General features: G+C 43.0%; 4 protein-coding genes across 8 annotated transcripts in view; 2 read left to right on the forward strand and 2 right to left on the reverse strand.

Annotated features, from left to right (window-relative positions):
• The window catches only part of zgc:64002 (uncharacterized protein LOC393330 homolog), a 22,661-nt gene extending 20,359 nt beyond the window's left edge, over positions 1–2,302 (reverse strand). The window contains exon 1 of one of the 3 annotated variants that reach the window (XM_064982521.1): positions 2,200–2,302. The gene's annotated coding sequence lies outside the window, so the exon portion shown is untranslated. Of the gene's footprint in view, positions 1–1,842; positions 1,862–1,891; positions 1,998–2,199 lie in introns of those variants that run through there. The other 2 variants (XM_064982520.1, XM_064982523.1) reach the window with 2 other exon arrangements.
• An 8,571-nt stretch (positions 2,303–10,873) lies between these two features.
• Positions 10,874–52,789, forward strand: LOC135549259 (B-cell receptor CD22-like). Its single transcript, XM_064979285.1, has 11 exons — positions 10,874–10,991; positions 11,357–11,404; positions 14,033–14,074; positions 18,991–19,254; positions 21,074–21,337; positions 21,571–21,837; positions 36,632–36,901; positions 38,196–38,480; positions 41,052–41,139; positions 42,129–42,198; positions 51,809–52,789. The coding sequence occupies exons 2-11, from the start codon at positions 11,359–11,361 to the stop codon at positions 52,049–52,051; spliced, it is 1,839 nt and encodes a 612-aa protein (XP_064835357.1). The 5' UTR covers positions 10,874–10,991; positions 11,357–11,358; the 3' UTR covers positions 52,052–52,789.
• An 8,444-nt stretch (positions 52,790–61,233) lies between these two features.
• LOC135551104 (lysosomal proton-coupled steroid conjugate and bile acid symporter SLC46A3-like) lies at positions 61,234–94,621 on the reverse strand. Of its 2 annotated transcripts, none has more exons than XM_064982524.1 (5): positions 94,538–94,621; positions 78,404–79,280; positions 72,273–72,356; positions 70,188–70,344; positions 61,234–62,870 (listed from the first exon to the last, which is right to left on the reverse strand). In XM_064982524.1, the coding sequence occupies exons 2-5, from the start codon at positions 79,227–79,229 to the stop codon at positions 62,771–62,773; spliced, it is 1,167 nt and encodes a 388-aa protein (XP_064838596.1). In that variant the 5' UTR covers positions 79,230–79,280; positions 94,538–94,621; the 3' UTR covers positions 61,234–62,770. The 2 variants fall into 2 exon arrangements, with proteins under 2 accessions (XP_064838596.1, XP_064838597.1); XM_064982525.1 differs by lacking the exon at positions 94,538–94,621 and adding an exon at positions 86,816–86,998.
• Positions 94,622–115,604: 20,983 nt separating this feature from the next.
• Positions 115,605–126,477, forward strand: mis18a (MIS18 kinetochore protein A). 2 transcript variants are annotated; one of them, XM_064982526.1, is made up of 6 exons: positions 115,605–115,896; positions 120,180–120,249; positions 120,975–121,097; positions 121,573–121,675; positions 123,418–123,572; positions 126,365–126,477. In XM_064982526.1, the coding sequence occupies exons 1-5, from the start codon at positions 115,659–115,661 to the stop codon at positions 123,493–123,495; spliced, it is 612 nt and encodes a 203-aa protein (XP_064838598.1). In that variant the 5' UTR covers positions 115,605–115,658; the 3' UTR covers positions 123,496–123,572; positions 126,365–126,477. The 2 variants fall into 2 exon arrangements, with proteins under 2 accessions (XP_064838598.1, XP_064838599.1); XM_064982527.1 differs by having other exon boundaries at positions 123,418–123,549.
• The last annotated feature ends 17,702 nt before the right edge of the window (positions 126,478–144,179 follow it).

The following is a 144,179-nucleotide window of genomic DNA, read 5'->3' on the forward strand; positions in this document are numbered from 1 at the left end:
ATTATAAACTGGTTACCAACATCATTACAGCAGCCGTGCCTTATTGCTGTTATAAACTGGTTACCAACATCATTACAGCAGCCGTGCCTTATTGTTGTTATAAACTGGTTACCAACATCATTACAGCAGCCGTGCCTTATTGTTACTATAAACTGGTTACCAACATCATTACAGCAGCCGTGCCTTATTGTTATTATAAACTGGTTACCAACATCATTACAGCAGCCGTGCCTTATTGTTATTATAAACTGGTTACCAACATCATTACAGCAGCCGTGCCTTATTGTTATTATAAACTGGTTACCAACATCATTACAGCAGCCGTGCCTTATTGTTATTATAAACTGGTTACCAACATCATTACAGCAGCCGTGCCTTATTGTTGTTATAAACTGGTTACCAACATCATTACAGCAGCCGTGCCTTATTGTTATTATAAACTGGTTACCAACATCATTACAGCAGCCGTGCCTTATTGTTATTATAAACTGGTTACCAACATCATTACAGCAGCCGTGCCTTATTGTTATTATAAACTGGTTACCAACATCATTACAGCAGCCGTGCCTTATTGCTGTTATAAACTGGTTACCAACATCATTACAGCAGCCGTGCCTTATTGTTGTTATAAACTGGTTACCAACATCATTACAGCAGCCGTGCCTTATTGTTATTATAAACTGGTTACCAACATCATTACAGCAGCCGTGCCTTATTGTTATTATAAACTGGTTACCAACATCATTACAGCAGCCGTGCCTTATTGTTATTATAAACTGGTTACCAACATCATTACAGCAGCCGTGCCTTATTGTTATTATAAACTGGTTACCAACATCATTACAGCAGCCGTGCCTTATTGTTACTATAAACTGGTTACCAACATCATTACAGCAGCCGTGCCTTATTGTTATTATAAACGGGTTACCAACATCATTACATCAATAAAAATACATGTTTTGTCATAACCTTGATATATGGTCTGATATATACCACGGCTGTCAGCCAATCAGCATTCAGTGCTCAAACCACCCAGTTTATAATATTCAACAATCAATGGGTACATATCATTCATTTATAAGTTTTTTAAAAAATGATGTAGGCTGATTGGCCCTTGTGAGATTGTCTCTGTCAGACCTGGTGAGTGTACATTATTCACTCCTGTTGGTCACCTGAGGGTAAGGAGTGGTATCATCAATGTAAACATGCAGAGATATGCGATGCCAACATTTATGGCAACAGGCACAACAGACAGACAACATTGTTCTACTGTGTATTACATGGAGAAAGAGAAATCCCATACTGGCCCACTGACAGACCTTCTCAACTCCGTGCAGTGATTAGTTGACACTACTGCTCCTCTTAATGCGTCCAGAAACACATTATAGGTGCGATGTCTCGCTCCATGCTGAGCGCGCAATGCAGCGTGCTGAAAGGGTAAGGTGTATTAATAAACTCCGGCTGTTCGGATACAGAATGCATTCTGGGAGTTCTGTAGAAACAACTACCAGGCGCGCCTGACTATTTTCATTCGCTCACTGGCGACAGAAATAAATAATTTACTAATGATTTTATAAATGTAGGAAAAGGTTCAACTACAGATAGGAAACTTTGAAAAAAGACAAGTGCAGATTGATTGCGGGACTGTAGCCTAGATCTCCAAATGTCATAGCAGCGCTGTTTCAGGAAGCGCGACACCAGCCGTCAGTGTGACATGCAAAGGTTACCATGTAGTCAATAAAAACATTTAAAAAAACATTTACAAGAGAGAAGACATTGGACAAAATAGTTAACAGCTCAAAGTAATAGTAGTTCATAGTAACACATGTTTAAATTCCATACTGTGGCATGTCGGAGGACAGCATGAGAGACGGAGTGACTGAGTACTTACAGCTGGATCCGATGAGCGTGCCCGATCTCGCAAGAAGAGTCCTGTGACAACACCCTTATGGAAAACCTGCTGAACTGTGTGTGTGTGTGTGTGTGTGTGTGTGTGTGTGTGTGTGTGTGTGTGTGTGTGTGTGTGTGTGTGTGTGTGTGTGTGTGTGTGTGTGTGTGTGTGTGTGTGTGTGTGTGCGTGCGTGTGTGTGTGCGTGCGTGTGTGTGTCCCACCACCCGCCAACCCCTCTTTTACGCTGCTGCTACTCAGTTTATCATATATGCATAGTCACTTTAACTATGCATTCATGTACATACTACCTCAATTGGCCCGACCAACCAGTTCTCCCGCATGATGGCTGCCATCTGCCCGGTACAGTTAAAAGTGAGATTCATCCATGAAGAGTACACTTATCCAGCGTGCCAGTTGCCATTGAAGGCATTTTGCTGAAGTCGGTTACGACGCAGTCAGGAAGTAGCTCTGCTGAGGGTGATGCAGCTCCGCCTGAAAAATCAGAACAAAAATATGAAGACATACAAATACACACTGTATATACAAAAGTATGTGGACACCCCTTCAAATTAGTGGATTCGGAAATTTCATCCACACCGGTTGCGGACAAGTGTATAAAATCGAGCACAGAGCCATTCACTCTCCATACACAAACAATAGCAGGAGAATGGCCTTAATGAAGAGCTCAGTGACTTTCAACGTCGCACCGTCGTAGGATGGCACCTTTCCAACAAGTTAGTTCATCAAATTTCTACCCTGCAAGAGCTGCCCCGGTCAACTGTAAGTGGAAACATCGAGGTTCAAGAACGGTTCAGCCGCGAAGTGGTAGGCCACACAAACTCACAGAACGGGAGTGTTTAAACGTGTAGCCTGTAAAAATAATCTGTCCTCAGTTGCAGCACTCACTACAGAGTTCCAACCTTCTCCAAGCTCTCACGAGGACCGCAACAGGAAAGGCAGAGTTTAAAATTGTTTTTATTTCACTTTATTTAACCAGGTAGGCCAGTTGAGAACAAGATCTCATTTACAAATGCAACCTGGCCAAGATAAAGCAAAGCAGTGCGACAAAAACAACACAGAGTTACACATCGGATAAACAAATTGTACAGTCAATAACACAAGAGAAAAAATCTATAGACAGTTTGTGCAAATACAGTAAGATTAGGGAGGTAAGGCAATAAATTGGCCATGCTGGTGAAATAATTACAATTTAGCAATTAAACACTGGAGTGGTAGATGTGCTGAAAATGAATGTGCAAGTAGAGATACTGGGGTGCAAAGGAGAAAAAAACAAACAATATGGGGATGAGGTAGTTGGATGAGCTATATACAGGTGCAATGATCGGTAAGCTGCTATATGAGTCTCCAGCTTCAGTGATTTTTGCAATTCGTTCCAGTCATGGGCAGCAGAGAACTGGAAGGAAAGGTGGCCAAATGAGGAATTGGCTTTACGGGGGACCAGTGAAATATACCTGCTGGAGCACGGGTGGGTGTTGCTATGATGACCAGTGAGATATACCTGCTGGAGCGCGTGCTACGGGTGGGTGCTGCTATGGTGACCAGTGAGCTGAGATAAGGTGGGGCTTTACCTAGCAAAGACTTATAGATGACCTGGAGCCAGTGGGTTTGGCGACGAATATGAAGCGAGGGCCAGCCAACGAGAGCATACAGGTCGCAGTGGTGGGTAGTATATGGGGCTTTGGTGACAAAACGGGTGGCACTGTGATAGACCACATCCAATTTACTAAGTAGAGTGTTGGAGGCTATTTTGTAAATGACATCGCCGAAGTCAAGGATCGGTAGGATAGTCAGTTGTACAAAAGTATGTTTGGCAGGATGAGTGAACGATACTTTGCTGTGAAATAGGAAGCCGATTCTAGATTTAATTTTGGATTGGAGATATTTGATGTGGGTTGGAGATGGAAGGAGATGTTTGATGTGGGTTGGAGATGGAAGGAGATGTTTGATGTGGGTTGGAGATGGAAGGAGATGTTTGATGTGGGTTGGAGATGGAAGGAGATGTTTGATGTGGGTTGGAGATGGAAGGAGATGTTTGATGTGGTTTGGAGATGGAAGGAGATGCTTAGAGTGAAGTGAACAGGTGCACACTTATTCAGGTAAAATAACAAAAGCACAACAAAAACATTCATTCTGTCTCCTAGAGATGAACGTACTTTGGTGCGAGAAGTGCAAGTCAATCCCAGAACAACAGCAAAGGACCTTGTGAAGATGCTGGGGGAAACCGATACAAAAGTATCTATATCCACATAACCTGAAAAGCCGCTCAGCAAGGAAGAAGACACCGCTCCAAAACCGCCATAAAAAAGCCAGACTACGGTTTGCAAATGCACATGGGGACGAAGATCGTACTTTTTGGAGAAAAGTCCTCTGGTCTGATGAAACAAACATAGAACTGTTTGACCATAATGACCATCGTTATGTTTGGAGGAAAAAGGGGGAGGCTTGCAAGCCGAAGAACACCATCCCAACCTTGAAGCATGGGGGTGGCAGGATCATGTTGTGGGAGTGCTTTGCTGAAGGAGGGACTGGTGCACTTCACAAAATAGATAGGAAGTAGGAAAATTCTGTGTATACATTGAAGCAACATCTCAAGACATCAGCCAGGAAGTTAAAGCTTGGTCACAAATGGGTCTTCCAAATGGACAATGACCCCAAGCATGCTTCCAAAGTTGTGGCCAAATGGCTTAAGGACAACAAAGTCAAGGTATTGGAGTGTCCTTCACAAAGCCCTGACCTCAATCCTATAGAAAATGTGTGGGCAGAACTGAAAAACCGTGTGCGAGCAAGGAGGCCTACAAACCTGACTCAGTTACACCAGCTCTGTCAGGAGGAATGGGCCAACATTCACCCAACTTATTGTGGGAAGCTTGTGGCAGGCTACCCAAAACGTTTGACCCCAGTTAAACAATTTAAAGGCAATGCTACCAAATACTAATTGAGTGTATGTAAACTTCTGACCCACTGGGAATTTACATTTACATTTAAGTCATTTGGCAGACGCTCTTATCCAGAGCGACTTACAAATTGGTGAATTCACCTTATGACATCCAGTGGAACAGCCACTTTACAATAGTGCATCTAAATCATTAAGGTGGGGGGGGGTGAGAAGGATTACTTTATCCTATCCTAGGTATTCCTTAAAGAGGTGGGGTTTCAGGTGTCTCCGGAAGGTGGTGATTGACTCCGCTGTCCTGGCGTCGTGAGGGAGTTTGTTCCACCATTGGGGGGCAAGAGCAGCGAACAGTTTTGACTGGGCTGAGCGGGAACTGTACTTCCTCAGTGGTAGGGAGGCGAGCAGGCCAGAGGTGGATGAACGCAGTGCCCTTGTTTGGGTGTAGGGCCTGATCAGAGCCTGGAGGTACTGCGGTGCCGTTCCCCTCACAGCTCCATAGGCAAGCACCATGGTCTTGTAGCGGATGCGAGCTTCAACTGGAAGCCAGTGGAGAGAGCGGAGGAGCGGGGTGACGTGAGAGAACTTGGGAAGGTTGAACACCAGACGGGCTGCGGCGTTCTGGATGAGTTGTAGGGGTTTAATGGCACAGGCAGGGAGCCCAGCCAACAGCGAGTTGCAGTAATCCAGACGGGAGATGACAAGTGCCTGGATTAGGACCTGCGCCGCTTCCTGTGTGAGGCAGGGTCGTACTCTGCGGATGTTGTAGAGCATGAACCTACAGGAACGGGCCACCGCCTTGATGTTAGTTGAGAACGACAGGGTGTTGTCCAGGATCACGCCAAGGTTCTTAGCGCTCTGGGAGGAGGACAAAATGGAGTTGTCAACCGTGATGGCGAGATCATGGAACGGGCAGTCCTTCCCCGGGAGGAAGAGCAGCTCCGTCTTGCCGAGGTTCAGCTTGAGGTGGTGATCCGTCATCCACACTGATATGTCTGCCAGACATGCAGAGATGCGATTCGCCACCTGGTCATCAGAAGGGGGAAAGGAGAAGATTAATTGTGTGTCGTCTGCATAGCAATGATAGGAGAGACCATGTGAGGTTAAGACAGAGCCAAGTGACTTGGTGTATAGCGAGAATAGGAGAGGGCCTAGAACAGAGCCCTGGGGGACACCAGTGGTGAGAGCGCGTGGCGAGGAGACAGATTCTCGCCACGCCACCTGGTAGGAGCGACCTGTCAGGTAGGACGCAATCCAAGCGTGGGCCGCGCCGGAGATGCCCAACTCGGAGAGGGTGGAGAGGAGGATCTGATGGTTCACAGTATCGAAGGCAGCCGATAGGTCTAGAAGGATGAGAGCAGAGGAGAGAGAGTTAGCTTTAGCAGTGCGGAGCGCCTCCGTGATACAGAGAAGAGCAGTCTCAGTTGAATGACTAGTCTTGAAACCTGACTGATTTGGATCAAGAAGGTCATTCTGAGAGAGATAGCGGGAGAGCTGGCCAAGGACGGCACGTTCAAGAGTTTTGGAGAGAAAAGAAAGAAGGGATACTGGTCTGTAGTTGTTGACATCGGAGGGATCGAGTGTAGGTTTTTTCAGAAGGGGTGCAACTCTCGCTCTCTTGAAGACGGAAGGGACGTAGCCAGCGGTCAGGGATGAGTTGATGAGCGAGGTGAGGTAAGGGAGAAGGTCTCCGGAAATGGTCTGGAGAAGAGAGGAGGGGATAGGGTCAAGCGGGCAGGTTGTTGGGCGGCCGGCCGTCACAAGAAGCGAGATTTCATCTGGAGAGAGAGGGGAGAAAGAGGTCAGAGCACAGGGTTGGGCAGTGTGAGCAGAACCAGCGGTGTCGTTTGACTTAGCAAACGAGGATCGGATGTCGTCGACCTTCTTTTCAAAATGGTTGACGAAGTCATCTGCAGAGAGGGAGGAGGGGGGAGGGGGAGGAGGATTCAGGAGGGAGGAGAAGGTGGCAAAGAGCTTCCTAGGGTTAGAGGCAGATGCTTGGAATTTAGAGTGGTAGAAAGTGGCTTTAGCAGCAGAGACAGAGGAGGAAAATGTAGAGAGGAGGGAGTGAAAGGATGCCAGGTCCGCAGGGAGGCGAGTTTTCCTCCATTTCCGCTCGGCTGCCCGGAGCCCTGTTCTGTGAGCTCGCAATGAGTCGTCGAGCCACGGAGCGGGAGGGGAGGACCGAGCCGGCCTGGAGGATAGGGGACATAGAGAGTCAAAGGATGCAGAAAGGGAAGAGAGGAGGGTTGAGGAGGCAGAATCAGGAGATAGGTTGGAGAAGGTATGAGCAGAGGGAAGAGATGATAGGATGGAAGAGGAGAGAGTAGCGGGGGAGAGAGAGCGAAGGTTGGGACGGCGCGATACCATCCGAGTAGGGGCAGTGTGGGAAGTGTTGGATGAGAGCGAGAGGGAAAAGGATACAAGGTAGTGGTCGGAGACTTGGAGGGAGTTGCAATGAGGTTAGTGGAAGAACAGCATCTAGTAAAGATGAGGTCAAGCGTATTGCCTGCCTTGTGAGTAGGGGGGGAAGGTGAGAGGGTGAGGTCAAAAGAGGAGAGGAGTGGAAAGAAGGAGGCAGAGAGGAATGAGTCAAAGGTAGACGTGGGGAGGTTAAAGTCGCCCAGGACTGTGAGAGGTGAGCCGTCCTCAGGAAAGGAGCTTATCAAGGCATCAAGCTCATTGATGAACTCTCCGAGGGAACCTGGAGGGCGATAAATGATAAGGATGTTAAGCTTGAAAGGGCTGGTAACTGTGACAGCATGGAATTCAAAGGAGGCGATAGATAGATGGGTAAGGGGAGAAAGAGAGAATGACCACTTGGGAGAGATGAGGATCCCGGTGCCACCACCCCGCTGACCAGAAGCTCTCGGGGTGTGCGAGAACACGTGGGCGGACGAAGAGAGAGCAGTAGGAGTAGCAGTGTTATCTGTGGTGATCCATGTTTCCGTCAGTGCCAAGAAGTCGAGGGACTGGAGGGAGGTATAGGCTGAGATGAACTCTGCCTTGTTGGCCGCAGATCGGCAGTTCCAGAGGCTACCGGAGACCTGGAACTCCACGTGGGTCGTGCGCGCTGGGACCACCAGATTAGGGTGGCCGCGGGCACGCGGTGTGGAGCGTTTGTATGGTCTGTGCAGAGAGGAGAGAACAGGGATAGATAGACACATAGTTGACAGGCTACAGAAGAGGCTACGCTAATGCAAAGGAGATTGGAATGACAAGTGGACTACACGTCTCGAATGTTCAGAAAGTTAAGCTTATGTAGCAAGAATCTTATTGACTAAAATGATTGAAATGATACAGTACTGCTGGAGTAGGCTAGCTGGCAGTGGCTGCGTTGTTGACTTTGTAGGCTAGCTGGCAGTGGCTGCGTTGTTGACACTACACTAATCAAGTCGTTCCGTCGAGTGTAATAGTTTCTACAGTGCTGCTATTCGGGGGCTAGCTGGCTAGCTAGCACTGTTGATTACGTTACGTTACGTTAAAAGAACGACAATGGCTGGCTAGCTAACCTAGAAAATCGCTCTAGACTACACAATTGTCTTAGATACAAAGACGGCTATGTAGCTAGCTAGCTACGATCAAACAAATCAAACCGTTGTACTGTAATGAAGTGAAATGAAAATGTGATACTACCTGTGGAGCGAAGTGGAATGTTGACCGGGTTGTTGAAGTTCTATTCGGTAGACGTTGGCTAGCTGTTGGCTAGCTAGCTAGCAGTATCTCCTGCGTTAAGGACGACAAATAGCTGGCTAGCTAACCTCGGTAAATTAAGATAATCACTCTAAGTCTACACACTCTAAACTACACAATTATCTTGGATATGAAGACAGCAAAGACAACTATGTAGCTAGCTAACACTACACTAATCGAGTCGTTCAGTTGAGTGTAATAGTTTCTACAGTGCTGGTAGACGGTGGACGTTAGCTAGCTGCTAGGCAGATAGCAGTGTAGACTACGTTAGGACGACGAAATACGATAATTACGCAATTATCTTTGATACAAAGACGGCTATGTAGCTAGCTAAGAAGAAATTGCTAAGATTAGACAAATCAAACCGTTGTACTATAATGAAATGTAATGAAAAGTTATACTACCTGCGGACCGAAGTGTAGATGCGACCGCTCGCTCCAACCCGGAACCGGAAAACGTGTGATGAAAGAAATAAAAGCTGGAATAAATAATTATCTCTACTATTATTCTGACATTTCACATTCTTAAAAAAAAGTGGTGATTCTAACTGACCTAAAACAGGGATTTTGTAGTAGTCAGGAATGTCAAGAATTATGAAAAACTGAGTTTAAATATATTTGGCTAAGGTAAACTTCCCGCTTCAACTGTATATAAAAAATGGTGGTTTGGTGCAAACAATAAAAAATACATGACGAGGTATTGAACCTAAATGACGAGGTATTGAACCTAAATGACGAGGTATTGAACCTAAATGACGAGGTATTGAACCTTAATGACGAGGTATTGAACCTTAATGATGAGGTATTGAACCTAAATGACGAGGTATTGAACCTAAATGACGAGGTATTGAACCTTAATGACGAGGTATTGAACCTAAATGACGAGGTATTGAACTTAATGACGAGGTATTGAACCTAAATGACGAGGTATTGAACCTTAATGACGAGGTATTGAACCTAAATGACAAGGTATTGAACCTTAATGATGAGGTATTGAACCTAAATGACGAGGTATTGAACCTTAATGACGAGGTATTGAACCTTAATGACGAGGTATTGAATCTTAATGACGAGGTATTGAACCTTAGTGACGAGGTATTGAACCTAAATGACGAGGTATTGAACCTTAATGACGAGGTATTGAACCTAAATGACGAGGTATTGAACCTTAGTGACGAGGTATTGAACCTAAATGACGAGGTATTGAACCTAAATGACGAGGTATTGAACCTTAATGGCGAGGTATTGAACCAGGACTACTTGACATGATGACTCCTTGCTGTCCCCAGTCCACCTGGCCGTGCTGCTGCTCCAGTTTCAACTGTTCTGCCTTATTATTATTCGACCATGCTGGTCATTTATGAACATTTGAACATCTTGGCCATGTTCTGTTATAATCTCTACCCGGCACAGCCAGAAGAGGACTGGCCACCCCACATAGCCTGGTTCCTCTCTAGGTTTCTTCCTAGGTTTTGGCTTTTCTAGGGAGTTTTTCCTAGCCACCGTGCTTCTACACCTGCATTGCTTGCTGTTTGGGGTTTTAGGCTGGGTTTCTGTACAGCACTTTGAGATATCAGCTGATGTACGAAGGGCTATATAAATAAATTTGATTTGATTTGATTTGAACCTTAATGACGAGGTATTGAACCTTAATGACGAGGTATTGAACCTAAATGACGAGGTATTGAATCTTAATGACGAGGTATTGAACTTTAATGACGAGGTATTGAACGTTAATGACGAGGTATTGAACCTAAATGACGAGGTATTGAACCTTAATGACGAGGTATTGAACCTTAATGACGAGGTATTGAACGTTAACCTTTCTATGTGATTTTGGTTGGTTGCCCAAAAACTTACATATTGCAGCTTTAAAGGGATAGTTAAGATAAATGTACTGAAAACCCGATTGAATGAAAACTCCATGAGACAATCTGTTGGCCAGCAAGTGGGAGTGTTTTCAGCGGTGTAGATAAATGTATTCAGCGCGAGAAAAGGGAGCCATGTCTGCAAAGCCCGTTAAAATGCCCCCAACTACTGAGGAGTGAGTAGAAAATGATTTTTGTAAGAAAGGCATTTTCATTTCCTAAAACAGATTCGTGCCCTTGGTGATTTGTATGCTATTATCATGCTTAAATTCATGGTCAGAATACGGGTAGAGAGAAAAGCGCATTAAAACGTTTCATTGACGTGCACATAACACGGGTTGGAATTCCCCGTTTTTAGTAGCTGATGTAATTGTATTGAACAGCCAGCAGATGTACCCCTCGGCCCATTCCTTTCAAGCCATTTATTTGAAAGCTATTGACGGATACTAATGATGTAAATTGTGTCTGTATTCGTGCTTGACGACGGGACCACTCTGTGTCTGGATGAAGAATGAGAAGGACCACCATTTCCAGCAGAGGAATTATCATTAGGACAATCGTTGAGTTTTTAAATCCGTTTTTTTGTGTGTGTTTTTTAAAACATTTCTAAGTGTTGGAAACTTTACATGGTAGGTTGATTTATTGTGTATTTACAATAAATCAGTGTGACAAGAACAACAATGAATGGTTGAACATGTATGGATGTTATAGGAACTTATGATATTATTTAGTTTAAACTTTTTTTGATGTCACAATTATTATTGATTTGTTTTACATTGATGACTAATTGTGCCTTTTTGATGGTCATGTAGTGAGAGTTTCTGCTGATTATAAAGTTGTGCGTGTGTGTGTGTGTGTGTGTGTGTGTGTGTGTGTGTGTGTGTGTGTGTGTGTGTGTGTGTGTGTGTGTGTGTGTGTGTGTGTGTGTGTGTGTGTGTGTGTGTGTGTGTGTGTGTGTGTGTGTGTGTGTGTGTGTGTGTCTCACCCCTTGCAGAGATGAAAGGCGCAGAGAGACTCATCTTTCTGGGCTGGCTGCTGATAGGTTTTTATTTAATTTGCTATATTTCTTTCTAATATAGGTCAAGTTTGAGAAGGAAGAATTATTCAATTTTTTAGAGGAATTCAAAAATGATCAATTTGTCAATAAACGTAGGTTATGATATGATATTTATTCCTTCAGTGTCAGTATTGTATTGGGTTGTTGAACCCAGCCCTGGGAACAGATACCACTAACTCAGTTCTGTTGAACCCAGCCCTGGGAACAGAGACCACTAACTCAGTTCTGTTGAACTCAGCCCTGGGAACAGAGACCACTAACTCAGTTCTGTTGAACCCAGCCCTGGGAACAGATACCACTAACTCAGTTCTGTTGAACCCAGCCCTGGGAACAGAGACCACTAACTCAGTTCTGTTGAACCCAGCCCTGGGAACAGAGACCACTAACTCAGTTCTGTTGAACCCCGCCCTGGGAACAGAGACCACTAACTCAGTTCTGTTGAACCCAGCCCTGGGAACAGATACCACTAACTGAGTTCTGTTGAACCCAGCCCTGGGAACAGAGACCACTAACTCAGTTCTGTTGAACCCAGCCCTGGGAACAGAGACCACTAACTCAGTTCTGTTGAACCCCGCCCTGGGAACAGATACCACTAACTCAGTTCTGTTGAACCCAGCCCTGGGAACAGAGACCACTAACTCAGTTCTGTTGAACCCCGCCCTGGGAACAGAGACCACTAACTCAGTTCTGTTGAACCCCGCCCTGGGAACAGAGACCACTAACTCAGTTCTGTTGAACCCAGCCCTGGGAACAGAGACCACTAACTCAGTTCTGTTGAACCCCGCCCTGGGAACAGAGACCACTAACTCAGTTCTGTTGAACCCAGCCCTGGGAACAGATACCACTAACTGAGTTCTGTTGAACCCAGCCCTGGGAACAGAGACCACTAACTCAGTTCTGTTGAACCCCGCCCTGGGAACAGAGACCACTAACTGAGTTCTGTTGAACCCAGCCCTGGGAACAGAGACCACTAACTCAGTTCTGTTGAACCCAGCCCTGGGAACAGAGACCACTAACTCAGTTCTGTTGAACCCCGCCCTGGGAACAGAGACCACTAACTCAGTTCTGTTGAACCCAGCCCTGGGAACAGAGACCACTAACTCAGTTCTGTTGAACCCAGCCCTGGGAACAGAGACCACTAACTCAGTTCTGTTGAACCCCGCCCTGGGAACAGAGACCACTAACTCAGTTCTGTTGAACCCAGCCCTGGGAACAGATACCACTAACTGAGTTCTGTTGAACCCAGCCCTGGGAACAGAGACCACTAACTCAGTTCTGTTGAACCCAGCCCTGGGAACAGAGACCACTAACTCAGTTCTGTTGAACCCAGCCCTGGGAACAGAGACCACTAACTCAGTTCTGTTGAGCCCAGCCCTGGGAACAGAGACCACTAACTCAGTTCTGTTGAACCCAGCCCTGGGAACAGAGACCACTAACTCAGTTCTGTTAAACCCAACCCTGGGAACAGAGACCACTAACTCAGTTCTGTTGAACCCCGCCCTGGGAACAGAGACCACAAACTCAGTTCTGTTGAACCCAGCCCTGGGAACAGATACCACTAACTGAGTTCTGTTGAACCCAGCCCTGGGAACAGAGACCACTAACTCAGTTCTGTTGAACCCAGCCCTGGGAACAGAGACCACTAACTCAGTTCTGTTGAACCCAGCCCTGGGAACAGAGACCACTAACTCAGTTCTGTTGAGCCCAGCCCTGGGAACAGAGACCACAAACTCAGTTCTGTTGAACCCAGCCCTGGGAACAGAGACCACTAACTCAGTTCTGTTAAACCCAACCCTGGGAACAGAGACCACTAACTCAGTTCTGTTGAACCCCGCCCTGGGAACAGAGACCACTAACTCAGTTCTGTTGAACCCAGCCCTGGGAACAGATACCACTAACTGAGTTCTGTTGAACCCAGCCCTGGGAACAGAGACCACTAACTCAGTTCTGTTGAACCCAGCCCTGGGAACAGAGACCACTAACTCAGTTCTGTTGAACCCCGCCCTGGGAACAGAGACCACTAACTCAGTTCTGTTGAACCCAGCCCTGGGAACAGAGACCACTAACTCAGTTCTGTTGAACCCAGCCCTGGGAACAGAGACCACTAACTCAGTTCTGTTGAACCCAGCCCTGGGAACACTAACTCAGTTCCAGAAAACGGCTGTTTTGCCTGTTTCCTCCCAGTCATTACGTAACCAATTTCTTGGAATTTAGCTTGAAATGAAAACATCCTGCCAGATCACTAAGAGCAGTGAGCAGGTCCAGGACATTTCAGGGGCCATTTTTCTCAAGCGATTCGGAGTAGGACTGCTTATCTAGGATCAGTTTAGCCTTTTAGATCAGAATAAATAAAGATTACATTAACAGGAGGAACCTAATCCTAGATGAGCATTTATTTATAAATAGGGCCTCAGATTATGTCAATTGTAATGGTCAATGGTTAATGGTTAATCAATTGGGAAGCAGTTTAATAATTATAAACTGTTAATATTTTTGCTAATTTAGTAGTTTGTTGTCCAAGCCATCTATCCAGCGGGGTTGAGGTCAATTAGAAATGGAATTGACCCCAACCACTGCTGTCCGGTCCTGATAGTGAACTGGTGTGTGTTTCAGGTACCCTGTGTCAAGGTGGGGTGGAAGGAACGGTCTGCACTAGTGAGTATTCAGATCAGTGTATACCAAACAGTGGGTCAGAACTACTTCACTGGTGGGGTGTGGCTAAAGACTAGATTTATGAGGGTTCTGAGGGTTCTTCATTAGACTGATAGAACCAGAGGCTTCTTCATTAGACTGATAGAACCAGAGGGTTCTTCATTACACTGATAGAACCATAGGGTTCCACTGATAGAAACAGAGGGTTCTTCATTACACTGATAGATCCAGAGGGTTCCACTGATAGAACCATAGGGTTCTTCATTACACTGATAGATCCAGAGGGTTCTTCATTACACTGATATAGGGTCCTGTGTGGCTCAGTCGGTAGAGCATGGCGCTTGCAACGCCAAGCGTCGTGGGTTCGATTCCCGCTGGGACCACCCATATGTAAAAGTAGTGGCCCCAGCCGACTTGTAAGTCGCTTTGGACAAAAGCGTCTGCTAAATGGGATATATATAGAACCAGAGGGTTCTTCATTACACTGTTAGAACCAGAGGGTTCTTCATTACACTGATAGAACCATAGGGTTCCACTGATAGAAACAGAGGGTTCTTCATTACACTGATAGATCCAGAGGGTTCCACTGATAGAACCATAGGGTTCTTCATTACACTGATAGATCCAGAGGGTTCTTCATTACACTGATATATCCAGAGGGTTCTTCATTACACTGATAGATCCAGAGGGTTCCCCTGATAGATCCAGAGGGTTCTTCATTACACTGATAGAACCAGAGGGTTCCACTGATAGAAACAGAGGTTTCCCCTGATAGATCCAGAGAGTTATTCATTACACTGATAGATCCAGAGGGTTCTTCATTACACTGATAGAACTAGAGGGTTCTTCATTACACTGATATATCCAGAGGGTTCTTCATTACACTGATATATCCAGAGGGTTCTTCATTACACTGATAGATCCAGAGGGTTCCCCTGATAGATCCAGAGGGTTCTTCATTACACTGATAGAACCAGAGGGTTCCACTGATAGAAACAGAGGTTTCCCCTGATAGATCCAGAGAGTTATTCATTACACTGATAGATCCAGAGGGTTCTTCATTACACTGATAGATCCAGAGGGTTCTTCATTACACTGATAGATCCAGAGGGTTCTTCATTACACTGATATATCCAGAGGGTTCTTCATTACACTGATAGATCCAGAGGGTTCCCCTGATAGATCCAGAGGGTTCTTCATTACACTGATAGAACCAGAAGGTTCCACTGATAGAAACAGAGGTTTCCCCTGATAGATCCAGAGGGTTCTTCATTACACTGATAGAACCAGATGGTTCTTCATTACACTGATAGAACTAGAGGGTTCTTCATTACACTGATAGATCCAGATGGTTCTTCATTACACTGATAGATCCAGAGGGTTCTTCATTACACTGATAGAACCAGAGGGTTCCACTGATAGATCCAGAGGGTTCTTCATTAGATTGATAGAACCAGAGGGTTCCACTGATAGATCCAGAGGGTTCTTCATTACACTGATTGAACCAGAGGGTTCCACTGATACAACAAGAGGGTTCTTCATTACACTGTAAGAAAAAAAATCCCAGTTACTGGTTGCAGTGGAAATATGGTAAATATACAAAACATTGCTGCATTTTTCAGGAATTATTACTGTTAAGGACAGTTTGCTGCTGTATTCTGAATACTTACTGTATTCTGATTACTTACTGTATTCTGATTACTTGGGAGTCAATCTCACTGGGACTTTGAACTCACAACCTCTTTGTTGCCAGTGAACTGAATTTCCCGCTACACCACCGGCTCTGCGGGTATGATGACGATTGAGAAAGATTGTTAAAAGATTAAAAACAATAGACATTCTGGTTCCCTACGGTGAAGCATGGTGGTGGCAGCATCACGTCTGGAGGAAACCTTGAACCATCCCTATGGTGAAGCATGGTGGTGGCAGCATCACGTCTGGAGGAAACCTTGAACCATCCCTACGGTGAAGCATGGTGGTGGCAGCATCACGTCTGGAGGAAACCTTGCACCATCCCTACGGTGAAGCATGGTGGTGGCAGCATCACGTCTGGAGGAAACCTTGAACCATCCCTACGGTGAAGCATGGTGGTGGCAGCATCACGTCTGGAGGAAACCTTGCACCATCCCTACGGTGAAGCATGGTGGTGGCAGCATCATGTCTGGAGGAAACCTTGCACCATATTTTATTTTTTAATTTAACCTTTATTTAACCAGGCAAGTCAGTTAAGAACAAATTCTTATTTTCAATGACGGCCTGGGAACAGTGGGTTAACTGCCTGTTCAGGGGCAGAACGACGGATTTGTACCTTGTCAGCTTGGGGGTTTGAACTCACAACCTTCAGGTTACTAGTCCAACACTCTAACCACTAGGCTACCCTGCCGCCCCTACGGTGAAGCATGGTGGTGGCAGCATCACGTCTGGAGGAAACCTTGCACCATCCCTACGGTGAAGCATGGTGGTGGCAGCGTGCGTAGAGGGTCTGAATACTAATGTAAATGTGATATTTCAAAAATGTATAAAAACCTGTTTTTTTATAGGGTAATGTGTGTAGATTGATGAGAAAAAAATGAAATGTTTTAATACATTTTAAAATAAGGCTGTAACGTAGCAAAATGCTGAAAAGAATGGAAGGGGCCTGACTGCGTTCTGAATGCTCCGTACATATATGATACTTTAGATGTATTTATGGTTGTTAGGTAACTCACATGCTAATGGTCAGTGCCTTTATGGGTAAAGATGTAGGATAATGGGACATTTTCTACCCAATATATTCAATGTAAGGAACAATCATTTCTGAACCTTGAAATGTGGGTGGGGCAATGTGCTGGCAGAGGGATTATTAGCATATTTTGGGGCATGGTCTAAAATATGTTGTATTTGTGCCAGCTGTTATTGGAAGTGTTGGGGCTTATTAGCATATTTGGGGCATGGTCTAAAATATGTTGGATTTGTACCAGCAGTTACTGGAAGTGTTGGGGCTGATTAGCATATTTGGGGGCTTGGTCTAAAATATGTTGTATTTGTGCCAGCTGTTACTGGAAGTGTTGGGGCTTATTAGCATATTTGGGGGCATGGTCTAAAATATGTTGTATTTGTGCCAGCTGTTACTGGAAGTGTTGGGGCTTATTAGCATATTTGGGGGCATGGTCTAAAATATGTTGTATTTGTGCCAGCTGTTACTGGAAGTGTTGGGGCTTATTAGCATATTTGGGGGCATGGTCTAAAATATGTTGTATTTGTGCCAGCTGTTACTGGAAGTGTTGGGGCTTATTAGCATATTTGGGGGCATGGTCTAAAATATGTTGTATTTGTGCCAGCTGTTACTGGAAGTGTTGGGGCTTATTAGCATATTTGGGGGCATGGTCTAAAATATGTTGTATTTGTGCCAGCTGTTACTGGAAGTGTTGGGGCTTATTAGCATATTTGGGAGCATGGTCTAAAATATGTTGTATTTGTGCCAGCTGTTACTGGAAGTGTTGGGGCTTATTAGCATATTTGGGGGCATGGTCTAAAATATGTTGTATTTGTGCCAGCTGTTACTGGAAGTGTTGGGGCTTATTAGCATATTTGGGGGCATGGTCTAAAATATGTTGTATTTGTGCCAGCTGTTACTGGAAGTGTTGGGGCTTATTAGCATATTTGGGGACTTGGTCTAAAATATGTTGTATTTGTGCCAGCTGTTACTGGAAGTGTTGGGGCTTATTAGCATATTTGGGGGCATGGTCTAAAATATGTTGTATTTGTGCCAGCTGTTACTGGAAGTGTTGGGGCTTATTAGCATATTTGGGGGCATGGTCTAAAATATGTTGTATTTGTGCCAGCTGTTACTGGAAGTGTTGGGGCTTATTAGCATATTTGGGGGCATGGTCTAAAATATGTTGTATTTGTGCCAGCTGTTACTGGAAGTGTTGGGGCTTATTAGCATATTTGGGGACTTGGTCTAAAATATGTTGTATTTGTGCCAGCTGTTACTGGAAGTGTTGGGGCTTATTAGCATATTTGGGGGCATGGTCTAAAATATGTTGTATTTGTGCCAGCTGTTACTGGAAGTGTTGCATACTTTTAAGGGATGAAGTGAAGGTTGAGCACCTCACCCCCCCCCCCCAGCCCCCTAGTGCATTCAGAAAGTATTCACACCCCTTGATAGTTTTTTTTACACATTTTGGTTGTGTTATAGATTAAATGTAGATGATTTGGCACATGCCTACACATAGTAGCTCAATAATGTCAGAGTGGAATGATGGTTTCATACATTTTTATGGATTAATAAATAATTCAAAGTTAAAATGTAGTTATTAAGTATTCAACCCTTTTGTTATGGCAAGCCTAAATAATTTCAAGAGTAAATATTTGCTTAACAATTCACATAACAATTTGCATGGACTCCCTTTATTTGTAATATTTTTAATTTGTAATAATAGTGTTGAAGATGACATTCTGGTGTATTGTGGGTAGGCCAGTGACACAGCGTCTCAATTTAATTCATTTTAAATTCAGGCTGTAACAACAACAAAAATGGTGGACAACTTTCTGAAAAGTGTTTACAATTGGCTCATTCATCCCTCTCCTCTCCCCTCATTCATCTCCCCTCCTCTCCCCTCATTCATCTCCTCTCCTCTCCCCTCATTCATCTCCCCTCCTCTCCCCTGAAACTATTCCCCAGATCGTTGCAGTAAATGAGAATGTTGTCTCAGTCAACTTACCGGGTCAAATAATACAAATAAAAAATACATAAAAAAACATCATCCTCACCTCTGACCTTTTTTATTGGACTGTAATTCTTAATTAAAAATATATATAATCTGTCAGCTCAAACTGTTTTTTTGTGTGTTTGTTGCTGTTTTGTTGACATTAATTGGTTCTATTAATTTGTTGACACGATAAGATGATCATTTTTATGTTTCTTTTCCCTCCAGATCTTCCCAGGAACACGTCAGTATCTGTGAGTCCCTCTGGCGAAGTGTTAGAAGGCAGTTCAGTGACTCTGACCTGCAGCAGCGATGCCAACCCACCAGTGACCAGCTACCGCTGGTACTCAGTGAGAGCGGGTGACACCAGATCTACAGGCTATGGGCCGGTCCTGAGGACCAAAATCTGGGCGGACAATACCCACTTCTACTGTGAAGCCAAGAATATGTGTGGAGCACATAATTCAACGATCACTAAAGTAACTGTGTGGTGTAAGTGTAGTGTGTTCAAGGAACCAGAGTATAGTAAGCTTGTCTGTGGCCCTCTGTATCTCAGTTGGTAGAGCATAGCACTCCCTCCATTCAGGGTTGTAGGTTCAGTTCCTGGGGGGACCACCCATATGTTAAATGTATGCGGGCATGACTGTAAGTTGCTTTGGCTAAAAGTGTCTGCTTAAATGTCACTTACATTATAAGTATCAACAAGGCTTTATGTCTTTTTAAAAATGTAACCTTTATTTAACCAGGAAGGGCTCATTGAGATTTAAAATATTTTTTTCAAGAGCGTCCTGGCCAAGATAGGCAGCACCAAGTCATTACAAAAATTATAGACAAACAACATGAAAAACTACAAGTAATCTAGTAAAAACCATTGAATTCTCAAGAGTATAACAAAATCATAAAACAGCAAATTAATGACATTGACAGGATAGGGAATCAGCCTCAAAATCATTCATCAGTGATTTAAAAACACCAATTGGGACAAGTTCTTCCAGTTTAAAAGTATGTTGTAAGGTGTTCCAAGACGATGGCGCAGAGCACATAAAATCCCTTTTACCAAATTCAGTTCAGACATTTGGAACAGTTAGCAGGATAAAGTCCAGCGAACGAAGAGAGTACCACCACATTTCTGAACAATAAAAATGTCCAAATAAAAAGGTAGTAAACCCAAACTGGCTTTGTAAATAAAAGTATACCAGTGACTGAGAAGGCCAGCCAACCCTGTTATACAAAGTGCAGTGGTGCGTAAGGGTTTTGCAGTTTAAAATAAATCTCAAAGTGCCTTGGTAAAGGGTGTCAGTTGATCTCAATCACTGAGTGGAAGCATTCATATATAAAATATCCCCATAGTCTAGTAAAGGCATAAATGTAGCTGGTACTAGCCTCCTGGCTTCAAAAGAAAAACAGGCCTTATTCCTAAAATAAAATCCCAATTTCAGCTTCAATTTCTTTGAAAGCTGTTGAATATGCAATTTAAAAGAGAGGCCGTCATCAATAAAATATTCCACGATATTTATATGAGGTTACAGTCTCAATCTCAATGCCCTGACAGGTGAAAAGTTCAGAGGTCTATTTCTTGCATTAGAAAACACCATTAGTTTAGTTTTGTCAGTATTGAGCATAAGCTTCAATTGACACAAGGTATGTTGAACAGTATAATCAGCAGTTTTCAAGTTCTGGAAAGCTTTTGTAAGAGACGAGGCACAACAGTAAATAACAGTATCATCAGCATAAAAATGAAGTTGCGCATTTTGGACATTTTTGTCTAAGTCATTTATATAAATAGTGAATAAGAGAGGGCCAAGTACAGAGCCTTGGGGCACACCATTAAAGACAGACAATTTAACAGACATACGCCCATCAAATTGAGTGCACCGAGTTCTATCAGGCAGATAGTTAGTAAACCATGCAACTGCACGCTCTGAAAGACCTACACTCGACAATCTCTGCCTTAGTATAGCATGGTCAACTGTCACAAAAGCCTTAGACAGATCGATAAAAAAGTGAGACACAGTGCTGTTTTTTGTCAAGGGCTTCAGTGATATCATTTAAAATCTTCATGACTGCTGTAATTGTGCTATGCTTCTTCCTGAAGCCCGATTGGTACATTGATAAAAATAGAGTTAGTAAATAAAAACTATTTTAGCTGTTCATTCACAAGGGTTTAGCTCAGTAGACTAACATAGTCTCGAGTCTGTAAAGATACATAAGCCTATATAATGCTGGTGTTAAAAAGGCTTTAGCTCAGGAGGCTAATGAAGCCTTGAGTCACGCATACAGTATAACATGTGTATTGTCTATTTCCCTCCAGATGGTCCTAAAACCATGTCTGTGTCAGTCACCCCATCTGGATCTGTGTTTGATGGTGCGATGGTGAATCTGACCTGCAGCAGCAATGGCAATCCACCAGTAAGCAGCTTCACCTGGTACAGTGTGAAGGGAGACCAGGCGACACGGCTTGGGGTTGGGACGAGGCTAGAGACCCGTGTGTCTGCAGAAGTCCACCAGTTTTACTGTGAGGGCAGAAACGACCATGGAGGACAGAACTCAACGCTGATAGAAGTGGTTGTACAGTGTATGTATACTGTAGCTACAAGACCAATTCAACCATCGCCAAACATTTTTGGCAGTTATTCAACAATGCTGTTCTTGTTCTTCTTCTTGTTCTTGTTATTCTTGTTCATCTTGTTCTTCTTCTTGTTCTTCTAGTTCTTATTCATGTTCTTGTTCTTCTTGTTCTTGTTCTTCTTCTTCTTCTTCTTCTTGTTCTTGTTCTGTATTAATGCAGATACCAATCTATCTCTCCAGATCCTCCCAGAAACACGTCAGTATCAGTGAATTCCTCTGGTCCAGTGTTGAAGGGCAGTTCAGTGACTCTGACCTGCATCAGTGATGCCAACCCACCAGTGTCCAGCTATAACTGGTACTCAGTCGACGAGAGCGAAACACGCAGTGTAATAGGATTTGGACAGATGTACACAGTAGCTAATGTCAATGGTAATACACAGTACTTCTGCACAGCTAAAAATCAACACGGATCGGACAATTCAACAACGCTCCAGCTCGACATTCAGTGTACGTTGTAATATCATAAACATCATGTGATGTGCCCCCAAATGGGACAGGGCCATTTTGTTGATGCAAGTCAGTGGTAATGTTTACCAAGCAATGAGTATTTTGGAGGGTCACCCACTTAAATTCTAGATCTTGTCAACCACATTGCTTCCATTATCTGATGGATCAACATTTAAATGGCCCTTATTGGGTCATGGCACAACAATGTCTGGGAACCACTGATTATAAACACAACCTGATAAACACAGGCTAGTAATTCCACAAAGATCTGTTGTAATGGTGTTAGTCACAGTAGACATAGTATTAAAATCTGTAGTCAAAGTAGTTATAGTAGTTATAGCAGTTATAGTAGTTATAGTAGGTATAGTAGTTATAGTAGGTATAGTAGTCAATGTAGGTATAATAGTTATAGTAGTTATAATAGTTATAGTAGTTATAATAGTTATAGTAGTTATAATAGTTATAGTAGTCAATGTAGGTATAGTAGTCAATGTAGGTATAATAGTTATAGTAGTTATAGTAGGTATAATAGTTATAGTAGGTATAATAGTTATAGTAGTTATAATAGTTATAATAGTTATAGTAGTTATAGTAGTTATAGTAGTGGTAGTAGGTATAATAGTTATAATAGTTATAGTAGGTATAGTAGTTATAGTAGGTATAGTAGATATAATAGTTATAGTAGGTATAGTAGTTATAATAGTTATAGTAGTTATAGTAGGTATAATAGTTATAGTAGGTATAATAGTTATAGTAGTTATAGTAGTTATAATAGTTATAGTAGGTATAGTAGTTATAATAGTTATAATAGTTATAGTAGTTATAGTAGGTATAGTAGTTATAGTAATTATAGTAGTTATAGTAGGTATAGTAGTTATAGTAGTGATAATAGTTATAGTAGTTATAGTAGTTATGATAGTTATAATAGTTATAGTAGGTATAATAGTTATAGTAGTTATAATAGTTATAATAGTTATAGTAGTTATAGTAGTTATAGTAGTGGTAGTAGGTATAATAGTTATAATAGTTATAGTAGGTATAGTAGTTATAGTAGGTATAGTAGATATAATAGTTATAGTAGGTATAGTAGTTATAATAGTTATAGTAGTTATAGTAGGTATAATAGTTATAGTAGGTATAATAGTTATAGTAGTTATAGTAGTTATAATAGTTATAGTAGGTATAGTAGTTATAATAGTTATAATAGTTATAGTAGTTATAGTAGGTATAGTAGTTATAGTAATTATAGTAGTTATAGTAGGTATAGTAGTTATAGTAGTGATAATAGTTATAGTAGTTATAGTAGTTATGATAGTTATAATAGTTATAGTAGGTATAATAGTTATAATAGTTATAGTAGTTATAGTAGTTGTAGTAGTTGTAGTAGGTATAGTAGATATAATAGTTATAGTAGGTATAGTAGTTATAATAGTTATAGTAGTTATAATAGTTATAGTAGGTATAATAGTTATAGTAGTTATAGTAGTTATAGTAGTTATAGTAGGTATAATAGTTATAGTAGTTATAGTAGGTATAATAGTTATAATAGTTATAGTAGTTATAGTAGTTGTAGTAGGTATAATAGTTATAGTAGTTATAGTAGTTATAGTAGGTATAATAGTTATAGTAGTTATAGTAGTTATAGTAGGTATAATAGTTATAATAGTTATAGTAGTTGTAGTAGGTATAATAGTTTTAATAGGCATAGTAGTTATAGTAGTTATAATAGTTATAGTAGTTATAGTAGTTGTAGTAGGTATAATAGTTATAGTAGTTATAGTAGGTATAGTAGTTATAGTAGTTGTAGTAGGTATAGTAGTTATAGTAGTTATAGTAGTTGTAGTAGTTGTAGTAGGTATAGTAGTTATAGTAGTTATAATAGTTATAGTAGGTATAATAGTTATAATAGTTATAATAGTTATAGTAGTTATAGTAGTTATAGTAGTTATAGTAGGTATAATAGTTTTAATAGTCATAGTAGTTATAGTAGTTATAGTAGTTATAGTAGTTATAGTAGGTATAATAGTTATAGTAGTTATAGTAGTTATAGTAGGTATAATAGGTATAGTAGTTATAATAGTTATAATAGTCATAGTAGGTATAGTAGTTATAGTAGGTATAGTAGTTATAATAGTTATAATAGTTATAGTAGGTATAATAGTTATAGTAGTTATAGTAGGTATAATAGTTATAATAGTTATAGTAGGTATAATAGTTATAGTAGTTATAATAGTTATAGTAGTTATAGTAGATATAATAGTTATAATAGTTATAGTAGTTATAATAGTTATAATAGTTATAGTAGTTATAGTAGGTATAATAGTTATAATAGTTATAGTAGATATAATAGTTAAAATAGTTATAATAGTTATAGTAGTTATAGTAGGTATAATAGTTATAATAGTTATAGTAGGTATAATAGTTATAATAGTTATAGTAGGTATAATAGTTATAATAGTTATAGTAGTTATAGTAGTTATAGTAGGTATACTAGTTATAGTAGGTATAATAGTTATAGTAGGTATAATAGTTATAGTAGGTATAATAGTTATAGTAGTTATAATAGTTATAGTAGGTATAATAGTTATAATAGTTATAGTAGATATAATAGTTAAAATAGTTATAATAGTTATAGTAGTTATAGTAGGTATAATAGTTATAATAGTTATAGTAGGTATAATAGTTATAATAGTTATAGTAGGTATAATAGTTATAATAGTTATAGTAGTTATAGTAGTTATAGTAGGTATACTAGTTATAGTAGGTATAATAGTTATAGTAGGTATAATAGTTATAGTAGTTATAGTAGTTATAGTAGTTATAATAGTTATAGTAGGTATAATAGTTATAATAGTTATAGTAGGTATAATAGTTATAATAGTTATAGTAGGTATAATAGTTATAATAGTTATAGTAGGTATAATAGTTATAGTAGGTATAATAGTTATAGTAGTTATAGTAGTTATAGTAGGTATAATAGTTATAGTAGGTATAATAGTTATAGTAGTTATAATATTTATAATAGTTATAATAGTTATAGTAGTTATAGTAGGTATAATAGTTATAATAGTTATAGTAGGTATAATAGTTATAATAGTTATAGTAGGTATAATAGTTATAGTAGTTATAATAGTTATAATAGTTATAGTAGTTATAGTAGTTATAATAGTCATAGTAGGTATAGTAGTTGTAGTAGTTATAGTAGGTATAATAGTTATAATAGTTATAGTAGGTATAATAGTTATAGTAGTTATAGTAGTTATAGTAGATATAATAGTTATAGTAGGTATAATAGTTATAGTAGTTATAGTAATTATAGTAGGTATAATAGTTATAGTAGGTATACTAGTTATAGTAGTTATAATAGTTATAGTAGTTATAGTAGTGGTAGTAGGTATAATAGTTATAGTAGTTATAATAGGTATAATAGTTATAGTAGTTATAGTAGGTATAATAGTTATAGTAGTTATAATAGTTATAGTAGTTATAGTAGTTGTAGTAGGTATAATAGTTATAGTAGTTATAGTAGGTATAGTAGTTATAGTAGTTGTAGTAGGTATAGTAGTTATAGTAGTTATAGTAGTTGTAGTAGTTGTAGTAGGTATAGTAGTTATAGTAGTTATAATAGTTATAGTAGGTATAATAGTTATAATAGTTATAGTAGTTATAGTAGTTATAGTAGTTATAGTAGGTATAATAGTTTTAATAGTCATAGTAGTTATAGTAGTTATAGTATTTATAGTAGTTATAGTAGGTATAATAGTTATAGTAGTTATAGTAGTTATAGTAGGTATAATAGGTATAGTAGTTATAGTAGTTATAATAGTTATAATAGTCATAGTAGGTATAGTAGTTATAGTAGGTATAGTAGTTATAATAGTTATAATAGTTATAGTAGGTATAATAGTTATAGTAGTTATAGTAGGTATAATAGTTATAATAGTTATAGTAGGTATAATAGTTATAGTAGGTATAATAGTTATAATAGTTATAGTAGGTATAATAGTTATAGTAGTTATAATAGTTATAATAGTTATAGTAGTTATAATAGTTATAATAGTTATAGTAGGTATAATAGTTATAGTAGATATAATAGATATAGTAGTTATAGTAGGTATAATAGTTATAATAGTTATAGTAGGTATAATAGTTATAGTAGTTATAATAGTTATAATAGTTATAGTAGTTATAGTAGATATAATAGTTATAATAGTTATAGTAGTTATAATAGTTATAATAGTTATAGTAGTTATAGTAGGTATAATAGTTATAATAGTTATAGTAGTTAAAATAGTTATAATAGTTATAGTAGTTATAGTAGGTATAATAGTTATAGTAGGTATAATAGTTATAATAGTTATAGTAGGTATAATAGTTATAATAGTTATAGTAGGTATAGTAGTTATAGTAGGTATAATAGTTATAATAGTTATAATAGTTATAGTAGGTATAATAGTTATAGTAGTTATAGTAGGTATAATAGTTATAATAGTTATAGTAGGTATAATAGTTATAGTAGTTATAATAGTTATAATAGTTATAGTAGTTATAGTAGATATAATAGTTATAATAGTTATAGTAGTTATAATAGTTATAATAGTTATAGTAGTTATAGTAGGTATAATAGTTATAGTAGGTATAATAGTTATAGTAGGTATAATAGTTATAATAGTTATAATAGTTATAGTAGGTATAATAGTTATAGTAGTTATAATAGTTATAATAGTTATAGTAGTTATAGTAGATATAATAGTTATAATAGTTATAGTAGTTATAATAGTTATAATAGTTATAGTAGTTATAGTAGGTATAATAGTTATAATAGTTATAGTAGATATAATAGTTAAAATAGTTATAATAGTTATAGTAGTTATAGTAGGTATAATAGTTATAATAGTTATAGTAGGTATAATAGTTATAATAGTTATAGTAGGTATAATAGTTATAATAGTTATAGTAGGTATAGTAGTTATAGTAGGTATAGTAGTTATAATAGTTATAATAGTTATAGTAGGTATAATAGTTATAGTAGTTATAGTAGGTATAATAGTTATAATAGTTATAGTAGGTATAATAGTTATAGTAGTTATAATAGTTATAATAGTTATAGTAGTTATAGTAGATATAATAGTTATAATAGTTATAGTAGTTATAATAGTTATAATAGTTATAGTAGTTATAGTAGGTATAATAGTTATAGTAGGTATAATAGTTATAATAGTTATAGTAGATATAATAGTTATAATAGTTATAGTAGGTATAATAGTTATAGTAGGTATAATAGTTATAGTAGTTATAGTAGGTATAATAGTTATAATAGTTATAGTAGGTATAATAGTTATAGTAGTTATAATAGTAGTTATAATAGTTATAGTAGTTATAGTAGATATAATAGTTATAATAGTTATAGTAGTTATAATAGTATAATAGTTATAGTAGTTATAGTAGGTATAATAGTTATAGTAGGTATAATAGTTATAGTAGGTATAATAGTTATAATAGTTATAGTAGATATAATAGTTATAATAGTTATAGTAGGTATAATAGTTATAGTAGATATAATAGATATAGTAGTTATAGTAGGTATAATAGTTATAATAGTTATAGTAGGTATAATAGTTATAGTAGTTATAATAGTTATAATAGTTATAGTAGTTATAGTAGATATAATAGTTATAATAGTTATAGTAGTTATAATAGTTATAATAGTTATAGTAGTTATAGTAGGTATAATATTTATAATAGTTATAATAGTTATAGTAGTTAAAATAGTTATAATAGTTATAGTAGTTATAGTAGGTATAATAGTTATAGTAGGTATAATAGTTATAATAGTTATAGTAGGTATAATAGTTATAATAGTTATAGTAGGTATAGTAGTTATAGTAGGTATAGTAGTTATAATAGTTATAATAGTTATAGTAGGTATAATAGTTATAGTAGTTATAGTAGGTATAATAGTTATAATAGTTATAGTAGGTATAATAGTTATAGTAGTTATAATAGTTATAATAGTTATAGTAGTTATAGTAGATATAATAGTTATAATAGTTATAGTAGTTATAATAGTTATAATAGTTATAGTAGTTATAGTAGGTATAATAGTTATAGTAGGTATAATAGTTATAGTAGGTATAATAGTTATAATAGTTATAATAGTTATAGTAGGTATAATAGTTATAGTAGTTATAATAGTTATAATAGTTATAGTAGTTATAGTAGATATAATAGTTATAATAGTTATAGTAGTTATAATAGTTATAATAGTTATAGTAGTTATAGTAGGTATAATAGTTATAATAGTTATAGTAGATATAATAGTTAAAATAGTTATAATAGTTATAGTAGTTATAGTAGGTATAATAGTTATAATAGTTATAGTAGGTATAATAGTTATAATAGTTATAGTAGGTATAATAGTTATAATAGTTATAGTAGGTATAGTAGTTATAGTAGGTATAGTAGTTATAATAGTTATAATAGTTATAGTAGGTATAATAGTTATAGTAGTTATAGTAGGTATAATAGTTATAATAGTTATAGTAGGTATAATAGTTATAGTAGTTATAATAGTTATAATAGTTATAGTAGTTATAGTAGATATAATAGTTATAATAGTTATAGTAGTTATAATAGTTATAATAGTTATAGTAGTTATAGTAGGTATAATAGTTATAGTAGGTATAATAGTTATAGTAGGTATAATAGTTATAATAGTTATAGTAGATATAATAGTTATAATAGTTATAGTAGGTATAATAGTTATAGTAGGTATAATAGTTATAGTAGTTATAGTAGGTATAATAGTTATAATAGTTATAGTAGGTATAATAGTTATAGTAGTTATAATAGTTATAATAGTTATAGTAGTTATAGTAGATATAATAGTTATAATAGTTATAGTAGTTATAATAGTTATAATAGTTATAGTAGTTATAGTAGGTATAATAGTTATAGTAGGTATAATAGTTATAGTAGGTATAATAGTTATAATAGTTATAGTAGGTATAATAGTTATAGTAGTTATAATAGTTATAGTAGTTATAGTAGATATAATAGTTATAATAGTTATAGTAGTTATAATAGTTATAATAGCTATAGTAGTTATAGTAGGTATAATAGTTATAGTAGATATAATAGTTAAAATAGTTATAATAGTTATAGTAGTTATAGTAGGTATAATAGTTATAATAGTTATAGTAGGTATAATAGTTATAATAGTTATAGTAGGTATAATAGTTATAATAGTTATTGTAGTTATAGTAGTTATAGTAGGTATAATAGTTATAGTAGGTATAATAGTTATAGTAGGTATAATAGTTATAGTAGTTATAATAGTTATAGTAGGTATAATAGTTATAATAGTTATAGTAGATATAATAGTTAAAATAGTTATAATAGTTATAGTAGTTATAGTAGGTATAATAGTTATAATAGTTATAGTAGGTATAATAGTTATAGTAGTTATAATAGTTATAATAGTTATAGTAGTTATAGTAGATATAATAGTTATAATAGTTATAGTAGTTATAATAGTTATAATAGTTATAGTAGTTATAGTAGGTATAATAGTTATAATAGTTATAGTAGATATAAGAGTTAAAATAGTTATAATAGTTATAGTAGTTATAGTAGGTATAATAGTTATAATAGTTATAGTAGGTATAATAGTTATAATAGTTATAGTAGGTATAATAGTTATAATAGTTATAGTAGTTATAGTAGTTATAGTAGGTATACTAGTTATAGTAGGTATAATAGTTATAGTAGGTATAATAGTTATAGTAGGTATAGTAGTTATAATAGTTATAGTAGGTATAATAGTTATAATAGTTATAGTAGATATAATAGTTAAAATAGTTATAATAGTTATAGTAGTTATAGTAGGTATAATAGTTATAATAGTTATAGTAGGTATAATAGTTATAGTAGGTATAATAGTTATAATAGTTATAGTAGTTATAGTAGGTATACTAGTTATAGTAGGTATAATAGTTATAGTAGGTATAATAGTTATAGTAGTTATAGTAGTTATAGTAGTTATAATAGTTATAGTAGGTATAATAGTTATAATAGTTATAGTAGGTATAATAGTTATAATAGTTATAGTAGGTATAATAGTTATAATAGTTATAGTAGGTATAATAGTTATAGTAGGTATAATAGTTATAGTAGTTATAGTAGTTATAGTAGGTATAATAGTTATAGTAGGTATAATAGTTATAGTAGTTATAATATTTATAATAGTTATAATAGTTATAGTAGTTATAGTAGGTATAATAGTTATAATAGTTATAGTAGGTATAATAGTTATAATAGTTATAGTAGGTATAATAGTTATAGTAGTTATAATAGTTATAATAGTTATAGTAGTTATAATAGTCATAGTAGGTATAGTAGTTGTAGTAGTTATAGTAGGTATAATAGTTATAATAGTTATAGTAGGTATAATAGTTATAGTAGTTATAGTAGTTATAGTAGATATAATAGTTATAGTAGGTATAATAGTTATAGTAGTTATAGTAGTTATAGTAGTTATAGTAGGTATAATAGTTATAGTAGGTATAATAGTTATAGTAGTTATAATATTTATAATAGTTATAATAGTTATAGTAGTTATAGTAGGTATAATAGTTATAGTAGTTATAGTAGGTATAATAGTTATAGTAGGTATAATAGTTATAGTAGTTATAGTAGGTATAATAGTTATAGTAGGTATAATAGTTATAGTAGTTATAATAGTTATAGTAGTTATAGTAGGTATAATAGTTATAATAGTTATAGTAGTTATAGTAGGTATAATAGTTATAATAGTTATAGTAGGTATAATAGTTATAGTAGTTATAGTAGGTATAATAGTTATAATAGTTATAGTAGGTATAATAGTTATAGTAGGTATAATAGTTATAGTAGTTATAGTAGGTATAATAGTTATAGTAGGTATAATAGTTATAGTAGTTATAATAGTTATAGTAGTTATAGTAGTGGTAGTAGGTATAATAGTTATAGTAGTTATAATAGGTATAATAGTTATAGTAGTTATAGTAGGTATAATAGTTATAGTAGGTATAATAGTTATAGTAATTATAGTAGGTATAATAGTTATAGTAGGTATACTAGTTATAGTAGTTATAATAGTTATAGTAGTTATAGTAGTGGTAGTAGGTATAATAGTTATAGTAGTTATAATAGGTATAATAGTTATAGTAGTTATAGTAGGTATAATAGTTATAGTAGGTATAATAGTTATAGTAGTTATAGTAGGTATAATAGTTATAGTAGGTATAATAGTTATAGTAGTTATAGTAGGTATAATAGTTATAGTAGGTATAATAGTTATAGTAGTTATAGTAGGTATAATAGTTATAGTAGGTATAATAGTTATAGTAGTTATAATAGTTATAGTAGTTATAGTATGTATAATAGTTATAATAGTTATAGTAGTTATAGTAGGTATAATAGTTATAATAGTTATAGTAGGTATAATAGTTATAGTAGTTATAGTAGGTATAATAGTTATAATAGTTATAGTAGGTATAATAGTTATAGTAGTTATAGTAGGTATAATAGTTATAGTAGGTATAATAGTTATAGTAGTTATAGTAGGTATAATAGTTATAGTAGGTATAATAGTTATAGTAGTTATAATAGTTATAGTAGTTATAGTAGGTATAATAGTTATAATAGTTATAGTAGTTATAGTAGGTATAATAGTTATAATAGTTATAGTAGGTATAATAGTTATAGTAGTTATAGTAGGTATAATAGTTATAATAGTTATAGTAGGTATAATAGTTATAATAGTTATAGTAGTTATAGTAGGTATAATAGTTATAATAGTTATAGTAGGTATAGTAGTTATAGTAGGTATAATAGTTATAGTAGATGTAGTAGTTATAGTAGGTATAATAGTTATAATAGTTATAGTAGGTATAATAGTTATAATAGTTATAGTAGTTATAGTAGGTATAATAGTTATAATAGTTATAGTAGGTATAGTAGTTATAGTAGGTATAATAGTTATAGTAGTTGTAGTAGTTATAGTAGGTATAGTAGTTATAGTAGTTATAGTAGTTATAGTAGGTATAATAGTTATAGTAGGTGTAATAGTTATAGTAGGTATAATAGTTATAGTAGTGGTAGTAGTTATAGTAGTTATAGTAGTTATAGTAGTTATAGTAGGTATAGTAGTTATAGTAGTTATAGTAGGTATAATAGTTATAATAGTTATAGTAGTTATAGTAGGTATAATAGTTATAGTAGTTATAGTAGGTATAATAGTTATAGTAGTTATAATAGTTATAGTAGTTATAGTAGGTATAATAGTTATAATAGTTATAGTAGGTATAATAGTTATAATAGTTATAGTAGTTATAGTAGTTATAGTAGTTATAGTTGGTATAATAGTTATAGTAGTTATAATAGTTATAGTAGTTATAGTAGGTATAATAGTTATAATAGTTATAGTAGGTATAATAGTTATAATAGTTATAGTAGTTATAGTAGGTATAATAGTTATAATAGTTATAGTAGGTATAATAGTTATAATAGTTATAGTAGTTATAGTAGGTATAATAGTTATAATAGTTATAGTAGGTATAATAGTTATAGTAATTATAGTAGGTATAATAGTTATAATAGTTATAGTAGTTATAGTAGGTATAATAGTTATAATAGTTATAGTTGGTATAATAGTTATAATAGTTATAGTAGTTATAGTAGTTATAATAGTTATAGTAGTTATAGTAGGTATAATAGTTATAGTAGGTATAATAGTTATACTAGTTATAGTAGGTATAATAGTTATAATAGTTATAGTAGTTATAGTAGTTATAGTAGTTATAGTAGTTATAGTAGGTATAATAGTTATAGTAGGTATACTAGTTATAGTAGGTATAGTAGTTATAGTAGTTATAGTAGTTATAGTAGGTATAATAGTTATAATAGTTATAGTAGGTATAATAGTTATAATAGTTATAGTAGGTATAATAGTTACAATAGTTATAGTAGTTATAGTAGTTATAGTAGGTATAGTATTTATAGTAGGTATAATAGTTATAATAGTTATAGTAGGTATAATAGTTATAGTAATTATAGTAGGTATAATAGTTATAATAGTTATAGTAGTTATAGTAGGTATAATAGTTATAATAGTTATAGTTGGTATAATAGTTATAATAGTTATAGTAGTTATAGTAGTTATAATAGTTATAGTAGTTATAGTAGGTATAATAGTTATAGTAGGTATAATAGTTATACTAGTTATAGTAGGTATAATAGTTATAATAGTTATAGTAGTTATACTAGTTATAGTAGGTATAATAGTTATAATAGTTATAGTAGTTATAGTAGTTATAGTAGTTATAGTAGTTATAGTAGGTATAATAGTTATAGTAGGTATAATAGGTATAATAGTTATAGTAGGTGTAATAGTTATAGTAGGTATAATAGTTATAGTAGGTATAATAGTTATAGTAGGTATAATAGTTATAGTAGGTATAATAGTTATAGTAGTTATAGTAGTTATAGTAGGTATACTAGTTATAGTAGGTATAATAGTTATAGTAGGTATAGTAGTTATAGTAGTTATAATAGTTATAGTAGGTATAGTAGTCATAGTAGTTATAGTAGTTATAGTAGGTATACTAGTTATAGTAGGTATAATAGTTATAGTAGTTATAGTAGGTATACTAGTTATAGTAGGTATAATAGTTATAGTAGTTATAGTAGGTATAATAGTTATAGTAGGTATAATAGTTATAGTAGTTATAGTAGGTATACTAGTTATAGTAGGTATAATAGTTATAGTAGTTATAGTAGGTATAGTAGTTATAGTAGGTATAATAGTTATAGTAGGTATAGTAGTTATAGTAGTTATAGTAGGTATAGTAGTCATAGTAGTTATAGTAGGTATACTAGTTATAGTAGGTATAATAGTTATAGTAGTTATAGTAGGTATAATAGTTATAGTAGTTATAGTAGGTATAATAGTTATAGTAGTTATAGTAGTTATAGTAGGTATAATAGTTATAGTAGTTATAGTAGGTATAGTAGTTATAGTAGTTATAATAGTTATAATAGTTATAGTAGTGGTAGTAGTTATAGTAGGTATAGTAGTTATAGTAGTGGTAGTAGTTATAGTAGGTATAATAGTTATAGTAGTTATAATAGTTATAATAGTTATAGTAGTTATAGTAGTTATAGTAGTTATAATAGTTATAGTAGTGGTAGTAGTTATAGTAGGTATAGTAGTTATAGTAGTGGTAGTAGTTATAGTAGTTATAGTAGTTATAGTAGGTATAATAGTTATAGTAGTTATAATAGTTATAATAGTTATAATAGTTATAGTAGTGGTGGTAGTTATAGTAGGTATAGTAGTTATAGTAGTGGTAGTAGTTATAGTAGTTATAGTAGGTATAATAGTTATAGTAGTTATAGTAGGTATAATAGTTATAGTAGGTATAATAGTTATAGTAGTTATAATAGTTATAGTAGTGGTAGTAGTTATAGTAGGTATAGTAGTTATAGTAGTGGTAGTAGTTATAGTAGGTATAATAGTTATAGTAGTTATAGTAGGTATAATAGTTATAGTAGTTATAATAGTTATAATAGTTATAGTATTGGTAGTAGTTATAGTAGGTATAGTAGTTATAGTAGTGGTAGTAGTTATAGTAGGTATAATAGTTATAGTAGTTATAGTAGGTATAATAGTTATAGTAGTTATAATAGTTATAATAGTTATAGTAGTGGTAGTAGTTATAGTAGGTATAGTAGTTATAGTAGTGGTAGTAGTTATAGTAGTTATAGTAGTTATAGTAGGTATAATAGTTATAGTAGTTATAATAGTTATAGTAGTTATAATAGTTATAATAGTTATAGTAGTGGTGGTAGTTATAGTAGGTATAGTAGTTATAGTAGTGGTAGTAGTTATAGTAGTTATAGTAGGTATAGTAGTTATAGTAGTGGTAGTAGGTATAGTAGTTATAGTAGTGGTAGTAGTTATAATAGGTATAGTAGTTATAGTAGTGGTAGTAGTTATAGTAGTTATAGTAGGTATAGTAGTTATAGTAGGTATAGTAGTTATAGTATGTATAGTAGTTATAGTAGTGGTAGTAGTTATAGTAGTTATAGTAGGTATAGTAGTTATAGTAGTTATCGTAGTTATAGTAGTTATAGTAGGTATAGTAGTTATAGTAGTGGTAGTAGTTCTAGTAGTTATAGTAGGTATAGTAGTTATAGTAGTGGTATTAGTTTTAGTAGTTATAGTAGTGGTAGTAGTTATAGTAGGTATAGTAGTTATAGTAGTTATAGTAGTGGTAGTAGTTATAGTAGTTATAGTAGTGGTAGTAGTTATAGTAGGTATAGTAGTTATAGTAGTGGTAGTAGTTATAGTAGTGGTAGTAGTTATAGTAGGTATAGTAGTTATAGTAGTTATAGTAGTTATAGTAGTGGTAGTAGTTATAGTAGGTATAGTAGTTATAGTAGTTATAGTAGGTATAGTATTTATAGTAGGTATAATAGTTATAGTAGGTATAATAGTTATAGTATTTATAATAGTTATAGTAGGTATAGTAGTTATAGTAGTTATAGTAGGTATAGTAGTCATAGTAGTTATAGTAGTTATAGTAGTTATAGTAGGTATAGTAGTTATAGTAGGTATAATAGTTATAGTAGGTATAATAGTTATAGTAGTTATAGTAGTTATAGTAGGTATAGTAGTCATAGTAGTTATAGTAGTTATAGTAGTTATAGTAGGTATAGTAGTTATAGTAGGTATAATAGTTATAGTAGGTATAGTAGTTATAGTAGTTATAGTAGGTATAGTAGTCATAGTAGTTATAGTAGTTATAGTAGTTATAGTAGGTATAGTAGTTATAGTAGTTATAGTAGTTATAGTAGTGGTAGTAGTTATAGTAGGTATAATAGTTATAGTAGGTATAATAGTTATAGTAGGTATAGTAGTTATAGTAGTTATAGTAGGTATAGTAGTCATAGTAGTCATAGTAGTTATAGTAGTTATAGTAGGTATAGTAGTCATAGTAGTTATAGTAGTTATAGTAGGTATAATAGTTATAGTAGGTATAGTAGTTATAGTAGGTATAATAGTTATAGTAGGTATAGTAGTTATAGTAGTTATAGTAGGTATAGTAGTCATAGTAGTTATAGTAGTGGTAGTAGTTATAGTAGTTATAGTAGGTATAGTAGTTATAGTAGTTATAGTAGTTATAGTAGTGGTAGTAGTTATAGTAGGTATAATAGTTATAGTAGGTATAATAGTTATAGTAGGTATAGTAGTTATAGTAGTTATAGTAGGTATAGTAGTCATAGTAGTCATAGTAGTTATAGTAGTTATAGTAGGTATAGTAGTCATAGTAGTTATAGTAGTTATAGTAGGTATAATAGTTATAGTAGGTATAGTAGTTATAGTAGGTATAATAGTTATAGTAGGTATAGTAGTTATAGTAGTTATAGTAGGTATAGTAGTCATAGTAGTTATAGTAGTGGTAGTAGTTATAGTAGTTATAGTAGGTATAGTAGTTATAGTAGTTATCGTAGTTATAGTAGTTATAGTAGGTATAGTAGTTATAGTAGTGGTAGTAGTTCTAGTAGTTATAGTAGGTATAGTAGTTATAGTAGTGGTATTAGTTTTAGTAGTTATAGTAGTGGTAGTAGTTATAGTAGTTATAGTAGTGGTAGTAGTTATAGTAGTTATAGTAGGTATAGTAGTTATAGTAGTCGTAGTATCAATTGTTGTGCTTTCAGAGCTGATGGTAATTCTGTCCTTTCCCTCCAGATCCTCCCAGGAATACGTCAGTATCTGTGAGTCCCTCTGATTCTGTGTTAGAAGACAGTTCAGTGACTCTGACCTGCAGCAGCGATGCCAACCCACCAGTGACCAGCTTCCGCTGGTATTCAGTGAGAGAGGGGAAGGAGGACTATGTGACCTCAGGACAGAAACTAATCCAGGCCACAATGAATGTTATTGCTGGAAGAGAATACTACTGTAAAGCCCAGAATCCTCATGGAGAGGATCAGTCAGCGTCTACAAACGCATCTATGGAGTGTAAGTGAGGTTGTAAAATTACGTAACTCTCCCAAAATATTCAGGGTTTTTTTCACCTTTCTGGGACCGGGGGTAGAAATTGAGTTGTTTGGATGAATGAGGTGCCCTATGTAAACTGCCTGTTACTCAGGCCCCGAAGCTAGGATATGCATATAATTGGTATTATTTTATAGAAAACACTCCACAGTTTCCAAAACGGTTAGAATAATGTCTGTGTATAACAGAACTGATACAGCAGGCAAAAACCTGAGAAAAATCCATCCAGGAAGTACTATTATTTTGAAAGGCTGTTTTTCCATTGAAAGCCTATCCACCATACAAAGACTTAGGACCCAGTTCACGATCCCTATGGCTTCCACTACATGTGGCCAGTCTTTAGGCATTGTTGCAGGCTTTTACTCTGAAAAATGAGGGAGAAACACCACCTTTAATGAGAGGACAGTGGAAATTTCCAGACATGAGTCCAGCGCGTGACCGGGAGTGCGCCTTTTTTGTTTTTCCTTTTCTATTGACGAAGCTTTTGTCCGGTTGAAATATGAATGATTATTTATGACAAAAACAACTTGAGGATTGATTATAAACATCGTTTGACATGTTTCTACGAACTTTTATGGTACTTTTTAGATTTTTCATCTGCATACTGTGATCGCGCTTTGTGCCAATGGATTACTGAACAAAACGCACCAACAAAACGGAGGTTTTTGGATATAAAGAGGGATTTTATTGAACAAAACTATTGTGTAACTGGGAGTCTTGTGAGTGCAACCATATGAAGATCATCAAAGGTAAGTGATTAATTGTATCTCTATTTCTGACTTGTGTAACTCCTCTACTTGGCTGGTTACTGTTTGTAATCATTGTTCTGCTGGGCGCAGTTCTCAGATAATCACATGGTATGCTTTCGCCGTAAAGCCTTTTTGAAATCTGACACCGTGGTTGGATGAACAATAAGTTGATCTTTAAACCGATGTATAACACTTGTATGTTTTAGGAATTATTATAATGAGTATTTCTGTTTTTGAATTTGGCGCTCTGCAATTTCAGTGGCTGTTGACCAGGTGTTCCGCGAGCGCTACCCTGGTTGGTATATTTTGGGAAAGTTATCACATTGTTGTAACCCTAGGTGTAACCCTAGATGTTATTGTTTTTTCTCCTCAATCAAACATTTGCTCGTTAGCAATGAATTAAACAGTATGAGTTATCAAAGTTTCATAAACTATAAAATAAGGATGAAGTTCAAACTTGAATAGAAAATGTTAATTCCTCTCCTTGTTCTTCTGTCTCTTCTTTCTAGTTGCTCCTCAGATCTCATCCTCCTCTCGCTGCCTCCACTCCGGATCTCAGGTCAGCTGTACCTGTGACAGCCACGCTAACCCCGCCCCCTTGGTGCAGTGGCGTCTGTCTGGCCGACGTGTCAATCATTCCACAGCCACGGCCATCAGGGAGGAGCCTCTGGGCAGAATTGGCCTCAGGAGCACTCTGACCATCCGTCAATCACAAGAAGACACGCCCACTGCACTTTGCCTCAGCTCCAACTCTCAGGGCTCTGCCAGTCTGCAGCTTTGTGTCACCTCCACAGGTAAGACACACCTCCACAGGTAAGACACACCTCCATAGGTAAGACACACCACCACAGGTAAGACACACCTTCACAAGGAAGACACACCTCCACAAGTAAGACACACCTCCATAGGTAAGTCACACCTCCACAGGTAAGACACACCTCCATAGGTAAGACACACCTCCATAGGTAAGACACACCTCCATAGGTAAGACACACCTCCATAGGTAAGACACACCTCCACAAGTAAGACATACCTCCATAGGTAAGACACACCTCCATAGGTAAGACAAACCTCCATAGGTAAGACACACCTCCATAGGTAAGACACACCTTCACAAGTAAGACATACCTTCACAAGTAAGACACACTTCCAAATATAAGACACACCTTCACCGGTAAGACACCTGGGTAGGTAAAGGGTCAGGTGAGAGATAAATAGGGACAGCTCCAACTGTCAGGACTCTGCCAGGCTGCAACTCTGTGCCACCACCACAGGTAAGACACACCTGGGTAGGTAAAGGGTCAGGTGAGAGATAAATAGGGACAGGTCCAACTGTCAGGACTCTGCCAGGCTGCAACTCTGTGCCACCTCCACAGGTAAGACACACCTGGGTAGGTAAAGGGTCAGGTGAGAGATAAATAGGGACAGGTCCAACTGTCAGGACTCTGCCAGGCTGCAACTCTGTGCCACCTCCACAGGTAAGACACACCTGGGTAGGTAAAGGGTCAGGTGAGAGATACATAGGGACAGGTCCAACTGTCAGGATCTGCCAGGCTGCAACTCTGTGCCACCTCCACAGGTAAGACACACCTGGGTAGGTAAAGGGTCAGGTGAGAGATAAATAGGGACAGCTCCAACTGTCAGGACCCTGCCAGGCTGCAACTCTGTAGCACACATATGTCAGAGTCAAGGCCCGCGGGCCACATCCGGCCCGCGAGAAGGTTTTTTACGGCCCCTGGGATGATCTTGATTTATTATTAGAACCGGCCCGCAGACCGCAGCAAGCCGGCAGCCCGCAGATCTTTTACACGCACCAATACTACATTTCCCACAATGCAACGGTGACGCACCGAGCAGTAGGCTGCTTCATTTCAATATTTATTGGCACAGCAGTCGTCAGCATCACAGTAAAATTAACTTTCAGATACCCATCAAAAATGGCAAAACGGAAGGTGGACACTGAGAACCGGGGTTTCAAACAAGGTGGGAGTCGGAGTATATGTTCACGGAGGTAGCTGGAAAACCTGTGTGTCTTCTGTGTGGAGAAAGTGTGGCGGTACTGAAAGAGTATAATCTGAGACGACATTATGAAACGAAACACGCGGACAAAAACAAGAATATGGACATGGAACAAAGGCTACAAAAGGCAGAGGAATTAAAACGAGGCCTCAAATCTCGACAGGCTCTGTTCAAAAAAGCCAAATCACAAGGCCAGGCTGCTGTCAAGGCCAGTTTTATTTTGGCAGAAGAGATCGCTAAATCAGCCCGGCCATTTACGGAGGGGATTTCATCAAAAACTGCATGATTAAAGTTTGTGACGAAGTTTGCCCAGAAAAAAGGCAACTCTTTTTAAATGTGAGTCTGAGCAGAAACACCATTGCCGAGAGAGTAGACCAGTTGTCCATCAATCTAAAAGAGCAGCTTGTGAAAAAGGGAAAAGATTTCATTGCATATTCCTTGGCTGTGGATGAGAGCACCGACATTTCTGACATTGCCCAGTTGTCAATTTTCATCCGCGGAGTGGACTCCAGCCTAAGCGTGACAGAGGAGTTTTTGGCTTTACGTCCTATGCATGGCACAACTACGGGGCATGATTTGTATGAAGAGGTGTCAAGATGTGTAAATGAGATGGAGCTGCCTTGGGAAAAACTCGTGGGTTTGACAACCGACGGAGCACCTGCGATGTGTGGACACAGGAGCGGACTGGTGGCGAAGATACGGGAAAAGATGCAAGAGGAAAACGCGACAGGTGAGCTGACAGCTTATCATTGTATCATACACCAGGAAGCGTTGTGCGGTAAAGCCTTGAAAATGGAGCATGTAATGAGCATCATCACGCGCACAGTTAACTTTATCAGAGCCAAAGGTTTGAATCACCGCCAGTTCAAGGCATTTCTGACAGAGCCATAAGAAAATATTGCTTTATTTATCTGATCATATTGGAATATATTTGTTAGGTTTTCAGTAGGTTCAATTAGGTTCACTAGACTATATGCGTCGTTTAAAAATTTTTCAATGAACATTCGAACAGTCCGGCCCTCGGCTTGTAGCTAAATTTTTTATTTGGCCCTCCGTCCATTTGACTTTGACACCCCTGCTGTAGCACATCCACACATAAGAGGAACAGTTAAAACACACCTGGACAGGTGTGAGGCGACAGGTGAGAAAGACAGATGGAGCTGAAGTGGAACAGAAACCTCTGAGGAAGGATAGCTTAGACAGTTCCACGTCAACAGGTAACCCACCTGGACAGGTAATGAGAGAGAGATGGGGACAAGGGAAAAGAGCTGAAGAGGAACAGACAGAAACAAGTGAGAGAGAGCTGGTCTCCCGGTCTCTTTCATGTCTCATCCTTCTGACCGTAGGTTACCAGAAGCTGTCTCTGTTGGTGGGAGCTGGGGCAGGTGCTGCTGGGATGCTGTTGCTGTGCGTCGTGACATGTGTCATTGCCAGGTCAGTCATCCCTCATACCGTGCTGCTAAGAACACTGTTCATAACATTATCCTGTTCAGTATCTGGCAGACATCAGTCCAACATAAGTGTCTATTTCAGATTTATTGTAAGTATATTTTTGTGGTTTTGTGGTTATCCAGACATGAATGATACAGTGCCTTGCGAAAGTATTCGGCCCCCTTGAACTTTGCGACCATTGCCACATTTCAGGCTTCAAACATAAAGATATAAAACTGTATTTTTTTGTGAAGAATCAACAACAAGTGGGACACAATCATGAAGTGGAACGACATTTATTGGATATTTCAAACTTTTTCAACAAATCAAAAACTGAAAATTGGGCGTGCAAAATTATTCAGCCCCTTTACTTTCAGTGCAGAAAAATGATGTAAAATATATCACTAGCCAATTTAAACAATGCTACCTAATATAATGTTTACATACCCTACATTATTCATCTCATATGTATACGTATATACTGTACTCTATATCATCTACTGCATCTTTATGTAATACATGTATCACTAGCAACTTTAAACAATGCTACCTAATATAATGTTTACACACCCTACATTATTCAACTCATATGTATACGTATATACTGTACTCTATCATCTACTGCATCCTTATGTAATACATGTATCACTAGCCACTTTAACTATGCCACTTTGTTTACATACTCATCTCATATGTATATACTGTACTCGATACCATCTACTGTATCTTGCCTATGCTGCTCTGTACCATCACTCATTCATATATCCTTATGTACATATTCTTTATCCCCTTACACTGTGTATAAGACAGTAGTTTAGGAATTGTTAGTTAGATTACTTGTTGGTTATTACTGCATTGTCGTAACTAGAAGCACAAGCATTTCGCTACACTCGCATTAACATCTGCTAACCATGTGTATGTGACAAATACAATTAAATTTGATTTGATTATGGTTGTAAACACAGGGGTCTGATCTATGGTTGTAAACACAGGAGATTGCATGCCAAGACGACCTGGGATCTGAAACCAGAGGACATAACAGAGCTCATACTAACTGACTGGGTAAGTGTCAGAACACACACACACACACACACACACACACACACACACACACACACACACACACACACACAACACACACACACACACACACACACACAAGCACACACGTAAGCACACACACGCACACGTGAAACACACACTCACGTAGACACACACACAAGCACACACGTAAACACACACACGCACACGTGAAACACACACACACACTTAAACACAAACACACACACGTAAACACACACACACACACACATAAACACACACACATAAACACACATAAACACACACACACACACACAAACACAGACACACCCAAACACAGACACACCCAAACACACACACACCCACCCTTCCTGTATCCTCCCCAACCTATCCGGTTTACTACCCTGTTTTATGCCTCTCTCCTTGTCTGGTACCTCTCTCAACACAGCCTGATATTATTGACTTTGTGTGGCTGTAGAAGTACGGTACCTGTATTTGTATATAGTTCCGTAAACTCTCTCACATACAGGCTACCGTGGAAGCATAGGGAATAATGGACACCACCCAGGAAACAAACGAAGGAGAAACATTAACAGTGGGTGACTTGATGAGAAAAGTGAATCCAACTGCGCATCCCATTATTCTACGTGCTCCGTTTACTGAGTGGTGTCCATCACCGGCTTTGTTTTCCTGACAGTCCATACACTACCCTTTGTTGAAAGATGACCTTACACCAACTCTCTCCACCTTACACCAACTCTCTCTCCACCTTATACCAACTCTCTCCACCTTACACCAACTCTCTCTCCGCCTTATACCAACATTCTCCACCTTATACCAACTCTCTCTCCACACCTTATACCAACTCTCTCTCCAACTTATACCAACTATCTCTCCACACCTCATACCACATCTATCTCCACCTTATACCAACTCTCTCTCCACACCTTACACCAACTCTCTCTCCACCTTATACCAACTCTCTCTCCACACCTTATACCAACTCTCTATCCACCTTATACCAACTCTCTCTCCAACTTATACCAACTCTCTCCCCACCTTATACCAACTCTCTCTCCACCTTATACCAACTCTCAACACCTTACACCAAATCTCTCCACACCTAATACCAACTCTCTCCACCTTCTACCAACTCTCTCTCCACCTTATACCAACTCTCTCTCCACCTTATACCAACTCTCTCCAACTTATACCAACTCTCTTCCCACACCTTATACCAACTCTCTCTCCACCTCATACCAACTCTCTCTCCACACCTTATACCAACTCTCTCTCCACACCTTATACCAACTCTCTCTCCATTTAATACCAACTCTCTCTCCACCTTATACCAACTCTCTCTCCACACCTTATACCAACTCTCTCACCACCTTATACCAACTCTTTCTCCAAACCTTTTACCAACTCTCTCTCCACCTTATACCAACTCTTTCTCCAAACCTTTTACCAACTCTCTCTCCACCTTATACCAACTCTCTCTCCATCTTATACCAACTCTCTCTCCACCTTATACCAACTCTCTCTCCACACCTTATACCAACTCTCTCTCCACATCTAAAACCAACTCTCTCTCCACCTTATACCAACTCTCTGTCCACACCTTATACCAACTCTCTCTCCACCTTATACCAACTCTCTCTCCACACCTTATGCCAACTCTCTCTCCAACTTATACCAACTCTCTGTCCACCTTATACCAACTCTCTGTCCACCTTACACCAACTCTCTGTCCACCTTATACCAACTCTCTCTCCAACTTATACCAACTCTCTCCTCACCTTATACCAACTCTCTCTCCACCTTCTACCAACACTCACCACCTTACACCAAATCTCTCCACACCTAATACCAACTCTCTCCACCTTCTACCAACTCTCTCTCCACCTTATACCAACTCTCTCTCCACCTTATACCAACTCTCTCTCCAACTTATACCAACTCTCTTCCCACACCTTATACCAACTCTCTCTCCACCTCATACCAACTCTCTCCACACCTTATACCAACTCTCTCTCCACACCTTATACCAACTCTCTCTCCATTTAATACCAACTCTCTCCACACCTTATACCAACTCTCTCCCCACCTTATACCAACTCTCTCTCCACACCTTTTACCAACTCTCTCTCCACCTTATACCAACTCTCTCTCCATCTTATACCAACTCTCTCTCCACCTTATACCAACTCTCTCTCCACACCTTATACCAACTCTCTCCCCACCTTATACCAACTCTCTCTCCACACCTTTTACCAACTCTCTCTCCACCTTATACCAACTCTCTCTCCATCTTATACCAACTCTCTCTCCACCTTATACCAACTCTCTCTCCACACCTTATACCAACTCTCTCTCCACATCTAAAACCAACTCTCTCTCCACCTTATACCAACTCTCTGTCCACACCTTATACCAACTCTCTCTCCACACCTTATGCCAACTCTCTGTCCACCTTATACCAACTCTCTCTCCAACTTATACCAACTCTCTCTCCACCTTATACCAACTCTCTCTCCACACCTTATGCCAACTCTCTGTCCACCTTATACCAACTCTCTCTCCAACGTATACCAACTCTCTCCTCACCTTATACCAACTCTCTCCTCACCTTATACCAACTCTCTCCCCACCTTATACCAACTCTCTCTCCACACCTTATACCAACTCTCTCTCCACATCTAAAACCAACTCTCTCTCCACCTTATACCAACTCTCTGTCCACACCTTATACCAACTCTCTCTCCACCTTATACCAACTCTCTCTCCACACCTTATGCCAACTCTCTCTCCAACTTATACCAACTCTCTGTCCACCTTATACCAACTCTCTGTCCACCTTATACCAACTCTCTGTCCACCTTATACCAACTCTCTCTCCAACTTATACCAACTCTCTCCTCACCTTATACCAACTCTCTCTCCACCTTCTACCAACACTCACCACCTTACACCAAATCTCTCCACACCTAATACCAACTCTCTCCACCTTCTACCAACTCTCTCTCCACCTTATACCAACTCTCTCTCCACCTTATACCAACTCTCTCTCCAACTTATACCAACTCTCTTCCCACACCTTATACCAACTCTCTCTCCACCTCATACCAACTCTCTCCACACCTTATACCAACTCTCTCTCCACACCTTATACCAACTCTCTCTCCATTTAATACCAACTCTCTCTCCATTTAATACCAACTCTCTCTCCACACCTTATACCAACTCTCTCTCCACCTTATACCAACTCTCTCTCCATCTTATACCAACTCTCTCTCCACCTTATACCAACTCTCTCTCCACACCTTATACCAACTCTCTCTCCACATCTAAAACCAACTCTCTCTCCACCTTATACCAACTCTCTGTCCACACCTTATACCAACTCTCTATCCACACCTTATGCCAACTCTCTGTCCACCTTATACCAACTCTCTCTCCAACTTATACCAACTCTCTCTCCACCTTACACCAACTCTCTCTCCACACCTTATGTCAACTCTCTGTCCACCTTATACCAACTCTCTCTCCACACCTTATACCAACTCTCTCTCCAACTTATACCAACTCTCTCCTCACCTTATACCAACTCTCTCCTCACCTTATACCAACTCTCTCCCCACCTTATACCAAATCTCTCCCCACCTTATACCAACTCTCTCCCCACCTTATACAAACTCTATCCTCACCTTATACCAACTCTCTCCTCACCTTATACCAACAAGCTCTCCACCTTATACCAACTCTCTCCTCACCTTATACCAACAAGCTCTCCACCTTATACCAACTCTCTCTCCACACCTTATACCAACTCTCTCTCCACATCTTATACCAACTCTCTCTCCACCTTATACCAACTCTCTGTCCACATCTTATACCAACTCTCTCTCCACCTTATACCAACTCTCTCTCCACACCTTATACCAACTCTCTCTCCAACTTATACCAACTCTCTCCTCACCTTATACCAACTCTCTCCTCACCTTATACCAACTCTCTCCCCACCTTATACCAACTCTCTCCCCACCTTATACAAACTCTCTCTCCACCTTATACCAACTCCACACCTCATACCACATCTCTCTCCACCTTATATCAACTCTATCCACCTTATACCAGCTCTCTCCACATTATACCAACTCTCTCCACCTTATACCAGCTCTCTCTCGACCTTACACCAACTCTCTCTCCACCTTCTACCAGCTCTCTCCCCACCTTATACCAACTATCTCTCCACACCTTATACCAACTCTCTCTCCACCTTATACCAACTCTCTCCACACCTTATACCAACTATCTCTCCACACCTTATACCAACTCTCTCTCCACCTTATACCAACTCTCTCTCCACCTTATACCAGCTCTCTCCACACCTTATACCAACTCTCTCTCCACCTTATACCAACTCTCTCCCCACCTTATACCAACTCTCTCTCCACACCTTATAACAACTCTCTCCCCACCTTATACCAAATCTCTCTCCACCTTATACCAACTCTCTCCACCTTATACCAGCTCTCTCTCCACCTTATACCAACTCTCTCCACCTTATACCAACTCTCTATCCACCTTCTACCAGCTCTCTCTTCAACTTATACCAGCTCTCTCCCCACCTTATACCAACTCTCTCTCTCCACCTTATACCAACTCTCTCGACCTTATACCAACTCTCTCTCCACCTTATACCAGCTCTCTCTCCAACTTATACCAGCTCTCTCCCCACCTTATAGCAACTCTCTCTCTCCACCTTATACCAACTCTCTCCACCTTATACCAACTTTCTCTCCACCTTATACAAACTCTCTCCCCACCTTATACCAACTCTCTCTCTCCACCTTATACCAACTCTCTCCACCTTATACCAACTTTCTCTCCACCTTATACCAACTCTCTCTCCACCTTATACCAGCTCTCTCTCGACCTTACACCAACTCTCTCTCCACCTTCTACCAGCTCTCTCCCCACCTTATACCAACTCTCTCCACCTTATACCAACAACCTCTCCACCTTCTACCAACTCTCTCTCCACCTTATACCAACTCTCTCTCCACACCTTATACCAACTCTCTCTCCACCTTATACCAACTCTCTCTCCATCTTATACCAACTCCACACCTCATACCACATCTCTCTCCACCTTATATCAACTCTATCCACCTTATACCAGCTCTCTCTCCACCTTATACCAACTCTCTCTCCACCTTATACCAACTCTATCTCCACACCTTATACCAACTCTCTCTCCACCTTATACCAACTCTCTGTCCACACACACACCCCTAATCAGCTACAATCCCAACTACTACAAACCCCAATACGAATACAACAAACAATAAACCCATGTCACACCCTGGCCTAACTAACTAATAAACTAAAACACAAAATACTAGGACCAAGGCGTGACAGAACCCCCTCTCTAAGGTGCGGACTCCCGAACGCACCTCAAAAACCATATAGGGAGGGTCCGGGTGGGCGTCTGTCCATGGTGGCGGTTCCGGCTCCGGACGTGGACCCCACTTCATAAATGTCATTATTCCTCCCCTTCGCGTCCATGGATAATCCACCCCCACCGCCGACCATGGCCGAATAGTCCTCACCCAGAACCCTACATAACAGAGGAGCAGCTCGTGACTGAGGGGCAGCTCGGGACTGAGGGGCAGCTCGGGACTGAGGGGCAGCTCGGGACTGAGGGGCAGCTCGGGACTGAGAAGAAGCCCAGTACTGAGAAGAAGCCCAGTACTGAGAAGAAGCCCAGCACTGAGAAGAAGCCCAGCACTGAGAAGAAGCCCAGTACTGAGAAGAAGCCCAGCCAGGCAGTTGAATCCGGCAGATCCTGGCTGACTGGCGGATCCTGGCTGACTGGCGGATCCTGGCCGACTGGCGGATCCTGGCTGACTAGCAGATCTGGCAGATCCTGGCTGACAGGCGGATCCTGGCTGACTGGCAGATCCTGGCCGATTGGCGGATCCTGGCTGACTAGCAAATCTGGCAGATCCTGGCTGACTGGCGGATCCTGGCTGACTGGCAGATCCTGGCCGATTGGCGGATCCTGGCTGACTAGCAGATCTGGCAGATCCTGGCTGACTGGCGGATCTTGGCTGACTGGCAGATCCTGGCTGACTGGAAGAGTCTGGTTGACTAGCAGATCTGGAAGAGTCTGGTTGACTGGCAGATCTGGAAGAGTCTGGTTGACTGACAGATCTGGAAGAGTCTGGTTGACTGGCAGATCTGGAAGAGTCTGGTTGACTGGCAGATCTGGAAGAGTCTGGCTGACTGGCAGATCTGGAAGAGTCTGGCTGTCTGGCGGATCTGGAAGAGTCTGGCTGACTGGCAGATCTGGAAGAGTCTGGCTGACTGGCAGATCTGGAAGCGTCTGACTGTCTGGCGGATCTGGAAGAGTCTGGCTGACTGGCGGATCTGGAAGAGTCTGGCTGTCTGGCGGATCTGGAAGAGTCTGGTTGACTGGCAGATCTGGAAGAGTCTGGTTGACTGGCAGATCTGGAAGAGTCTGGCTGACTGGCAGATCTGGAAGTGTCTGACTGTCTGGCGGATCTGGAAGAGTCTGGCTGACTGGCGGATCTGGAAGAGTCTGGCTGACTGGCAGATCTGGAAGAGTCTGGCTGTCTGGCGGATCTGGAAGAGTCTGGCTGACTGGCAGATCTGGCTGCATGCTGACTGACGGCTCTGGCTGCTCCATGCTGACTGGCGGCTCTGGCTGCTCCATACTGACTGGCGGCTCTGGCTGCTCCATGCAGATTGACAGCTCTGGCGGCTCCCTGCAGACTGGCAGCTCCTTGCAGACGGGCAACTCTGGCTGCTCCATGTAGACTGGCAGCTCTGGCTGCTTCATGCAGACTGGCAGCTCCTTGCAGATTGGCAGCTCCTTGCAGACTGGCAACTCCATGCAGACTGGCAACTCCATGCAGACTGGCAACTCCTTGCAGACTGGCAACTCCATGCAGACTGGCAACTCCATGCAGACTGGCAATTCCTTGCAGACTGGCAACTCCATGCAGACTGGAAACTCCATGCAGACTGGCAACTCCTTGCAGACTGGCAGCTCTGGCTGCTTCATGCAGACTGGCATCTCTGGCTGCTCTATACAGACTGGCAGCTCCTTGCAGACTGGCAACTCCATGCAGACTGGCAACTCCTTGCAGACTGGCAGCTCAGGCTGCTTCATGCAGACTGGCAACTCCATGCAGACTGGCAACTTCATGCAGACTGGCAACTCCATGCAGACTGGCAACTCCTTGCAGACTGGCAGCTCTGGCTGCTTCATGCAGACTGACAGCTCTGGCTGCTCCATGCAGACTAGCTGCTCCATGCAGACTGGCAGCTCTGGCTGCTCCATGTAGACTGGCAGCTCAGGCTGCTCTATACAGGCAGGAGGCTCCGGCAGCGCTGTAGAGGAGGAAGGCTCTAGAACCGCTGAACAGGCGGGAGACTCCGACAGCGCAGGAGAGGGAGAAAGCACTGGCTGCGCTGAACAGGCGAGGCGCACTGAAGGCCTGATGCGTGGTGCTGGCACTGGTGGTATTTGGCCGAGGACACGCACAGGAAGCCTAGTGCGGGGAGCTGCTACTGGAGGGCTGGGGTGTGGAGGTGGTACTGGATAGAGGACACGCACAGGAAGCCTGGTGCGGGGAGCTACTACCAGAGGACTGGTGTGTGAAGGTGGCACAGGATGGACTGGACCGTGAAGGTGTACTGGAGAGCCTGAATGCAGGACTGGCACAGGACGTGCAAGGCTAGGTAGGTACACAGGAGGCTTAGTGCGTGAGGCTTGTACACTTTTCACCAGCCGACTAACACGCACCTCAGGACTAGTATGGAGCGCTGACCCAGGTGCCATTAAATCCCCGACACGCTCCGTCGGACGAATATTGTACCTAAAGCACCAAACTAGCAACTCCCTCATTACTCTCTCCTCCAATTTCCCCATTAACTCCTTCACAGTCTCTGCTTCGCTCACCTCCAACACTGGTTCTGGCCTCCTCCTTGGCTCTTCACAATAAACAGGGAGAGTTGGCTCAGGTCTGTCTCCTGACTCAGCCACTCCCCCTGATAGCCCCCCCCCCCCAATAAATTTTGGGGCTGCTTTTCAGGTTTCGCTCTGCGCCCCCGTGTCTTTCTTTTCGACTCCATTCTCCTATAGCCCTCTTCGCACTGCTCCAGCGAATCCCAGGCGGGCTCCGGCACTCTCTCTGGGTCGGCCGCCCACCTGTCTATTTCTTCCCACGTTGTAATATCCATACTGTATTCCATTGTGGGCTGCTCCTGTTTCCATCCACGTCGCCGTGCTGCCTCCTCATACCAGCGCCTCTCCGCTTCAGCCGCTTCTAGTTCCTCCTTGGGGCGGCGATATTCACCAGGCTGAGCCCAGGGTCCTTTTCCGTCCAGTTCCTCCTCCCATGTCCAATTCTCCAAATGGTGTAGCCTCTCCCACTGAAGCTGCTTCTGTTGCCTCTCGTGTAGCTCCTGTTTCCTCTTCGCCTGCTGCACCTTTGGGCGGCTACACTCCCCTGGTTTAGCCCAGGGTCCTCTTCCGTCAAGGATTTCCTCCCATGTCCAGAAATCCTTAATACGCGGCTCCACTTTGGGCTGCACCTGCCTGTTGACACGCTGCTCGGTCCGAGTGTGGTGGGTGATTCTGTAACGGCGTTCTTCTTCTGTCGAAGGAGAGTCGGACCGAAATGCAGCGTGTATGTTACTCATGTTTATTTAGTGAAACAAACAAAACGAACTATACATGAAAAACAAAATAAATACAAAACAACAAACGGAACGTGAAACCTATTACAGCCTGACTGGTGAAACTAACACAGAGACAGGAACAATCACCCACGAAATGTAAAGCGAAACCCAGGCTACCTAAATACGGTTCCCAATCAGAGACAACGAGAATCACCTGACTCTGATTGAGAACCGTCTCAGGCAGCCAAACCTATTAAACACACACCCCTAATCAGCTACAATCCCAACTACTACAAACCCCAATACGAATACAACAAACAATAAACCCATGTCACACCCTGGCCTAACTAACTAATAAACTAAAACACAAAATACTAGGACCAAGGCGTGACAAACTCTCTCTCCACACCTTATAACAACTCTCTCCCCACCTTATACCAACTCTCTCCACCTTATACCAACTCTCTCCACACCTTATACAAACTCTCTCCCTCTCCCCACCTTATAACAACTCTCTCCCCACCTTATACCAGCTCTCTCCACCTTATACCAACTCTCTCCACCTTATACCAACTCTCTCCACACCTTATACAAACTCTCTCCCTCTCCCCACCTTATACCAATTCTCTCCCCATCTTATACCAACTCTCTCTTCCCACCTTATACCAACTCTCTCTCCACCTTATACCAGCTCTCTCTCCACCTTATACCAACTCTTTCCCCACCTTATACCAGCTCTCTCTCCACACCTTATACCAACTCTCTCTCCACCTTATACCAACTCTCTCCACACCTTATACCAACTCTCTCCCCACCTTATACCAACTCTCCACACCTTTTAACAATTTGTGCTCACCAGCACATAGTTTTTTTAGTTTTTCCAAACAGATTGTTTAGTGTGTCTTCTATCTTCTAGACTCTCTCTCAGGAAGAGGACTCTCTGTACGCCAGTAAATCCACACTGACCGGACACCCGCGAGCCAACGGCGCCAATGGGAAAGGGACCAGAGGGGTTAATCCAGACCTCCATGGGCCCCAACCCACAGACCCTCCTGGAGGTCTACACTACCAACCCCCACCCATAGGCCCCGCTAACTGTGATCACGTACCCCTCCAGCACTCCAGCCTGGATACCACCACGACCAGGATAGAGGGGTAGGGAGCGGGGGGGTGACATCACAGGTGACATCAGGGGTGACATCAGGGGTGAGAGAGGGTGACAGTTTCCTACCAGGAGAAAATCTATATGTCAGTTTCCAACCAGGAGAACATCTATATGTCAGTTTCCAACCAGGAGAACATCTATATGTCAGTTTCCAACCAGGAGAACATCTATTTGCCAGTTTCCAACCAGGAGAACATCTATATGCCAGTTTCCAACCAGGAGAACATCTATATGCCAGTTTCCAACCAGGAGAACATCTATATGTCAGTTTCCAACCAGGAGAACATCTATATGTCAGTTTCCAACCAGGAGAACATCTATTTGCCAGTTTCCAACCAGGAGAACATCTATATGCCAGTTTCCAACCAGGAGAACATCTATATGCCAGTTTCCAACCAGGAGAACATCTATTTGCCAGTTTCCAACCAGGAGAACATCTATATGCCAGTTTCCAACCAGGAGAACATCTATTTGCCAGTTTCCAACCAGGAGAACATCTATATGCCAGTTTCCAACCAGGAGAACATCTATTTGCCAGTTTCCAACCAGGAGAACATCTATATGCCAGTTTCCAACCAGGAGAACATCTATATGTTAGTTTCCAACCAGGAGAACATCTATATGCCAGTTTCCAACCTGGAGAACATCTATATGCCAGTTTCCAACCAGGAGAACATATATTTGCCAGTTTCCAACCAGGAGAACATCTATATGCCAGTTTCCAAACAGGAGAACATCTATATGCCAGTTTCCAACCAGGAGAACATCTATATGCCAGTTTCCAACCAGGAGAACATCTATATGCCAGTTTCCAACCAGGAGAACATCTATATGCCAGTTTCCAACCAGGAGAACATCTATATGCCAGTTTCCAACCAGGAGAACATCTATATGTTAGTTTCCAACCAGGAGAACATCTATATGCCAGTTTCCAACCTGGAGAACATCTATATGCCAGTTTCCAACCAGGAGAACATCTATTTGCCAGTTTCCAACCAGGAGAACATCTATATGCCAGTTCCCAACCAGGAGAACATCAATATGTCAGTTTCCAACCTGGAGAACATCTATATGCCAGTTTCCAACCAGGAGAACATCTATATGTCAGTTTCCAACCAGGAGAACATCTATATGCCAGTTTCCAACCAGGAGAACATCTATATGCCAGTTTCCAACCAGGAGAACATCTATATGCCAGTTTCCAACCTGGAGAACATCTATATGCCAGTTTCCAACCAGGAGAACATCTATATGCCAGTTTCCAACCAGGAGAACATCTATATGCCAGTTTCCAACCAGGAGAACATCTATATGCCAGTTTCCAACCAGGAGAACATCTATATGTCAGTTTCCAACCAGGAGAACATCTATATGCCAGTTTCCAACCAGGAGAACATCTATATGTCAGTTTCCAACCAGGAGAACATCTATATGCCAGTTTCCAACCAGGAGAACATCTATATGCCAGTTTCCAACCAGGAGAACATCTATATGCCAGTTTCCAACCAGGAGAACATCTATATGTCAGTTTCCAACCAGGAGAACATCTATATGCCAGTTTCCAACCAGGAGAACATCTATATGCCAGTTTCCAACCAGGAGAACATCTATATGCCAGTTTCCAACCAGGAGAACACCTGTCACCTTACCTATATTTCAACTGAACAGGACATTTGATTCAGGAAATCTTTTCAATCGCCTGATGTTGTTGTTGTTGCTCGACTGTGTTGATTTAATTTATGTTAACTCTCAGAGTGAAAACATGGCAGGGGCCCAAATTATTATATTTCCCAGTAGGCTTCAGGAATAGAAGTCATTGAATGCAACAACCGTGTCTCTGTCACTAAAAAATACAGTAATGGACGGACGGGCATCTCTCACATTCAATAGAAATGCATTCTGGGAAATTTGCAAATACAGCTTTGCACCCTACAGTGTCAAAACAAAACGCCCAATGTTCAGTGTTTGAAACCTAAACGCCTTGTGCTGACTAAACGTGTTCACGTGTTTAAAAAAAGGGTTAAACATGTTCTGGGGTTTACAATCTGTTGTTATGAGCTGAACCCTGTTCAAATCAAATCAAATGTTATTGGTCACATAGACATGGTTAGCAGATGTTATTGGTCACAGTCACATGGTTAGCAGATGTTAATGTGAGTGTAGTGAAATGCTTGTGCTTCTAGTTCAGACCGTGCAGTAACAAGTAATCTAACAATTCCCCAACAACTACCTACTACACATACATCTAAAGGGGTGAATGAGAATATGTACATAACAATTTGTTCTTAACTGACTTGCCTAGTTAAATAAAGGTATAAAATAAATAAAAAATAGGCAAGATACAATAGATGGTATAAAATACAGTATATGCATATGAGATGAATAATGTAGGGTATGTAAACATTATATGTAAGTAGCATTGTTTAAAGTGGCTAGTGATATATTTTACATCAATTCCCATTATTAAAGTGGCTGGAGTTGAGTCAGTGTGTTGGCAGCAGACTCTCTGAGTTAGTGATTTCTGTTTAGCAGTCTGATGGCCTTGAGATAGAAGCTGTTTTTTCAGTCTCTCGGTCCCAGCCTTGATGCACCTGTACTGACCTCGCCTTCTGGATGATAGCGGGGTGAACAGGCAGTGGCTCGGGTGGTTGATGTCCTTGATTATCTTTTTGGCCTTCCTGTAACATCGGGTGGTGTAGGTGTCCTGGAGGGCAGGTAGTTTGCCCCCGGTGATGCGTTGTGCGGACCTCACTACCCTCTGGAGAGCCTTACGGTTGTGGGCGGAGCAGTTGCCGTACCAGGCGGTGATACAGCCCGCCAGGATGCTCTCGATTGTGCATCTGTAGAAGTTTGTGAGTGCTTTTAGTGACAAGCCGAATTTCTTCACCCTCCTGAGGTTGAAGAGGCGCTGCTGCGCCTTCTTCACGATGCTGTCTGTGTGGGTGGACCAATTCAGTTTGTCTGTGATGTGTACGCCAAGGAAACTTTCCACCTTCTCCGCCGCTGTCCCTTCGATGTGGATAGGGGGGTGCATGTGAACATTGTTGGACTATGTGAACATTGTTGTTATGATTGAAACACTGCTGTTACAATTTAAACACTGTTGTTAAGATTTAAACCCTGTTATGATTTAAACACTGCTGTTACGATTTAAACACTGCTGTTACGATTTAAACACTGCTGTTACGATTTAAACACTGCTGTTATGATTTAAACTCTGTTGTTATGATTTAAACACTGCTGTCATGATTTAAACACTGTTGTTATGATTTAAACCCTGTTGTTATGATTTAAACACTGCTGTTATGATTTAAACACTGCTGTTACGATTTAAACACTGCTGTTATGGTTTAAACACTGTTGTTAAGATTTAAACCCTGTCATGATTTAAACACTGTTGTTATGATTTAAACACTGCTGTCATGATTTAAACACTGTTGTTATGATTTAAACCCTGTTGTTATGATTTAAACACTGCTGTTATGATTTAAACACTGCTGTTACGATTTAAACACTGCTGTTATGGTTTAAACACTGTTGTTAAGATTTAAACCCTGTCATGATTTAAACACTGTTGTTATGATTTAAACCCTGTTGTTATGATTTAAACACTGCTGTTATGATTTAAACACTGCTGTTACAATTTAAACCCTGCTGTTATGATTTGAACCCTGCTGTTACGATTTAAACCCTGCTGTTATGATTTGAACCCTGCTGTTATGATTTAAACCCTGCTGTTAAGATTTAAACCCTGTTATGATTTAAACATTGCTGTTATGATTTAAACCCTGTTGTTATGATTTAAACCCTGTCATTATAATTTAAACACTGCTGTTACGATTTAAACACTGTGACATGTTTTTGTTGAACTTCTAAATTCCTTGAAGAGTTTAAAAAGTGTTCCAGAAAAGTGTTTAGCTATCTGTTCAGATCATAAACACTTGGCTTTACAGTGTAGAGAGTAGGGGAGTATGGGCTAGTAGGGAGGGGGACAAAGGAGGGAAGGGGAGACAAGGAGGAGGGGGGAGATGGGAGATGGGAGAGAGAAGGGGGAGAGAGGCCAGCATCAAAGGGCAACAGCCAGAGGAGGAAGAGGCGGATTCGAAGCTTGGGAACTGTGTCTTAACGTCCGAGTAAGACAAAAGCCGGAGTGAGAATGAATGCCGTGGTTAGGAACTGGCAGGGAGGGTGGGGTTAACGCAGGAAAAGCAGGAAAGGAATGGCAACAAAAGACTCTAGCACCTGGACCAATAGAATGCTATCTGACTGGCTGATTGTCACCAGGAGCCCAGGAGGGACACAATGGAGACTTTGTTTGTTTTGCTTTCTGTGAATGTAATGCTGTATTTATAAACTCTGGAATTATAAAAAAACAAAACAATGTTGAATAAAATCCAAATAAGTTTATAATAGAGAGATTGTGGCCCAGGATATGACACAGTGGGTGGAGACAGAGGAATAACGTTTATCCAATACTCAAACCTTATTTTTGCCTGGCTACCCAAACACCTTGTTCCGGCCAAAAGCTACAGAACGAGTCTGGATCTGAGTACCTAACCGATGATTTCAAGAATGTAAATGGGGTGGCAGGTAGACTAGCGGTTAAGAGCATTTGACCAGTAACCAAAAGGTTGCTGGTTTGAATATCAGAGCCGACTAGGTGAACAATATTGAGCAAGGCACTTAATCCTGATTGCTAATGTAAAATAATTCAGCTTAGTTTGTCAGGTAAACCCTATCCACTGCCAAGGCAGCAGCTACTCTTCCTGGGGTTTATTATGGATCCCCATTAGTTCCTGTCAAGGCAGCAGCTACTCTTCCTGGGGTTTATTATGGATCCCCATTAGTTCCTGCCAAGGCAGTAGCTACTCTTCCTGGGGTTTATTATGGACCCCCGTTAGTTCCTGCCAAGGCAGCAGCTACTCTTCCTGGGGTTTATTATGGATCCCCATTAGTTCCTGCCAAGGCAGTAGCTACTCTTCCTGGGGTTTATTATGGACCCCCGTTAGTTCCTGCCAAGGCAGCAGCTACTCTTCCTGGGGTTTATTATGGATCCCCATTAGTTCCTGCCAAGGCAGTAGCTACTCTTCCTGGGGTTTATTATGGACCCCCGTTAGTTCCTGCCAAGGCAGTAGCTACTCTTCCTGGGGTTTATTATGGATCCCCATTAGTTCCTGTCAAGGCAGCAGCTACTCTTCCTGGGGTTTATTATGGATCTCCATTAAAATAATTTGTAAATTGTGTAACTGCTGTGCTTGTTGAATGTCCTTTCCTATAAGCTATAGGCTGTTGTCAATTTGTTTACAGTAAAACAGCATTGTATCCGGTCAAACACAATCTCTTCCAAAAGTTTACAAAGGGTCAGCCTCTCGAGCCAGTAAAGGGAGGCTTTACTATTCTTAGGTTGGGGAATGACTTTAGCTTCCCTCCAGGCAACACACTTTCTAGTCGGCTTGGATTGAAAATATGACAAATAGGAGTGGTCATACCATCCTCTATTATCCTCAGTCCTTTTCCATCCAGGTTGTCAGACCAGTGGCTTGCCATTGTTGATAGACATCATTTTTTCACCTCTTCCACACTCACTTCACAAAATTCAAAATTACAATGCTCGTCTTTTATCATTTTAATCAGTTATACTTGGATGTGTAGTGTCAGCGTTTGTTGCTGGCATGTCATGCCTCAATTTGCTAATCTTCAATTTTTTAAAAGTAGTTGCCAATATCAGTGGGTTTTGTGATGAATGAGCCATCTGATTAAATGAGCCATCTGATTCAATGAGCGATGGAACCAAGTTTTCCTTTTTGCCTAAAATTTAAGGAGGATCTAATAGAGCCTGAGACACCCAGCCCTGAGAGGGGGGAGAGGAGGATCTGATAGAGCCTGAGACTCCCAGCCCTGAGAGGGTGGAGAGAAGGATCTGATAGAGCCTGAGACGCCCAGCCCTGAGAGGGTGGAGAGGAGGACCTGATAGAGCCTGAGACGCCCAGCCCTGAGAGGGTGGAGAGGAGGCAGAGCCTGAGACACCCAGCCCTGAGAGGGTGGAGAGGAGGATCTGATAGAGCCTGAGACACCCAGCCCTGAGAGGGTGGAGAGGAGGATCTGATAGAGCCTGAGACGCCCAGCCCTGAGAGGAGGATCTGATAGAGCCTGAGACACCCAGCCCTGAGAGGGTGGAGAGGAGGATCTGATAGAGCCTGAGACGCCCAGCCCTGAGAGGGTGGAGAGGAGGCAGAGCCTGAGACACCCAGCCCTGAGAGGGTGGAGAGGAGGATCTGATAGAGCCTGAGACACCCAGCCCTGAGAGGGTGGAGAGGAGGACCTGATAGAGCCTGAGACGCCCAGCCCTGAGAGGGTGGAGAGGAGGACCTGATAGAGCCTGAGACGCCCAGCCCTGAGAGGGTGGAGAGGAGGCAGAGCCTGAGACACCCAGCCCTGAGAGGGTGGAGAGGAGGATCTGATAGAGCCTGAGACACCCAGCCCTGAGAGGGTGGAGAGAAGGATCTGATAGAGCCTGAGACGCCCAGCCCTGAGAGGGTGGAGAGGAGGACCTGATAGAGCCTGAGACGCCCAGCCCTGAGAGGGTGGAGAGGAGGCAGAGCCTGAGACACCCAGCCCTGAGAGGGTGGAGAGGAGGATCTGATAGAGCCTGAGACACCCAGCCCTGAGAGGGTGGAGAGGAGGATCTGATAGAGCCTGAGACACCCAGCCCTGAGAGGGTGGAGAGGAGGACCTGATAGAGCCTGAGACGCCCAGCCCTGAGAGGGTGGAGAGGAGGACCTGATAGAGCCTGAGACGCCCAGCCCTGAGAGGGTGGAGAGGAGGCAGAGCCTGAGACACCCAGCCCTGAGAGGGTGGAGAGGAGGATCTGATAGAGCCTGAGACACCCAGCCCTGAGAGGGTGGAGAGGAGGATCTGATAGAGCCTGAGACGCCCAGCCCTGAGAGGAGGATCTGATAGAGCCTGAGGCACCCAGCCCTGAGAGGGTGGAGAGGAGGATCTGATAGAGCCTGAGACGCCCAGCCCTGAGAGGAGGATCTGATAGAGCCTGAGACGCCCAGCCCTGAGAGGGTGGAGAGGAGGATCTGATAGAGCCTGAGACACCCAGCCCTGAGAGGGTGGAGAGGAGGACCTGATAGAGCCTGAGACACCCAGCCCTGAGAGGGTGGAGAGGAGGATCTGATAGAGCCTGAGACTCCCAGCCCTGAGAGGGGGGAGAGGAGGGTCTGATAGAGCCTGAGACACCCAGCCCTGAGAGGGTGGAGAGGAGGATCTGATAGAGCCTGAGACTCCCAGCCCTGAGAGGGTGGAGAGGAGGACCTGATAGAGCCTGAGACACCCAGCCCTGAGAGGAGGACCTGATAGAGCCTGAGACACCCAGCCCTGAGAGGGGGGAGAGGAGGGTCTGATAGAGCCTGAGACACCCAGCCCTGAGAGGGTGGAGAGAAGGATCTGATGGAGCCTGAGACACCCAGCCCTGAGAGGGTGGAGAGGAGGACCTGATAGAGCCTGAGACACCCAGCCCTGAGAGGGTGGAGAGGAGGATCTGATAGAGCCTGAGACGCCCAGCCCTGAGAGGGTGGAGAGGAGGGTCTGATAGAGCCTGAGACGCCCAGCCCTGAGAGGGTGGAGAGGAGGACCTGATAGAGCCTGAGACACCCAGCCCTGAGAGGGTGGAGAGGAGGACCTGATAGAGCCTGAGACACCCAGCCCTGAGAGGGTGGAGAGGAGGCAGAGCCTGAGACACCCAGCCCTGAGAGGGTGGAGAGGAGGATCTGATAGAGCCTGAGACACCCAGCCCTGAGAGGGTGGAGAGGAGGACCTGATAGAGCCTGAGACACCCAGCCCTGAGAGGGTGGAGAGGAGGATCTGATAGAGCCTGAGACTCCCAGCCCTGAGAGGGTGGAGAGGAGGACCTGATAGAGCCTGAGACACCCAGCCCTGAGAGGAGGACCTGATAGAGCCTGAGACACCCAGCCCTGAGAGGGGGGAGAGGAGGGTCTGATAGAGCCTGAGACACCCAGCCCTGAGAGGGTGGAGAGAAGGATCTGATGGAGCCTGAGACACCCAGCCCTGAGAGGGTGGAGAGGAGGACCTGATAGAGCCTGAGACACCCAGCCCTGAGAGGGTGGAGAGGAGGACCTGATAGAGCCTGAGACACCCAGCCCTGAGAGGGTGGAGAGGAGGACCTGATAGAGCCTGAGACGCCCAGCCCTGAGAGGGGGGAGAGGAGGATCTGATGGTTCACTGTATCAAAGGCAACAGATGGATCTAGGAGGATGAGAACAGAGGAGACAGTCAGCTTTGGCAGTGTGGAGAGCCTCTATGACACAGAGAAGAGCAGTCTCGGTTGAGTGACCAGTCTTGAAGCCTGATTGGTTAGGGTCCAGAAGATCATTCTGACAGAGTTGATCAGAAACAGCACAAGGGTTTTGGAAAGAAAAGACATCAGATGTGTCAAGTGTTGGTTTCTTGAAGAGGGGATTTGGCCAATTTGAAGTCAGAGGGGATGCAGTCAGTGGTCAGGGACGAGTTGATGAGGGAAGTGCCATCGATAAAAGACAATACTGTGCAGCATCCTTTTAAATTATAATACGTGATCTAAAAATATTTTATATTTTTTTTCCCCTTGAAGTATATATTTTTTGGATTACCAATGTTACGGTCCCCACGACAACAACAAAAATACATGGAATTTGGTCCTTGAAACATTAATTTGAAATACTGCTGAATTTCATTCATTGATATGGAGGACTGCTCCGACAGGGGAATGCCAATATGGCCGGTGGCTTCAAAGCCTCTCAATGACCAATGTATAACATCAGCTTTCTAGGGGTTTTATACATCTGGTGGGTGTTATAAGTAATCCTTCTCACCACCCCCCTTAATGATTTAGATGCACTATTGTAAAGTGGCTGTTCCACTGGATGTCAGAAGGTGAATTCACCAATTTGTAAGTCGCTCTGGATAAGAGCGTCTGCTAAATGACTTAAATGTAAATGTAAATGTTATATCCTAATCCAACAGTGACCTGGTGGCCACTGTAGGTATTACACCCGGGTTTGGCTTTTCTAGAAACCAATCACGGTAAATAATGCAATCCAGCCACTTTAATGTTTGGTTGTCAGAAAACATATGAAAAAGAGTTTCATAAATTCCCGTCACACATTTTATACCAATACATTTTTTAAATTTTATTTTACACAATTACACAAACATTTGTGGCAGTCATAAATCATTGTAAAAATAACAGCACACATCCAATGGTTTCAAAATACCACTTTTTAAAACATTTCTCCCTAAAGTTGTATTTTCCAATACTGTCCTTCACATCCATTTGCCTCTGCTGGTTTTTACATGATCAGTTCTGAGTTATTGATTGTTGCTGTTAATCAGTCATTAAGTGGAGGTAACCTACTGTAACAGTGTAGTTGAAATATCAACCAACAAAGTTTTTTATCCTGATCCTAGATCTGTTTCTGACATCATGACAACGACAGCAAGAGCCCAAACTGGTCTAGGGTCAGTTGACAGTTTGAGCCTTGTCATGTAAACGAACAAACACAAACAGATCAGTAATAAAAACAGGTAAGTAGAACATGGTATACAGTCAGAACCTACCTGTGAATTAGGTAGATTACCGCTGTCTGCTATTACGGTCGCTCTGTTTGACATATAGCCAATATTCATTTCACTTCAGAGACTTCTAGTCATCTAGCTACTTATTAAAACATTTTGGAAAATCAATTTGGTTATTTCCCTTTTTTTTTGCAACAAAGTGAATAATTGAATCATGTACAACGTCATAACAGCGACTAATTATTCCACCGTGAGAGATCAGAAGAATTGGGCTGTGTGTTTAAAACGCGGCCTTTACTTTACAGAGAAATTGATGCTGGGAAAAGAGGCTACGGGAAATCAAACCAAAAGCCACACCTGTGATTCCGACACACCTGTGATTCCGACACACCTGTGATTCCGACGGACCTGTGATTCCGACACACCTGTGATTCCGACACACCTGTGATTCCGACACACCTGTGATTCCGACACACCTGTGATTCCGACACACCTGTGATTCCGACACACCTGTGATTCCGACACACCTGTGATTCCGACACACCTGTGATTCCGACACCCAACAAACAAAAGTTCACTTAGCAGACTCTCTTATTCAGAGCACCTCAAGGGCACATTCGACAGATTTTTCCACCTTGTCGGCTCGATGATTTGAACCAAGGACCTTTTGGTTGCTGTTCCAACCGCTACCTGGCACCGTGTACATAAAAAGATGCTTTGGAATGACTGCATTTATCATAGACATAGGTTATTATTACGTATGGCAGAAATATAACGTGTGTATGAATAATATATATGTGACCAGATTGAAGGAGCTCTGATATTATGTTACTGAAGCCCTCTAGAAACATCCGTTCATTATTTACCCTGAAATTAAAATCTGACTTTATATCAGAACAATTCAAACTGAGGTAATCGATCTCTTAGATTCCTAGACTGCTGATTGGTTTAAGAGTCCAGCTCTGCTTGTCCAACCATATGCCACCATGGGCAAATTTTCCAAAACACAGATTAAGTATAGATTTACAGTAGGCGCCAGAACAGACCCCCACAGAGTGAGAGAGAGAAAAGAGAAGAGGAAGAGAACAAATCAAAGAGCACCAGGCCAAGGTTTCTAGTCTTGCCTCGCCAGCCTCAGGTGAGGAGAGGGTCATCGTCTCCGGCCAGGCCTTCTTCTTCTGGGATGAGGACCTCTGCCTCCTTACTTTCATCCACCCCCAGCAGCCCCACAATCCTGTATGTCACAGAAAGAGCAAGACAAGGAGCCAGAGAGAGGGAAAGAGACAGGGAGAGAGCGAGACGGTGAGATTGACAGAGAGCGAGAGGGAGACAGAGAGAGAATGAGAGAGTGACAGGGAAATATGTGGAGAGAGAGAGAGAGAGAGAGCGAGATGGAGAGTTTGACAGAGATTGAGAGAGAGACAGGGAGAGAGAGCGAGATGGAGAGATTGAGAGAGAGAAAGGGAGAGAGACAGAGAGAGACAGGGAGAGACAGAGAGAGACAGGGAGAGAGAGCGAGACGGAGAGAGACACAGATCCACAAAGAATTCGAAAACAAATCCAATTTTGAAAAACTCCCATATCTACTGGGTGAAATTCCACAGTGTGTCATCAGAGCAGCAAGATTTGTGATCTGTTGCCACGAGAAAAGGGCAACCAGTAAAGAACACACACCATTGTAAATACAACCCATATCTATTTATTTTATCTTGTGTCCTTTACCATTTGTACATTGTAAAAACACTGTATATATATATATAATATGACATTTGTAATGTCTTTATTGTTTTGAAACTTCTGTATGTGTGATGTCTACTGTTAATTTCACTTTATATATTATCTACCTTACTTGCTTTGGCAATGTTAACACGTTTCCCATGCCAATAAAGCCCTTGAATTGAATTGAGATTGACAGAAATTGAGAGAGAGACAGGGAGTCCAAAGAACCTGCCTCCAGTCTCTCACTACAGCCTTTGACCTGCACAGAGTCTGACATAATAGAAGAGGACAGGTGAACGGCAGATTCCCTGTGGAATACAGTTTGTAGTTTTCATCTTTCCGGGGCTTTTAATTCAGTGCAGATGAAAGAAAGGAGACAAGGAGGGGAAGCCTCTTAAAAGTTATAGAGACGCCCACAAGGTGAGTCAGTAGTGGTTCCAGACAGCCAGAGAGCCTGTTGGTTTGTTTACGCGGCAGGATGGGAGAGCCAGCAGGATGGGAGAGCCAGCAGGATGGGAGAGCCAGCAGGATGGGAGAGCCAGCGCGGCAGGATGGGAGAGCCAGCAGGATGGGAGAGCCAGCGCGGCAGGATGGGAGAGCCAGCAGGATGGGAGAGCCAGCAGGATGGGAGAGCCAGCAGGATGGGAGAGCCAGCGCGGCAGGATGGGAGAGCCAGCGCGGCAGGATGGGAGAGCCAGCAGGATGGGAGAGCCAGCAGGATGGGAGAGCCAGCAGGATGGGAGAGCCAGCGCGGCAGGATGGGAGAGCCAGCAGGATGGGAGAGCCAGCGCGGCAGGATGGGAGAGCCAGCAGGATGGGAGAGCCAGCAGGATGGGAGAGCCAGCAGGATGGGAGAGCCAGCGCGGCAGGATGGGAGAGCCAGCGCGGCAGGATGGGAGAGCCAGCAGGATGGGAGAGCCAGCAGGATGGGAGAGCCAGCGCGGCAGGATGGGAGAGCCAGCATTGGCAGCTCATGAGAGCGAGGTTAAGGTTATGAAAAGGGTTAGGCTTAGCTATAATGCTACAGTTGTCAACTGTTGTCCCTGACTCGACCACTAGATGGCGCTGTAGGCCTACTCCATCTCGACACAACCGTACCCAGACCAACAGTATCATAACACTGATCCAATGAAACGCCTACAAAGAACTACCAACCAGATTCACAACAACAGCTTGATAAGGAAAGTAAAGCTGACAGGAGTCACTGAGTGTGTATTCATGTGGTTGGCTGAGTAACATCATGGGGCAGAAGGTAGCCTAGTTGTTAGAGAGGTGAGCCAGCAACTGCTGGGATGCCACTTTAAAATCTTGGGTCTGATGAGGAAAAATCTGTCGGGAAGTGAGCTGGCAACAGTAGGGTTGCTGGTATCAAATCCTAGAGGACGTTGCCTACCGTTGCGCACTTGAGCAAAGCACTTAAACACCCCCCCCCGGGCAACTGCTCCACAGGCTCCCATTGCCGCCTCTCCTTCCAGTTCTCTGCTGCCAATGACTGGAACGAACTACAAAAAGCACTGAAACTGGAAACATTTATCTCCCTCACTAGCTTTAAGCACCAACTGTCAGAGCAGCTCACAGATTACTGCACCTGTACATAGCCCACCTATATTTTAGCCCAAACAACTACCTCTATCCCTATTGTATTTTATTTATTTATTTATTTAGCTCCTTTGCACCCCATTATTTTTATTTCTACTTTGCACATTCTTCCATTGCAAATCTACCATTCCAGTGTTTTACTTGCTATATTGTATTTACTTCGCCACCATGGCCTTTTTTTGCCTTTACCTCCCTTATCTCACCTCATTTGCTCACATCGTATATAGACTTGTTTATACTGTATTATTGACTGTATGTTTGTTTTACTCCATGTGTAACTCTGTGTCGTTGTTTGTGTCGAACTGCTTTGCTTTATCTTGGCCAGGTCGCAATTGTAAATGAGAACTTGTTCTCAACTTGCCTACCTGGTTAAATAAAGGTGAAATAAATAAATAAAAATTGTGGCAGTAGTAGTAGTAGTCGTATATTAGTAGTAGTATATTAGTAGCAGTAGTAGTATATTAGTAGTAGAGGTAGTATATTAGTAGTAGTAGTATATTATTATTATTATTAGTATATTAGTAGTAGTATTAGTATATTAGTAGTAGTATATTAGTAGTAGTAGTAGTATTATATTAGTAGTAGTATATTAGTAGTAGTAGTATATTATTATTATTAGTAGTAGTAGTATTATATTAGTAGTATTATATTAGTAGTAGTAGTAGTAGTAGTAGTATAGTAGTAGTATATTATTATTATTATTAGTAGTATATTAGTAGTAGTAGTATATTAGTAGTAGTAGTCGTATATTAGTAGTAGTATTATATTAGTAGTAGTAGTAGTTGTATATTAGTAGTAGTAGTATATTAGTAGTAGTAGTAGTCGTATATTAGTAGTAGTAGTCGTATATTAGTAGTAGTAGTAGTTATATATTAGTAGTAGTAGTAGTCATATATTAGTAGTAGTCATATATTAGTAGTAGTAGTAGTAGTGTAGTAGTAGTAGTCGTATATTAGTAGTAGTAATATATTAGTAGTAGTAGTATATTAGTAGTAGTCATATATTAGTAGTAGTAGTAGTAGTATATTAGTAGTAGTAGTATATTAGTAGTACTAGTAGTAGTATATTAGTAGTAGTAGTAGTCATATATTAGTAGTAGTCATATATTAGTAGTAGTAGTAGTAGTAGTATATTAGTAGTAGTCATATATTAGTAGTAGTAGTAGTAGTATATTAGTAGTAGTAGTAGTCGTATAGTAGTAGTAGTATATTAGTAGTAGTAGTAGTAGTATATTAGTAGTAGTAGTAGTAGTATATTAGTAGTAGTAGTTGTCGTATATTAGTAGTAGTAGTTGTCGTATATTAGTAGTAGTAGTAGTCATATATTAGTAGTAGTCATATATTAGTAGTAGTCATATATTAGTAGTAGTAGTAGTAGTAGTATATTAGTAGTAGTAGTAGTCGTATAGTAGTAGTAGTATATTAGTAGTAGTCGTATAGTAGTAGTAGTATATTAGTAGTAGTCGTATAGTAGTAGTAGTCATATATTAGTAGTAGTAGTAGTAGTATATTAGTAGTAGTCATATATTAGTAGTAGTAGTAGTCATATATTAGTAGTAGTAGTATATTAGTAGTGGTAGTAGTCATATATTAGTAGTAGTAGTAGTCATATATTAGTAGTAGTAGTAGTCGTATATTAGTAGTAGTCATATATTAGTAGTAGTAGTAGTCGTATATTAGTAGTAGTCATATATTAGTAGTAGTAGTCGTATATTAGTAGTAGTCATATATTAGTAGTAGTAGTAGTCGTATATTAGTAGTGGTAGTATATTAGTATTAGTAGAAGTCGTATATTAGTAGTAGTCATATATTAGTAGTAGTAGTAGTCGTATATTAGTAGTAGTAGTATATTAGTAGTAGTAGTAGTCGTATATTAGTAGTAGTCATATATTAGTAGTAGTAGTATATTAGTAGTAGTAGTATATTAGTAGTAGTAGTAGTCATATATAAGTAGTAGTCATATATTAGTAGTAGTAGTAGTAGTAGTATATTAGTAGTAGTCATATATTAGTAGTAGTAGTAGTCGTATAGTAGTAGTAGTATATTAGTAGTAGTAGTAGTCGTATATTAGTAGTAGTAGTAGTAGTATATTAGTAGTAGTAGTAGTCGTATATTAGTAGTAGTCATATATTAGTAGTAGTAGTATATTAGTAGTAGTCATATTAGTAGTAGTAGTAGTAGTATATTAGTAGTAGTAGTAGTCGTATAGTAGTAGTAGTAGTAGTCGTAGAGTAGTAGTAGTCATATATTAGTAGTAGTAGTAGTATATTAGTAGTAGTCATATATTAGTAGTAGTAGTAGTCATATATTAGTAGTAGTAGTAGTAGTCATATATTAGTAGTAGTAGTATATTAGTAGTAGTAGTAGTCATATATTAGTAGTAGTAGTAGTCATATATTAGTAGTAGTAGTAGTCGTATATTAGTGGTAGTCATATATTAGTAGTAGTAGTAGTAGTCGTATATTAGTAGTAGTCATATATTAGTAGTAGTAGTAGTCGTATATTAGTAGTAGTCATATATCAGTAGTAGTAGTAGTCGTATATTAGTAGTAGTCATATTAGTAGTAGTCATATATTAGTAGTAGTAGTATATTATTAGTAGTAGTAGTCATATATTAGTAGTAGTAGTAGTCATATATTAGTAGTAGTAGTAGTCGTATATTAGTAGTAGTCATATATTAGTAGTAGTAGTAGTCGTATATTAGTAGTAGTAGTAGTCGTATATTAGTAGTAGTCATATATTAGTAGTAGTAGTAGTCGTATATTAGTAGTAGTCATATATTAGTAGTAGTAGTAGTAGTCGTATATTAGTAGTAGTATATTAGTAGTAGTAGTAAATTAGTAGTAGTAGTAGTCATATATTAGTAGTAGTAGTAATCATATATTAGTAGTAGTAGTAGACGTATATTAGTAGTAGTCATATATTAGTAGTAGTAGTAGTCGTATATTAGTAGTAGTAGTAGTTATATATTAGTAGTAGTAGTCATATATTAGTAGTAGTAGTAGTCGTATATTAGTAGTAGTCATATATTAGTAGTAGTAGTAGTCGTATATTAGTAGTAGTAGTAGTCGTATATTAGTAGTAGTCATATATTAGTAGTAGTAGTATCGTATATTAGTAGTAGTAGTAGTCGTATATTAGTAGTAGTCATATATTAGTAGTAGTAGTAGTCGTATATTAGTAGTAGTAGTAGTCGTATATTAGTAGTAGTCATATATTAGTAGTAGTAGTAGTCGTATATTAGTAGTAGTAGTAGTCGTATATTAGTAGTAGTCATATATTAGTAGTAGTAGTAGTCGTATATTAGTAGTAGTAGTAGTAGTAGTATATTAGTAGTAGTAGTAGTAGTATATTAGTAGTAGTAGTATATTAGTAGTAGTCATATATTAGTAGTAGTCGTATATTAGTAGTAGTAGTATATTAGTAGTAGTAGTAGTAGTAGTATATTAGTAGTAGTAGTATATTAGTAGTAGTAGTAGTAGTAGTATATTAGTAGTAGTAGTATATTAGTAGTAGTAGTAGTCATATATTAGTAGTAGTAGTAGCCGTATATTAGTAGTAGTCATATATTAGTAGTAGTAGTAGTCGTATATTAGTAGTAGTCATATATTAGTAGTAGTAGTAGTCGTATATTAGTAGTAGTCATATATTAGTAGTAGTAGTAGTCATATATTAGTAGTAGTCATATATTAGTAGTAGTAGTAGTCGTATATTAGTAGTAGTAGTAGTAGTATATTAGTAGTAGTAGTAGTCGTATATTAGTAGTAGTCATATATTAGTAGTAGTAGTAGTCGTATATTAGTAGTAGTAGTAGTATATTAGTAGTAGTAGTAGTCGTATATTAGTATTAGTAGTAGTCGTATATTAGTAGTAGTCATATATTAGTAGTAGTCATATATTAGTAGTAGTCGTATATTAGTAGTAGTAGTAGTCGAATATTAGTAGTAGTCATATATTAGTAGTAGTAGTATATTAGTAGTAGTAGTAGTAGTCGTATATTAGTAGTAGTAGTAGTCGTATATAAGTAGTAGTCATATATTAGTAGTAGTAGTATATTAGTAGTAGTAGTAGTCATATATTAGTAGTAGTAGTAGTCATATATTAGTAGTAGTAGTATATTAGTAGTAGTCATATATTAGTAGTAGTAGTAGTAGTAGTATATTAGTAGTAGTCGTATATTAGTAGTAGTAGTAGCCGTATATTAGTAGTAGTCATATATTAGTAGTAGTAGTAGTCGTATATTAGTAGTAGTCATATATTAGTAGTAGTAGTAGTCGTATATTAGTAGTAGTATATTAGTAGTAGTCGTATATTAGTATTAGTAGTAGTCATATATTAGTAGTAGTAGTAGTCGTATATTAGTAGTAGTCATATATTAGTAGTAGTAGTAGTCATATATTAGTAGTAGTCATATATTAGTAGTAGTAGTAGTTGTATATTAGTAGTAGTAGTAGTAGTATATTAGTAGTAGTAGTAGTAGTATATTAGTAGTAGTAGTAGTCGTATATTAGTAGTAGTCATATATTAGTAGTAGTCGTATATTAGTAGTAGTAGTAGTATATTAGTAGTAGTATATTAGTAGTAGTAGTAGTCGTATATTAGTAGTAGTCATATATTAGTAGTACATTTACATTTACATTTAAGTCATTTAGCAGACGCTCTTATCCAGAGCGACTTACAAATTGGTGAATTCACCTTCTGACATCCAGTGGAACAGCCACTTTACGTATATTAGTAGTAGTAGTAGTAGTAGTATATTAGTAGTAGTAGTAGTCATATATTAGTAGTAGTAGTAGTAGTATATTAGTAGTAGTAGTAGTCGTATATTAGTAGTAGTCATATATTAGTAGTAGTCGTATATTAGTAGTAGTATATTAGTAGTAGTAGTATATTAGTAGTAGTAGTAGTCATATATTAGTAGTAGTAGTAATCATATATTAGTAGTAGTAGTAGACGTATATTAGTAGTAGTCATATATTAGTGGTAGTAGTAGACGTATATTAGTAGTAGTCATATATTAGTGGCAGTAGTAGTCATATATTAGTAGTAGTAGTATATTAGTAGTAGTAGTAGTCGTATATTAGTAGTAGTAGTAGTCGTATATTAGTAGTAGTAGTAGTTATATATTAGTAGTAGTCATATATTAGTAGTAGTCGTATATTAGTAGCAGTAGATTTGTCGTAGTAGGAAGTATATTAGTAGATGTATATTATTAGTAGCATATAATACTCACACTAGCAGGACCAAGGGGATGACACAGAGTCCAGCAGACAACAGGAAGCAGAATCCAGGGTACCAGGTTACCGTGGCAGCGTAGAGACTACTGAACACAGCTATCGCCACACTGTTGTTCACACTGTCCAGGCAAGCCAAGCACGCAAACAACGCTCCTACACACACACACACACACACACACACACACACACACACACACACACACACACACACACACACACACACACACACACACACACGAGAGAGAGAGAGAAGACACTGTCAGCTAAATTGGTCCAAAGTCATAGGTTAAGCATCACTGCTGATGCTCATCACTACGTTCCTACATGTCGACACTTCAGCCTACCGTTGAGACAGAAAGAGTCTCCGTGACAACACTTCAGCCTACCGTTGAGACAGAAAGAGTCTCCGTGACAACACTTCAGCCTAACGTTGAGACAGTCTCCATGACAACACTTCAGCCTACCGTTGAGACAGAAAGAGTCTCCGTGACAACACTTCAGCCTAAAGGTTGAGACAGAAAGAGTCTCCATGACAACACTTCTGCCTACCGTTGAGACAGAAAGAGTCTCCGTGACAACACTTCAGCCTAAAGGTTGAGACAGAAAGAGTCTCCATGACAACACTTCTGCCTACCGTTGAGACAGAAAGAGTCTCCGTGACAACACTTCAGCCTACCGTTGAGACAGAAAGAGTCTCCGTGACAACACTTCAACCTACCGTTGAGACAGAAAGAGTCTCCGTGACAACACTTCAGCCTACCGTTGAGACAGAAAGAGTCTCCGTGACAACACTTCAACCTAACGTTGAGACAGTCTCCATGACAACACTTCAGCCTACCGTTGAGACAGAAAGAGTCTCCATGACAACACTTCAGCCTACCGTTGAGACAGAAAGAGTCTCCGTGACAACACTTCAACCTAACGTTGAGACAGTCTCCATGACAACACTTCAGCCTACCGTTGAGACAGAAAGAGTCTCCGTGACAACACTTCAGCCTAAAGGTTGAGACAGAAAGAGCAGGGTACAACCCCTGTTATCTAGGTCCGGGACAGAAGAGTTGCTTTACATTCCACATCGTTTCGTCAAGTGTCCGTGTCCGAGAGGACGGCTTAAAAGAAGAGCACTTCAGACACGGCTCTCTGGTCAGACAAGGGTCCTACTCTGTGGTCTAGAACATTCTCTGTTTAAACTAACCATGGCTCAGGAATGCACAAACACATGACAACATAACATATAAACGTGGATTTAGTACGGTAGATATGTGGTAGTGGTGGAGTAGGGGCCTGAGGGCAACAGAGTGTTGTAGATATGTGGTAGTGGTGGAGTAGGGGCCTGAGGGAACACAGTGTGTTGTAGATATGTGGTAGTGCTAGAGTGGGAGCCTGAGGGCACACAGTGTGTTGTAGATATGTGGTAGTGGTGGAGTAGGGGCCTGAGGGAACACAGTGTGTTGTAGATATGTGGTAGTGGTGGAGTAGGGGCCTGAGGGCACACAGTGTGTTGTAGATATGTGGTAGTGGTGGACTAGGGGCCTGAGGGAACACAGTGTGTTGTAGATATGTGGTAGTGGTGGACTAGGGGCCTGAGGGCACACAGTGTGTTGTAGATATGTGGTAGTGGTGGAGTAGGGGCCTGAGGGAACATAGTGTGTTGTAGATATGTGGTAGTGGTGGAGTAGGGGCCTGAGGGCACATAGTGTGTTGTGAAATCTGTAATGTTTTACATTTTTCAAATTATATAACTGACTTAATTTTGCCGGACCCCAGGAAGAGTAGCTGCTGCCTTGGCAGGAACTAATGGGGATCCATAATAAACCCCAGAAAGAGTAGCTGCTGCCTTGGCAGGAACTAATGGGGATCCATAATAAACCCCAGGAAGAGTAGCTGCTGCCTTGGCAGGAACTAATGGGGATCCATAATAAACCCCAGGAAGAGTAGCTGCTGCCTTGGCAGGAACTAATGGGGATCCATAACAAACACAAAGGCATGGAAATAAGTCTAAATAAATCTGTGCGTTTCATTCTCAATGATTGAGGGTTTTAAGGCATTAGTGTAGTCAAAGAAAGTGAACTAAAACTCACCCTGCTCGGTCTTTGACACGATCTTCGACATCATGGATCTCAGCACGGGGAATGGCATGATGGCCAGAAGCATTGGAAGCCTGACTGAGAAGAACAAACATGACAGATGTCCTTGTAGATTTCATTCTGGAATTGTTGCTTGTTAGTTTTTACATTTTATAGCATTATTATCCTATGTATGATTGTTTTGTTGTTGCTCAAACATATTGTTCATTTTTGTAATATTTCCTATACATTTCTTTGGCAACAATGTTGTCCCTTTTGGAATGGAACTAGTTAAAGACCTGATTGGCTGAAATGTTGGCTAAACCTTTGTGGTAATCCATGTATTACAAAGATCATTGAAATCTAGTGGCTTGTTGTATTATGATGTAATGTACATCTGAATGCGTCTTCTTAACGTTTTCATTATATTAGATTTCATAGTCAAATAAAACGTTGCCAAGTAAATCGTCCAGTCAAATTCAGGCTGCATTCAGTTCAGTGTGTCAAATCGGAGGGCCTGTTGTCCGGACCTCTGGCAGTCTCTATGGGGGTACCACAGGGTTCAATTCTCGGGCCGACTCTTTTCTCTGTATACATCAACGATATTGCTCTCGCTGCGGGTGATTCCTTGATCCACCTCTACGCAGACGACACCATTCTGTATTCTTCAGGCCCTTCCTTGGACACTGTGCTAATAAACCTCCAAATGAGCTTCAATGCCATACAACTCTCCTTCCGTGGCCTCCAACTGCTCTGAAACGCTAGTAAAACTAAATGCATGCTCTTCAAACGATCGCTGCCCACACCTGACCGTCATTCCAGCATCACTACTCTGGACGGTTGTGACTTAGAATATGTGGACAACTACAAATACCTACAGTGCCTTGCGAAAGTATTCGGCCCCCTTGAACTTTGCGACCTTTTGCCACATTTCAGGCTTCAAACATAAAGATATAAAACTGTATTTTTTGTGAAGAATCAACAACAAGTGGGACACAATCATGAAGTGGAACGACATTTATTGGATATTTCAAACTTTTTTAACAAATCAAAAACTTAAAAATTGGGCGTGCAAAATTATTCAGCCCCTTTACTTTCAGTGCAGCAAACTCTCTCCAGAAGTTCAGTGAGGATCTCTGAATGATCCAATGTTGACCTAAATGACTAATGATGATAAATACAATCCACCTGTGTGTAATCAAGTCTCTGTATAAATGCACCTGCACTGTGATAGTCTCAGAGGTCAGTTAAAAGCGCAGAGAGCATCATGAAGAACAAGGAACACACCAGGCAGGTCCGAGATACTGTTGTGAAGAAGTTTAAAGCCGGATTTGGATACAAAAAGATTTCTCAAGCTTTAAACATCCCAAGGAGCACTGTGCAAGCGATAATATTGAAATGGAAGGAGTATCAGACCACTGCAAATCTACCAAGACCTGGCCGTCCCTCTAAACTTTCAGCTCATACAGGGAGAAGACTGATCAGAGATGCAGCCAAGAGGCCCATGATCACTCTGGATGAACTGCAGAGATCTACAGCTGAGGTGGGAGACTGTCCATAGGACAACAATCGGTCGTATATTGCACAAATCTGGCCTTTATGGAAGAGTGGCAAGAAGAAAGCCATTTCTTAAAGATATCCATAAAAAGTGTCGTTTAAAGTTTGCCACAAGCCACCTGGGAGACACACCTAACATGTGGAAGAAGGTGCTCTGGTCAGATGAAACCAAAATTGAACTTTTTGGCAACAATGCAAAACGTTATGTTTGGCGTAAAAGCAACACAGCTCATCACACCATCCCCACTGTCAAACATGGTGGTGGCAGCATCATGGTTTGGGCCTGCTTTTCTTCAGCAGGGACAGGGAAGATGGTTAAAATTGATGGGAAGATGGATGGAGCCAAATACAGGACCATTCTGGAAGAAAACCTGATGGAGTCTGCAAAAGACCTGAGACTGGGATGGAGATTTGTCTTCCAACAAGACAATGATCCAAAACATAAAGCAAAATCTACAATGGAATGGTTCAAAAATAAACATATCCAGGTGTTAGAATGGCCAAGTCAAAGTCCAGACCTGAATCCAATCGAGAATCTGTGGAAAGAACTGAAAACTGCTGTTCACAAATGCTCTCCATCCAACCTCACTGAGCTCGAGCTGTTTTGCAAGGAGGAATGGGGAAAGATTTCAGTCTCTTGATGTGCAAAACTGATAGAGACATACCCCAAGCGACTTACAGCTGTAATCGCAGCAAAAGGTGGCGCTACAATGTATTAACTTAAGGGGGCTGAATAATTTTGCACGCCCAATTTTTCAGTTTTTGATTTGTTAAAAAAGTTTGAAATATCCAATAAATGTCGTTCCACTTCATGATTGTGTCCCACTTGTTGTTGATTCTTCACAAAAAAATACAGTTTTATATCTTTATGTTTGAAGCCTGAAATGTGGCAAAAGGTCGCAAAGTTCAAGGGGGACGAATAATTTCGCAAGGCACTGTAGGTGTCTGGTTAGTCTGTAAACTCTCCTTCCAGACTCACATTAAACATCACCAATCCAAAATGAAATCTAGAATCAACTTCCTATTTCGCAACAAAGCCTCCTTCACTCACACCGTCAAACATACCCTCGTAAAACTGACTATCCTACCAAGTCTTCACTTCGGCGATGTCATTTACAAAATAGGCCCCAACACTCTACTTAGCTAATTGGATGCAGTCTATCACCGTGCCATCCGTTTTGTCACCAAAACCCCATATTCTACCCACCACTGCGACCTGTAAACTCTCGTTGGCTGGCCCTCGCTACATATTCGTCGCCAGACCCACTGGCTCCAGGTCATCTATAAGTCTTTGCTAGGTAAAGCCCCGCCTTATCTCAGCTCACTGGTCACCACAGCAGCACCCACCCGTAGCACGCACTCAAGCAGGTATATGTCACTGGTCATCCCAAAAAGCCAATTCCTCCTTTGGCTGCCTTTCCTTCCAGTTCTCTGCTGCCAGTGACTGGAACGAATTTCAAAAATCGCTGAAGCTGGAGACTTATATCTCCCTCACAAATTTTAAACATCAGCTTTCTGAGCAGCAAACTGATCGCTGCAGCAGTACACAACCCATCTATAAATAGCCCACACCCAGGTAGCTCTACCTACCTCATCCCTGTATTGTTTTTATTTACTTTTATGCTCTTTTGCACACCAGTATCACTACATCTGTAAATATCCCACTCAATCTACCTACCTCATTCCCATATTGTTTTTATTTACTCTGCTACTCTTTTTGCACACCAGTATCACTACTTTACACACCATCATCTGCTCACCATCATCTGCTCATCTATCACTCCAGTGTTAATCTGCTAAATTGTAATTACTTTGCTACCATGGCCTATTTATTGCCTTACCTCCTCACGCCATTTGCACACACTGTATATAGACTTTCACTTTTCTATTGTGTTATTGACTGTACACTTGTTTATGTGTAATCGGTGTGGTTGTTTGTGTCTCATTGCTTTGTTTTATTTTGGCATGGTCGCAGTTGTACATGAGAACTTGTTCTCAACTAACCTTATTGGTTAAATAAAGGAGAAAAAAATCATTTAAAAAATGTAGTTAATTACTAAATATATGACTGGATGAAAAAAGATACTGGGAGCCATCTCCTGTCTCATCATCACCCTGTAGACTATATTGGGAGACCTCCCCTGTCTCATCATCACCCTGTAGACTATACTGGGAGACCTCCCCTGTCTCATCATCACCCTGTAGACTATACTGGCAGACCCTCCCCTGTCTCATCAACCTGTAGACTATACTGGGAGCCCCTCCCCTTTAGACTATAACGGTAGACCTCCCCTGTCTCATCACCCTGAAGACTATACTGGCAGACCCTCCCCTGTCTCATCATCACCCTGTAGACTATACTGGGAGCCCTCTCCTGTCTCATCACCCTGAAGACTATACTGGCAGACCCTCCCCTGTCTCATCACCCTGTAGACTATACTGGGTGCCCCCTCCCTGTCCCATCATCACCATGTAGACTATACTGGGAGACCTCCCCTGTCTCATCACCCTGTTGACTATACTGATAGCCCTCCACTGTCTCATCACCCTGTAGACTATACTGGGTGCCACCCCCCTGTCTCATCACACAGTAGACTATACTGATAGCCCTCCACTGTCTCATCACCCTGTCGACTATACTGGGAGCCCTCCCCTGTCTCATCACCCTGTAGACTATACTGGGAGCCCTCCCCTGTCTCATCACCCTGTTGACTATACTGGGAGACCTCCCCTGCCTCATCACCCTGTAGACTATACTGATAGCCCTCCACTGTCTCATCACCCTGTCGACTATACTGGGAGCCCTCCCCTGTCTCATCACCCTGTAGACTATACTGGGAGCCCTCCCCTGTCTCATCACCCTGTTGACTATACTGGGAGACCTCCCCTGCCTCATCACCCTGTAGACTATACTGGGAGCCCCCCCTGCCTCATCACCCTGTAGACTATACTGGGAGACCTCCCCTGTCTCATCACCCTGTAGACTATACTGGGAGACCTCCCCTGTCTCATCACTCTGTAGACTATACTGGGAAACCGGTAGACTGGAGGGATTGAGGGAGCCCTGCAGACTGGAGGGATTGAGGGAGCCCTGTCGACTGGAGGGATTGAGGGAGCCCTGCAGACTGGAGGGATTGAGGGAGCCCTGCAGACTGGAGGGATTGAGGGAGCCCTGCAGACTGGAGGGATTGAGGGAGCCCTGTCGACTGGAGGGATTGAGGGAGCCCTGTCGACTGGAGGGATTGAGGGAGCCCTGTCGACTGGAGGGATTGAGGGAGCCTTGGAGACTGGAGGGATTGAGGGAGCCCTGTAGACTGGAGGGATTGAGGGAGCCCTGTAGACTGGAGGGAGCCCTGTAGACTGGAGGGATTGAGGGAGCCCTGCAGACTGGAGGGAGCCATGTAGACTGGTGGGATTGAGGAAGCCCTGGAGACTGTAGGGATTGAGGGAGCCCTGTAGACTGGAGGGATTGAGAGAGCCCTGGAGACTGGAGGGATTGAGGGAGCCCTGTCGACTGGAGGGATTGAGGGAGCCTTGGAGACTGGAGGGATTGAGGGAGCCTTGGAGACTGGAGGGATTGAGGGAGCCCTGTAGACTGGAGGGATTGAGAGAGCCCTGCAGACTGGAGGGATTGAGGGAGCCCTGTAGACTGGAGGGATTGAGAGAGCCATGGAGACTGGTGGGATTGAGAGAGCCATGGAGACTGGTGGGATTGAGAGAGCCATGGAGACTGGTGGGATTGAGAGAGCCCTGGAGACTGGTGGGATTGAGGGAGCCCTGGAGAATGGTGGGATTGAGGGAGCCCTGGAGACTGGTGGGATTGAGGGAGCCCTGGAGACTGGTGGGATTGAGGGAGCCCTGGAGACTGGTGGGATTGAGAGAGCCATGGAGACTGGAGGGATTGAGAGAGCAGGAATAAGGAATACCCTTCTTATTCCTGACCATGTGAATACCCTCCTTATTCCTGACCATGTGAATACCCTCCTTATTCCTGACCATGTGAATACCCTCCTTATTCCTGACCATGTGAATACCCTCCTTATTCCTGACCATGTGAATACCCTCCTTATTCCTGACCATGATACCATGTGAATACCCTTCTTATTCCTGACCATGTGAATACCCTCCTTATTCCTGACCATGTCATCATGTGAATACCCTCCTTATTCCTGACCATGTTACCATGTGAATACCCTCCTTATTCCTGACCATGTTACCATGTGAATACCCTCCTTATTCCTGACCATGTGAATACCCTCCTTATTCCTGACCATGTTACCATGTGAATACCCTCCTTATTCCTGACCATGTTACCATGTGAATACCCTCCTTATTCCTGACCATGTTACCATGTGAATACCCTCCTTATTCCTGACCATGTGAATACCCTCCTTATTCCTGACCATGTTACCATGTGAATACCCTCCTTATTCCTGACCATGTTACCATGTGAATACCCTCCTTATTCCTGACCATGTGAATACCCTCCTTATTCCTGACCATGTTACCATGTGAATACCCTTCTTATTCCTGACCATGTGAATACCCTCCTTATTCCTGACCATGTGAATACACTCCTTATTCCTTACCCAGGAACATCATGACCGTGGTCTTGGAGAAGGCCACCAGGGTCATACCCGCCATGACACTCAGTATCCCTATGAGAATGATGACGATGTTGGGCACGCCGCAGTGAGAGAACACCGTCACACCCACAAAGCTGGTCAGGAACATCGTCATGGACAGCGCAGAGCCGTAGCCAATTAGGATCTCGCTCCAGCACAGCAGCTGGTTGAGCTCGTACAGTGTGATCATGGAGTGCCCGCCCATGTTGGCGAAGGAGAAGGAGCCGAAGAGGAGCAGTAGAAGCATCAGAAGGACGTTACGCCTCCTGCTGGCCCCTGCAAACAGTTGGTAGGCCCCGTAAGCCAGCTGATGCATGGCGGTGCGACGCAGGGAGCCGTCCAGGGGGTCATCCGGAGGTCGTTGGAGCGTCTCCTCCAGGATGAAGACAGCGTAGAGCAGGTTGAAACACAGGAACAGAGCAGAGGTGAAGAAGGGCCAGTTGAAGCCTGCTGCTCGGAGGAAGTATCCCGTAGAGAGAGAGGCCACTCCAGACAGCAGGCCGATCACCATGTCTATCCCGGCCATACGCAGGGTCTTCTGCTGTCCGTCCTCACACAGGTCAGCGATGTAGGAGAAACAGCCACCCAGGAACGTCCCCGAGCCCCCAAACAGGGCACTGACGAACGACGAGACGATGAGGAGGTAGAGGTTAAGCTCGAAGAAGGAGACTGCCAGGAAGGACAGCGTGTAGAACAGAGAACCAATCAGAGGCAGGATGATGGTGATCTTGCGTCCGCGCTGGTCACTGTAGGCAACGAGGATGAAGGTGACGGCCAGAGAGGGGATCATGGAGATGAGCTCGGTGTAGAGGGAGAAGAGAGATGCCGCCTTCTGGACCTCCTGTTGTAAACATAAACCAAGGTAAATAAACACGTAAACAACAACGACAAGGGAGGTGTCATGGAGAAGAGGGTGGAGTTATTAACGTTACCTCTGCTGAAAACACAATCAGTTAAACACGAGGTGTAATGGATAATGTCTCTGATGTACGGGGGGAAACACAATCAGTTAAACACGAGGTGTAATGGATAATGTCTCTGATGTACGGGGGGAAACACAATCAGTTAAACACGAGGTGTAATGGATAATGTCTCTGATGTACGGGGGGAAACACAATCAGTTAAACACGAGGTGTAATGGATAATGTCTCTGATGTACGGGGGGAAACACAATCAGTTAAACACGAGGTGTAATGGATAATGTCTCTGATGGATGGGGGGAAACACAATCAGTTAAACACGAGGTGTAATGGATAATGTCTCTGATGGATAGGGGGAAACACAATCAGTTAAACACGAGGTGTAATGGATAATGTCTCTGATGGATGGGGGGAAACACAATCAGTTAAACACGAGGTGTAATGGATAATGTCTCTGATGGATAGGGGGAAACACAATCAGTTAAACACGAGGTGTAATGGATAATGTCTCTGATGGATAGGGGGAAACACAATCAGTTAAACACGAGGTGTAATGGATAATGTCTCTGATGGATGGGGGGAAACACAATCAGTTAAACACGAGGTGTAATGGATAATGTCTCTGATTGATGGGGGACAGTTCCACACAGAACACACTCTTCACAGGCAGACACCTCGACACACTCTTCACAGGCAGACACCTCGACACACTCTTCACAGGCAGACACCTCGACACACTCTTCACAGGCAGACAGCGCCACACACTCTTCACAGGCAGACAGCGCCACACACTCTTCACAGGCAGACAGCGCCACACACTCTTCACAGGCAGACACCTCGACACACTCTTCACAGGCAGACACCTCGACACACTCTTCACAGGCAGACAGCGCCACACACTCTTCACAGGCAGACACCTCGACACACTCTTCACAGGCAGACAGCGCCACACACTCTTCACAGGCAGACAGCGCCACACACTCTTCACAGGCAGACACCTCGACACACAGCCTATTATATGGCCATGATGAAAGAGGAAGTACACAAAGTGGCTCTGCTCTGTTCAAGGCCAGTATGACAGCTCTACATGGAAATATAATGTTATTTATGTCAATCTAGGTTTCAAGCCGTGGGAAGTTAACCCTTATCTAAACCCACAACAGGTGTAGGCTACAGGTGGTTCTTGCCTTTAAAAAATCAAGAACAAGCAGGCATCTCCTGAACAAGTAATTAGCTACTGTAACTGGTGAGACGTGACCTCCCAGTTGGTTACAAAATAAAAATTGAAATTTCATCAGCCGTTGATTGTCAAGCAAATAACAGTCGGTCTCACGGTAATTGACCATTAATTAACACATGTATCATCTCCTGGCTTCCACACAGCCCACAGGCCACTGCAGCAGACCTTTGGAACATCTACATTTTAAAAAGTCTAGTGAATCCATGTAATAGTCTACACCTTCACAATAAATCCATTATTTATTTTAGACAGGTCTAAAGAAACATGATATTTAGAAAATGTATTTCAAAAGAACAGAATAACATCCTCTGAGTTGTCCTTATGTTAGGTCCTGATCTGGCTGTGGGCTCTTAGGCAGACAAGATTGGCTTAGAACTCCATGGCATTATTTTACATTATGTTATAGTATGAAGAATACAATTGAACAAAACTCAATAAAATAGAAAGGTTATTTTCCCCCAAACGATGAGGGCGTGTTGCACGAGGTTATTCTGTATTGAGGGGTTAACAAAGAAACAGGCCCTCCTACCTGCTTCATTTAGATTATTAATGTGAATTTAGTTGTTCTACAAACGTTGGGTTATACGTTTGATTTAATACAATGTAAGGCTGCATGATGAGACTCTAATGATGATTTGACTGAAGTCACCTGAAAAAGGCATGAGCTCTGCTTTGTTTGTTTTGTGCCGGCTGTACACACTTCATCATTCTCTCATTCACAATCACTTGATAATTCCTTGAATTTCACGGCAGCATCCCATTTGTGGCTGTAATGAAATCCCCCCATGTGGCCAGCCTTCTCCCTGAGAGTGCTGCCTGCGCCAAAGTATCGCTCACTCACACAGCTCTCCATTACGCGATTGTGATGGAGAGCTATTCATTAAAAATCCTACAATGTGATTTTCTGGATTTTTTTTTCTCATTTTGTCTGTCATAGTTGAAGTGTACCTATGATGAAAATTACAGGCCTCTCTCATCTTTTTAAGTGGGAGAACGTGCACAATTGGTGGCTGACTAAATACTTTTTTGCCCCACTGTATATGTTGGTTAGGTCTATAACCCCTACATGTTGGTTAGGTCTATAACCCCTATATATTGGTTAGGTATATAACCACTATATGTAGTTGTGTTGGTTAGGTCTATAACCCCAATATGTTGGTTAGGTCTATAACCCCTATATATCTAACCAACATAGTGGTGGTCATTCTCTCTTTCTCCCCTTACCCATCTGTCTATCACCTCCTTTGAATTCCATGCTGTCACAGTTACCAGCCCTTTCAAGCTTAACATCCTTATCATTTATCGCCCTCCAGGTTCCCTCGGAGAGTTCATCAATGAGCTTGATGCCTTGATAAGCTCCTTTCCTGAGGACGGCTCACCTCTCACAGTCCTGGGCGACTTTAACCTCCCCACGTCTACCTTTGACTCATTCCTCTCTGCCTCCTTCTTTCCACTCCTCTCCTCTTTTGACCTCACCCTCTCACCTTCCCCCCTACTCACAAGGCAGGCAATACGCTCGACCTCATCTTTACTAGATGCTGTTCTTCCACTAACCTCATTGCAACTCCCCTCCAAGTCTCCGACCACTACCTTGTATCCTTTTCCCTCTCGCTCTCATCCAACACTTCCCACACTGCCCCTACTCGGATGGTATCGCGCCGTCCCAACCTTCGCTCTCTCTCCCCCGCTACTCTCTCCTCTTCCATCCTATCATCTCTTCCCTCTGCTCATACCTTCTCCAACCTATCTCCTGATTCTGCCTCCTCAACCCTCCTCTCTTCCCTTTCTGCATCCTTTGACTCTCTATGTCCCCTATCCTCCAGGCCGGCTCGGTCCTCCCCTCCCGCTCCGTGGCTCGACGACTCACTGCGAGCTCACAGAACAGTGCTCCGGGCAGCCGAGCGGAAATGGAGGAAAACTCGCCTCCCTGCGGACCTGGCATCCTTTCACTCCCTCCTCTCTACATTTTCCTCCTCTGTCTCTGCTGCTAAAGACACTTTCTACCACTCTAAATTCCAAGCATCTGCCTCTAACCCTAGGAAGCTCTTTGCCACCTTCTCCTCCCTCCTGAATCCTCCTCCCCCCCCTCCTCCCTCTCTGCAGATGACTTCGTCAACCATTTTGAAAAGAAGGTCGACGACATCCGATCCTCGTTTGCTAAGTCAAACGACACCGCTGGTTCTGCTCACACAGCCCTACCCTGTGCTCTGACCTCTTTCTCCCCTCTCTCTCCAGATGAAATCTCGCTTCTTGTGACGGCCGGCCGCCCAACAACCTGCCCGCTTGACCCTATCCCCTCCTCTCTTCTCCAGACCATTTCCGGAGACCTTCTCCCTTACCTCACCTCGCTCATCAACTCATCCCTGACCGCTGGCTACGTCCCTTCCGTCTTCAAGAGAGCGAGAGTTGCACCCCTTCTGAAAAAACCTACACTCGATCCCTCCGATGTCAACAACTACAGACCAGTATCCCTTCTTTCTTTTCTCTCCAAAACTCTTGAACGTGCCGTCCTTGGCCAGCTCTCCCGCTATCTCTCTCAGAATGACCTTCTTGATCCAAATCAGTCAGGTTTCAAGACTAGTCATTCAACTGAGACTGCTCTTCTCTGTATCACGGAGGCGCTCCGCACTGCTAAAGCTAACTCTCTCTCCTCTGCTCTCATCCTTCTAGACCTATCGGCTGCCTTCGATACTGTGAACCATCAGATCCTCCTCTCCACCCTCTCCGAGTTGGGCATCTCCGGCGCGGCCCACACTTGGATTGCGTCCTACCTGACAGGTCGCTCCTACCAGGTGGCGTGGCGAGAATCTGTCTCCTCGCCACGCGCTCTCACCACTGGTGTCCCCCAGGGCTCTGTTCTAGGCCCTCTCCTATTCTCGCTATACACCAAGTCACTTGGCTCTGTCATAACCTCACATGGTCTCTCCTATCATTGCTATGCAGACGACACACAATTAATCTTCTCCTTTCCCCCTTCTGATGACCAGGTGGCGAATCGCATCTCTGCATGTCTGGCAGACATATCAGTGTGGATGACGGATCACCACCTCAAGCTGAACCTCGGCAAGACGGAGCTGCTCTTCCTCCCGGGGAAGGACTGCCCGTTCCATGATCTCGCCATCACGGTTGACAACTCCATTGTGTCCTCCTCCCAGAGCGCTAAGAACCTTGGCGTGATCCTGGACAACACCCTGTCGTTCTCAACTAACATCAAGGCGGTGGCCCGTTCCTGTAGGTTCATGCTCTACAACATCCGCAGAGTACGACCCTGCCTCACACAGGAAGCGGCGCAGGTCCTAATCCAGGCACTTGTCATCTCCCGTCTGGATTACTGCAACTCGCTGTTGGCTGGGCTCCCTGCCTGTGCCATTAAACCCCTACAACTCATCCAGAACGCCGCAGCCCGCCTGATGTTCAACCTTCCCAAGTTCTCTCACGTCACCCCGCTCCTCCGCTCTCTCCACTGGCTTCCAGTTGAAGCTCGCATCCGCTACAAGACCATGGTGCTTGCCTACGGAGCTGTGAGGGGAACGGCACCGCAGTACCTCCAGGCTCTGATCAGGCCCTACACCCAAACAAGGGCACTGCGTTCATCCACCTCTGGCCTGCTCGCCTCCCTACCACTGAGGAAGTACAGTTCCCGCTCAGCCCAGTCAAAACTGTTCGCTGCTCTGGCCCCCCAATGGTGGAACAAACTCCCTCACGACGCCAGGACAGCGGAGTCAATCACCACCTTCCGGAGACACCTGAAACCCCACCTCTTCAAGGAATACCTAGGATAGGATAAAGTAATCCTTCTCACCCCCCCTTAAATGATTTAGATGCACTATTGTAAAGTGGCTGTTCCACTGATGTCAGAAGGTGAATTCACCAATTTGTAAGTCGCTCTGGATAAGAGCGTCTGCTAAATGACTTAAATGTAAATGTAATGTAAATGTTGTGTTGGTTAGGTCTATAACCCCTACATGTTGGTTAGGTCTATAACCCCTATATGTTGGTTAGGTCTATAACCCCTACAAGTTGGTTAGGTATATAACCCCTACATGTTGGTTAGGTATATAACCCCTACATGTTGGTTAGGTCTATAACCCCTACATGTTGGTTAGGTCTATAACCCCTATATGTAGTTGTGTTGGTTAGGTCTATAACCCCTATATGTAGTTGTGTTGGTTAGGTCTATAACCCCTATATGTAGGTTAGGTCTATAACCCCTATATGTTGGTTAGGTCTATAACCTCTATATGTTGGTTAGGTCTATAACCTCTATATGTAGTTGTGTTGGTTAGGTCTATAACCCCAATATGTTGGTTAGGTCTATAACCCCTATATGTAGTTGTGTTGGTTAGGTCTATAACCCCTACATGTTGGTTAGGTCTATAACCCCTACATGTTGGTAAGGTCTCTAACCCCTACATGTTGGTTAGGTCTATAACCCCTACATGTTGGTTAGGTCTATAACCCCTACATGTTGGTTAGGTCTATAACCCCTAATGTTGGTTAGGTCTATAACCCCTACATGTTGGTAAGGTCTCTAACCCCTACATGTTGGTTAGGTCTATAACCCCTATATGTAGTTGTGTTGGTTAGGTCTATAACCCCTATATGTAGGTTAGGTCTATAACCCCTATATGTTGGTTAGGTCTATAACCTCTATATGTTGGTTAGGTCTATAACCTCTATATGTAGTTGTGTTGGTTAGGTCTATAACCCCAATATGTTGGTTAGGTCTATAACCCCTATATGTAGTTGTGTTGGTTAGGTCTATAACCCCTATATGTTGGTTAGGTCTATAACCCCTACATGTTGGTTAGGTCTATAACCCCTATATGTAGTTGTGTTGGTTAGGTCTATAACCCCAATATGTTGGTTAGGTCTATAACCCCTATATGTTGGTTAGGTCTATAACCCCTATATGTAGTTGTGTTGGTTAGGTCTATAACCCCTACATGTTGGTTAGGTCTATAACCCCTACATGTTGGTTAGGTCTATAACCCCTACATGTTGGTTAGGTCTATAACCCCTACATGTTGGTTAGGTCTATAACCCCTATATGTAGTTGTGTTGGTTAGGTATATAACCCCTATATGTAGGTTAGGTCTATAACCCCTATATGTAGGTTAGGTCTATAACCCCTATATGTTGGTTAGGTCTATAACCCCTATATGTAGTTGTGTTGGTTAGGTCTATAACCCCAATATGTTGGTTAGGTCTATAACCCCTATATGTTGGTTAGGTCTATAACCCCTATATGTAGTTGTGTTGGTTAGGTCTATAACCCCTATATGTTGGTTAGGTCTATAACCCCTACATGTTGGTTAGGTCTATAACCCCTACATGTTGGTTAGGTCTATAACCCCTACATGTTGGTTAGGTCTATAACCCCTATATGTAGTTGTGTTGGTTAGGTCTATAACCCCTATATGTAGTTGTGTTGGTTAGGTCTATAACCCCTATATGTAGGTTAGGTCTATAACCCCTATATGTAGGTTAGGTCTATAACCCCTATATGTTGGTTAGGTCTATAACCTCTATATGTAGTTGTGTTGGTTAGGTCTATAACCCCAATATGTTGGTTAGGTCTATAACCCCTATATGTAGATGTGTTGGTTAGGTCTATAACCCCTACATGTTGGTTAGGTCTATAACCCCTACATGTTGGTAAGGTCTCTAACCCCTACATGTTGGTTAGGTCTATAACCCCTACATGTTGGTTAGGTCTATAACCCCTACATGTTGGTTAGGTCTATAACCCCTAATGTTGGTTAGGTCTATAACCCCTACATGTTGGTAAGGTCTCTAACCCCTACATGATGGTTAGGTCTATAACCCCTATATGTAGTTGTGTTGGTTAGGTATATAACCCCTATATGTTGGTTAGGTCTATAACTCCTATATATAGTTGTGTTGGTGAGGGTTTATACGTAACTGACCTCATGGTGGAGACAGGGTAGGTTGTGTTGTCAGAGACAGGGTAGGTTTCTACAGTAACTAACCTCATGGTGGCAGCTGGTGTTGGAGGGTTCGCAGCGTGATGTGTTGTCAGAGACAGGGTAGGTTGTGTTGTCAGAGACAGGGTAGGTTGTGTTGTCAGAGACAAGGTAGGTTGTTTTGTCAGAGACAGGGTAGGTTGTGTTGTCAGAGACAGGGTAGGTTGTGTTGTCAGAGACAGGGTAGGATGTGTTGTCAGAGACAGGGTAGGTTTCTACAGTAACTAACCTCATTGTGGCTGCTGGTGTTGGAGGGATCGCAGCGTGATGTGTTGTTAGAGACAGGGTAGGTGGTGTTGGTTATATCCTGCCATAGCCTCCTGTAGACATACTGCGGTACCAGAGGATAGACCAGGAAATTGGCGAAAGCATAGAAGGCTACCAGTGGCTCTATCAGCAATAACCCCTTCATTCTTACCAGGGGAGATTGGACACAAAGACAGATCCCTGTAAGACAAGGTAGGAGAGTTCAGGGGACACACAGATCCTTGAGATGGGAGAGGACCAACAGAGAGATCCCTGTAAGACAAGGTAGGAGAGTTCAGTGGACACACAGATCCTTGAGACGGGAGAGGACCAACAGACAGATCCCTCAATGATCTGATCTGTCGAGCTATCCACTGAACTCTCCTACCTTGTCTTCCAGGGGAGTGGACAGAGATCCCTGGGAGGGTAGTGGACAGAGATATCTGGGAGGGTAGTGGACAGAGATCCCTGGGAGGGGAGTGGACAGAGATCCCTGGGAGGGGAGTGGACAGAGATCTCTGGGAGGGGAGTGGACAGAGATCCCTGGGAGGGGACAGAGATCTCTGGGAGGGGAGTGGACAGAGATCTCTGGGAGGGGAGTGGACAGAGATCCCTGGGAGGGGAGTGGACAGAGATCCCTGGGAGGGGAGTGGACAGAGATCCCTGGGAGGGGACAGAGATATCTGGGAGGGGAGTGGACAGAGATCCCTGGGAGGGGAGTGGACAGAGATCCCTGGGAGGGTAGTGGACAGAGATATCTGGGAGGGTAGTGGACAGAGATCCCTGGGAGGGGAGTGGACAGAGATCCCTGGGAGGGAGTGGACAGAGATCTCTGGGAGGGGAGTGGACAGAGATCCCTGGGAGGGGACAGAGATCTCTGGGAGGGGAGTGGACAGAGATCTCTGGGATGGGAGTGGACAGAGATATCTGGGAGGGGAGTGGACAGAGATCCCTGGGAGGGGAGTGGACAGAGATCCCTGGGAGGGGAGTGGACAGAGATCTCTGGGAGGGGAGTGGACAGAGATCCCTGGGAGGGGAGTGGACAGAGATCCCTGGGAGGGGACAGAGATATCTGGGAGGGGAGTGGACAGAGATCCCTGGGAGGGGAGTGGACAGAGATCCCTGGGAGGGTAGTGGACAGAGATATCTGGGAGGGTAGTGGACAGAGATCCCTGGGAGGGGAGTGGACAGAGATCCCTGGGAGGGGAGTGGACAGAGATCTCTGGGAGTGGAGTGGACAGAGATCCCTGGGAGGGGACAGAGATCTCTGGGAGGGGAGTGGACAGAGATCTCTGGGATGGGAGTGGACAGAGATATCTGGGAGGGGAGTGGACAGAGATCCCTGGGAGGGGAGTGGACAGAGATCCCTGGGAGGGGAGTGGACAGAGATCTCTGGGAGGGGAGTGGACAGAGATCCCTGGGAGGGGACAGAGATCTCTGGGAGGGGAGTGGACAGAGATCTCTGGGAGGGGAGTGGACAGAGATCCCTGGGAGGGGAGTGGACAGAGATCCCTGGGAGGGGAGTGGACAGAGATCTCTGGGAGGGGAGGGGACAGAGATCTCTGGGAGGGGAGTGGACAGAGATCCCTGGGAGGGGAGTGGACAGAGATCCCTGGGAGGGGAGTGGACAGAGATCTCTGGGAGGGGAGTGGACAGAGATCCCTGGGAGGGGAGTGGACAGAGATCCCTGGGAGGGGAGTGGACAGAGATCCCTGGGAGGGGAGTGGACAGAGATCTCTGGGTGGGGAGTGGACAGAGATCTCTGGGAGGGGAGTGGACAGAGATCTCTGGGAGGGGAGTGGACAGAGATCTCTGGGAGGGGAGTGGACAGAGATCCCTGGGAGGGGAGTGGACAGAGATCCCTGGGAGGGGAGTGGACTAGAGGTTGGCCGATTAATCGGCATGGCTGATTAATTAGGGACGATTTCAAGTTTCATAACAATCGGTAATCAGCATTTTTGGTTGGTGATTATGGACAATTACATTGCACTCCACGAGGAGACGGGGTGGCAGGCTGACCACCTGTTACGCGAGTGCAGTAAGGAGCCAAGGTAAGTTGCTAGCTAGCATTAAACTTATCTTAACATAATCACTATGGATCCCCCCCTGCCAAGGCAGCAGCTATTCTTCCTGGGGTCAATTATGGATAACCCCTCTGCCAAGGCAGCAGCTACTCTTCCTTGGGTTTATTATGGATCCCCATTAGTTCCTGGCAAGGCAGCAGCTACTCTTCCTGGGGTTTATTATGGATCCCCATTAGTTCCTGCCAAGGCAGCAGCTACTCTTCCTGGGGTTTATTATGGATCCCCATTAGTTCCTGTCAAGGTAGCAGCTACTCTTCCCGGGGTTTATTATGGATCCCCCCTCTGCCAAGGCAGCAGCTACTCTTCCTGGGGTTTATTATGGATCCCCCCTGCCAAGGCAGCAGCTACTCTTCCTGGGGTTTATTATGGATCCCCCTCTGCCAAGGCAGCAGCTACTCTTCCTGGGGTTTATTATGGATCCCCCTCTGCCAAGGCAGCAGCTACTCTTCCTGGGGTTTGTTTTGGCTCCCCCTCTGCCAAGACAGCAGCTACTCTTCCTGGGGTTTATTATGGATCCCCATTAATTCCTGCCAAGGCAGCAGCTACTCTTCCTGGGGTTTATTATGGATCCCCATTAGTTCCTGCCAAGGCAGCTACTCTTCCTGTGGTTTATTATGGATCCCCATTAGTTCATGCCAAGACAGCAGCTACTCTTCCTGGGGTTTATTATGGATCCCCCTCTGCCAAGGCAGCAGCTAATCTTCCTGGGGTTTATTTTGGATCCCTCTCTGCCAAGGCAGCAGCTACTCTTCCTGGGGTTTATTATGGATCCCCATTAGTTACTGCCAAGGCAGCAGCTACTCTTCCTGGGGTTTATTATGGATCCCCCTCTGCCAAGACAGCAGCTACTCTTCCTGGGGTTTATTATGGATCCCCATTAATTCCTGCCAAGGCAGCAGCTACTCTTCCTGGGGTTTGTTATGAATCCCAATTAGTTTCTGCCAAGGCAGCAGCTACTCTTCCTGGGGTTTATTATGGATCCCCATTAGTTCCTGCCAAGACAGACGCTACTCTTCCTGGGGTTTGTTATGGATCCCCCCTGCCAAGGCAGCAGCTACTCTTTCTGGGGTTTATTATGGATCCCCCTCTGCCAAGGCAGCAGCTACTCTTCCTGGGGTTTATTATGGATCCCCCTCTGCCAAGGCAGCAGCTACTCTTCCTGGGGTTTGTTTTGGATCCCCCTCTGCCAAGGCAGCAGCTACTCTTCCTGGGGTTTATTATGGATCCCAATTAGTTCCTGCCAAGGCAGCAGCTACTCTTCCTGGGGTTTATTATGGATCCCCATTAGTTCCTGCCAAGGCAGCTACTCTTCCTGTGGTTTATTATGGATCCCCATTAGTTCATGCCAAGACAGCAGCTACTCTTCCTGGGGTTTATTATGGATCCCCCTCTGCCAAGGCAGCAGCTAATCTTCCTGGGGTTTATTTTGGATCCCTCTCTGCCAAGGCAGCAGCTACTCTTCCTGGGGTTTATTATGGATCCCCATTAGTTACTGCCAAGGCAGCAGCTACTCTTCCTGGGGTTTATTATGGATCCCCCTCTGCCAAGGCAGCAGCTACTCTTCCTGTGGTGTATTATGGATCCCCAGTAGTTCCTGCCAAGGCAGCAGCTACTCTTCCTGGGGTTTATTATGGATCCCCCTCTGCCAAGGCAGCAGCTACTCTTCCTGGGTTTATTATGGATCCCCATTAGTTCCTGCCAAGGCAGCAGCTACTCTTCCTGGGGTTTATTATGGATCCCCATTAGTTCCTGCCATGGCAGCAGCTACTCTTCCTGGGGTTAATTATGGATCCCCATTAGTTCCTGCTAAGGCAGCAGCTACTCTTCCTGGGGTTTATTATTATGGATCCCCATTAGTTCCTGCCAAGGCAGCAGCTACTCTTCCTGGGGTTTATTATGGATCCCCATTAGTTCCTGCCAAGGCAGCAGCTACTCTTCCTGGGGTTTATTATGGATCCCCGTTAGTTCCTGCCAAGGCAGCAGCTACTTTTCCTGGGGTTTATTATGGATCCCCGTTAGTTCCTGCCAAGGCAGCAGCTACTCTTCCTGGGGTTTATTATGGATCCCCCTTTGCCAAGACAGCAGCTACTCTTCCTGGGGTTTATTATGGATCCCCCCCTGCCAAGACAGAAGCTACTCTCCCTGGGGTTTCTTATGGATCCCATTAGTTCCTGTCAAGGCAGTAGCTACTCTTCCTGGGGTTTATTATGGATCCCCATTAGTTCATGCCAAGACAGCAGCTACTCTTCCTGGGATTTAGAAGGTGAATTCACCAATTTGTAAGTCGCTCTGGATAAGAGCGTCTGCTAAATGACTTAAATGTAAATGTAAAATCATGGATCCCCCCCTGCCAAGACAGAAGCTACTCTCCCTGGGGTTTCTTATGGATCCCATTAGTTCCTGTCAAGGCAGTAGCTACTCTTCCTGGGGTTTATTATGGATCCCCATTAGTTCCTGTCGAGGCAGCAGCTACTCTTCCTGGGGTTTATTATGGATCCCCCTCTGCCAAGGCAGCAGCTAATCTTCCTGGGGTTTATTTTGGATCCCCCTCTGCTAAGGCAGCAGCTACTCTTCCTGGGGTTTATTATGGATCCCCATTAGTTCCTGCCAAGGCAGCAGCTACTCTTCCTGGGGTTTATTATGGATCCCCGTTAGTTCCTGCCAAGGCAGCAGCTAATCTTCCTGGGGTTTATTTTGGATCCCCCTCTGCTAAGGCAGCAGCTACTCTTCCTGGGGTTTATTATGGATCCCCGTTAGTTCCTGCCAAGACAGACGCTACTCTTCCTGGGGTTTGTTATGGATCCCCCCTGCCAAGGCAGCAGCTACTCTTTCTGGGGTTTATTATGGATCCCCCTCTGCCAAGGCAGCAGCTACTCTTCCTGGGGTTTATTATGGATCCCCCTCTGCCAAGGCAGCAGCTACTCTTCCTGGGGTTTGTTTTGGATCCCCCTCTGCCAAGGCAGCAGCTACTCTTCCTGGGGTTTATTATGGATCCCAATTAGTTCCTGCCAAGGCAGCAGCTACTCTTCCTGGGGTTTATTATGGATCCCCATTAGTTCCTGCCAAGGCAGCTACTCTTCCTGTGGTTTATTATGGATCCCCATTAGTTCATGCCAAGACAGCAGCTACTCTTCCTGGGGTTTATTATGGATCCCCCTCTGCCAAGGCAGCAGCTAATCTTCCTGGGGTTTATTTTGGATCCCTCTCTGCCAAGGCAGCAGCTACTCTTCCTGGGGTTTATTATGGATCCCCATTAGTTACTGCCAAGGCAGCAGCTACTCTTCCTGGGGTTTATTATGGATCCCCCTCTGCCAAGGCAGCAGCTACTCTTCCTGTGGTGTATTATGGATCCCCAGTAGTTCCTGCCAAGGCAGCAGCTACTCTTCCTGGGGTTTATTATGGATCCCCTCTGCCAAGGCAGCAGCTACTCTTCCTGGGTTTATTATGGATCCCCATTAGTTCCTGCCAAGGCAGCAGCTACTCTTCCTGGGGTTTATTATGGATCCCCATTAGTTCCTGCCATGGCAGCAGCTACTCTTCCTGGGGTTAATTATGGATCCCCATTAGTTCCTGCTAAGGCAGCAGCTACTCTTCCTGGGGTTTATTATGGATCCCCATTAGTTCCTGCCAAGGCAGCAGCTACTCTTCCTGGGGTTTATTATGGATCCCCATTAGTTCCTGCCAAGACAGCAGCTACTCTTCCTGGGGTTTATTATGGATCCCCGTTAGTTCCTGCCAAGGCAGCAGCTACTTTTCCTGGGGTTTATTATGGATCCCCGTTAGTTCCTGCCAAGGCAGCAGCTACTCTTCCTGGGGTTTATTATGGATCCCCCCTTTGCCAAGACAGCAGCTACTCTTCCTGGGGTTTATTATGGATCCCCCCCTGCCAAGACAGAAGCTACTCTCCCTGGGGTTTCTTATGGATCCCATTAGTTCCTGTCAAGGCAGTAGCTACTCTTCCTGGGGTTTATTATGGATCCCCATTAGTTCATGCCAAGACAGCAGCTACTCTTCCTGGGATTTAGAAGGTGAATTCACCAATTTGTAAGTCGCTCTGGATAAGAGCGTCTGCTAAATGACTTAAATGTAAATGTAAAATCATGGATCCCCCCCTGCCAAGACAGAAGCTACTCTCCCTGGGGTTTCTTATGGATCCCATTAGTTCCTGTCAAGGCAGTAGCTACTCTTCCTGGGGTTTATTATGGATCCCCATTAGTTCCTGTCGAGGCAGCAGCTACTCTTCCTGGGGTTTATTATGGATCCCCCTCTGCCAAGGCAGCAGCTAATCTTCCTGGGGTTTATTTTGGATCCCCCTCTGCTAAGGCAGCAGCTACTCTTCCTGGGGTTTATTATGGATCCCCATTAGTTCCTGCCAAGGCAGCAGCTACTCTTCCTGGGGTTTATTATGGATCCCCGTTAGTTCCTGCCAAGGCAGCAGCTAATCTTCCTGGGGTTTATTTTGGATCCCCCTCTGCTAAGGCAGCAGCTACTCTTCCTGGGGTTTATTATGGATCCCCATTAGTTCCTGCCAAGGCAGCAGCTACTCTTCCTGGGGTTTATTATGGATCCCCGTTAGTTCCTGCCAAGGCAGCAGCTACTCTTCCTGGGGTTTATTATGGATCCCCGTTAGTTCCTGCCAAGGCAGCAGCTACTCTTCCTGGGGTTTATTATGGATCCCCCCTTTGCCAAGACAGCAGCTACTCTTCCTGGGGTTTATTATGGATCCCCATTAGTTCATGCCAAGACAGCAGCTACTCTTCCTGGGATTTAGAAGGTGAATTCACCAATTTGTAAGTCGCTCTGGATAAGAGCGTCTGCTAAATGACTTAAATGTAAAATTATGGATCCCCCCTGCCAAGACAGAAGCTACTCTCCCTGGGGTTTCTTATGGATCCCATTAGTTCCTGTCAAGGCAGTAGCTACTCTTCCTGGGGTTTATTATGGATCCTCATTAGTTCCTGTTGCCAAGGCAGCAGCTACTCTTCCTGGGGTTTATTATGGATCCCCATTAGTTCCTGCCAAGACAGCAGCTACTCTTCCTGGGGTTTATTATGGATCCCCCTGCCAAGGCAGCAGCTACTCTTCCTGGGTTCCAACCACATTAAGGTACATCACAAAAAAAAACTAACTCAGTACATCATTACACCACTACATATCTACAACACAAAATGTGTAATACCACTATACAACAATATGAACATTTACACGTGTGTAGAGTACGTGTGCGAGTGTCTGTCTCTAAACAGTCTGCATTGTTCCATAAAGTGTAGTTTTATCCCTCCCCCCCCCAAATGTGATTTTACTTATTGCATGAGTTACCTGATGTGGAATAGAGCGCCATGTCTCTGTGTAGAACTGTGCGTTTCCCGGACTCTGTTCTGGACTAGGGACCGTAAAGAGATCTCTGGAGTCTTGTGGGGTGAGCATGGGTGCTAGTCGTCTGAACAGACCGCTCAGCATGTCAATACCGTTCAGTTACGATGTGTCAAGATTTGCTGACACTGATGAGACTGCTACTATAAAAAGGTGAGCAAAGTGTAACCATGCCAACACTTTGCTTACTGACTGACCAAGTTCATAGGATAAAGAACATGCAACAAAAAAAAAAGTAAATTTCTCACCTTTTTAGTTTGTCATTTGGTTCAGAGTAAGTATCATGAAACGCCTTTGCCACTCGTCCTGGATGTTCAGACCATTTCCGCGGACATCTGTTGAGAGTTTCATGTACTTTTACCGCAGGCCCATCACTTATGAAAGGTTTAATTTCCTGTGTTCGGCCCCTTCTGCCCTGTGATTGGATAACGCCCAGCGGAGCGTCCTGTCAGTTATAAGAAGGCACAGTGAGGGTTGTTTTCCATCCAGCAGAACATTTAGAGACAGTCACTGGCAGACTTTTCCCTTTTTCTGGTTTCCTCCACATAGGTTACCTCAGACATCTCATTTTATTTTTGTATTATTTTATTAGTATTAAATCCGAATTGTTTAACCAAAATATGACGTTCAAAGGGAACTAATTTACCTGTATGGAATCTCCTCCCGGAATTTGTTTATCTTAGTGTTGCTGTATTCACTTTTTCTCCGTCAGTTAACTCACTTTCCTTTATTCTAATTATCCATAACTTTATGTAAATATGATTTATGGTTAACGTAAGAGAAGGTGTGTCGTCACGTCACGTTGGAACGTACCGCGGGCGGTGGCAGGAGACGTCGTTATTATTATTGAGGACCGAGGCGAAAAACCCGGCAGCAAATGTCATTTGTCTACGGTGTACCATTTAAAACGATGGATAAATACGGGGAAATAGCTCCGGTTTGAATTCCCACCGCGCCAGGTTAGTTAGTCGGGGCTGCAACTCTGTCCTTCTGTTCCCAGGTAGGCAGTCACTGGAAATCATCATTTGTTCTTCACTGACTTGTCTAGTAAAATACATAAAATGTTGCTCCTGTCATCCTGTATCATCCAAGCCGTTACGTTTTCCTGACAAGCTGTTATTCAACATACCGTTAGTGTGTTTTCGAAATAATTGGTAAGATGTTGTCAGTGGTGGAAAAGGTACTCAATTTTAATACTTGAGTAAAAGTAAAGATGCCTTAATAGAAAAATGACTCAAGTAAAAGTGAAAGTCAGTAAAATTATACAAGTATTTAATATATATATATATATATAAGTATCAAAAGTTAATGTAATGGATAAAATATACATAAGTATCAAAAGTATACATAAGTTCAAATTCCTTACATTAAGCAAATCAGATGGCACCATTTAAATAATACTAATTTGGGTAACCAGGGAAACACAACCCTCAAACATAATTTACTAACGAAGCAATTGTGTTTAGTGAGTCCTCCAGATCAGAGGTCCAATTCAAAGGGGCTTTATTGGCATGTGAAACATATACTGTATTTACATTGCCATAGCAAGTGATATAAACAATCAGAAATGGAACAGTAAACACCACACACAAAGTTTCAAAAGTGACTATCTCTCTGTGTCCTCTGACAGGGACCATTAGGACAGATCTTATGTATCCGTTGAAAGGGACAGATGCTGAGTTGTGGTAAAGGGGCTTTCTTTTCTTTCTCTGTTTCTCTGTCTGGTTTCTACAGACCTATAGTTCCTCAGTCAGAAATAAAACTTGGTCCCAAAACAACTCCTAGTCCTTTGGGGCCTGTTTCACGGACACAGATTAGTTCAAACTAGTCCTGGCTTGGACTAAAACACCCAATCAAAACATGCTGTTTAGTCCAGGATCAGTTTTAATCTGTGCCCTGGAAACCAGCCCTTTGTATCTGCAGTTCTGAATGAACGAGGGGTGGTAACAATATAGTGGAAGCTCCATGAAAGCCTAGGGGTTGATTTCTGAACTGGTTGTAGTCTTAACTCTGTTCACTAATGGTCTGGACTAGGGGTTGATGTAGTCTTAACTCTGTTCGCTAATGGTCTGGACTAGGGGTTGATGTAGTCTTAACTCTGTTCGTTAATGGTCTGGACTAGGGGTTGATTTCTGACAGGGTTCTTAACTCTGTTCGCTAATGGTCTGGACTAGGGGTTGATTTCTGACAGGGTTCTTAACTCTGTTCGCTAATGGTCTGGACTAGGGGTTGATTTCTGACAGGGTTCTTAACTCTGTTCGCTAATGGTCTGGACTAGGGGTTGATTTAGTCTTAACTGTTCGCTAATGGTCTGGACTAGGGGTTGATGTAGTCTTAACTGTTCGCTAATGGCCTGGACTAGGGGTTGATGTAGTCTTAACTCTGTTCACTAATGGTCTGGACTAGGGGTTGATGTAGTCTTAACTGTTCACTAATGGTCTGGACTAGGGGTTGATGTAGTCTTAACTCTGTTCGTTAATGGTCTGGACTAGGGGTTGATGTAGTCTTAACTCTGTTCGCTAATGGTCTGGACTAGGGGTTGATTTCTGACAGGGTTCTTAACTCTGTTCACTAATGGTCTGGACTAGGGGTTGATGTAGTCTTAACTGTTCGCTAATGGTCTGGACTAGGGGTTGATGTAGTCTTCACTCTGTTCGCTAATGGTCTGGACTAGGGGTTGATGTAGTCTTAACTCTGTTCGCTAATGGTCTGGACTAGGGGTTGATGTAGTCTTAACTGTTCGCTAATGGTCTGTACTAGGGGTTGATGTAGTCTTAACTGTTCGCTAAAAGGTTCTTCAAAGAAAGTAATGAAAAGCACTATACAAAATAAATGTATTATTTATTATGGTCTGACGCGTCAGCGGAAATGTTGCATTTATGTAAAGTGTTTTGTAAATACGAATGCACATGTGTTGTGCCACCATATAAACAATTCATTAGTTAAATCAATATTGCCAATGTTTTTATTAAGATATATTCTATAATGGAGTGACAGATTTAAAAAATGAACCACAAAAGGTTCTATGAGGAACCATTATAAGGGGTTCTTCAAAGGACTTATAGGGGTTCCTTCATAGTTTCAATGTGAAGAACCCCTAAAGGATACTGCAGGAACCTTAACTTTAGAGTGTAGTGGTTGATTACTGACAGGGTTGTAGTCTGGGTTGACTTCTGACAGGGTTGTAGTCTTTACTCTGTTCACTAATTGGTCGCGTGGTCCCATGGTGTTTATACTTGTGTACTATTGTTTGTACAGAATGTGGTACCTTCAGGAGTTTGGAAATTGCTCCCAGGGATGAAACAGACTTGTGGAGGTCTACACATTTTTTTCTGAGGTCTTGGCTGATTTCTTTTGATTTTCCCATGACGTCAAGCAAATAGACACTGAGTTTGAAAGTGGACATTGAAATACATCCACAGGTACACATCCAATTGACGCAAAACATGTCAATTAGCCTATCAGAAGCTTCTAAAGCCATGACATAATTTTCTGAAAATTTTAAAGCTTGGAAATTCCTTCATCTTGCATGGCTAATTCTTGTGGCTTTGTCGTGCTTAAATTGTTCCACCTGTCTCAGATCAGATTTTGTTCAATTGCGGTTTTCAATTTCAGCAAATGTCTTTTTGGTATAATTCAACTTATTGCGTTAAAGGTTGTTTCTACTGTTTCCGAGTTTCAAAGTATTCTTATTGTAGCTCTGGGTTGATTTGCTACTCGTGTTAGCCTAGTGGTTAGAGCGTTGGACTAGTAACCAAAAGGTTGCAAGTTCAAATCCCCGAGCTGACAAGGTACAAATCTGTCATTCTGCCCCTGAACAGGCAGTTAACCCACTGTTCCTAGGCCGTCATTGAAAATAAGAATTTGTTCTTAACTGACTTGCCTAGTAAAATAAAGGTAAAATAAACATTTTGTCTTCGGTGTTTCAGTTGCATTTTTTGTTTGTTGCATTTCTCTGGTTTTCTCAGATTTGCTTTTGATGCTGCTTTTTGGAATATGCAGTTGATGTTTCTAGGAGCTGAATTGACTCCATCTTTATTGTTTTGGTATTGTGAGCTATTGAAACACTGTATAGAGTTCATCATTTCATTTGAGTTTAATGTTTCATTGAATTTCTCTGCACTGTTTGGAGCCCATCTGTACGATTGGTTCATGTTGTAGAGTTTATTGGTCTGTTTTGTTGAATGAACATTGCCGGGTAATTTCTTCCGAAACTCATTGATCTGACAATGGTGTCTGTGGTCTGACAGTGAATTCACTAATGGAGGGGGTGTCAATGTCCGTGATGGCATAATCGACTACACTTGTCCCAAGAGCTGAGCAGTAAGTAAACCGATGTAAATGTAAATGTAAAGAGTCCCCTCTGATTCTATCATTAAGCATGTACAGGCCAAGGCTTGACAGAGATGTACTAACTCCTTTCCATTCTTGTTCTGTATTTGGTCAGGACTGTTTCTATTATTTATAATAGGGCTACTGTACAAGAAGGGGTGTCCAAGTATGTGGTGGTTACCTCCCGCATCAGTGTAGTCAGGCTCAGAACCTGTTTGTGCACTTTACCCTCTGCCTGAAATTGAAGGATTTCTGTCTGGAGATTGTAAAAAATATTTATAAAAATAAAAACCTGATCATCATAATATGCTGAATCGGAAGGAAGCTGCATTGTCACAATAGACTGTACCTTTTCATCCAGTCCTGCTTTATGCGAAATGATTCCACTCGAGTCCCTGTTTTAATATGTTGAATGTTTGATTGATGAGAGAAAACTTTCTCTATAGCCTGAGGGACACTGAGTATCTATGTCTCCGACACCATGTTTCCAGTAGAGTTAGAATGTCCTGTCCCATGATGTTTTTAATCCATTCTGGATTTGTTGTTTTATAACCAAAATGTGAAGAGTTTAGGACCTGGATATTCCAAGAGCTGATAGTTAATGATCTCATTTTTAATATATATATTTTTTTTAAGAACAAGAAAAAAAATGTACATAAAATAAAAAGTATATATGATATTGTAATGACCTGACTAGATCATAAATGAACAATTGTCCAGACAGAGGCTTGAGTTTTTCCCTCCCTGGAAGCTCAGTGTGCCCCTATTTAGGTCTAACTGGCAGCCTGTGCTCCTAAGAAAGTCCAACCCCAGGATACAAGGGTCCTGCACAGCCGCCACCCACACAGGAAGTCCTGCCCCCTACTGTCAGTCATTATTCCCTTCCCTTTCATGGGTGCCAGCTCACCTGTGACTGTGCGGAGCTGCACAGTTGTAGGCTCACACTGAGTCCGACCTGGCACAATATCTGGCCTCACCAGGGTTACTGTGGACCCAGTGTCCACCAGGGCGGAGCAGGGCACCCCCTCCACAGTGACAGGGACATGACAAAAGTCCCCAACACAGGTCCGGCCCACCACAACAACAGGCTCCATCCGCTTGCCCTCGTCTGCTTCTGGGGGAAGTGGAGCCTTGCTTCCCCGTCTGTGCCGGTGGGCTCCTCCTGAAGATGATGGTGGTTGGGATAGAAAGCCAGGGGTCCGCACTACCCGGTCTATGCGGACCCCGAGCCGTTTCCCTGAGCTCTGGGGGACATGGGGCAATCTCGGCACAGATGGCCTGGCTGGCCACAACCCCAGCAGACCCTGGGACCAGGGCTTGTGTTTCGTGCCGCCTGTAGCGACACAGCCCGAATGAGTTTTGTCATTTCGGCCACCCAAGCAGGCTTTTCCGGCTCCGGGCTGCTCTGCCCCCCCAGCTCGCACAGAGGGTGTGTCTCCCTGCACCCCCACCAAAGCCCCAGCTGAAGCCCCAGCCCACACCAGCTCCCTCTCCAAAGCCATCTCCAAGGCTGTCTGCAATGACTCAGGATGAGCCAGCTGGGTCTGTATGCGCAGCTCCGTAGGAGAGAGCGCCTGTATGAACTGGTCCCGTGCTAGCTCGCTCTGCACGGAGGGGGCATGTGAGCATATGCCCGCCGAGAGAGGCTCTCAATGTCATTAGCTAGCACCCGTAGAGGCTCTCCAGGCTGCCTGCGTCTATTACTCAGTTCGGAGCGCAGTAGCCCGGGCTGTACACACTGTCCATAGCGCCTCCTCAGTGCTCCCACTAAAGCACCATAATCATGCCTGTCCTCGGGGCTAATCAATATCAAACAGGCCAGAGCTTCATCTGTGAGGCATAAAGCCAACTGCAGTGCCCTTTCTTCATCCGACCACCCCCTAAAATGAGCTAACAGTTCAAACTGAGCATGAAAAGCTTCCCAATCCGCCGGTCTTAACAGATACGGACGCAGCCGGGAACTGGGCGCCGCCATGTTTGTTTACATCCTGAGCCCCAGATTCCTCGTCACGCCGCGTCGACGTCGCCACTTCGGTCCGCCCACCAGAATCCGCGCGAAATACAGTCGACGAAGCACTCATGCCCGCTTCAGCCGCCATCGCTCTAACGTCCTCCCTCAAGCGGCCTCTGCGCTCCGACGCCCTGGCGATCTCCTCAGACAGAACCCCCGACGTCCATTCACACGCACCTCCTTGGCCATAATCATCCCCTACCTCCACCTTCACTTTCGGATTCCCTCAACGCATTTTCAATCCCCGTTCTCACCTACGGTAGCTAGCCACATAAGTCAGCTAGCTAGCTGGCTAACTTGTATCAACGTTTTTACTTCTGACACCAATGTAATGACCTGACTAGATCATAAATGAACAATTGTCCAGACAGAGGCTTGAGTTTGCGAATTGACGGTTTATTAAACCAACTTTACACAGGCTACTGTTTGGGCCGTAGCACACGCCAAAAAGATGACATAACCCACAAGCCAATCGTGACCTTCTCTTGGGAAGCCCAGACGTAAGAGAGAGAGAACAAAGGCTGAACCTGGTCTTAACTTCCAATGCTCCACCCCCCCTCCACGCCACTCCGCCAACCACCAGGATGCCCGGCATCAGAACATTCCAGGCATTCCCGTGATTGGCAGATAGCAGGTTGATTGACATGTCGGACCCCGCGAACACCGGGTACTGGTCAGTACAACACAACCACCACCTAGCCTAACACATAACACACAGCTGTCTGTGCGGGTCGCTACAATATTATTATACTACCAGTGGCTAGATTATCTGTCTAGCCCAGTATAGTCTGCATATTAGATGCAGTAGTTGGTGCACCTGTCCAATCACTGATAGTTCTAGGGGTATTTTGCCAGAGGTTCTCAGCATATATAGGCTGATGCTCTGAATGATACATGGTGTAGGACTGCATCATGTGCTGCACTTCTCAGAAGGACAGTGTTCTGGCCGACCCCGGAGTAGTGGTCAATGCTGTGTTGTGATGGGGTCTAGTAGAGCTGTGTTGTGATGGGCTGGATCTAGTAGAGCTGTGTTGTGATGGCCGGGTCTGGTCGTGCTGTCCTGAGGCGGGTCTGGTCTGGTAAATCTATGCTGTGTTGGGCCTGTTCTAGTAGAGCTGTGTTGTGTTGGGCCTGGTCTAGTAGAGCTGTGTTGTGTTGGGCCTGGTCTAGTAGAGCTGTGTTGTGATGGGGTCTAGTAGAGCTGTGCTGTAATAAGCCTTGTCTGGCTCTTCTCTCCTGAGGATGGTTGAGGTACTGTTGTTTCAGAAGGTGGGGCGGGGGGGTCTCTGTTGCTGGGGTGATGGGTGTTTGGGTCCTTGCCAAGTGTTGCATCTTTTAGGTCCTTGGCAAAGGTTCTGATACTGTCCTGATCAAGATGTACATTATTGTATAAGTGTTCAGATGTCAGAGTGGGGTGGTGAGCCATTGTGACCTTGAGCAGTGAGGCACAGTCCACGGTTATCTGTTGATTTATATTGTCCATACTGTCCTGGGAAGTCTTCTCAATATTGGTTGTTGGAAACATAGCCTGTGCCCGTTCTGCCACACTTCTCACTGCCCTAGATACATTTTCATCTTTGGCAGGAAGGTTGTTTGTGCCAATTTGGATGATGTTGTTATCAGGGGTGTCAATCCTGGTCTGACTGAGTAGCTGCATTTCACTGTCAGTTGTAGGACACCAGAACTTACACACCTGGTGTCTAGGGAATCATCTTTCCTGGACCAAGAACTTCCCATTTGAATCAATACAGATTGTATTTGTGGGTGGTTGTCTGGGCTGGGGCAGACTGGGAGGCTGGTAGGGTAACCTGGGCTGGAGCACACTGGGAGGCTGGTAGCTTGACCTGGGCTGGAGCAGACTGGTAGGCTGGTTGGTTGACCTGGGCTGGAGCAGACTGGGAGGCTGGTAGGGTAACCTGGGCTGGAGCACACTGGGAGGCTGGTAGCTTGACCTGGGCTGGAGCAGGCTGGTAGGCTGGTAAGTTGACCTGGGCTGGAGCAGACTGGGAGGCTGGTTGGTTGACCTGGGCTGGAGCAGACTGGGAGGCTGGTTGGTTGACCTAGGCTGGAGCAGACTGGGAGGCTGGTTGGTTGACCTGGGCTGGAGCAGACTGGGAGGCTGGTAGGTTGACCTGGGCTGGAGCAGACTGGGAGGCTTGTAGGTTGACCTGGGCTGGAACAGACTGGGAGGCTGGTTGGTTGACCTGGGCTGGAGCAGACTGAGAGGCTGGTTGGTTGACCTAGGCTGGAGCAGACTGAGAGGCTGGTTGGTTGACCTAGGCTGGAGCAGACTGGGAGGCTGGTAGGTTGACCTGGGCTGGGGCAGACTGGAAGACAGGTATTCTGACCTGGGCTGGAGCAGACTGGGACGCTGGTTGGCTGACCTGGGCTGGAGCAGACTGGGATGCTGGTAAGTTGACCTGGGCTGGAGCAGACTGGGAGGCTGGTTGGTTGACCTAGGCTGGAGCAGACTGGGAGGCTGGTTGGTTGACCTGGGCTGGAGCAGACTGAGAGGCTGGTTGGTTGACCTGGGCTGGAGCAGACTGAGAGGCTGGTTGGTTGACCTAGGCTGGAGCAGACTGGGAGGCTGGTAGGTTGACCTGGGCTGGGGCAGACTGGGAGGCTGGTAGGTTGACCTGGGCTGGAGCAGACTGGGAGGCTGGTAGGTTGACCTAGGCTGGAGCAGACTGAGAGGCTGGTTGGTTGACCTGGGCTGGAGCAGACTGGGACGCTGGTTGGCTGACCTGGGCTGGAGCAGACTGGGATGCTGGTAAGTTGACCTGGGCTGGAGCAGACTGGGAGGCTGGTAGGTTGACCTGGGCTGGAGCAGTGTCATCAGGCTGTGTGGTGAAGGCCATGCTGGTCTCAGGTTCTGATTGTGTTATGCCAAGCTGGTGGACATGTTCTCTAGATGCAGAGGACATAATGACTCGCTGCTGGTTGAGGGTATCAATGTATCTCTCTCTGCTCTAGCTCCTCTCTCGTTGTGCTCAGATGGTCTCTGAGGTCATCATTTGTCTGACTCAGTTTGTCCATTCTTCTCTCTATTTTAACAACAGATGCTCTGCTCTCCTCCCTGAACTGTTTCATCTCTTCTTTTAGTTTCTGAACAGTGTCCTCCTCTTGAAGCTTGTTCTCTCTGAGTTCTATGACCTCTGCTTCGACTAGACAGAGGGTGTCGTGGAAACGTTGCATAGCAGGTGTTCTTATTGAAATTGACATGTCCTTGACTCTGTCTGCTGCAGGTGAGGTAGGTAGAGGGACACTGAGGGCTTCTTGCTGGGTCACAGAGGCCGTTGGGGCTTGCTTTTCACCGCCATCTCCCTCTACTTTCTCCTCAGTTTCTGAGATGAGTTCAGCTTCTGCTTTTAGGGTAGCAAACATATTCTCTAAATCCTGGCGGCTTGAATCATTGCCTTGTATCAGCACAGTTCCATTATTGTAGAAGTTTACTGTTTGATACGTGTTGTTCTGGTCAGCTTCTTCAAAAATGCTGATCTGACAGACTTGACTAATGCCTCCCTTTTTTTGAGAAAGAGAAATGGTTGTAAATAACCCTTTTCCATGTGTGCCCTCATGTGGTATTAAATATGACATTTGCTCTTGTTTTGCAACTGGTAAGATGTACAAACAGGCATTCATGGTTCTGTCCCATCAACAAACCATGGTTCTGTCCCATCAACAAACCATGGTTCTGTCCCATCAACAAACCATGGTTCTGTCCCATCAACAAACCATGGTTCTGACCCATCAACAAACCATGGTTCTGTCCCATCATCAAACCTTTGACAGCTTTCTCACTTTGGATGTCTGGCGGGTAAACGATTTCCATGGCAACGCTGGTGATGTTGGCTACAATGTTGCGAGTAGCCGAGTCCAACGGTTCCAAAACATGGTTGTGTCTTGTGTTGTATCTAGTGTCTTCAGAGAACAGCATGGCTGTGTTTATACACCTGTCAGCTAAAGGTGTGGCTGAAATAGCCAAATCCACTCATTTGAAGGGGTGTCCACATACTTTTGTGTATATAGTGAAACTTTTTTTAGGAACTTATTTTAGCAACTGGTATACAATCCAGCTAGCTAAGCTAATTGAACAATTCTATCTTAATCTGTTGCATGTTTTGTCTCCCATTCAGTCTTGCATGTAATTTAAATGTATTTAAAAAAAAAAAAAATGTATTTCACTCAACATTTACATTTTATTATTTGTAGGGCCTACTTTCTTTTAGCAGCTGCTGCTCAATTTGGAACTTTCTCCCTCTCGCCCCCCCGTGAGGGTACAAGGCCAACGCAGTAGTTGCCGAGGGTGCAGAAAGTCAGCACCTCAGGAGTAAATGTCAGTTGGCTTTTCATAGCCGATCATTAAGAGTATCTCTACCACTGGGGTGTTAAACAGGCCCCTCATGTAAAAAAAGCATGTGATATATACAGGCTCACAGACATACACCCACAATGTAGAGCAATGTTTACTGTATGTTTACTTCATTATATTTATATGTACTTTATATTTCATGTCCTAGTCATATTTTGTATATATGGCAAATAAAATATAAATATCTCAAACAACTCAAATGAATAATATGTGATATTATAATTTCAAACAACGTTACTCACCAATCCAAAACAGAATCTTCTCCATATAAGAACAGAAACGTTGTCAAAAGATTGGTCACTGTCTGTCTCATCTTGTAGTACTTCACTGTCACTTTCTCGAGCAATCTCATCAATTATATCATGTAGATCTGTATACTTTGTCTTGGTCTTCGATTTTAAAGATTTACTTGCCATATTTACTCTTTGAAACTGCTCTCCAAAAGAAATGCTGCGCGTAACCAAAGTTGGTGCGTCCGGACGAATTTTCCATTGAGAATGGTTGTCGATACGCACGGCTTTCCCACAACAGATAGGCTTCTTGGATAGAACCATCACATGTTGTCATTTACCTGAGCTCATTGGCTATCTAACCAGGTAAATTTCAAGAGGATCAGTGGTCATTGGTCCGAAATACAGTCAATCAATGAAGAACCGATCCAATCAATGGTGCGCAAATAGGTCATTGTTTGCTGGGTTCAAATCACTTCCTTTCGGAAAATAACCATGCGTTGTGGTTGTTCTACTAACAAACAGAGGACTGCATCGACAACAAACAGGACTCGATAAACGTCAGTTTAGATTGAGTAATTACATCGAACATTACATCCAAAGTTGGAGGACACGAAATTTGACGACACAAGCCATTTACAAAATGTTTCAGTTAGGCTATAGAAATGGATTATATGGACAAAACAACACTTTATTGTTTCGTCGTGACCTTTAGTGTTGCCAAAAGAAGAAGATATACAAAGGTAATTGATTAATTTTATTGCTATTTTTGACTTTTGTGAAAAATCTACTTTGCTGTAACTGTACCCAATGTGTTGTCTACTGATCGATAAGCGGATTTGCTGGAAAGTTTTTTGAAATCTGACATGGTGGCTAGATTAGCAAGAGGTTTAGCTTTCAATTGATGTGCTGCACTTCTGATTTAATTGAAGTTAAATATTTTTAATAATGACATATCAGGCAATTTCTGGTCAAACGTTCCCCTAGGGGAATGTTTGTCCTAGACATGTTTTAAGCATGTTCCAGTTTAGGTCGCCTAGCAGCACGAGCTCTGAAGATAGATGGGGGGGCAATCAGTTCTCATTTGGTGTTTTAGAGAGGTGGATTTTTAATAGTAGAAGTTCAAATTGTTTGGGTACAGATCTGGATAGTAGGACAGAACTCTGCATGCTATCTTTGCAGTAGATTGCAACACCGCCCCCTTTGGCAGTTCTATCTTGTCTGAAAATGTTGTAGTTAGGGATGATCATTTCAGAATATTTGGTGGTTTTCCTAAGCCAGGATTCAGACGCAGCTAGAACATCTGGGTTGGCAGAGTGTGCTAAAGCAGTGAATAAAACAAACTTAGGGAGGATGCTTCTAATGTTAACATGCATGAAACCAAGGCTTTTACGGTTACAGAAGTCAACAAACAAGAGCGCATGGGGAATGGGAGTGGAGCAAGGCACTGCACATCTACATCACCAGTGGAACAAATGAGGAGTAGGATAAGGGTACGGCTAAAAGCAATGAGAATTGGTCGTCTAGAACGTCTGGAACAGAGAGTAAAAGGAGGTTTCTGGGGGCGATAAAATAGCATCAAGGTATAATCTACAGACAAAGGTATGGTAGGGTGTGAATACAGTGGAGGTAAACCTAGGTATTGAGTGATGAAGAGAGAGATATTGTCTCTAGAAACATAATTGAAACCAGAAGATGTCATTGCATGTGTGGGTTGTGGAACTAATAGGTTGGATAAGGTATGGTGAGCAGGACTAGAGGCTCTACAGTGAAATAAGCCAATAAACACTAACCAGAACAACAATGGACAAAGCATATTGACATTAAGGAGAGGCATGCTTAGTCGAGTGATCAAAAGGGTCTAGTGAGTAGTGAGGTTGGTTGGGGTCACGGCGATTCAGACAGCTAGCCGGGCCATCGGTAGCAAGCTAGCATAGGCTGGAGGTCTGTTTTTAGCCACCTCGTGCGTTTCCATCGGTAGGATTAGCGGGGTTCCGTGTGGTAGAGGGGATAAATCCAATTCGCAAAAACATAGATATAGTTATAGAGGCCAAAGAAAAAACAACAACAATGTACTGTCTGTGTACCTTCTCTTCCCAACTCACCATCATATACTGTTAATGTGGGGCAATGACAGTCAATTGCAAATGAGTCTGACATAATATCTCTTATCTCACCACCACTAATGAGATGGGTATGCCTGGCTGAGTCAGCGTACCATGAGTTTTAATGCTCAGGGGGAGACTGCAGTACGATTGGTGCTGGAGGGCAGGGATGCCTTCTTATTGGCTCTCAACCAATCGTGCTATTTTTTTATTTATTTTTTCTGCGTTCATAACTTGTTTTGTACATAATGTTGCTGCGACCGTCTCTTATGAGCGAAAAGAGATTCTGGAACTGCGATTGCTCACCTTAAACTGGAAGAAGAGTTATTTTTCAATGAGTTGGACGGGATATACTACTACGACCAGGCCCAGTTATTTGTTATTTGCTGAAAAAGGAAACTGAGATTTTGTGGAAAAAGATCTGGGTGCCTTGTGAGGATCAAGCAATGAGTGGCTAACCTGTCCTTTGCCTTCCATCCTGCTAGCTAACGTTCAATAGCTGGAAAATAAATGGGACGAGCTGAAAGCACGTATATCCTACCAACGGAACATTAAAAAACTGTAATATTCTATGTTTCACCGAATCATGGCTGAACAACGACATTAAAAACATACAGCTGGGGGGTTATACACTCTATTGGCAAGACAGAACAGCAGCCTCTGGTAAGACACGGGGCGGGGGCCTATGCATATATGTGAACAACAGCTGGTGCACAATATCTAATAGTAAGGATCTCAAGGTTTTGCACGCCTGAGGTAGAGTATCTCATGATAAGCTGTAGACCACACTATATACCAAGATAGTTTTAATCTATATTTTTCGTAACTGTCTATTTACCACCACAGGCCGATGCTGGCACTAAAACCGCACTCAATGAGCTGTATACGGCCATAAGCAAACAGGAAAACGCTCATCCAGAGGCGGCGCTCCTCTAAGGTAACCTGCCTAAACGACTCCTGACCCATAGCACTCACGTCTGTAGCCATGAAGTGCTTTGAAAGGCTGGTCGTGGCTCACATCAACACCATCATCCCAGAAACCATAAACCCACTCCAATTTGCATACCGCCCCAACAGATCCACAGATGATGGAATCTCTATTGCACTCCACACTGCCCTTTCCCACCTGGACAAAAGGAACACCTATGTGGGAATGCTGTTCATTGACTACAGCTCAACGTTCAACACCATAGTGCCCTCAAAGCTCATCACTAAGCTATGGACCTTGGGACTAAACACCCCCCTTTGCAACTGGATCCTGGACTTCCTGACGGGCCACCCCCATGTGGTAAGGGTAGGTAACTACACATCCGCCACGCTGATCCTCAACACGGGGGCCCCTCAGGGGTGCGTGTTCAGCCCCCTCCTGTAGTCCCTGTTCACTCATGACTGCACCAACGCCATCATTAAGTTTGCTGAGGAGGTCAGAGACCTGACCGTGTGGTGCCAGGACAACAACCTCTCCTTCAACGCGATCAAGACAAAGGAGATGATTGTGGACTACAGGAAGAAGAGGACCGAGCACGCCTCCATTCTCATTGACGGGCTGTATTGGAGCAGGTTGAGAGCTTCAAGTTCCTTGGTGTCCACATCACCAACAAACTATAACATGGGTCCTCAGATCCTCGAAAGGTTTTACAGCTGCACCATCGAGAGCATCCAGGCAGGCAGTGATCTATTCATTCAAAGACACAATCATGGACTCTCTTACTGACAGTTGAGGCTGCTTTGTGTGATGTATTGTTGTCTCTACCTTATTGCACTTTGTGCTGTTGTCTGTGCCCAATAATGTTTGTACCCTGTTTGTGCTGCTACCATGTTGTGTTGCTACCATGTTGTGTTGCTACCATGTTGTGCTGCTACCATGTTGTGCTGCTACCATGTTGTGTTGCTACCATGTTGTTGTCATGTGTTGCTGCCATGCTATGTTGTTGTCTTAAAACTTCTTGAAACTCCCCAAACCGGATCCGGGTTTGTGACTAAGCCTCAGGCTCATTAGCATAACGCAACGTTAACGATTTCTGAAAATCGCAAATTAAATTAAAATAATGCGTTTGCTCTCAAGCTTAGCCTTTTCTTAACAACACTGTCATCTCAGATTTTCAAAATATGCTTTTGAACCATAGAAATGGACTAATTTGTGTAAGAGTATGCAAAGCTAGCATAGCATTTTGTGTAGCATGTAGCACGCAACATTTTCACAAAAGCCAGATAACCAAATAAATAAAATCATTTACCTTTGAAGAGCTTCTGATGTTTTCAATGAGGAGACTCTCAGTCACATACCAGATGCGCAGTGTTTCCTGAAAGCGTCTGTGTGTAGGAGAAATCGTTCCGTTTTCTACATTGCGCCTGGCTACTGAAACGAACCGAAAATGCAGTCACCTACAAGTAAAACTTTTTCCGGATTAACTACATAATATCGACCGAAACATGGCAAACGTTGTTTGGAATCAGTCCTCAAGGTGTTTTTTCACATATCTCCTCATTGACATGCAGTTCGTGGAAGCTTGCTTTCCTCTCTGTATCCCTTGGAAAAATACTGGCAGGTGACTTTTGCGCACCAATTTCGGCGCAGGACACCGGGCGGACACGTGGTAAATGTGGTCTCTTATGGTCAATCTTCCAATGATCTGCCTACAAATACGTCACAATGCTGCAGACACCTTGGGGAAACGACAGAAAGGGTTGATTCATTCCTCTTGCGTTCACAGCCATATAAGGAGATCATGAAAGACAGAGCCTCAAAAATCCTTGTCATTTCCTGGATGCCATCTCATCTTGGTTTTGCCTGAAGCTCACGTTAAAGGGCACGCACAGAGAAGATCTTTGTATTTCTGGACACGTCAGAGTGTTTTCTTTCGAACAGTAGCAATTATATGCATAGTCGAGCATCTTTTTGTGACAAAACATCTTGTTTAAAACGGGAACGTTTTTCATCCAAAAATGAAATAGCGCCACCATAGATGTAAGAGGTTAAGTCTCTCTTTATGTAGTGTTGTCTCTCTTGTCATGATGCGTGTTTTATCCTATATTATTTATATTTTAATCTCAGCCCCCGCAGGATTTTGGCCTTTTGGTAGACCATCATTATAAATAAGAATTTGTTCTGAACTGACTTGCCTAGTTAAATAAAGGTTAAATTAAGAAACTGCTCGGCCTCCAACAGTAAGGCTACAGAGGGTAGTGCGTACGCCCCAGTACATCCAAGCTTCCTGCCATCCCGGACCTGAAACTGAAAAATTGGGCGTGCAAAATTATTCAGCCCCTTTACTTTCAGTGCAGCAAACGCTCTCCAGAAGTTCAGTGAGGATCTCTGAATGATCCAATGTTGACCTCAATGACTAATGATGATAAATACAATCCACCTGTGTGTAATCAAGTCTCCGTATAAATGCACCTGCACTGTGATAGTCTCAGAGGTCCGTTAAAAGCGCAAAGAGCGTCATGAAGAACAAGGAACACCAGGCAGGTCCGAGATACTGTTGTGAAGAAGTTTAAAGCCGGGTTTGGATACAAAAAGATTTCCCAAGCTTTAAACATCCCAAGGAGCACTGTGCAAGCGATATTGAAATGGAAGGCGTATCAGACCACTGCAAATCTACCAAGACCTGGCCGTCCCTCTAAACTTTCAGCTCATACAAGAAGACTGATCAGAGATGCAGCCAAGAGGACCATGATCACTCTGGATGAACTGCAGAGATCTACAGCTGAGGTGGGAGACTCTGTCCATAGGACAACAATCAGTCGTATATTGCACAAATCTGGCCTTTATGGAAGAGTGGCAAGAAGAAAGCCATTTCTTAAAGATATCCATAAAAAGTGTTGTTTAAAGTTTGCCACAAGCCAGCTGGGAGACACACCAAACATGTGGAAGAAGGTGCTCTGGTCAGATGAAACCAAAATTGAACTTTTTGGCAACAATGCAAAACGTTATGTTTGGCGTAAAAGCAACACAGCTCATCACCCTGAACACCCCATCCCCACTGTCAAACATGGTGGTGGCAGCATCATGGTTTGGGCCTGCAAGGAGGAATGGGAAAAAAAATTCAGTCTCTCGATGTGCAAAACTGATAGAGACATACCCCAAGCGACTTACAGCTGTAATCGCAGCAAAAGGTGGCGCGACAAAGTATTAACTTAAGGGGGCTGAATAATTTTGCACGCCCAATTTTTCAGTTTTTGATTTGTTAAAAAAGTTTGAAATATCCAATAAATGTCGTTCCACTTCATGATTGTGTCCCACTTGTTGTTGATTCTTCACAAAAAAATACAGTTTTATATCTTTATGTTTGAAGCCTGAAATGTGGCAAAAGGTCGCAAAGTTCAAGGGGGCCGAATACTTTCGCAAGGCACTGTACATGTACATATTACCAGACATTATCTCGACTAACCGGTGCCCACACACATTGACTCGATACCATATACCCCCTGTATATAGCCTCATTATTGTATTTTTTTTGCTTTAGTTAATTTATTAAATATTTTCTTAACTCCATTGTTGTTTAAGGGCTTGTGAGTAAGCATTTCAAGGTACATTTCACGAATACAACACCTGTTGTATTCGGCGCATGTGACAAATACAATTTGATTCGATTTTTGGCGGTGAATGCAACATTTTTTATTTATTTTTTACATTTTTTATTATTATATATATATTTTATTAACATAAACATAACATCCAGAAAGAAATTGTAAGAAAATAAAGCTAATCCACATTTATATCAATTAAAATACAGACATGTAGCGAATACATTTTTTAAACATTTTGTTTTATATTTTTAATTTTTATTTTACCTATTTAACTAGGCAAGTCAGTTAAGAACAACTTCTTATTTTCAATGACGGCCTAGGGACATTGGGTTAACTGCCTGTTCAGGGGCAGAACGACAGATTTGTACTTTGTCAGCTCTTGGGTTTTAAATTGCATTTTAATGACTCTAAATAGTTTTCCAAATCAGATTTTTAAAAATTAAGATAAGGGGCTTTTTCTTCATACATTTTGATTTGTGTATGAAACATTTTCCTAATAAAATAAAGAGATTTATGACTCACATTCAATTGTGGAATCAGTGTAGTAAAATAATATGTCAAACTTAAAAATGTCATTTTTTGTTTTTAGCTGTTTGCAATTTGAGGCCAAGATATAGTTTGACATCAGTCCAGAGCACTTCACTATATAAACAATGACAGAATAAGTGTTCAATAGATTCAATTTCTAGTTCACAAAAACTGAATTCACTGGTAACATCAGGTGTGTATATATATATATATATATATATATATATATATATATATATATATATATATATATATTTAGACATCAAGCTATTACACGGATAGAATCTATGGATAATCTGAAAGGAGATCTCCATCATTTTGTGTGAAGTGAGCCAAGCACGGTGCCAGTTTACATCAAACGATGAAGCCTAACAAAATATCGCAGAGGGAATAGACTTCCTGTAGAAAATATCCCTTAATTAAACGATTGTTGAATTTCGTATCTAGTAGACCAATGCCATTCACCTGGTTATCGCTTACAATCGGAGATATTCCAAAATATGCATTATTCTGAAGTACATGTTCTATCCCACTAGATATAGCTTTAATAACAGTGTCATATTCCTTGATTGAAACCTCAAAGTTGTATCTCACCATGTAAATAGATTCCCACTAATATTAACTAATTGGCTGACAATGTTCAAACTTCAGGAAAATGTAGACATCGTCCATCGTTTGGGAAGACTTAAGGATCAAGACAAGAGACCGAGGACAACCATCATCCGGTTCACCAACAGATCTACGCGGGATCTTCTCTGGAGGCGAGCGAAGAGCAGATCTACGCGGGATCTTCTCTGGAGGCGAGCGAAGAACAGATCTACGCGGGATCTTCTCTGGAGGCGAGCGAAGAACAGATCTACACGGGATCTTCTCTGGAGGCGAGCGAAGAACTGTGAATTCCTCATCAAGCAAAAATGGAGGTTTACAGAGAATCTGACCACAGCAGACACAGTGACAATAGACACAGCAGACAGCAGACACAGTGACAATAGACAAAGCAGACAGCAGACACAGTGACAATAGACACAGCAGACACAGTGACAAGAGACACAGCAGACAGCAGACACAGTGACAAGAGACACAGCAGACAGCAGACACAGTGACAAGAGACACAGCAATCAGCAGACACAGTGACAAGAGACACAGTGACAAGAGACACAGCAGACAGCAGACACAGTGACAATAGACACAGCAGACACAGTGACAAGAGAGAAACTGTGGCTGATGGTGGCTGCAGCTCGAAAGGAAAACTGCATTTATTTATCTGTGCAAGAATGATCATCAATGGGAAAGAAATGCGGCCAAATCAGAACATTTGAGTGAGAGGCGGAGTCTATCTCGGACAGAACTGTCAGGCCAAAAAACTGATTACCAGGTCCAGGTATTATAAAATGTACACAAACACTTGAATGAGAAAAGGCTGACCCGAGAACTGCTAAACTCAACACTAACTACAGGTGAATAATGAGAAAATGCTGACCTGAGAACTGGTCAACTCAACACTAACTACAGGTGAATAATGAGAAAATGCTGACCCGAGAACTGGTCAACACTAACTACAGGTGAATAATGAGAAAAGGCTGACCCGAGAACTGGTCAACACTAACTACAGGTGAATAATGAGAAAAGGCTGACCCGAGAACTGGTCAACACTAACTACAGGTGAATAACTGCTTATTGTAAAGTCTACACAATGTCTCCCCCTTGTGGCAGTAAGAATACTTTGGTAACTTTATGACCAATATGTTGTTTTTGTTGGAGTGGATAATAATGGGATGGAAATCCTTTTGGGTTACATGTCCGTAGGAAAAGCTGATATTCGCATAACAACGTTGTTGGTTGAAGTGTCTTTATCTCATTGTTCAATCATTGTCGCCGGTATTCGTCATGTACTCAAACGCAAGGCTATTTTCCTGTAATGCAGACTTTTACTTTCTACAAGAGACTCATGCTTGTCCTTCCGATCTATCTTTTTGGAAAAATCAATGGGGTAAAGATATCTGGTTATCATATGGCAACAACCACTCTGCAGGTGTAGCAGTTTGAAGAGATGCATTTAAAGGGAAGGTCATCAGTAGTAAGACTCCCCACTCTGCAGGTGTAGCAGTTTTAAGAGATGCATTTAAAGGGAAGGTCATCAGTAGAAAGACTCCCCACTCTTAATGAAATAAAAAAATAAGGATAGTTTTATTTTTATTATTTCTCCTTTCTTATTGTTATTGGTCACACAAGTTATGGCACTTCACATAAATAAGGATAGTTTTAGGGATATTCATATACAAGACAAAGAGATAAAATGTTCACAATTGGCTGACGACAACACCATTTTTCTGAAAGATCATGCCTTCTCACATGTATCAGGTTTATCTCTTAATATTAGGTGCTATTCTTCTCTTAGGAGAATATAACATATATAATATATAATATAACTCCCAAGTGCAACTGTTGAGGATTTTGTAGCCTCAATACAATGCTAAAATGTACTGGAATGCAGCCCTAGGACAAGGTAACTGGAACAATGTGTCGTTGTTGTCTGGTAAATGTTGTATATCTAATAAGGTGAAAGAAGTATCATACAAACTCATTCATAGAATCTACCCTGTAAAGACCTTTATCATACACAGATTCTAATTAGCTGTTGATAACAAATGTGTATTTTGTGGTTGTGACCCAGAGACTCTTCACCATTTATTTAGGGACTGCTCTTCTGTCAGAAGATTTTGGAGTTAGAAGATTTTATTTTAAAAGAAACGACTATTAATGTTAATTTGAAAGACTGATATTATGTTTTATTTTGAACCAAATGATATGGACCCTGATTGAACTTTCATTGTTCAGTTGTTTATCTTTCCTGGAAGATTCTTTGTCTATAAAATGAAGTGGGCAGAAAACAAACCCCTTTTCACATGATTTAAGATTGATTTCAAAATAATATTTCAATTCTTCAGTAAATGTAAAAACAAAAAAGCAATACGCACCATAAAAGTATTTGACAAATCGAAAATGAATCTCGATTTGTAATACCCGTCTGTTAGGTTTATGTACTCTTGTTTGTATATTTCTGAGGGGGTTTGTATTTGTTGTGTTCAAAATAAAATTAAAAAATAATTAAAACAAATAAATAATAATATATTTTTTTTTAATTAAAAAAATGATGACATGAAACTTCCGCTTTTCTTTTTTAGGCGGGCCGGGCCGTATGACGTATTTCCTGCGACTGTCTCTCGCCAAACCCGCCCAAGTTCGAAAAAAAGAAACATGTCGGGGAGAAGAGCACTTTGCAAAGATTCAAACGTGACATATGAAGTCACCGTCAACGATGGAGTTTATGCTGACTCAACCATCATTAAGGACAACTCTAAACAAGGGAAGTTCGTAGAAGACGATGATAGCGACCCACCGGTCGTCTTTTTCTGCGGTAGTTGCAAGTTGCCTGTGGGTGACTCGCTGTCTTGGGCTGGGAGTGAGGACGAACAAAATCAAATACTGCTGAAACGTAAGTTGCTGGCGGACTACATTGTAGATTTGGATAGTGTGATAGCCTTGGTTGTGTCAGAATACAATGCATTACTCGTTGTCGTGTCTGTTTTGACACTGAACAATGGCATTGAGAAGTGCCCCGCTGCAGCGCCCGGCTTTCCCAGATGTCGAAACGAGGTTCAAATTGTATTTGTCATCTGCGCCGAATACAACAGATGTTGACTTGACCGTGAAGTATTTCACTTTACAGTGGGAGTCCTTTCCCAACAATGCAGAGTTAATTAAAGATGCAAAATGCAGACATCGCTCCGTCTGACATTTCCTGGTTACTACAATTTATAAAAGTTGGCCTCATTTCAGTTCTGTGACAAAACGAACAAGGATAGCATGTAGAGGAGAATCATTTGTACCTTAACTACTGTGAAATATATTTTGCTTCGTCCAAAATAATGTATTTTCAGCTGTTTTGAAACGGATGTACAAAACCAAAAAGTAAAAGATGCTAAAAACGGAAGCTAATCGCGGGAAGCGTGCAGAACAGATCTACCGCTTCTTAGACTTGCTTTCAATGACACATCTGTTACACACTTATGTGCATTTGTTCTGGTCTCCTTAAAGAAAAATGACTTTGCAGATTAGAAATACCATTAATATAACTAACATGATTCGTTAGAATCAGAGCGGTTTGTTTGTTCTACATAATACGTTTTTGGACCCCGAAGAATGATGTCGGACGAGCCGGGCTGCGTTCCGACGGGCTGTCTAACTTCCAGGTACAAATGTATTTATTAAGAATCCTCGTTCGCTGCTGCCGCAAGAGGAACATTGTCCGATGTTGAGATGTGTGTTACTTGAACCTTGTGAAGCATTTATTTGGGTTGCAATTTCTGAGGCTTTGTAACTAATGAACTTATCCTCTGCAGCAGAGGTAACTCTGGGTCTTCCTTTCCTGTGGCGGTCCTCATGAGAGACAGTTTCATCATAGCGCTTGATGGTTTTTGTGACTGCACTTGAAGTAACTTTCAAAGTTGTTTACATCTTCAGGATTAATTGACCGTGTCAAATGTTGGTCGGTCCTCCTGCTGAATGCAGCCCGGCTTGTCCGACGTCATCGGTCCCTACCCATATGAAAGTAGCTACAACAGTGGAATTTGTTGTTTCCTTCAAAATAAAAGTCCCTCCTCCACTTTGATTTGTCACATGTGCAGAATACCACGGGTGTGGATTTAAGCATCAAATGCTTTGCTTACGAGCCCTTCCCAAGGATGCAACGTTAGCTCCATTCTTGTGTATTCTATGTTAATATTTCGCTATCTACAAGGAGTACCAAATGAACCAGTGGAATTATGCCATATTTGGACTAAGTAGTGCTAAACAAGGTTGGAATGTTGCATCATTTAAAATTACAATTCGTTTGACAACTAACAAAACTGTTAATCCCACAGTGGATGTGTTGGACTGTAATTACATCGAGGGTGTGTTGGACTGTAATTACATCGAGGGTGTGTTGGACTGTAATTACATCGAGGGTGTGTTGGACTGTAACTACATCGAGGGTGTGTTGGACTGTAACTACATCGAGGGTGTGTTGGACTGTAACTACATCGAGGGTGTGTTGGACTGTAACTACATTGAGGGTTTTGAAAGTATTCAGACCCCTTGACTTTTTCCACATTTTGTTACTTTACAAATTGAATTTAAAATAGATTAAATTAAAAAAAATACTCTGCAATCTACACACAATACCCCATAAGGACAAAGCAAAAACAAGTTTTGGGGAAATGTTTTTAAATGTATTACAAATAAACAACAGATACCGTATTTACATAAGTATTATACTCTAAATCAAGCTCAGGTGCATCCTGTTTCCATTGATCATCCTTGATGTTTCTATAACTTGGAGTCCACCTGTGGTAAATTCAATTGATTTGGGAAGGCACACACCTGTCTGTATAAGGTCCCACAGTTGACAGTGCATGTCAGAGCAAAAACCAAGCCCTGGGGTTGAAGGAATTGTCCGTAGAGCTCTGAGACACGATTGTGTCGAGGCCCTTTGGGGATTTCTACAACTTGATTGGAGGTCAACTGTGGGCCTTGAGTAGCCCAGCCAGAACCCGGACTTGAACCCGATCGAACATCTCTGGATAGACCTGAAACTAGCTGTGCAGCGACGCTCCTCGTCCAACCTGTGGAGCGTGTGCCAAGCTTGTGTGCCAAGCTTGTAGTGTCATACCCAAGAAGACTTCACGTAGTCACTGCCAAAGTACTAAGTAAAGGGTGTCAATACTTATGTACATGTGATATTTTAATAAATGAACACAATTCTAAACATGTTTTTGCTTAGTCATTATTGGGTATTGTGTGTAGATTGAGGAAAAACCTACTTATTCACATTTTGGTACAACGCTGTAACCTAAAACAAAATGTGGAAAAGGGTAAGAGGTCTGAGTCCGTCCCGAAAGTCGTGTTTATGAACCGTACAGCCCGAACCCTTTTCATGTGTAAAATCCATAGGTATTACACTGCTCAGTAACACCCACAGTACACTACTATGTAGAGTCCACACACACATTACTGTCTTGGGTCTATTGCAGGTCTCTGAAACTACTGTGAAATTAGCCTTATTAGCTCTGAATGATCAATACATGTAATAAATTGACTGGTGAGCTAATGCAGTGGGTTTAATCTAGTTGGTGACCCCTGCCCTACTCAGTGGGTTAGTTAATCTAGGTGATGACCCCTGCCCTGCTCAGTGGGTTAGTTAATCTAGTTGATGACCCCTGCCCTACTCAGTGGGTTAGTTAATCTAGTTGGTGACCCCTGCCCTGCTCAGTGGGTTAGTTAATCTAGTTGGTGACCCTTGCCCTACTCAGTGGGTTAGTTAATCTAGTTGGTGACCCCTGCCCTGCTCAGTGGGTTAGTTAATCTAGTTGGTGACCCCTGCCCTACTCAGTGGGTTAGTTAATCTAGTTGGTGACCCCTGCCCTGCTCAGTGGGTTAGTTAATCTAGTTGGTGACCCCTGCCCTGCTCAGTGGGTTAGTTAATCGAGTTGGTGACCCCTGCCCTGCTCAGTGGGTTAGTTAATCTAGTTGATGACCCCTGCCCTACTCAGTGGGTTAGTTAATCTAGTTGGTGACCCCTGCCCTACTCAGTGGGTTAGTTAATCGAGTTGGTGACCCCTGCCCTGCTCAGTGGGTTAGTTAATCTAGTTGGTGACCCCTGCCATGCTCAGTGGGTTAGTTAATCTAGTTGGTGACCCCTGCCATGCTCAGTGGGTTAGTTAATCTAGTTGGTGACCCCTGCCCTGCTCAGTGGGTTAGTTAATCTAGTTGGTGACCCCTGCCCTACTCAGTGGGTTAGTTAATCTAGTTGGTGACCCCTGCCCTGCTCAGTGGGTTAGTTAATCGAGTTGGTGACCCCTGCCCTGCTCAGTGGGTTAGTTAATCGAGTTGGTGACCCCTGCCCTGCTCAGTGGGTTAGTTAATCTAGTTGGTGACCCCTGCCCTGCTCAGTGGGTTAGTTAATCTAGTTGGTGACCCCTGCCCTGCTCAGTGGGTTAGTTAATCTAGTTGGTGACCGCTGCCCTGCTCAGTGGGTTAGTTAATCTAGTTGGTGACCCCTGCCCTGCTCAGTGGGTTAGTTAATCTAGTTGGTGACTCCTGCCCTGCTCAGTTTGTTAGTTAATCTAGTTGGTGACCCCTGCCCTGCTCAGTGGGTTAGTTAATCTAGTTGGTGACCGCTGCCCTACTCAGTGGGTTAGTTAATCTAGTTGGTGACCCCTGCCCTACTCAGTGGGTTAGTTAATCTAGTTGGTGACCCCTGCCCTGCTCAGTGGGTTAGTTAATCTAGTTGGTGACCCCTGCCCTGCTCAGTGGGTCAGTTAATCTAGTTGGTGACCCCTGCCCTGCTCAGTGGGTTAGTTAATCTAGTTGGTGATCCCTGCCCTGCTCAGTGGGTTAGTTAATCTAGTTGGTGACCCCTGCCCTGCTCAGTGGGTTAGTTAATCTAGTTGGTGACCCCTGCCCTACTCGGCGTTTCTGAATTGACACTAATCTCGCACGCAAAAGTTCGACTCCGTTTTGGGATTTCAGTTTTAATCGTTTATAAAAAAAGTATTTACAATGATCCCCTGTTCCATGTGCCACAGCGAGGGGTACATGATGGAATTGGCCACAAACACATCTTGGATCAGGCTTATGTCTAAGGACAAGACCGATTTGATTTCCTAATTAGATATTGTTCTCCCAATTTCCCAAAGAGACTGAACAATTCCCTCTGTTTTTCTTTCTTTCTTGCAGGTGTCAGTGACAATGTTTTGGTTGGCAAAGAAACTCACTTCTCCGGTACCTGTAAGAAGGATCGAGGCTGGTAAGCGAGCGTAGGTCTGTTAGCGTATGTCTGTTTGTCTAGCTAGCTGCTAATAACCTCTGCCAAATTCCACAATGTTTAACTTCGTCATGGACAGAATGTTCTTATTAAATCGAATCTAATATTAACCCAGAAGTAAAATATTGCGTAATTTGGTCAGCTGTGTGAACTTTCACGTGAACGCGCGTCACGAGCTCGTGGCTTTCTGGCAGACCCCTGACTCATTCCCCTTTTCCAGCTGACAAAATTTGTGACGCCACAGCCCTACCCCATCCTACTGACCATTCTGTCATTCCCCTGTTACAGCCTGAAAGTCCCCCTGACCTGCCGTGTGATACCCCCCCCCGACCTGACCTGCCGTGTGATATCCCCCTGACCTGCCGTGTGATATCCCCCTGACCTGCCGTGTGATATTCCCCCCCCCCCGACCTGCCGTGTGATATTCCCCCCCCTGACCTGCCGTGTGATATTCCCCCCCCGACCTGCCGTGTGATATCCCCCCTGACCTGCCGTGTGATATTCCCCCCTGACCTGCCGTGTGATATTCCCCCCCCCCCCCGACCTGTCGTGTGATATGCCCCCCCCTGACCTGCCGTGTGATATTCCCCCCTGACCTGCCGTGTGATATTCCCCCCCCTGACCTGCCGTGTGATATCTCCCCCCCCCTGACCTGCCGTGTGATATCTCCCCCCCTGACCTGCCGTATGATATTCCCCCTGTTACAGCCTTGAAGTCCCCCTGACCTGTCTTGGCTGCAGCTCTCTGCTTGGCATGGTCTACATCTCTACACCCAGGAAACTGGACCACCTCAGGTCTCTGTTCTGCCTCAATGTGACTGCCATAGAGAGGTGAGTGATGTGGGGGGGGGGGGCAGTCTGAGCAGGACTTAAACCAATGACTGATATAGTTGTAGTACTTACAGTGGGGGAATTTAAACATTGACTGTTAAATATTGGAGATTTACACAATGTTTATGCAGCACGTGTTGTCCTGTTTTCATGGCAACGGGCCACAAATCTTGTTGCTATGATTGATAAACTCCCATTTCTTTTAGTTGAAATACCAACTTTTTTTTTTTATTGTTCATATTCTTTGTAGATCTGTGTGGAAATATGTATCTCTCAGTGTGCTCTCACACCGAGACAACATTACACAGCATCTCTGACACTCAAGATGACAAATCATGTTGCCAGTAGTAACAGCCCCGCTAAAATATTTTGGATGGATTTACGAGACAATAGTTTGTCTATTCTGTTGGCTTTAAAAAAAAAAATGTTTTTAAGTAATTTGTATTGATGTAAAATCATTCTGTGGTCCGTGCAGTTATGTCCTGGGGTCTTCCAGTCAGCAGGTGGCAGCAGTGAGCCCCAAGCAGCAGCCAGTCACTCTGGAGTACAGACAGGCCGTAGAGCGACAGCTGGATGAGGTAACCCTCTTTGAACTGTGAATCTTCCCATTAGTTCACTACTGTTGATCAGGGCTCTGTCATGTGTGTTTGAAGAAGGTATTACTTGCAATGATCTCGTGGTAGTGGATTGGTTAAGACACACCCACATCAAACCACGCCTCTCTCAAAACACCCACCCACATCAAACCACGCCTCTCTCAAAACACCCACCCACATCAAACCACGCCTCTCTCAAAACACCCACCCACATCAAACCACGCCTCTCTCAAAACACCCACCCACATCAAACCACGCCTCTCATCAAAACACCCACCCACATCAAACCACGCCTCTCTCAAAACACCCACCCACATCAAACCACGCCTCTCTCAAAACACCCACCCACATCAAACCACGCCTCTCTCAAAACACCCACCCACATCAAACCACGCCTCTCTCAAAACACCCACCCACATCAAACTACCCCTCTTTACTTTAGTAATTTCATGCCATACATTTATATTGAAGTGAAACTTCAAAGTTGTGCCCATTGATGAGGACATGTTGTCTGGTGGACATCTGGTCTGGTGGAGAGACGTGCCAAACTGGGTCTTCGTTAGCCAATAGAGAGAGACCCGGGACATTGGCCTTCTGGTTAATCAGCTTAATCTACGAACCAATCATCTCCCACAGCAACTTCCTCCTAACCTTCCCTGTACCTCGCAGTCGTGTGATTCGCCAAAAAGTGAAATGACAAGAACTTTACTCAGTACGTCAGTCCTATAGATCCCAGGCTTATAGGCTTGGAGACGAGGTTATTGACGAGCCAATCGTAGACACGAGGTTGATAGAGGAGTTGCCTTGATGGCACACTGGTACTCAGGCTTGTTCTTTGTCTGCTTAGTACCTGTGTTTGTCCACTAGATGGTGGTGTTGCTCAGGAACGCTCGTCAGACACTCCTCGATACTGTACCAGCAGGAACAATAGAATGTCCTTCTCCGTTTGTTTCTGCCTCTGTCTCGCTGTGTGTGTGTGTGTGTGTGTGTGGTCTGACTTAAGGTGTCAGCATGCTTCCCAGCTGAAACAGTTCGGCAGCGTTTGTGCATACATTATGATGATATTTTGGACTCTGCCCGGGGGCTACGGACTCGGGCCGGGGTTTTATCTGCTGTTCCGGCACACCTTTTTCTGGAGGCAAACTGAAGGTCGGAAACCGACGCCCCTTCGTCAGTGATTGGTCAACAGTGGGAATTCTTCAATCAAGTCTTTGCATGAAAACAACAAGTTCTCTCGTTGAACTCTTTCATAGAAAAATACTTCACCAGTCGTCTTAGTTCGATGTCAAATTGTGTCACCTAAGATCTCTTCAGCAAAAATGTAAATTAATGGCCGATTTTCTCGAGTTACGGGATCTTGGATTAATTCTATTTTGAAGAAGTGTATACCGACTACGCCGACTCAAAATGGACAAACTACTATTGCCGCTTTTCAAGCCAAGGTGTTTTAATGCGAACAAACTCGTTAGACTCGACGCCAGCTGAACTGTGACGTGCTCAGACACTTGTTTCTTAATGTATTCTGTCTGAGAGGCAGAGACCATGTTTGGGTTTTCCACCTTGTAAATTTAACGACTTCTCATCCTCTCCTTCCCTCCCTCTCTCCCTCTGTTCTCTATCCCCATCTGTCTCTCCTCCTCCCTCTCCTCTGTCCCTCCCTCCTTCCTCTCTTTCCCCTCCTCCCTCCCTTCTCTCATCTCCCTCCCCTCTTTCCCCCTCTCTAGATTAAGGTGGTGACTCTGTCTATGGGGCAGAGGTTGTTGGTGCTGGAGGGTGACCAGCAGAGTAAAAGTCAGATGTGATGATGCATCTTGACAGTGATGGACCACACTACGTCATGGGGGTGGCCCAGTGAGGTCTCTCATACACACAGTACTAAGTAACTCAACCCTCCCTCCCCACTTTGCCCCCCCCCCCGACGCTTCACCCTCTACCCCCCTTTGTTAGTTCTGATGGGGAACAAACAGCCACAACCTGTTTGTTCCACAAATAGGGTGCCATTTGTGATTAAGTCATTGTTCCCTCCAAGCGGTTTGTGATTTATGTCATGTTGAGACTGTTCTGTGTGTTAGAACTCATAGTTTGGATACTGTTAACTGCTCTCATAGATCACGTGACTCTAAACAAAACATTCAGAAATAGAAACATGTCCTGTTGTCTTAAAGATATGCTTCCATTCTCTTTGTCTATGATGGAATTGTATTCAACACGCATTTTCTGTTTCTGTTTAGTCCTTGACTGAGTTTAGTCTGTTTGAGAAACTGCCCCAAAATGTTGAACCTAATTCCATCATAAATAGCTGGCTAACTCCTTGATCCTGCTTTGTAGTTTCCCCTACTGGACAAGGCTTGTCTGGGGGAAACCAGGCCTTTATATCCCCTACTGGACTAGGCTTGTCTGGGGGAAACCAGGCCTTTATATACCCTACTGGACTAGGCTTGTGTCTGGGGGAAACCAGGCCTTTATATCCCCTACTGGACTAGGCTTGTGTCTGGGAAACCAGGCCTTTATATCCCCTACTGGACTAGGCTTGTGTCTGGGGGAAACCAGGCCTTTATATCCCCTACTGGACTAGGCTTGTCTGGGGGAAACCAGGCCTTTATATCCCCTACTGGACTAGGCTTGTCTGGGGGAAACCAGGCCTTTATATCCCCTACTGGACTAGGCTTGTGTCTGGGGGAAACCAGGCCTTTATATCCCCTACTGGACTAGGCTTGTGTCTGGGGGAAACCAGGCCTTTATATCCCCTACTGGACTAGGCTTGTGTCTGGGGGAAACCAGGCCTTTATATCCCCTACTGGACTAGGCTTGTCTGGGGAAACCAGGCCTTTATATCCCCTACTGGACTAGGCTTGTGTCTGGGGGAAACCAGGCCTTTATATCCCCTACTGGACTAGGCTTGTGTCTGGGGGAAACCAGGCCTTTATATCCCCTACTGGACTAGGCTTGTGTCTGGGGGAAACCAGGCCTTTATATCCCCTACTGGACTAGGCTTGTGTCTGGGGGAAACCAGGCCTTTATATCCCCTACTGGACTAGGCTTGTGTCTGGGAAACCAGGCCTTTATATACCCTACTGGACTAGGCTTGTGTCTGGGGGAAACCAGTCCTTTATATCCCCTACTGGACTAGGCTTGTGTCTGGGGAAACCAGGCCTTTATATCCCCTACTGGACTAGGCTTGTGTCTGGGGGAAACCAGGCCTTTATATCCCCTACTGGACTAGGCTTGTCTGGGGGAAACCAGGCCTTTATATCCCCTACTGGACTAGGCTTGTCTGGGGGAAACCAGGCCTTTATATCCCCTACTGGACTAGGCTTGTCTGGGGGAAACCAGGCCTTTATATCCCCTACTGGACTAGGCTTGTCTGGGGGAAACCAGGCCTTTATATCCCCTACTGGACTAGGCTTGTGTCTGGGAAACCAGGCCTTTATATCCCCTACTGGACTAGGCTTGTGTCTGGGGGAAACCAGGCCTTTATATCCCCTACTGACTTCAATTCAGACATCATTCAAGCTATTATTTTCCACTTTGTTGTTCAAAGTGATTTATATAAATAAAGTTATATAAAACATGATTCCTTTTTGTTTTGGTATTTTTATTTTTTATAGTTGACATTAGAAAGCAGTTTTTCAGGGACAGAAGCACGTGGGTAAGGGGGCGGGGCCGTCTGGTGTTTACATGTTTGCTGTATATTTACCAACAACAGTCTAATGTGCCTCCCTACACAACAGCCCTTGGAGCTGACCTCCCCTCATGTTCCCTCCCCCACCACGCGGTTTCAGTGTGCTGCCATAACAACAGCTAGATTCTAGAGGATGACGTGGTGGTCCAACCAGCTGTATCCACCCGTATCCAGGGGCAGGTTGCTATGGTAATAAAAAAGGAGCGCGTGCTGTGTTTTGCTGAGCGCCTGTTACCATCTCACCAGCGATTTCCAAGGTGAAAAAAAGCCTGTAAGTCAACACACACTCGGGGTGTAGGGGAGGAGACTGGTCTGTCTCACCGAGCCTGATGGGCCTAATCCCTGTGGGTGTGTGAGATGGTGTTTTTAACCCCTCCCTGACTCCCCTCTCCATTCCTCAAGCTCTCGTCACTCTATCGCCCCGTAAACACAACATTATCTGTCCGGACGCGTGGTCTTTGTTCCCAGCAGGACATCTTTTTCTGTTCCCCCAGTAGAGGCTGGGTTGTCTGGGTACAGGCCAGCTGGTGGAGAGGCCAGCTGGGGAGAGGGGAGCTGGTGGAGAGAGCTGTTTCTGCTCCCCCAGTAGAGGCTGAGTTGTCTGGGGAGAGGGGAGCTGGTGGAGAGAGCTGTTTCTGCTCCCCCAGTAGAGGCTGAGTTGTCTGGGGAGAGGGGAGCTGGTGGAGAGAGCTGTTTCTGCTCCCCCAGTAGAGGCTGAGTTGTCTGGGGAGAGGGGAGCTGGTGGAGAGGCCAGCTGGGGAGAGGGGAGCTGGTGGAGAGAGCTGTTTCTGCTCCCCTAGTAGAGGCTGAGCTGTCTGGGTACAGGCCAGCTGGGGACAGTGGAGCTGGTGGAGAGACCTGGATGTGATCTGTTACGACCTCATAAGGCATTAGGGAGGATTATCTTGACTCCCTGGTTGGTTCTTTTGTTTGTTTTGATACATTGAATGGGAATATTGTGAACCCATTTTTTTTACCTCCTGTTTCAGGAAGTGATGTCACTGAGTACTGCCCATAACTATGCCCCCACCTGGGATATGGATGCCTGATGAAGAATTTAAGGGTCAAAACGTTGTTAATAAATATCACCTGGGAGCACGAACAGTGGTGTGTGGCGTTCTCCTTTCTGTTTTCCTGTTTTGTTTATCATGATTTGAGGGCCCATTAATTAATGTGTGAGACGTCAACAGCAACCTAAAGGAAAATCCTCTGCATTAACAGCAGAGTCATATATATTTCCTCAATGAAAACGACGTACTGAGCAAACGTCAAACTGGATTTTTAACAAACTGCTGTACAACCGACCACGTATTCACCCTGCACACCCTAATTGAAAAACAAACCAAAACGAAGACGGTCTTCTCATGCTTGACTTCAAAAAAACCTTTTGACTCAATTTGGAATGAGGGTCTGCTATACAGATTGATGCAATGTGGTGTTTGGGAGGAGAAACATTACATAACATCCATGTACACAAACAAGTGCGGTTAAAATTGTCAAACATTTCTTTCCGCGGGGTCGTGGGGTGAGACAGGGATGCAGCTCGAGTCCCACACTCTTCAACATCGCTACATTAACATCTGCTAACCATGTGTGACAAATACATTTGATTTGATTTATATCAGTGAATTGGCGAGTCTCTCACTCAGTCTGCTAGACCCGGCCTCACCCTACTAGAATCTGAAGTCAAATGTTCTGTTAGGAATAAATAAACAATATAATAATATATTAAATAGAACTGTAACTAAGTCAACTTGTACTCTGTTTTATATCTGATTAATGATGTTTGGGGAAGGTTCTTTCCTGTTTCAGCATGACAACGCCCCAGTGCACAAATCGAGGTCCATACAGAAATGGTTTGTTCAGATCGGTGTGGAGGAACTTGACTGGTCTGCACAGACCCCTAAACTCAACCCCATCGAACACCTTTGGATTTAATTGAAACACTTGACTGCGAGCCAGGACTAATCGCCCAACATTAGTGCCCAAAGTCACTAATGCTCTTATGGTGAATGGAAGTCCCAGCATCAATGTTCTAACATCTAGAGGAAAGCCTTCCCAGAAGAGTGGAGGCTGTTATAGCAGCAATGTTCCAACATCTAGTGGAAAGCCTTCCCAGAAGAGTGGAGGCTGTTATAGCAGCAATGTTCCAACATCTAGTGGAAAGCCTTCCCAGAAGAGTGGAGGCTGTTATAGCAGCAATGTTCCAACATCTAGTGGAAAGCCTTCCCAGAAGAGTGGAGGCTGTTATAGCAGCAATGTTCCAACATCTAGTGGAAAGCCTTCCCAGAAGAGTGGAGGCTGTTATAGTAGCAATGTTCCAACATCTAGTGGAAAGCCTTCCCAGAAGAGTAGAGGCTGTTATAGCAGCAATGTTCCAACATCTAGTGGAAAGCCTTCCCAGAAGAGTGGAGGCTGTTATAGCAGCAATGTTCCAACATCTAGTGGAAAGCCTTCCCAGAAGAGTGGAGGCTGTTATACCAGCAAAGGGGGGACCAACTCCATATTAATGCCCATGATTTTGGAATGAGATGTTCGATGAACAGGTGTCTACATACTTTTGGTCATGTGGTGTATTTCCCTCAGATTACAAAGACCCACAAAGAATTTGAAACCACACCATGTTGATAAACTCCCATATCTACTGGGTGAAATTCCAGTGTGCCATCAGAGCAGCAAGATTTGTGACCTGTTGCCACGAGAAAAGGGCAACCAGTGAAGAACACGCACCATTGTAAATACAACTCATATTTATGCTTATTTATTTTTGTACTTTAACTATTTGTACATCGTTACAACACTGTATATATACATATGACATTTTGAAATCTCTTTTATTTTGGAACTTCTGTGAGTGTAATGTTTACTGTTCAATTTTGTTTATTTCACTTTTTGTTTGTCTCCTCCACTTGCTTAGGCAATGTTTACATATGTTTCCAATGCCAACAAAGCCCTTTGAATTAGAAATGGAGAGAAAGAGCTGTTTGGCTGGTTGAATTGCACTGTGAGATGCAATTATTGCTGTTCCCTCACCCCAGCCTGCCAGTCAACACACTGACTCTCTCTCTCCAAGTCCTCAGGGACTCTGGATGAATAATGCAGAGGTGGTGTCTGAGTGAAACGAGCAGCTTCTCTTTCCATCCCTCCCTCCATTCACCTTCTGAAGCTATGTTGCCATGGAGCTTCTGAAGCAACAGCTCCCAGACAGCCAATTACAGCCTTTCCTGCCTGTAACACCTGGCCAATCACAGCCAGGCCCAATGCTACAGTTACCACAGACGCTGAGCAGCCATTGGCTGAGAGCTGCCTTCTGATTGGTTTTCCTACTGGCGTTATTGAGGGATAGTGTCTGAGGGAGTGCCACCTGTGAGCTAACAGACCGGTTTGCTTCCCAAATGGCTCCCGAGTCACCATACGGCCCTGGTCAAAAGCAGGACTACATAGGGAATAGGGCTGTAGTATAAAGTAGTGCACTATATAGGGCTGTAGTATAAAGTAGTGCACTATATAGGGAATAGGGCTGTAGTATAAAGTAGTGTTTTATATAGGAAATAGGGCTGTAGTATAAAGTAGTGCACTATATAGGGAATAGGGCTGTAGTATAAAGTAGTGCACTACATAGGGAATAGGGCTGTAGTATAACGTAGTGCACTATATAGGGAATAGGGATGTAGTATAAAGTAGTGCACTATATAGGGAATAGGGCTGTAGTATAATGTAATTCCCTATATAGGGAATAGGGCTGTAGTATAATGTAGTGTCCTATATAGGGAATAGGGCTGTAGTATAAAGTAGTGCCCTATATAGGGAATAGGGCTGTAGTATAAAGTAGTGCCCTATATAGGGAATAGGGCTGTAGTATAAAGTAGTGCACTACATAGGAAATAGGGCTGTAGTATAACGTAGTGCACTATATAGGGAATAGGGATGTAGTATAAAGTAGTGCACTATGTAGGGAATAGGGCTGTAGTATAATGTAATTCCCTATGTAGGGAATAGGTGCTGTAGTATAATGTAGTGCCCTTTATAGGGAATAGGGCTGTAGTATAATGTAATTCCCTATATAGGGAATAGGGCTGTAGTATAATGTAATTCCCTATGTAGGGAATAGGGCTGTAGTATAAAGTAGTGCCCTATATAGGGAATAGGGCTGTAGTATAATGTAATTCCCTATATAGGGAATAGGGCTGTAGTATAATGTAATTCCCTATATAGGGAATAGGGCTGTAGTATAATGTAATTCCCTATATAGGGAATAGGGCTGTAGTATAAAGTAGTGCCCTATATAGGGAATAGGGCTGTAGTATAATGTAATTCCCTATATAGGGAATAGGGCTGTAGTATAAAGTAGTGCCCTATATAGGGAATAGGGCTGTAGTATAATGTAATTCCCTATATAGGGAATAGGGCTGTAGTATAATGTAATTCCCTATATAGGGAATAGGGCTGTAGTATAATGTAATTCCCTATATAGGGAATAGGGCTGTAGTATAATGTAATTCCCTATATAGGGAATAGGGCTGTAGTATAATGTAATTCCCTTTATAGGGAATAGGGTGCCATCTGGTTTTAACATTATCCGCAACACTAATTATATACTGGATTCTTGACATATCTCACTATCTACTGCTGTACATGTCGTTCTGCTATATCTACTCTGTACATATCATTCTAGTATATCTACGCTGTACATATCATTATAGTATATCTACAGCTGTACATATCATTCTAGTATATCTACTGCTGTACATATCATTCCTGGTATATCTACTCTGTACATATCATTCCTGGTATATCTACTCTCTACATATCATTGCTAGTATATCTACTGCTGTACATGTTGTTCTGCTATATCTACTCTGTACATATCATTCTAGTATATCTACTCTGTACATATCATTCCTAGTATATCTACTCTGAACATATCATTGCTAGTATATCTACTGCTGTACATGTTGTTCTGCTATATCTACTCTGTACATATCATTCTAGTATATCTACTCTCTACATATCATTCTAGTATATCTACTCTGTACATATCATTCTAGTATATCTACTGCTGAACATATCATTCTAGTATATCTACTCTGTACATATCATTGCTAGTATATCTACTCTGAACATATCATTGCTAGTATATCTACTGCTGTACATGTTGTTCTGCTATATCTACTGCTGTACATATCATTCCTAGTATATCTACTCTGTACATATCATTCCTAGTATATCTACTCTGTACATATCATTCCTAGTATATCTACTCTGTACATATCATTCTAGTATATCTACAGCTGTACATATCATTCTAGTATATCTACAGCTGTACATATCATTCTAGTATATCTACTGCTGTACATATCATTCTAGTATATCTACTGCTGTACATATCATTCCTAGTATATCTACTCTGTACATATCATTCTAGTATATCTACTGCTGTACATATCATTCCTAGTATATCTACTCTGTACATATCATTCTAGTATATCTACAGCTGTACATATCATTCTAGTATATCTACTGCTGTACATATCATTCTAGTATATCTACTCTGTACATATCATTCCTGGTATATCTACTCTGTACATATCATTCTAGTATATCTAGTGTAAATTAATCTGGTGTAGATACTCATAGATTGCATCTGTTTTGCTGTTTAGGTTGTTTATCGGTTTAATAATTTGTGTACTTTGTTTGACATTTTACTTGATTGTTACAGCTAGTAACAAACATTTTGCTGCCCTGTGTGTACGCTAAATTTTAATCATATTTTGATTTTATTGACTAGTTCATGAGTGTCTGCCCCATCCTCTCTCTGCGTTTCCATGAGTGTGTCAGCGTACTGTGGGTTGGTTGTCTGTTTCTCTCAGACACAAAGGCAGTCCCAGAACCTATGCCACCACCCTGCGTTGTGTGTGTGTGTGTGTGTGTGTGTGTGAGAGAGAGAGGAGGGAGATGGGCAGAGAGAAAGACGGACGGAGAGGCAGACAGGGAGAGAGCAAGAGGCAGGCGGAAACATAGGGAGTGAAAGAGAGCGAGAGAAAGACAGAGCCAGGGAGGGGTAGAGGGAGGAGGAGACAGGGGGTAAAGGGAGGAGGAGACAACCAGGGAGGGGTAGAGGGAGAAAGAGACAGCCAGGGAGGGGTAGAGGGAGAAGGTGATGGGGTAGAGGGAGGAGGAGACAGCCAGGGAGGGGTTGAGGGAGAAAGACAGCCAGGGAGGGGTAGAGGGAGAGGGAGAAGGAGACAGCCAGGGAGGGGTAGAAGGAGAAGGAGACAGCCAGGGAGGGGTTGAGGGAGAAAGAGACAGCTAGGGAGGGGTAGAGGGAGAAGGAGACAGGGTTTAGAGGGAGAAGGAGACAGCCAGGGAGGGGTTGAGGGAGAAAGAGACAGGGGGTAGAGGGAGAAGGAGACAGCCAGGGAGGGGTAGAAGTAGAAGGAGACAGCCAGGGAGGGGTAGAGGGAGAAGGAGACAGCCAGGGAGGGGTTGAGGGAGAAAGAGACAGGGGGTAGAGGGAGAAGGAGACAGCCAGGGAGGGGTAGAAGGAGAAGGAGACAGCCAGGGAGGGGTAGAGGGAGAAGGAGACAGCCAGGGAGGGGTAGAGGGAGAAGGAGACAGCCAGGGAGGGGTAGAGGGAGAAGGAGACAGCCAGGGAGGGGTAGAGGGAGAAGGAGACAGCCAGGGAGGGGTAGAGGGAGAAGGAGACAGCCAGGGAGGGGTAGAGGGAGAAGGAGACAGCCAGGGAGGGGTAGAGGGAGAAGGAGACAGCCAGGGAGGGGTAGAGGGAGAAGGAGACAGCCAGGGAGGGGTAGAGGGAGAAGGAGACAGCCAGGGAGGGGTAGAGGGAGAAGGAGACAGCCAGGGAGGGGTAGAGGGAGGAGGAGACAGCCAGGGAGGGGTAGAGGGAGAAGGAGACAGCCAGGGAGGGGTAGAGGGAGAGAAAGAGAGACCCACAAAGGGAGCGAGGGAGAGAAAGAGAGACCCACAAAGGGAGCGAGGGAGAGATGGAGGGAGAGACAGGCAGACATAGAGAAGGAGAGATGGACAGATGACTGAAAACAGGATTAGTGTGGTCGGGTTTTATGGCTGAACATGTTGACAGATGAGAAGCCGGGTCCGGTCTGGTACACCGTAAGTTTGAAGTACACAGTACGTGGTTAGTGACCAGTGTTTAACACTAATGATGACCGAAGGAAAACCTCTGTCCTTAGGAGGAAGCTTGAAGTGCTGGGCACCTTGTTATGACATTATCTGAATTGGACCAACGGAGGAGCGGCTTCTATGGAGGAACCTTGAATGTCCTTTGAGCTAGCTAGCTAGCTAACAAGCTTGTGTGTGCAGAGCGATACCAGGTTTAAAAACACGTCTTCCCTTTTTTGCAGTTAGTAAATCCAACGTGAATCGTGATATCGAGGCCTGCAGTATCCTTAACTAGCATTGAAAAAGTTCATCCATTCTTCTCTAGCTAATTAAAAATCTCTCACTCTTCGGAATCACACATGTCAGGTCAGTAGCCTATGGTAACGTCAGGTCAGTAACCTATGGTAACGTCAGGTCAGTAACCTATGGTAACGTCAGGTCAGTAACCTATGGTAACGTCAGGTCAGTAGCCTATGGTAACGTCAGGTCAGTAGCCTATGGTAACGTCAGGTCAGTAGCCTATGGTAACGTCAGGTCAGTAGCCTATGGTAACGTCAGGTCAGTAGCCTATGGTAACGTCAGGTCAGTAGCCTATGGTAACGTCAGGTCAGTAGCCTATGGTAACGTCAGGTCAGGTCAGTAACCTATGGTAATGTCAGGTCAGTACAGTAACCTATGGTAACGTCAGGTCAGTAGCCTATGGTAACGTCAGGTCAGTAGCCTATGGTAACGTCAGGTCAGTAGCCTATGGTAACGTCAGTTCAGTACAGTAACCTATGGTAACGTCAGGTCAGTAGTCAGGTCAGTAGCCTATGGTAACGTCAGGTCAGTAGCCTATGGTAACGTCAGGTCAGTAGCCTATGGTAAGCCTATGGTAACGTCAGGTCAGTAGCCTATGGTAACGCCAGGTCAGTAGCCTATGGTAACGTCAGGTCAGTAGCCTATGGTAACGTCAGTCAGTAACCTATGGTAACGTCAGGTCAGTAGCCTATGGTAACGTCAGGTCAGTAGCCTATGGTAACGTCAGGTCAGTAGCCTATGGTAACGTCAGGTCAGTAGCCTATGGTAACGTCAGGTCAGTAGCCTATGGTAACGTCAGGTCAGTAGCCTATGGTAACGTCAGGTCAGTAGCCTATGGTAACGTCAGGTCAGTAACCTATGGTAACGTCAGGTCAGTAGCCTATGGTAACGTCAGGTCAGTAGCCTATGGTAACGTCAGGTCAGTAGCCTATGGTAACGTCAGGTCAGTAGCCTATGGTAACGTCAGGTCAGTATGGTAACGTCAGGTCAGTAACCTATGGTAACGTCAGGTCAGTAGCCTATGGTAGCGCCAGGTCAGTAGCCTATGGTAACGTCAGGTCAGTAGCCTATGGTAACGTCAGGTCAGTAGCCTATGGTAACGTCAGGTCAGTAGCCTATGGTAACGTCAGGTCAGTAACCTATGGTAACGTCAGGTCAGTAGCCTATGGTAACGTCAGGTCAGTAGCCTATGGTAACGTCAGGTCAGTAGCCTATGGTAACGTCAGGTCAGTAGCCTATGGTAACGTCAGGTCAGTAACCTATGGTAACGTCAGGTCAGTAGCCTATGGTAACGTCAGGTCAGTAGCCTATGGTAACGTCAGGTCAGTAGCCTATGGTAACGTCAGGTCAGTAGCCTATGGTAACGTCAGGTCAGTACAGTAACCTATGGTAACGTCAGGTCAGTAGCCTATGGTAACGTCAGGTCAGTAGCCTATGGTAACGTCAGGTCAGTAGCCTATGGTAACGTCAGGTCAGTAGCCTATGGTAACGTCAGGTCAGTAGCCTATGGTAACGTCAGGTCAGTAGCCTATGGTAACGCCAGGTCGTAGCCAGGTCAGTAGCCTATGGTAACGTCAGGTCAGTAACCTATGGTAACGTCAGGTCAGTAGCCTATGGTAACGTCAGGTCAGTAGCCTATGGGTCAGGTCAGCCTATGGTAACGTCAGGTCAGTAGCCTATGGTAACGTCAGGTCAGTAGCCTATGGTAACGTCAGGTCAGTAGCCTATGGTCAGGTCAGTAGCCTATGGGTCAGGTCAGTAGCCTATGGTAACGTCAGGTCAGTAGCCTATGGTAACGTCAGGTCAGTAACCTATGGTAACGTCAGGTCAGTACAGCCTATGGTAACGTCAGGTCAGTAGCCTATGGTAACGTCAGGTCAGTAGCCTATGGTAACGTCAGGTCAGTAGCCTATGGTAACGTCAGGTCAGTAGCCTATGGTAACGTCAGGTCAGTAGCCTATGGTAACGTCAGGTCAGTAGCCTATGGTAACGTCAGGTCAGTAGCCTATGGTAACGTCAGGTCAGTAGCCTATGGTAACGTCAGGTCAGTAACCTATGGTAACGTCAGGTCAGTAACCTATGGTAACGTCAGGTCAGTACAGTAACCTAGGTCAGGTCAGTAGCCTATGGTAACGTCAGGTCAGTAGCCTATGGTAACGTCAGGTCAGTAGCCTATGGTAACGTCAGGTCAGTAGCCTATGGTAACGTCAGGTCAGTAGCCTATGGTAACGTCAGGTCAGTAGCCTATGGTAACGTCAGGTCAGTAGCCTATGGTAACGTCAGGTCAGTAACCTATGGTAACGTCAGGTCAGTAGCCTATGGTAACGTCAGGTCAGTAACCTATGGTAACGTCAGGTCAGTAGCCTATGGTAACGTCAGGTCAGTAGCCTATGGTAACGTCAGGTCAGTAGCCTATGGTAACGTCAGGTCAGTAGCCTATGGTAACGTCAGGTCAGTAGCCTATGGTAACGTCAGGTCAGTAGCCTATGGTAACGTCAGGTCAGTAGCCTATGGTAACGTCAGGTCAGTAGCCTATGGTAACGTCAGGTCAGTAGCCTATGGTAACGTCAGGTCAGGTCAGTAGCCTATGGTAACGTCAGGTCAGGTCAGTAGCCTATGGTAACGTCAGGTCAGTACAGTAACCTATGGTAACGTCAGGTCAGTAGCCTATGGTAACGTCAGGTCAGTAGCCTATGGTAACGTCAGGTCAGTAGCCTATGGTAACGTCAGTTCAGTACAGTAACCTATCGTAACGTCAGGTCAGTAGCCTATGGTAACGTCAGGTCAGTAGCCTATAGTAACGTCAGGTCAGTAGCCTATGGTAACGCCAGGTCAGTAGCCTATGGTAACGTCAGGTCAGTAGCCTATGGTAACGTCAGGTCAGTAGCCTATGGTAACGTCAGGTCAGTAGCCTATGGTAACGTCAGGTCAGTAGCCTATGGTAACGTCAGGTCAGTAGCCTATGGTAACGTCAGGTCAGTAACGCCAGGTCAGTAGTAGCCTATGGTAACGTCAGGTCAGTAGCCTATGGTAACGTCAGGTCAGTAGCCTATGGTAACGTCAGGTCAGTACCTATGGTAACCAGGTCAGTACAGTAGCCTATGGTAACGTCAGGTCAGTAGCCTATGGTAACGTCAGGTCAGTAGCCTATGGTAACGTCAGGTCAGTAGCCTATGGTAACGTCAGGTCAGTAGCCTATGGTAACGTCAGGTCAGTAGCCTATGGTAACGTCAGGTCAGTAGCCTATGGTAACGTCAGGTCAGTAACCTATGGTAACGTCAGGTCAGTACAGTAGCCTATGGTAACGTCAGGTGTAGCCTATGGTAACGTCAGGTCAGTAGCCTATGGTAGCGTCAGGTCAGTAGCCTATGGTAACGTCAGGTCAGTAGCCTATGGTAACGTCAGGTCAGTAACCTATCGTAACGTCAGGTCAGTAACCTATGGTAACGTCAGGTCAGTAGCCTATGGTAACGTCAGGTCAGTAGCCTATGGTAACGTCAGGTCAGTAGCCTATGGTAACGTCAGGTCAGTAGCCTATGGTAACGTCAGGTCAGGTCAGTAGCCTATGGTAACGTCAGGTCAGTAGCCTATGGTAACGTCAGGTCAGTAGCCTATGGTAACGTCAGGTCAGTAGCCTATGGTAACAGGTCAGTAGCCTAGGTCAGGTCAGTAGCCTATGGTAACGTCAGGTCAGTAGCCTATGGTAACGTCAGGTCAGTAGCCTATGGTAACGTCAGGTCAGTAGCCTATGGTAACGTCAGGTCAGTAGTACCTATGGTAACGTCAGGTCAGTAGCCTATGGTAACGTCAGGTCAGTAGCCTATGGTAACGTCAGGTCAGTAGCCTATGGTAACGTCAGGTCAGTCTATGGTAACGTCAGGTCAGTAGCCTATGGTAACGTCAGGTCAGTAGCCTATGGTAACGTCAGGTCAGTAGCCTATGGTAACGTCAGGTCAGTAACCTATGGTAACGTCAGGTCAGTAGCCTATGGTAACGCGTCAGGTCAGTAGCCTATGGTGCGTCAGGTCAGTAGCCTATGGTAACGTCAGGTCAGTAGCCTATGGTAACGTCAGGTCAGTAGCCTATGGTAACGTCAGGTCAGTAGCCTATGGTAACGTCAGTCAGTCAGTAGCCTATGGTAACCAGGTCAGTAGCCTATGGTAAGCGTCAGGTCAGTAACCTATGGTAACGTCAGGTCAGTAGCCTATGGTAACGTCAGGTCAGTAGCCTATGGTAACGTCAGGTCAGTAGCCTATGGTAACGTCAGGTCAGTAGCCTATGGTAACGTCAGGTCAGTAGCCTATGGTAACGTCAGGTCAGTCAGTAGCCTATGGTAACGTCAGGTCAGTAGCCTATAACGTCAGGTCAGTAACCTATGGTAACGTCAGGTCAGTAGCCTATGGTAACGTCAGGTCAGTAGCCTATGGTAACGTCAGGTCAGTAGCCAGTCAGGTCAGTAGCCTATGGTAACGTCAGGTCAGTAACCTATGGTAACGTCAGGTCAGTAGCCTATGGTAACGTCAGGTCAGTAGCCTATGGTAACGTCAGGTCAGTAGCCTATGGTAACGTCAGGTCAGTAGCCTATGGTAACGTCAGGTCAGTAGCCTATGGTAACGTCAGGTCAGTAACCTATGGTAACGTCAGGTCAGTAGCCTATGGTAACGTCAGGTCAGTAGCCTATGGTAACGTCAGGTCAGTAGCCTATGGGTCAGGTCAGTAGCCTATGGTAACGCAGGTCAGTAGCCTATGGTAACGTCAGGTCAGTAGCCTATGGTAACGTCAGGTCAGTAGGTCAGTAGCCTATGGTAACGTCAGGTCAGTAGCCTATGGTAGCGTCAGGTCAGTAGCCTATGGTAACGTCAGGTCAGTAGCCTATGGTACGTCAGGTCAGTAGCCTATGGTAACGTCAGGTCAGTAGCCTATGGTAACGTCAGGTCAGTAGCCTATGGTAACGTCAGGTCAGTCTATGGTAGGTCAGGTCAGTAGCCTATGGTAACGTCAGGTCAGTAGCCTATGGTAACGTCAGGTCAGTAGCCTATGGTAACGTCAGGTCAGTAGCCTATGGTAACGTCAGGTCAGTAGCCTATGGTAACGTCAGGTCAGTAGCCAGCGTCAGGTCAGTCAGGTCAGTAACCTATGGTAGCGTCAGGTCAGTAGCCTATGGTAACGTCAGGTCAGTAGCCTATGGTAACGTCAGGTCAGTAACCTATGGTAACGTCAGGTCAGGTCAGGTCAGTAGCCTATGGTAACGTCAGGTCAACCTATGGTAACGTCAGGTCAGTAGCCTATGGTAACGTCAGGTCAGTAGCCTATGGTAACGTCAGGTCAGTCAGTAACCTATGGTAACGTCAGGTCAGTAGCCTATGGTAGCGTCAGGTCAGTAGCCTATGGTAACGTCAGGTCAGTAACCTATGGTAACGTCAGGTCAGTAACCTATGGTAACGTCAGGTCAGTAGCCTATGGTACGCGTCAGGTCAGTAGCCTATGGTAACGTCAGGTCAGTAGCCTATGGTAACGTCAGGTCAGTAGCCTATGGTACGTCAGGTCAGTCAGTACAGTAACCTATGGTAACGTCAGGTCAGTAGCCTATGGTAACGTCAGGTCAGTAACCTATGGTAACGTCAGGTCAGTAGCCTATGGTAGCGTCAGGTCAGTAGCCTATGGTAACGTCAGGTCAGTAGCCTATGGTAACGTCAGGTCAGTAGCCTATGGTAGCCAGGTCAGTAGCCTATGGTAACGTCAGGTCAGTAGCCTATGGTAACGTCAGGTCAGTAGCCTATGGTAACGTCAGGTCAGTAGCCTATGGTAGCGTCAGGTCAGTAGCCTATGGTAACGTCAGGTCAGTAGCCTATGGTAACGTCAGGTCAGTAGCCTATGGTAACGTCAGGTCAGTAGCCTATGGTAACGTCAGGTCAGTAACCTATGGTAACGTCAGGTCAGTAGCCTATGGTAACGTCAGGTCAGTAGCCTATGGTAACGTCAGGTCAGTAGCCTATGGTAACGTCAGGTCAGTACAGTAGCCTATGGTAACGTCAGGTCAGTAGCCTATGGTAACGTCAGGTCAGTAGCCTATGGTAACGTCAGGTCAGTAGCCTATGGTAACGTCAGGTCAGTAGCCTATGGTAACGTCAGGTCAGTAGCCTATGGTAACGTCAGGTCAGTACAGTAGCCTATGGTAACGTCAGGTCAGTAACCTATGGTAACGTCAGGTCAGTAGCCTATGGTAACGTCAGGTCAGTAACCTATGGTAACGTCAGGTCAGTAGCCTATGGTAACGTCAGGTCAGTAGCCTATGGTAACGTCAGGTCAGTAGCCTATGGTAACGTCAGGTCAGTAGCCTATGGTAACGTCAGGTCAGTACAGTAACCTATGGTAACGTCAGGTCAGTAGCCTATGGTAACGTCAGGTCAGTAACCTATCGTAACGTCAGGTCAGTAACCTATGGTAACGTCAGGTCAGTAGCCTATGGTAACGTCAGGTCAGTAGCCTATGGTAACGTCAGGTACAGTAGCCTATGGTAACGTCAGGTCAGTAGCCTATGGTAACGTCAGGTCAGTAGCCTATGGTAACGTCAGGTCAGTAGCCTATGGTAACGTCAGGTCAGTAGCCTATGGTAACGTCAGGTCAGTAGCCTATGGTAACGTCAGGTCAGTAGCCTATGGTAACGTCAGGTCAGTAGCCTATGGTAACGTCAGGTCAGTAGCCTATGGTACGCAGGTCAGTCAGTAGCCTATGGTAGCGTCAGGTCAGTAGCCTATGGTAACGTCAGGTCAGTAACCTATGGTAGCGTCAGGTCAGTAGCCTATGGTAACGTCAGGTCAGTAGCCTATGGTAACGTCAGGTCAGTAGCCTATGGTAACGTCAGGTCAGTAGCCTATGGTAACGTCAGGTCAGTAGCCTATGGTAACGTCAGGTCAGTAGCCTATGGTAGCGTCAGGTCAGTAGCCTATGGTAACGTCAGGTCAGTAGCCTATGGTAACGTCAGGTCAGTAGCCTATGGTAACGTCAGGTCAGTAGCCTATGGTAACGTCAGGTCAGTAGCCTATGGTCGTCAGGTCAGTAACCTATGGTAACGTCAGGTCAGTAGCCTATGGTAACGTCAGGTCAGTAGCCTATGGTAACGTCCAGGTCAGTAGCCTATGGTAACGTCAGGTCAGTAGCCTATGGTAGCCAGGTCAGTAGCCTATGGTAACGTCAGGTCAGTAACCTATGGTAACGCAGGTCAGTAGCCTATGGTAACGTCAGGTAACCTATGGTAACGTCAGGTCAGTAGCCTATGGTAACGTCAGGTCAGTACCTATGGTAACGTCAGGTCAGTAGCCTATGGTAACGTCAGGTCAGTAACCTATGGTAACGTCAGGTCAGTAGCCTATGGTAACGTCAGGTCAGTAACCTATGGTAACGTCAGGTCAGTAGCCTATGGTAACGTCAGGTCAGTAGGTCATTAACCTATGGTAACGTCAGGTCAGTAACCTATGGTAACGTCAGGTCAGTAGCCTATGGTAACGTCAGGTCATTAACCTATGGTAACGTCAGGTCAGTAACCTATGGTAACGTCAGGTCAGTAACCTATGGTAACGTCAGGTCAGTACAGTAACCTATGGTAACGTCAGGTCAGTAGCCTATGGTAACGTCAGTTCAGTACAGTAACCTATGGTAACGTCAGGTCAGTAGCCTATGGTAACGTCAGGTCAGTAACCTATGGTAACGTCAGGTCAGTAACCTATGGTAACGTCAGGTCAGTAGCCTAGTAACCTATGGTCAAGCCTATGGTCAGGTCAGTAGCCTATGGTAACGTCAGGTCAGTAGCCTATGGTAACGTCAGTTCAGTCAGTAGCCTATGGTAACGTCAGGTCAGTAACCTATGGTAGCCGTCAGGTCAGTAACCTATGGTAACGTCAGGTCAGTAGCCTATGGTAACGTCAGGTCAGTAGCCTATGGTCAGTCAGTAGCCTATGGTAACGTCAGGTCAGTAGCCTATGGTAAAGTCAGGTCAGTAGCCTATGGTAACGTCAGGTCAGTAGCCTATGGTAACGTCAGGTCAGTAGTCTATGGTAACGTCAATTCAGTACAGTAACCTATGGTAACGTCAGGTCAGTAGCCTATGGTAACGTCAGGTCAGTAACCTATGGTAACGTCAGGTCAGTAACCTATGGTAACGTCAGGTCAGTAGCCTATGGTAACGTCAGGTCAGTAGCCTATGGTAACGTCAGGTCAGTAGCCTATGGTAACGTCAGGTCAGTAGCCTATGGTAACGTCAGGTCAGTAGCCTATGGTAACGTCAGGCCAGTATAGTTTTGTAACGTCAGGTCAGTAGCCTATGGTAACGTCAGGTCAGTAGCCTATGGTAACGTCAGGTCAGTAACCTATGGTAACGTCAGGTCAGTAGCCTATGGTAACGTCAGGTCAGTAGCCTATGGTAACGTCAGGTCAGTAGCCTATGGTAACGTCAGGTCAGTAGCCTATGGTAACGTCAGGTCAGTAGCCTATGGTAACGTCAGGTCAGTAGCCTATGGTAACGTCAGGTCAGTAGCCTATGGTAGCGTCAGGTCAGTAGCCTATGGTAACGTCAGGTCAGTAGCCTATGGTAACGTCAGGTCAGTAGCCTATGGTAACGTCAGGTCAGTAACCTATGGTAACGTCAGGTCAGTAACCTATGGTAACGTCAGGTCAGTAGCCTATGGTAACGTCAGGTCAGTAGCCTATGGTAACGTCAGGTCAGTAGCCTATGGTAACGTCAGGTCAGTAGCCTATGGTAACGTCAGGTCAGTAGCCTATGGTAACGTCAGGTCAGTAGCCTATGGTAACGTCAGGTCAGTAACCTATGGTAACGTCAGGTCAGTAGCCTATGGTAACGTCAGGTCAGTAACCTATGGTAACGTCAGGTCAGTAACCTATGGTAACGTCAGGTCAGTAACCTATGGTAACGTCAGGTCAGTAGCCTATGGTAACGTCAGGTCAGTAGCCTATGGTAACGCCAGGTCAGTAGCCTATGGTAACGTCAGGTCAGTACAGTAACCTATGGTAACGTCAGGTCAGTAGCCTATGGTAACGTCAGGTCAGTAACCTATGGTAACGTCAGGTCAGTAACCTATGGTAACGTCAGGTCAGTAGCCTATGGTAACGTCAGGTCAGTAGCCTATGGTAACGTCAGGTCAGTAGCCTATGGTAACGTCAGGTCAGTAGCCTATGGTAACGTCAGGTCAGTAGCCTATGGTAACGTCAGGTCAGTAACCTATGGTAACGTCAGGTCAGTAGCCTATGGTAACGTCAGGTCAGTAGCCTATGGTAACGTCAGGTCAGTACAGTAGCCTATGGTAACGTCAGGTCAGTAGCCTATGGTAACGTCAGGTCAGTAACCTATGGTAACGTCAGGTCAGTAACCTATGGTAACGTCAGGTCAGTAGCCTATGGTAACGTCAGGTCAGTAGCCTATGGTAACGTCAGGTCAGTAGCCTATGGTGACGTCAGGTCAGTAGCCTATGGTAACGTCAGGTCAGTAGCCTATGGTAACGTCAGGTCAGTAGCCTATGGTAACGTCAGGTCAGTAGCCTATGGTAACGTCAGGTCAGTAGCCTATGGTAACGTCAGGTCAGTAGCCTATGGTGACGTCAGGTCAGTAGCCTATGGTCTATGGTAACGTCAGTAACCTATGGTAACGTCAGGTCAGTAGCCTATGGTAACGTCAGGTCAGTAACCTATGGTAACGTCAGGTCAGTAGCCTATGGTAACGTCAGGTCAGTAGCCTATGGTAACGTCAGGTCAGTAACCTATGGTAACGTCAGGTCAGTAGCCTATGGTAACGTCAGGTCAGTAGCCTATGGTAACGTCAGGGTCAGGTCAGTAGCCTATGGTAACGTCAGGTCAGTAGCCTATGGTAACGTCAGGTCAGGTCAGTAGCCTATGGTAACGTCAGGTCAGTAACCTATCGTAACGTCAGGTCAGTAACCTATGGTAACGTCAGGTCAGTAGCCTATGGTAACGTCAGGTCAGTAGCCTATGGTAACGTCAGGTACAGTAGCCTATGGTAACGTCAGGTCAGTAGCCTATGGTAACGTCAGGTCAGTAGCCTATGGTAACGTCAGTCAGTAACCTATGGTAACGTCAGGTCAGTAGCCTATGGTAACGTCAGGTAGCCTAGTACAGGTCAGTAGCCTATGGTAACGTCAGGTCAGTAGCCTATGGTAAGCGTCAGGTCAGTAACCTATGGTAACGTCAGGTCAGTACCTATGGTAACGCAGGTCAGTAGCCTATGGTAACGCCAGGTCAGTAGCCTATGGTAACGTCAGGTCAGTAGCCTATGGTAACGTCAGGTCAGTAGCCTATGGTAACGTCAGGTCAGTAGCCTATGGTAACGTCGGGTCAGTAGCCTATGGTAACGTCGGGTCAGTAACCTATGGTAACGTCAGGTCAGTACAGTAACCTATGGTAACGTCGGGTCAGTAGCCTATGGTAACGTCAGGTCAGTACAGTAACCTATGGTAACGTCAGGTCAGTAGCCTATGGTAACGTCAGGTCAGTAGCCTATGGTAACGTCAGGTCAGTAGCCTATGGTAACGTCAGTCAGTACAGTAACCAGGTCAGTCAGTAGCCTATGGTAACGTCAGGTCAGTAGCCTATGGTAACGTCAGGTCAGTAACCTATGGTACGTCAGGTCAGTAGCCAGGTCAGTAGCCTATGGTAACGTCAGGTCAGTAGCCTATGGTAACGTCAGGTCAGTAGCCTATGGTAACGTCAGGTCAGTAGCCTATGGTAACGTCAGGTCAGTAACCTATGGTAACGTCAGGTCAGTAGCCTAGGTCAGTAGCCTATGGTAACGTCAGGTCAGTAGCCTATGGTAACGTCAGGTCAGTAGCCTATGGTAACGTCAGGTCAGTAGCCTATGGTAGCGTCGGGTCAGTAGCCTATGGTAACGTCAGGTCAGTAGCCTATGGTAACGTCAGGTCAGTCAGTAACCTATGGTAACGTCAGGTCAGTAGCCTATGGTAACGTCAGGTCAGTAACCTATGGTAAGCGTCAGGTCAGTAGCCTATGGTAACGTCAGGTCAGTAGCCTATGGTAACGTCAGGTCAGTCAGGTCAGTAGCCTATGGTAACGTCAGGTCAGTAGCCTATGGTAACGTCAGGTCAGTACAGTAACCTATGGTAACGTCAGGTCAGTAGCCTATCAGGTCAGTAACCTATAAGCGTCAGGTCAGTAGCCTATGGTAACGTCAGGTCAGTAACCAGGTCAGGTCAGTAACCTATGGTAGCGTCAGGTCAGTAGCCTATGGTAACGTCAGGTCAGTAGCCTATGGTAACGTCAGGTCAGTACAGTAACCTATGGTACGTCAGGTCAGTAGCCTATGGTAACGTCAGGTCAGTA

Source organism: Oncorhynchus masou, chromosome 12 (genome assembly GCF_036934945.1).
Source record: "Oncorhynchus masou masou isolate Uvic2021 chromosome 12, UVic_Omas_1.1, whole genome shotgun sequence".
NCBI classification, from domain to species: Eukaryota; Metazoa; Chordata; class Actinopteri; order Salmoniformes; family Salmonidae; genus Oncorhynchus; species Oncorhynchus masou.

Bases quoted from the DNA above. Each gene is read 5' to 3' on its own strand.
- LOC135551104 (XM_064982525.1), bottom strand. From the start codon at position 86,998: ATGAAGGGGTTATTGCTGATAGAGCCACTGGTAGCCTTCTATGCTTTC. The intron at 79,281-86,815 runs GTTAGTTACTGT...TGTTTACAACAG, and splicing joins ACACCAGCAGCCACAATGAG to GAGGTCCAGAAGGCGGCATC. The intron at 62,871-70,187 runs GTGAGTATTATA...TGTGACATACAG, and splicing joins ATCCCCTTGGTCCTGCTAGT to GATTGTGGGGCTGCTGGGGG.
- LOC135549259 (XM_064979285.1), top strand. From the start codon at position 11,359: ATGAAAGGCGCAGAGAGACTCATCTTTCTGGGCTGGCTGCTGATAG. The intron at 14,075-18,990 runs GTGAGTATTCAG...TTTTCCCTCCAG, and splicing joins GGAAGGAACGGTCTGCACTA to ATCTTCCCAGGAACACGTCA. The intron at 41,140-42,128 runs GTCAGTCATCCC...TTGTAAACACAG, and splicing joins GTGACATGTGTCATTGCCAG to GAGATTGCATGCCAAGACGA.
- mis18a (XM_064982526.1), top strand. From the start codon at position 115,659: ATGTCGGGGAGAAGAGCACTTTGCAAAGATTCAAACGTGACATATGAA. The intron at 115,897-120,179 runs GTAAGTTGCTGG...TCTTTCTTGCAG, and splicing joins AAATCAAATACTGCTGAAAC to GTGTCAGTGACAATGTTTTG. The intron at 120,250-120,974 runs GTAAGCGAGCGT...CCCCTGTTACAG, and splicing joins TGTAAGAAGGATCGAGGCTG to CCTTGAAGTCCCCCTGACCT.